Genomic DNA, 129,313 nt, shown 5'->3' on the forward strand with positions numbered 1-129,313 from the left:
CAAACAAATGTTGTTAAAACAAGTCACAACGCTGGGCTGTTGCTTTGATCAGGATAATTAATCGCGATGAACACGTAGTTCTTACTTTATCCTGGGAACAGTTGCCAGGACCTCAGTTATGGACTAGGGTTGTAAATGCATCCCAGAATTATTTTGAGCGACCCCATAGCCTTTTCTAGTGCCACCCTCAGGCGAAAATGTCAATTTTGTGCACAAGACATCTCATAATCTAGGCCAGAGGTTTTCAACTGGTGGTCCGTGACTTTTGTGTGGTCCCTAGTCATCCATTCAGTAATGTCCCTTGTGAAGTTCTGGATGAATTTTCAGACAGTAAAAGCTAAAAGTACTTTACCTTTTGTAACAATGTATCTGTGAGAGTGGTATTGCCACACTGGCATACCTGAAGAATATTAGTATTATATAACAGCATTATGTACAGGGCAAGGTTGGAGCCAAAAAATGACATGAGACTGTCCCTGACCACCACTATAGCCAAGAAAAGACAGACGTGGACCACCTGTAATCATGCCATGGACCATTAGTGGTCCATGGACAGTGCACTAAATGACCTGGTGACCTAGCAGCAGTTCACTAAATGACCTGGTGACCTAGCAGCAGTGCACTAAATGACCTGGTGACCTAAGATGACAAGTCAATTAAGTCACAGTTACAGGGAAGTCTGAGGTCAAGAAATGTAACAAATATGAGACTGTAAATATTATTCTCTTAATAAAAAAATCACATCTGCCGCTCCCAGTTTTCAAATGAAGTTTCTTGACTGCAGTCCACCTTACAAGACTGTAGCTCTGCTCTTGTTGATTTTCCAGTGTGTGACAGCCTTGGAATGCTGATATTTACTCTGGGGGCTGTGGAGAATTATGCGAGAAAGTGCCCAGTGAAAACATACAGCCGCACATGTGTTTGTTCTGGTGAAGCAACACCAAATAATTATTTGGAACTTCAACAGTAGCCTAACACAATGGTCTCCACTCTCCAGGGAAAATATAGCATTTATTTATTTTAGTCATTTATTTATTCACACAAAACCATGGGTGTTACAGTATACATCCCAACATTAATGATCTTACATATTCAAATATTGATGTAATATAGCATTTCTAATAAATTCTGATAAACTATGTCATTGTGCATACAGTATATTCTTGCTTTCTGGCAGTATGTTTAGAATTCCTCTTTTCATTCTCAGGGGAATTGCGTACTGTGACTATGTTGGTCTGGGAAGGTGGAGTGGGTGTGGTGAATGAGTCAGTATGAATAACAGCACTAAAACAGAAGTGGACTTTATGCAGGGACACTTTCAGCACAGAAGGTTCCAGCACCACAGGTAAATATGTGACTGAATAATATCATGGATTGTTGATAGTACATGTCCGTCATTATACCATGTTATTAGTTATAAGCTTGGTTTTGGTTAAATTTTGTTTAACCAAATGTATTACTTTGTTGCTGTACAGTTTACCTTTGATTTTATTTTTGGTAAATTGTGTTTATATATATATACTGACTTTACTATATGTTATTTGTTTCTGTTTGTTCAGACAATTACGTAAACATGAAGAGCCTGATTGTTTATGGGCTGATGTTGACTTTTCTCTTGAGCTTCTCAGAGCAGACTCAGGTAAAGATACATTCAGCTGTAAGTGATCTTTTTTTGGTTTAAAACAACATGTTTTTTCCCTCCCTTCTATATTCTATAGGCTTTTACATTGCTATAGAGTGTTTGCTCAATAACAGGGGTTCCCCTATCTCTCTAGCTGTTAAGTAAAAATAAAATATATTTTCAGGTGGGACAAGAATGTCATCCCATCTTCAACTTTATAGTGTTCCAGTTATGTCTGCTAATTTCTCCTTTTCATCACTTATACTTTCACTTGTTTATCCTGTATGAGTTCTATCTCTTGATTGGATAAGGTTGGTATCCCTTAAAATGTTTTCTGTTTACTAAAGAGAAACCCAGGAGAAACAGGGATACCCCTGTTACTGAACAAACATACTAGCAATCATGTCTATGGAACTATGAGCTATGTATAACTCTTATTTGAGAAACATATACAACATACCACCTTAATGATAATACTACAGTAATAATATCTAATAACTTGTTTTACATTTGTATTCTATATGTACTGTATACACATACGTCTGTTCGCATTGATGCAAATGCACACACAGAGTTAGGCAGACGTTATGTAATGTGCAATTGGGTTTATAGGCTTAAGCTAAAGGTTGCAATTATCATAATTTTTGTCTTTTGCTGTATTGTCAGACCCAGCGGAAACCTGTTGCTGCTCAAGGTACTTGTTATACCATTAACATTCACACATAATTTGAAATATCTTACTAAACTGGCATATTGTGCTCTCTATCTGTGCTAACTCTGTGTGTGTGTGTGTGTGTGTGTGTGTGTGTGTGTGTGTGCGTGTGTGCGTGCGTGCGTGCGTGCGTGCGTGCGTGCGTGCGTGCGTGCGTGCGTGCGTAAACCTCAGGAACAGACTGCACACAGATCAAGACTCTCAAACCAAATGCGTCCAGTGGCGTTTATGTTATTCAGCCCCCTGGAGTACGTGCACCCTTCAAGGTATCTAAATAGAATTTACTTAATAAACGTTTGCTCTCGTTTGGATAGCTGCTTTGTAGCACCAACACAACTCAAAAATCTCAATTGTCTGCTTTCCACATATCGTCATCAGGTAACCCACAGTGAGTAACATAGACTTACCTGTGGTGCATTAGTGGACAAAGATGGATTTTCACCTCTTTTACCTGTGTGATTATGGCAATTCTTGTTTTAGTCCTCCAGAATGACTGAACCTGTGCTTGTGATGTAATTGTTCCCAAGTCCCATTATGGAGGGCCAAACTACATATTGTATTTAAGGACAACCACCAGCCAACCAGCATCAATATGACCATAAGCCACGGATATTCCTCATTATTAATATTATTGCATCATATTTTGAGATAAACCTTTGACGTATAGCAGCCTCACATTAATAATAATAATAAAGTTGATTTTTAAAGTCCTTTTAAAAACAGGGTTACAAAGTGCTTTGCAAAAGCAAGATAAAATACAACCAAAAAACAACAATAAAACAATACAATTTAGACAAACATAAAAGTGTGCAACAACATAAACGTGGATGAAAGAGGCAATACAATATAAGGAAAAGCCCTAAAAGTATGTTTTCAGAAGTGATTTAAAAGATGACACTGACTTTGTTAGCATTAGGTCCTCAAGCAGGGCATTCCAGATATATAGGTGCCTGGGCTGCATCACCTATTCTAAATTAATATGCCTAATTAAACACTAGCCTGTAGAGTTATTGGCTAAGCTAATAATATACAATCTTTCCTTAAAAACATGTTTTCTTTCCAATATAACTGTCATCCTTTTGGGGGGACATGGTGCATGTGCATGTGCATGTGCATGTGCATGTGCATGTGCATGTGCATGTGCATGTGCATGCGCATGCGCATGGGGGGACATGGTGCATGTGCATGTGCACATGCATATATGCTTTCATATAGGGGAGCATATGAGTAGTCTGTATGGTATTATGGTATTATGTTGTACATGTGTCCAGCTGAGTAATGTCCTATACCACATGCACACAAACGCGCACGCACGCGCGCACGCACGCGCGCACGCACGCGCGCACGCACGCACGCACGCACGCACGCACGCACACACACACACACACACACACACACACACACACACACACACACAGACACAGAGCACTAATGCAGCATTAGCTAATGGACTGCTGGAGTCACTGGTCTACAGTATACTGAATATTATGATAGAGAGAGAGAGAGAGAGAGAGAGAGAGAGAGAGAGAGAGAGAGAGAGAGAGAGAGAGAGAGATGAAGCAGAGCAGAACAAACGGGTAATTAAGTGAGGGAAGGAGAAAGAAAAAAGGGTGAGTGGAGGAGAAAGAGGGAAGTGGAAGTAAAGAAGGGTGAAAGAATGACCACGAAAATGATGGAAAGGGTGAGAAAAATCGTTGCTGTCAGGCAGAAACCTCTTATCTCCACTTCCTAACTTTTGGTGTTTTTTCAAAAATTAACGCCCTACTTCATCATACTACAAAATCCTGAAAAGGAACAGTTTTGGACATAATAATAGGTTTCCACCTGACAGAAACAAAGTTCAAGATTAATGGATGGATGGCTGGATGGCTGGATGGATGAATGGATGAATGGATGAATGAATGGATGAATGAATGGATGAATGGATGAATGGATGAATGGATGGATGGATGGATGGATGAATGGATGAATGGATGAATGGATGGATGGAGAGCTAATCCTGTGTGATGTTTAGCTTTATGCAGCAACAAAAGGTAAACAAACACAATCCAAAAAGTGAAACCATTAAAAGCGAAAATGATCTATCCAGTCCAACCACCTACTAAAGTGCGGAAGTAAGATGTGTTTGAAGACAAGATTTAAAAACTGTCAGTGTAGGGGCCAGGTTACTGTTCATGTAGCAGCCACTCGGAGTCGTTTGGGGGCTCCAACTGCAAAAGCACCCCCTGTGCTTCAACCTTGACCTTGTCCTTGGTACAGCCAGAAGCAACCGGACAGCTGAGCTGAGTGACCTTGCTGGGATGTTTGGTTGTTAAAGATCACAGAGATGGTTGGAGCTAGAACATTCAAAGTTATATAGGCAAACAGTAAAATATTACAATCAATCCTAAAACCTACAGGGAGTCCCAGTGAAGGGAGGCCATTACAGGATAAATATGCTTGCTTGCGTTCTCCTGTTAAAAGACGAGCTGTGGCATTCTGGGCCAACTGCAAGACTGAGCCTAATCAACATAATGGACATTTCAGTAGTCAGGTCAGGCTGAAATGAAAGCATGAATAACCTTTTCAAGATCACTAAATGATAAAAAAATAAAAAAAAGGGAAAAAAAGACTTGAGCTTAGATAAGAGCCCCAGTTGGTAAAAGCTAAATTTGATGTGTTGATCTGTTTGTACAATTAAAAATGACTGTTCATTATCACACCCAGAGTTTTTGCAGTGGGTTTTGCATAATGTTGCTATTGTGCTATTTTTGCAATTTTGTTTTTTAAATGTCTGAAACTGGTGTTTGAAAATGGTAAACTCCCCATACAGGTATACTGTGAGATGCTGCCAGGTGGGGGCTGGACAGTGTTTCAGAGGCGCACTGGGGGAGCAGTTTCCTTCAACAGGAAATGGGAAGCTTACAAACATGGCTTTGGAAACCTGAGAAGTACGTAATGAAGTGCTCTTTTTTAGTTTCTGTGACAAGTCATTATCACAATTGTACGTTTCCCAAAAGGAAATGCCTGTATTTACATATCCCTACCAGGCAGCGATAAAAATGAATGACCAGTGGGGGCATGGATTCACATCCATCCCCCGCAGCCAGGGCCGTGTTTATGCACAGGCAATGTAGGCACATGCCTATGTCTTGTCGGGGGGTGGGGGCGAAGATTTATTTTTATTTTTTTAAGTTTTTTTTTTTTTAAGTTTTTTATTAAATAACATAAGCCTAACCTAACCCTAACCCTAACCCTAAAACCGAAATAAAGTAACAAAGAAACGCCCAAAAACGGCCACAATCCGCAAAATAACCGCTAAATTTCGCGCGCGCGAAGAAGCACGCGCGCTGCACTGGGGGGGGGGGCCCGAAAACTGTCCGTTGCCTAGGTCGCATTTTGACATTAACACGGCCCTGCCCGCAGCCAATTTGAATTAGGCTCATTTGTTCTTCACATCTATCTACCTCCACTGTACACACAACTGTAGGGTGTAAATAAAAAAGAAAGAACATAATTTCCCCATTTTTTCCAATTCTTGTGCCATCTTTCCCAGACGGCCACTGGCTAGGTCTGAGAAAGGTATTCTCCCTGACCAAGGACAAGAGCAAACGGTGGATGATGAGAGTGGACCTGTGGGACCATGAAGACGGCGTAGCTTTTGCAGAGTATAGCAACTTTAGACTGGGCAAGGAGAAAGAGGCCTTCAAGCTAAACGTTGGACAATACCGTGGAAATGCAGGTAGAAATGGCTTTCCTTACTCCTTACATTCCTTTCTCAGTTCTCTCTTCTTCCTGCTTCATGTTAGCCTGGTTCCATACCATAGACCCCGCCCACTCTCTGAGTGGACTGCCTCTTGGTCTGGAATTGTAAATGTGAACCTGACTTCTCCGGTACAAAATGCGTTGTCCAATGAGAGGCGGAGGTGGGCGGGGGGATCCCTTAGGATTGGTTTGGTTTAGGGAATTTCTAATCCCCTCCCCCTTGTAATCCCCGACACTGGAGCCAATTTCAGACTGAAGCTCCACGCAGCTTCAGTCTGATAATCAGGCTAGCTTCATGTCTCTCTGAAGATGCAGAGACATTACGGGTGCATTCTCACCACATTAATTGTAGCATCCATAATTTGAGCAAAAGAAAATAAGCATTTCTTCCTTATTTATTTCACATTTAGCAAAAATCTTTGATCTACAAATCCACAGCTTGTTAGCTTGTAGATTGGCTATTTTTGTCGACAAAGTTTATAGGGCTTAAGTGATGAAATACAAGTTGATCATACAGTATATTGACCACAGAGTGAATACAATCCCTAAGTCTTATGTCCATTGCAATAATGTAGAACTATACAGTAAGGATGGTGGAACATCAGTGTCCATTCTGAAGCATCTGCTTAAAAAACTTTATTGACAATTGTCAATCTGTAGGTGATCTACCTGACACCAGAGTCTACAATGGAAGAGTAGTATCCAACCACTGCAGATGTGCTTTATATTGCATTAATGTACCATATGATTGGTTAAAATATCATTTTATTCCTTACAATAAGGCTTGGATTGAAGCTTTAATACCTCACAATCCCCAAACCCCTTTATGTTCTACTTTTTGTAATATCTTTGTTTGTACAACTTTGTGGTCTCTCTGTCCCTTCAAAGGTGATGCTATCCGGGGTGCATACCCTGGAATCGACCAGAATGGCTTTGGGTTCAGTGCTGCTGACCGTGACAATGATGGCTGCAACCCTTGCATCTTCGGTGACATTGCCGAGAATGACTGCAGCTCATCCGAGGGCGGAGGTTGGTGGTTCAGCCGCTGTGGTTCCGCCGATCTCAACGGCGACTGGCACCCCGCTGGGGAACACATTGGCTGGGCATCGGGCCTCCACTGGCTCACCTGGAAGGGACCGGGTCCGTACTCTGCCCGTGCCACCCGCATGATGATTAAATCTGTCTGAGAAGAAACATGCCAGGAAGAAGGTTCAAATGTCCACCATGTACAACTATGTCAGATTTCGAATGCAAAGTGTTGCACTGCGTTTTGGATACATTAAGAAAATAGATATTCAGTTAATCTATACAAATCAAAATGGCAGCACCCCTGAGCCCCTCTAACTACTCTTTCAATTCATATTCTAATCTTTGTTTTTATTATTGTCTTTTGTCCAGCAACCTCCCCATTCTTTATTTTTTATTGTTTTCTCATCTTTACAAGGCATAATTCCTAATATGTCCCTCCCTTGAGGTCCCTACAAGAATTCATCAACACTATTTATGTGTGTGTGTGTGTGTGTGTGTGTGTGTGTGTGTGTGTGTGTGTGTGTGTGTGTGTGTGTGTGTGTGTGTGTGTGTGTGTGTGTGTGTGTGTGTGTGTGTGTGTGTGTGTGTGTGTGTGTGTGTGTGGGTGGGTGGGTGTGCGTGCGTGCGTGCGTGCGTGCGTGCGTGCGTGCGTGCGTGCGTGCGTGCGTGCGTGCGTGCGTGTGTGTGTCTCATTATCTTTGGTGGTCAAAGGTCAAGGTCAAAGGTCAACTATGCCCCTTTATAGTTTGCCCTTGGCATTTAGATATTATATCCCTTTTTTATTTTATTAGCACCAGCAATTTTATGGGCAAAACTCATGAATCCTTGTTGTGATATATAGTGTGTGTGTATATTCATTAAAAAGTCTTGGGACACATATTTGTCTGAGCACATAGAAATAATAATAATAATATAAATAAGATTCCTTCAAACTGCTTCAATTGGGACGGACAACGGTTTCCGAGACGCAAATAACCATTAATATCTGTATCTGGGTCTAAGGAGGACGCACAAATGCTCTGTGTGTTCGGGAGATCATGCTTAACTGATTGGCTACGCTTTGTGTAACGTGTTTGACCCGTAGCCATTATAAGTGTCAGTGTGCAATGGCAGCAATGTTGGGATGGAGAGGGAATTTATCTCACACACACACACACACACACACACACACACACACACACACACACACGCACACACACACACACACACACACACACACACACACACACGATTTACACTTACACACACTGACACGTTTTTGCTTTGGCGATGTAAACGTAGGCTTCCCATACCAATAACGCACTGCATTGAATTGAAATTGAAGAGAGAGAGAGACAGAGAGAGAGAGAGAGAGAGAGAGAGAGAGAGAGAGAGAGAGAGAGAGAGAGAGAGAGAGAGAGAGAGAGAGAGAGAGAGAGGGAGAGAGAGAGAGACAGACAGACAGACAGACAGACAGACAGACAGACAGACAGACAGACAGACAGACAGACAGACAGACAGACAGACAGACAGACAGACAGACAGACAGACAGACAGACAGAGAACTAACACAATCTAAAAAGAAAAGTGACAAATAGGTGGTGAACTTCAGCAACACATGCCAGGAGTTTTACACCTCTTAAGCCTACTAATAACAGATGCCCTGCTTTAGACGTTGCGCAACAAGAAACAAGTTCCAGCAATGAATCAAATAAGAACACACAGTTTTGTAATTTGAAGCTTGTTTTAAAAGAAATGGCTGGTCGAGATTTGCACTGTATGGAGCGCACCTTTCTAGTTGTTCATGTGTAGCTACTATAAGTCCCAGGAACTAGGTGGTGTTGTGGAATAATGGCTTACATACTGTTAAAGCTCTAATTCCTTGTTTTGCTGTTGTTAACCCTCAGCTTTATGATATGTTCTAACAATCTGAGTACTAGAATTAAGACACCATGTATCCCTGGTATTTATTGTTTTGAGTACTGCTGGGTCCTGTGACACAGGCAGCTGATAACTCTCCCTCACAGTCCCTTGTGGACCATGCAAGAATTCACCCAAGCTATTTATAACTAGGTGTGTGTGTGTGTGTGTGTGTGTGTGCGTGTGTGTGCGCGCGTGTGCGCGTGTGTAGGAGTGGATTACTGAACAGGACTATCGAGCCCAGTCCCAGGGCCTCTGCATGAAGTTTATTCACTTTGCGTTTCTTGTCAAGTAGGGTTTAGTCTTTCATTCATGTTAATAACAGAGTCCCAACAAGTTCTACTGAGAAACTGAGGTAAGACGCTAAACATTCATTTCAAGAAAAAAACTATCATGATACCTTCGAAGTTAGTATTTATGAGTTTATCTATAGGGCTCTAAAGGGGCTGAGTACTCTATGCAATATGGGCCATTCAGCTCTGATGTGGGGAGAAATCCAAAAAAGCAAGTTTAAAACAACAGCGTTAAAAGCTGTCCGTGCCATCCACTTCATGAAGACCCCATCATGTTCTTATACACCCCTGATCTGTCTGAATGGGACCTTTAACATCAGGCAGGATGAAGGCATGGATCTATCAGTGGTGTAAAGCAACTAAATACATTTACTCAAGTACTGTACTTAAGTACAATTGTGAGGTATTTGTTACTTTCTTCAGTATTTCCAAATATACAAATATTGTACTTTTTACTCCACTACAATTATTTGACAGCCTTAGTTACTAAAGATTTAGATTATTATCACAAAACCACTTCAGCCCTATATATATTTTCGGCCATTTGAGCCGAAATATAGATTTACAAGCTCACAATTGTAGATCTGCTATTTTCTTTAGATTTGTATACAATTTGAACTTGTGAAATGGGTCATTCTGCACAATGAGTACTTTTACTTTTGGTTCTTGAAGTACATTTTGATGCTAATACTTTTGTACTTTTACTCTGTACTTTTACACTTTAATTGACTGTCAAACATTACACCACGATTTGGGACTACGGTGGAGAGGGGAATGTTCTGACAATGTTCAGAGAACAGGAAGTGGGTTAGTTAGCCTACAGTAGGCTAACTAGTAGGTGTTGGATCCGACATGGGGTACCAGAGCCTGAATATGCTACTGCTGTCAATTGTGTACGTATGTAGGCTACTGTTTGTTGTAAATTCTGAATTGTCTCAGTTTTTGTGTTGGCTGCAGGTCAATGTGCAATGTGGTGGTCAAAGTTCAAGGTCAAAGCCAGATCAACTGTGTCTAGTTTGCCCTCGTTTGGCAGGGTATTTATTATCTGGCAATCACATTTATTTATTTAGAAAGATTTTATACAAGCCACACATGGATTATAGTTGCGAATAAAAACCTTAATGTTAAATTAGTTAAAACCACCTTATCATGGTGGTGGATTTGCTACACCAACATTTGATTTGAATTATACAATTATGGAAAAATAAAAACAGTTGCTTTCCCAATCGTTTTACAGCCAGAATGGTGAGTGTGTCCTCACTAATGTCTTGCCAGGCAGACTTCCATTCCATAATAGACTGATTAATTGATTGACTGAATACTTTATTAGCAGTTTGCCCCAAAGGGGGGAGGGGGGGGGGCAGTTTCGAATTGCAGCCACCTGTAAGTGCTCCTTTAGAGCAGTTTTGAAGGAGAGTAGGGATTTACACTCCTTTACTAATAATAATAAACTTTATTTGTATAGCACCTTTCATGACATGAAATGCAGCTCAAGGTGCTTTACAGAGCAAGAATACAATTACAGAAAAAGTACAAGTAATTTAACAATAATGCAAAAAAGAAAAGCAAAAGCATAAAATAAAAGCAAAAAGGCAGTGAATCAGGCAAAAACAGCGAGGACATGAATAACAACACAGAGATTTAAAAATCAACTAAAGGCAAGAGTGAGGAAATAGGTCTTGAGCTGTGCTTTAAAGCTATCCATGGCTGCCTGTCTAGGTGGAAATGGGATTTTATTCCATGCCGTTGGCCCGTAGAAGCAGAATGCTGCGTGTTTTATATGTCATAGTAGGCAAGGCCCTTCGAGCAGGTCAGCACTATAAGACCTCGAGGGGGCGGTTTGGAGCATATCTAGGCAGGCAGTCATAGAGGTAAGGTGATTGATTGATTGATGTACTTTATTTAGTAAGACATGAGAACAACAGTACATGGAAGTACAAATTCACAATACGAGGTCTACTAAACTGGAAGACTCATAAAAGCACTGGGCTTGTTTCAAATGAGTTCCCCACGCACACAAATCATGATGACATATAAGAGACAGACAGATATACACACTACTATAGAATGTCATACAATCAGTTTACAGGTTACTGGTATGAAGGGTGAAAAATATGTACAAAAGAAGAAAGAGAGAGGGGGGGGTGGGGGGGGGGGGGGTAGGTTAGGACTTGGACAGGGGCCATCTTTCAATTGCAGCCTCCTGAAGGTGTAACTTTAAGGCAGTTTTGAAAGTGAGTAGGGTTTTACACTCCTTTACTCCTTTTGGTAGGGCATTCCACATTTTTGATGAATAGCATGAGAACGAGTTCATTCCCTTTGTTGAGCCAAATCTGGGTTGAACATGATTTGTGGAGCTGCCTCTGGTGTTATGATCATGGACTTCATTAACATTTTGGAAGTATTTTGACAAATACAGAGGGATCCCAATGTTGTGGTGTATCTTGAAGACCAGGCCCATAGCAAGTTGCTGTACTCTGTCCTCAACCCTAAGCCATCCAATCCTAGCAAAATGAGCATGGGTTAGATGGGTTTTGTGATTGAGGTCAAGTAGTAGCCTTACAAGTTTATTTTGGGATGTTTGGAGCCTTGTTTTTAAGGCCAAGGTGCCAGACCATTTAGAGATTACTGTTGGTTGGGCGTTCCACATTTTTTGGCATAGCAGGAGAACGAATATAGCAGTGGTTCTCAACCAGTAGTCTGGGGACCAGCAGTGGTCCTTGAGGGGGAGGTGGTCTCCAGCTAAATGATGGAGAGTTGGTAACCAAATGGACTCTTATAGATATTTAACTTTAATTTTTTAAGTTAAATTATTTTTAAACACCTGCACTTAATTTACAAGAAGTCTCCACAATTAGATAATGTAGAAGAAATGTTATTTTGGTCAACGTTTGCCTGTCATCTCTCCATTTGGTAGGACTGTCTACCACATCAATACAGCATGGAATTGTGGACAAAATCCTATCCAATGATAACAACATATTCAACGTTTTGGGTCTGAGACTCTGAGGGGCTAAATCTCATCAAAAAATGGTGAAATCTGAGGCTCAAATTCCGAAAAAATAATGGACCTTGATATGAAGAGGTTGAAAACCATAATAGACTATATATTTGAATCCGGAGCGCAAAGTGAGAAACATAAACGTGTGTACAGGGGGCAAGCAAAAAGGGGGAGGGAAACATCGCAGCCTCATTTAAATATCTCCCTACAGAACTCACAGATTCCCACCCGTCCCAAACATCCGTTATCCGTCACTTTTTTTTTTTTTTACCTCGACCGAAGAAACCACGGATCGATACATGATCGTATGAAAGGCGGACTTTACACGATCAGCTGATGTGGTGTTTTGTAACCGGTGAGTTTCCAAGATTTAGCTCTGGTCCTCCAGACCGTTTAGTTCTCTCTAACGCCCTGCCAGGCGCGCTGCTCTGCTCATAGACCGACAATTCCAATGCCGTGCGAGGTCTCCGTCTTTAGTCAAAATAGACAGAACTATTTCGCTACTCACCGAAACAAAGGCTGCTTTGTGTTGTTGAGAGTCTATTCTCCAGGGTGGGAAGCCCCTCAGGACCCCACCTTCTCTGTATAATACACTTAGTTTTGGGCAGAAAATCCACAGATTTGGTCAATATAAATTACCATCGACCAAATCTGTAGAGGGCGCAGTGGAGTAAATACAACAATTTACAATACAATAAGTCTGTCGGACATATTTCATTTTCTGCCCAAAAAGTGTATTATACAGAGAAGGTGGGGTCCTGAGAGGCTTCCCACCCTGGAGAATAGACCTTCAAGAACACAAAACTGCCTTTGTTTTGGTGAGTAGCGAAGTAGTGTTGTTTATTTTTTACTAAAGACGGAGACCTCGGCACGACAGTGGAATTTTCGGCTGTGGACCAGGGCTACACTCTAAGATGATATTTATGCACTTTAAAATGTACATGCCGATTTCAGTCAGCGTTTAGACCTATGTGAATGCTTGTTAAGTATTTGATTATTCTGAATACATTTTCGACCAAAAATCAGATTAGACGTTGTTTTACTTTTTACTAAAATCATCGATCATCATATTTGTTAATGTTATTTGTAATCTAAATTGAATTTCACTGCCACTCCCAGCCCGTAAAGCTGAACACTGTGATTATACTGACCCCAGCTGGTAGAATAATAGTACTACAGCCACTCTGCCGTCATCATAAATCAATTTCAGTAGAATGGTAACATTTGACAAGATTTATTAAAATAACAACTGATCAGTGGTGTAAAGTAAGTACATTTAGTCAAGTACTGTACTTAAGTACATTCTTTAGGATTTTTTTTTTACTTTACTGGATTATTTCCAGTTTTCAGTACTTTTACTTCTACCCCACTACATCTCAGAGGCAAATATTGAACTTTTACTCCACAATTATTTAAAAACTTTAGTTACTAGTTACTTTGTAGATTTTGATTATTGTTACAAAACATGCACTAACCACTTCTAGTCTAGGACCTGGCTAAGATATGTATGCACTTAATTTAGGAGAGAATATCTCAACTGTTCTTGGCTAATATGACCCCAGTGAACAATTTAGGAACTTTGACTAATTCTCTATCCGGGACGAAATACCCGAAAATGACCACGCCCTTTTTAAAATGACCATAACCGGTGCACTATTTCCAACATGGTAAACCGTTGGAGCTACAGATTTACTGAGGTGCTCAAAATGTTCAGAATACTTATGTTTAGGGAAACATAGTAAAGTGTAACATTTCTAATTTGATATTTTATGACAGAACAGATAAAAGAAACCGCTAAAAACGTATTACAGTCCAGGGCCATAGGGATATTATTGTGCGAATCAATCTAAAAGCACTACATTTGTCCCAGATGTAACCAGGGCATGCTCTAATGATTTAGCAAGGGTGCCCGAGCCAGCGACCTTCAGGGTCATCATAGTGGCCAAATCCAATATGGCCGCCACCTGCCAAAGTCTTTGCCTATAACGTTTGAACCACATGAACTACGAATGCAAACTTGGTGTCTAAATCATGTTTTTTGACAATTAGAAACATGTTTGAATGCTTATCTTTATGATTTAATCTATGATTTAACAACCCGATCAGCCTGATCAAGCCAACCAGATGTGGAGTTGTACAGTCTTATTGCTGTAGGCAGAAAAGATCTCCTATAGCGCTCCTTCTTGCAACTTAGGTGTTTCAGTCTGTTGCTAAAGGAGCTTTTCTGCCCTTTCACATTGTCATGTAGGGGGGTGGGAGGGATTGTCCATGATGGCCAGGAGTTTAGTCTTCATCCTGCTATTGGCCACGTCCTCCACAGTATTCAAGGTGGTACCTTGAATACTGGACAGATCCAGCTGGACAGATCCAGCTTTCTTGATAAGCCTATTCAGCCTCCTGCTGTCTCCTTCCTTGATATTACCCCCCCAACATACCACCGCATACAGCACTGCGCTGGCCACCACTGATTGGTAGAACATGTTCAACAGAGTCCTACACACGCCATAGGAGCTGAGCCTCCTAAGGAAATAAAGCCGGCTCTGGCCCTTCTTGTACAAGACATGTGTGTTCCCAGCCCAGTCCAGTTTGTTGTCCAATTGCACGCCCAGATATTTGTAGCTCTGGACCACCTCCACATCCTCTCCCTCGATGGAAACAGGAGACAGGGGGGGAGCCCCCTTCCTCCTAAAATCCACCACGATCTCCTTTGTTTTGGCAATGTTGAGTAACAGGTGGTTCTGTTTACACCACTGAACAAAGCTGTTAACCTGTCCTCTGTACTCCATCTCTTGGCCTCCACTGACACGTGCCACAATAGCAGAATCATCTGCATACTTCTGCAAATGGCAAGTAGCTGTATTGTGCCTGAAATCTGAGGTGTAGACTATAGAAAAAGGGAGCCAGAACTGTCCCCTGGGGGGCGCCAATGTTACTCACCACCCAGTCTGACACACATCCTTGCAGCCGCACAAACTGTGGCCTGTTGGTCAGATAGTCTGTGATCCAGGAGACAATGGGAGAGTCCACCTGCATCCTCAGCAGCTTATCGGCAAGTAGTAAGGGCTGGATGGTGTTGAAAGCACTGGAGAAGTAAAAAAACATGACCCTCACAGTGCTGCAGCAGGTAGATGATGGCATCTTCCACACCAATGTACAGTACAGTATGTGCAACAATGCTCAGCATAAAATGTTAAACTATATAGTATTATTACTCTATGCACCATTGACTAGTACACACATGGGCAACATACAGCCTGGGAGCCGGACCCGGCCCTTTGACCATCTTAATCCGGCCCGCCAAGTCCTCAAAGAAAAACAAACTGCCCCCCCCCCCCTTCGACTCCAATTAATAGTAATAATTAATATTTACTATTTGAGTATTATAGCTACTTGCATTCCTCCATCCGTATGTACTCAAATGTTTTATGTTTATAATGTAACAGTGAAACAGTCAACCTTGAGTCCATATTTATAACATAATGAAATGTGTTTGATCAGTGACCTTTGGAGTGGTGCATATCAGACTGTCAGGATTCATCTACTCTGCTGTGGCCACAGCTCTTGCTGTATATGATGATGACCATACACTTCAATCTTTGGACATGGAAATTAGAGTTGATCTTTTCAGGCTCCAAGGTGAGGGTGACCAGGGTTTCTGTGAGATACCTGCACTCCTTTTCCCATAGCCAGGGAAGGCTGATGTTGGTCAAACGGTACCAGGTCCCTTGAGAACCTTCCTCCCACCCAAGTGTCAGAACCTGGGAACCTGACTGGACCAGATGCCAGTAAAGCGTGCGCTATCCTCCTCCACTGTGGCTGCAAAAGTCATTTGGTGGACGTCATCATTGTGTGTGTGTGTGTGTGTGTGTGTGTGTGTGTGTGTGTGTGTGTGTGTGTGTGTGTGTGTGTGTGTGTGTGTGTGTGTGTGTGTGTGTGTGTGTGTGTGTGTGTGTGTGTGTGTGTGTGTGTGTGTGTGTGTGTGTGTGTGTGTGTGTGTGTGTGTGTGGTGCAGTACTGTATGTGTATCAGTTATTGCAGAGCTGTTCTGTTGTTGTAGTAACACCAAGACAAATTCCTAGCAACCATTTGTTGTTTAGCAATGAACTTTTCTGATTCTAATTTAAACATATTGTTCAAATTCCATACACCTTTGACTATTATGATAGCGTTCAATGTATGCTGAGCATTGATGTGCATAGTGTACTGGCTGTTGCTGTATACTTTGGTTTCTATAGTAATATTATATTGTTTCAATAAAATTACATTGTTTTCTCCAGTTTGATCTTAATTTGATCTAATTCCTATAACTACTGTATACACTCAATCTGGATGAAACTTTATGTTACATAACAAGTTTGGTATAGTGGCCATATTAGTAATAAGCAAGTCAGAGTGATCTAGATGGATTCAATCATAAATATGAGCATTCCAATGTGTTTCTAATGCTCAAAAAGCATAAAGTAGACACCAAGTTTGCCAAAAATTACAAAGATTAAGGTAAGTAAAACAAATGTTCAAAACTAATATTTCTTTGAAATATGTAAAATAGAGGTCCAGCCACACCCAGTCATAAAGATAAGCATTCCAACATGTTTCTAATTGTCAAAAAACATGATTTAGACACCAAGTTCACCATTTATAGCTCATCTGGTTCAAAAGTTATAGCCAAAACCGTGTTTTAGCTGTTCTGTCATAACATTTGCACTTTTCTATGTTTCCCTAAACATAAGAATTCTGAACATTTTGAGCGCCTAAATCTGTAGCTCCAATGGTTTAGCAGATAGAGCCATGTTTCAAGTAGTGCACCGGTTATGGTCATTTTAATAAGGGCGTGGTCATTTTCAGGTATTTCGTCCCGGATAGAGAATTAGTCAAAGTTCCTAAGTTGTTCCCTGGGGTCATATTAGCCAAGAACAGTTGAGATATTCTCTCCTAAATTAAGTGCATACATATCTTAGCCAGGTCCTCTACTATTCAGCCCTATACATTTCGGCCATTTGAAAATAGCCGATCTATAAGCTCACAATGTGTCGCAAGTACTTTTTCCACCACTGCAACTGATATGCCTTGAATGATACATTTCTCATATTTAAGCTATAGACTAGCTAGCTTCCTCTTGCTGGTTTGTAAACACCAAACTACAATTGTCCATGTAGGCCAGTGGTTCTCAACCTGTTGGCCGGGATTCCCAAGGGGGTCCCCACATGATTTTAAGGACTTTCAAGACCTTTTTAAAACCTTATAAAAGAAAGAAAGAAAATAAATAAGACATTTTTTATTAAGCTAAATAGAGCCGGCCTGCTTGCTCAGGGGATTCGTGTCAGATCCTGTGTCTATGTGAGACATGACCTTTGACACGATCTAAATGTCTCAATAGAAGAGCAGGGAGACAAAATACAACCACGCCATATACAGATTGGACAAAATTTGATTTTAGTCATTATAAAAAAGTACATAGTGCCGCTTTAAGTCAGTGAATACTAAATGAATACTAAGTCAGGCCCCCCACCAGAAAATCTCCTTATTTTTCCACAGTAATGTTGGCAATGGCATACATGCCAATTGTAGTTTGGTGTTTACAGACAACATGGCCTCTGAAGCCAGAATCAGATGACGTCATTTCAACAATTTTATTGCAGAATATACTGGTCCCTGTAGTGGCACTAGTTATAAGTTGTGGATACAAGCAGGCTGATTAAGAGTCATTATTTTCCAAATGTTGTCCACTAGACAAGTGTTGTAGCTTTTTGTGTGCGTCTTTTTTCCTGTATTCTCTAGTGGTCTATACATAGTTATTTTCCTCTCATGATACAAGCATCCAGGAACCATGCGCAGGATCATAGTAGTAAAATGAAAGAAAATAATCCTTCCAGTGAGCCATTGACTTCTAAAATCACCATTGCATGAGACTCCTTATGGGTTATTATGATGTGAGTTCCATTTAGTCGATAATCAGTGTTGAACCCTGTGACTGGCTGAGATTGGTGTATCTGTTCCTTTATGTTGATCGCACTGCCAAGAATGGTCTGGCCATTCTTTGCCAGAGTGTCCTGCTATAAGCAGTGCACAGTAATATCCTGAGTGTTATTTTGGCCCAATCGCAATGCACACCCCCCGCCCACACACACACACACACACACACACACACACACACACACACACACACACACACACACACACACACACACACACACACACACACACACACACACACACACACACACACACACACACACACACACACATACACGTGATATATATATACATACACACACACACATAAATGCCTGCAGTCCCTATTCAAGCCTGTTGCTTGCTTCTGTGGAAGAAATTAGTCTGGAATGGATGAAGGAATCTTCAGATGCGTATGTGGTACGATTATTAATGACAAATAACGAATGAAGCCGTGCCGTGGTTGAGGGTTAATTTTTATACCTTCTTGTAGCCCAACGTCTTGGTTAGTTTAAACATTTGAGGTCAGACTCACTAGCCCAGTTCAATTTATCCATTACCATCAGTAAATCTTACTCTTGCATAACTTTGTAGGTATTGCTTATACGATTCCACCACACTACGACACACACACACACACACACACACACACACACACACACACACACACACACACACACACACACACACACACACACACACACACACACACACACACACACACACACACACACACACACACACACACACAAACAGCGTTTGATAAAATGATCAAATTACATATTTGCATCTACATCTAAGTCAGCATATGAAATTGCTTCAAACAGAGGGCCATCTGGAGGGCTAGATGAGTGTAACAGAAATGTGTTTCCACTTGCCATGCCTTTTATTAAGTAATCTCAACCTTAGGACAGCTCACTTGTGCCCCTGTAGAATCGGGGAGTAAACCCTGCTTCCTACTTCCCGGTCTGTTGTTGATAACACACCTGTTGTTCTGTGTTGTCTAGCGTGATTGAAGGGCCAGTTGTGGGCGGGTTCACTTTGAGGGGGGGTTGCCGTAGCAACCGGCAGATTGATAGGGACAGGTGCACCAAGCCAGTTAATGATGGCATGGTGTGGGCACCCTGGGGAGATCACATGGTTTTTACCGTTCTTTTATATGCATTGACAAAACCTTGCTGTGATTCCCTGTTACACTCAATAAATGGGAACCTCACAGCAGCTTTTGGTTTGGACGAGTCAAAAAACGGTTTCCTTGTGCCCAGCCGAGTGGTAAAATGTTTGTTTGAAATAATCATTACAGTGATAACAGTTTTTTTAAATATACTTTATATTCACTTTATATATATATATGTAAAATGTACGTAAATAGACAGTGACTGTCTTTATTACTGTATTTACCCGATGACTAGTTCAATGGCCTTTGTTGGGCAATTGCTCTTACTATGCCTTAATTTTTGCTGTCCATGTTTTTGGTTACAATATTAGAGCGACTGTCAGTATCACACCATTACCATGGAAACAGCAGAATGTGAGGTGAAGACTCATCGTTGTAAAAGGAAGGAGGTACTTGATAGCCGTCCCATGTATGCAGCCATATTCGTCTTCCTGGCTCTGTCAGCTCTGATCTTTCTGCTGCGTAACGTCAACATTCTGAAGGTGAGCACGGGGTGTTGAGTGCTTCACTTCTTAACCATTCGAACCCTAGCATCCATATTCTCAGGCTAACATTTTGCAAGAATAGCATATCTACAAGCTCACAACACTTCGCATTGGGACGCGTTGTGATCTTAATATGTTATTTTGTTCAATCTGTATGGTACAGTATGTTAATAGTATATAACATTTACAATTGAGGTACACAACTGTAACACATTCCTTTCCTTTCTCCTTTAACTTCATTTCAGAATGTAAATGTAATAAAAGTTTTATTGTCACCCTTCTTAATATTTGTAATATCTTGTTTTCAAACCCTCTAACAGACCAGATTTAAAAGCCCCTCAACCTCCACCCTCCCAGAATGTTCCTCTCCTCACCATGATATCAGCCCCTGGAGCTGCCAGGATCAGAACCTATCGCATGAGGATGCTCTGGAGGAACAGTTACTTCTAGAATCCATCGACTGGCCTAAACCTCCACACTTTCATAAAGCTCCTCACTTCAAGCAGACCAGTGACCCTGCACACAGCCATTTCACTATCCTCCCAGCAGAGGGAGGTAGAGAGTGGCATGTAGGGGACCAGCTGAACGCTCTTGTCCAAATGTATGACTTTCTGGGTCAGCCCAAACACTATGGGGGTGATTTCTTGGTTGCTCGGCTGCATGATCCATCACTTGAAGCGGGCGTAGCAGGCCTGGTGGTGGACCACTTGAATGGGTCCTACTCTGCTGTTTTCCCTTTACTCTGGGAGGGACGTGCGCAGGTAGAGGTGACACTGGTTCACCCCAGTGAAGCTGTCACTGTGCTGTGGAGACTGACGAGGGAACAGCCAGGCAGGGTGTTCTTCCAGAGTGTGTTCCGCTCAGGCTCAGTCTCCGAGAACACAGTTTGTAATGTTTGCCTGCCATCAAGCCAGCAGACACTTTGTAACTATACAAATCTCAACACTGGGGAGCCCTGGTACTGCTATAAGCCTAACATGCTGAGCTGTGACAATCGCATCAACCATATGAGGTGTGTCCATCACACAAAAATTAGCAGTGAAGAAGCTCTGCTCTTTCAAAGGTGAACACCATATAATTATTTTACGTGACCTTTTTTTGTGGGATCGTAAATGTGTGCTTGGATATTTGCTTTGCATTTTAACCACTTTTTTTTCAACGTTGTGGTTGTGTGTTAACCTCTTAAGCCCTATACAAATAGCTATTCCGTAATTTATGTACATGTTTTGTAAATGTTTCTGCCTATAATGACATGCCCAAAATAGGGACGCCAGGGCTAATTAGCTTGGTGTCATGCTTTGATATGCATTGCTTTGGTTAATTTGCTATACATTTTAATTAAATGAACACTCCATATTTCACTGTGCAAAATGTAAAATATCAATCGAGATGACACTATCTGTTGCATTGTGTAAATTAAAACATTATTTTGTCTCTTCTTTTCCACAGTAATGTCAACATTAAAGTCCACATACACGCTTTGGGGATTGACAGCATCAAAGTACAACCAAAACAAAGTAGAGAGCTATGTGTTTATTGTGGTGTTAACATATCTTTGTAGGCACAAGCCAACAATATAACAATATTATATTGCTATATGTTATAATCTCAAGTCTCTTCTCCACTACTGTTCACCTTCTGAAATCAGGTTATCAATACCATGGCTGTTTCTAAAATGTGATTATTTGTTCAGTTAATCCTTTCTTTTGTCTTCTAATATATTTTGTATACATAGTCTGTACACAATTTAGAGCATTCAAAACAGAGTAGCACATTATTGAGTACAGTATGTTTGAATATTATATACTAGAGTTTCGGGGGGCTACGCCCCCCTCAACCCCAGCCGCGCACGGGGCCCAGCGTGGCCGCGTGTATATTGGGGATGGAGGCGAGTGTTAGGCGTGCAACAGGCGGGGGGGGAGGTAGCAGTGTGTGCTGTGGAGGCTGTTGCTAACTTGCTATGAGGCAGAGAGGGAGGTAAAGAGTAGACAGCGTGGCGACGTGCACAGGGGAGCGGATAGTGTGGCTGTAAGTACAGGAGGAAGTAGAGGCAGCGTGTGTAGACATTGTAGTGACCTGAATGGAGCGTGGTGGTGGAGAAGAGACGCATCAATGCAGAACTGTTGTTGCGCGTTGGCGACGTGTTGGTGAGCGTTGGCGGCGTAGAAGCATGTGTGTGTGTGAGTGTGTGTGCTGTGTGTGTGTGGAGAAGGGACGTTGTGCCGACTGTATGCAGTTGCGTGGTGGTGAGGAAGAGGGGGTGGAGGGAGGGGTGTTGGTGTTGCCAGGTGAGCGTGTTGTAAGCGCGGCGGGCGCGAGTTTCAGCGAGGTGTAAGTGAGGCATGTAGGGAGAGAATGTAATAGTTATGCAGGGGGTCCGCGGTCAGCCCGCTGGTGGCCGGACCCCCTGTAAGTGTAGGGGCGCGTGGGGACCCCCGTAGAAGAGGGCGGGGCACTTGGGATGGGTGTTGTTTGTTTGATGTAGGTGGTTGCTTCTTTCTGGCGCTGGCTGTGCAAACCTGGCAACCCAGCGCATGCTGGCGGTGGCGTTACACCAGAAATGGTTCCTGGAGAAAATGGTGACCAAAAAAACATTTTGGAAAAAAAGGAAAAAACCCCGCACCGGCTGCCTGCTGTTGTGGTGATTAGGTCGTGCGCACGGTAAACGGTACGAAGCTGCCTCCCCTTCCGTTTTGTCCGACATTTGGTGAGTAGAATTAATTATGTTGCGCGGTGGAAAAGGTGTAGTGAGCAATGAGATGTCCCCTACGCGACGCGTAAATTCAGCGCGGCCGCCGTGGCGAGTCAGTTGGCGACATGTGGTCTGGCGGTGCGTTGTTTATTCGATAACAGAGCTGTGGGGTGTCCCCACCGAGGGTGCGGAAGTCGGTCGCCATTTATATAGTTAGATAATATATAACGTGTTGATGTTAAGCATCCTCTGGTTCTTTGAAAGGCACTATGTAATTGGAAGTTATTATTATAATTATAATTAAAAATAAAATCATAAATCTTGAATTTTTAATGAAACTATTTTACTTGCTCTAGACCAACCAGAGGTGAAGAGCAGCAGAGTGAAGCCTGGACCCTCTGGGTATTACTACGAGGGTGTGTGGCGAGCCCTCACTGGCATCAACGTTCGCCAGTTCAACGACACCTCTGCCATCAGTCAGTGTTTGAAAGACAAGATGGTCCATTTGTATGGTGACTCTACTGTCAGGCAGTGGTTTGACTACCTCAAGAACATTTTACCAGGTAACAGGTTTTACTGAAACTGAAACTTGTTTTTCTTTTTTTTTCTTTAATAAGTAGCCAATTATTTTTCATCCCTTTTTCTCCCCAATTTAGTAGTTATGCCAATTAATTCCTCCCCACACACATTCTGTGTTGTCACTGCTGTCGTATCCTACTGACTCACCTGCCAGTAAGGAGCCCCCACCAGGAGGACGTAGAGCCTTCGTCCTACTCCTCCCGCCCAACACTCCCCGCTGACAGGTGCCGCCCCAGCCCGTAGGAGTACGTGCACGTACTCCAGCCCGTAGGAGTACGTGTACGTGCAATCTCCCCTGCCCGTCTTCCCTCCACCGAACACGGGCCAGTGTTCGTGTAGACGCTCGAAACTGAAACTTAACGTACATTTGTGAAATAAATAAAATTACTAGGTATATTTGTTGCAAGGTCGGTGTGGGAAATTCGCAAAATTAATATTTAATATTGAATAGACCCTAGTTAAATGACCGTTCAGTGGCCATTTTGACAGGTAAACACAGTTGAAGGCAATATTATTAATTATGGTTAATACCTAAAAGAAGTACACAAATATGAATAATTAAGTGTTAAATAGCTCTATATTCTGATAGTAATCATTACTATATAGAGTGTTTATTCAGTAACAGGGGTCTCGTTTCTCCAGCTCTTTAGTAAACAGAAAATACATTTTCAGGTCAGGATTTTAACTAATCACTTCAGGAGAACTCATTCAGGATATAGGATAAACAAGGGAAATTGGAAGTAATATCAGAAAGAAATGACCAGACAAAATTGGAACTGGAACTCTATACCATTGAATCTGATGGGTACTCTCTCCTGATTGGATGATATTGGTGAGTGTATTTTCAGTTTATTAAAGAGATGGAGACCCCTGTAATTGAACAAACACTCATTAGCAATGATTACCATCAGACTTGTCTAGATGTGCCATTTATATTTAAGTAAATAAATAAACTTCACATAAATCAACGTTGCTCCATCTGTCTTTTGTTAAGTTTAATATTACTTGTACAGTAATTGAAATTGCAATATTTATTTCAGTCCCCCAAATGTACGATAGTGCATGTAGATTTTAGATGGCTACGGTCGTTCCATTTCTGGATACTTCATTCAGCTGTCTGCGTCCAGTAGGTGATTTGCACATGGGGAAGGGGGCGTGTCTGATAAAGAATATCAAATATCTAAATACTGAATCAAGCACCTTAAAAACTGTCTGTGGTGCTCACAAAAGCCAGTGTAGATGTTAAAATGACCCCAAACATGTTTGAAAGTGAAATATCCCTTTAAGGAAATGTAATATTTGTCTTCAAAATATGGATTTACGTCACTTACCTTTCAATACAGATGCTCCTTTCGGCAAGTGGCCGCTATCTGTATTTGTCTAACCCTAACTATCATGGCTATGTTTTTTGTCCCCTGTTGGACTAGAGTTGAAAGAGATCAATCTAAATGGTCCTCCGCACGTTGGTCCATACATGGCAGTGGACAGCGGCCGTAACACCTTGCTGACCTATCGATGTCACGGACCTCCTCTCAGCTTCACCGTTGTTCCAGTCAATGAGTTGCGGTACGTAGCTAATGAGCTAGAAGGCCTGGCTGGCGGTACCAACACTGTCGTGGTTATCAGCGTGTGGGCCCATTTTGACCCCTTCCCCGTGGAGGTCTACATTAACCGATTGCGGGGCATTAGGCGGGCAGTGACACACCTCCTGAAGAGGGCACCTGGAACGCTGGTGGTGGTTCGCACCGCAAACCCAAGGGCTCTGGATCGTGATATGAGTCTGACTTACAGTGATTGGTACTCGTTACAGCTGGATAGGGTGCTCAAAGCTATGTTCAAGAGGCTGGATGTTGTCCTGGTGGATGCCTGGGAGATGACACTAGCACACCACCTACCTCATGACATCCATCCACCCAATGTCATTGTCAAAAATATGATAAATCTCTTACTGTCCTATGTGTGCCCAGACAAAAAAACAATTTTTCAGAATACATTTTAAGATTCTGTGAATTATCTCTGCCAGGAGATCATGCAATTGCCTGTGTGTGTGTGTGTGTGTGTGTGTGTTTGTGTGTTTGTGTGTGTGTGTTTGTGGGTGTGCGTGCGCACGTGTGTGTTTGTGTGTCCGCAGCAAATTTCTCATATTACTAGGCGGATCAGTGTCATATTTCTTGTGCACGCTGACAGCACGTCATAAGGCTGTCCATAGTCTTGCTCCGACTTGCAGTACATAAGTGAGCTGCTTAACACTCCCCAACAACGTCTGAATCAGCCTAAAATCTAAGGGCGGTTTAACCCCTTCACTGTGTAACTGTCTTCCTTAATCTCAATGCTGCTGAATGGTTTGTTTACACTGCTTTAAGTAGCGTATAAACCATTGTTTGTATAGTTTATAGGAGTTTTTATAAATGTTTTGGATTGCCATGTTGACTTCAGTGGGAGAACTTGTTTGTTGGTTTGTTTGTTCGTTTTCGTCGGTGCCGTGACCGTGATGTTATTTGAGAGCGCGAGGACATGGGTTAGAATCTGACCCCCGTATTATCTCACTTTTCTCTCCTCTATCTGCCCTTAGTTTCCTGTCTCTCTACACTGATCTAGACATATAAATTACACAAATGCCAAAAATAAGTTACATCTGTGTCTCATTTGTATGTTCTGTAAGTAATGTTTTGCTTACTGCGGGGTACACTCATATACAGTATGTATACAGTATGTGTATTTTGAGACACACTCAGGAAACATAGATTTTATTGAATAATGAAGTTGTAATTATTTCTTGTTTAATTGTTGTCTTTGTTTTCATATTATGTTATGTATATTTTGTAACTCAGTCTTTTAGTCCTGTAGAAACGGCTGTTTGCTGTTTATTTATGATTATGTTATTTATGAACTGTCTGTGTGACATGGGTGAATGTGTGAATGGGTGGATGTATAGTTGTAGTGACATCTGTTTGGCCTAGTAGTATCAGGTTGACTGATAGGTTGGAGAAAAAAAGTCTGCACACTGTAACTTTGCAAAAGCTCCCAGTCAAGGCTTTATTATTTATATAAAGGCTTTTATTAGATTAACGTTTCGACGCAGAGTCTTCTTCAGACAGTGTCGAAACGTTAATCTATAATAAAGCCTTGATTGTGAAGGTTACAGTGTGCAGACTTTTTTTTATCTTGCCTTAATCCACTGTTGGTCCTGCACCTGCTGTCCAGCGATTGTGCCAGTTTTATGTTTCCTGACTGATAGGTTGCACCTTGTATGGGCATTTTGCCTTTGTCTTTACATGTATTTTTGTTATTGTGAGAACTCTTATGTCAGTGATGATAGTCAAGGACCGTCAAGGGCTGTTTATTTCACTTGTTGTTTTGTCACAGTTAATTAAAGACAATATTTTTTGCATTAGAGCTCAGCATGTGGTCTGGTTTTTAGGCTTCCTAGCCCTGGGACATTGATGTGCGGAATCTCCATTGCCGACTACTTTGTATTAAGGAAATTATGGTTAGGTGCCATAGCTATAGGGTCTATTGCTTTTCCATATCCAGAATATCCATGACTTTCGTCTCTTTTAACTATCCTATTATATATTAAAGAGGTGGTGCCATGGTTTTGCACTTTTTCTGTTTTTCATGTGTCTATGAGGTTGATAGAACTTCATTAAGCCCCCTGGTGGTGTTTTATGTCTTCTCTGACTATTTTGAGTGTCTACCTGGAGGCTGAAACCTTGAACGTCAAACGTGCCAATAGAAAAACAGCCCTTTAGTGACATAGTAAAAATATACCCTCCCCCTCATTATCATAACACAACAGGTGTGGGCATGAGGAGGAGGAGGGACTAGGACAGGTGGGTGGTGCTAAGGTGGTGGAGGAGGTGCTAAGGTGAGAACCAGGTATACTTAATGAACTGGAGGCGTGTCCACATAAAAACATAATTTTAACAATTTCTGTACACTTTTTTGAAAAAAATCTTCCTCGTAGTGTAACCATAATACCTGATGATTATGTTTTAGGGGGGGGGGGGATTACTGAAAATCACGGCACCCCGTCTTTAAGGAAACCTCTGTCCGTCAGTCGGTCGGTCAGTTTCTCTAATCCAATTCTTTCTCCCTCAATGGGTTGAACAATTGATCTGAACTTGCACGTGGCCATTGACCATTAGCACATGAAGACTGCAAGGTTTTTCACTTTCCCCAAATTTAAGCTGTTTATTAGCATTTTTTTGTAAACACAGATTCTGAGTTCAGCCTATGGGATCTGTTGTCACGGTTGTGCTCTATTGTCATGGTTACAGCCCTACAGGCTATGGGATCTCTAGCCGCTGGCTACACTTGGCTTACACACACACACACACACACACACACACACACACACACACACACACACACACACACACACACACTGAATGGCGCCATTTTTTGAGGAGGCAAGCTTCCATGTGTGTCACAGAAGCGAACAGCCTTTTGGCGTGTAGTTGAAGCGCAAGGGGGCGGGTGGGGAGAGAGTCCTGAAAGTTTATAATATTTAGAAAAATTTAAAGTTTCAAATACAAAAGTAGTGCTGACTCTCCACCCCCCCCCCCCCCCCCCCCCCCCCCCCCCCGCCCTACAACTACACGCCAAAAGGCCATTCGCGTCACAGAAGGGGGCGTTCGGTAGGCCAATCAGAGGCAGGTGGGGGTGGATCTTTTCGTAACCCAGCCCTAAAAGGCAGCCTTGCAGCAACTAGTCAGTTAGATGCGCTGTGATTGGCCAGTGGTCAACGTGCTGTGATTGGCCAGTAGTCACTTTGAATGGCAGCGTGCCTCCTCCAAAATGGCGGACGCGATACAGGTCGCTCCAACGAACTGCAGAGGCCAATGAGGTATCTAGGTTTCTGTATGTATGGTGCCAACGATTCCACGTCGGGTCGTAAATGACCGGGTTGTCACACACCGCAACAGGATGAAATCACCAGTGCTCTTGTCCAAAACTGAAACTATGCATACCGGTTTTGTTAGGCTAAGTGTGGGAAAGGTGTGTTACTCTGTCAAATCAAATAAACACAGCATACAGACACAACACAACATTGAATAAAACCTTTATTTTTAGGCATGCACATATGTGTGAAAAAAAGCCAATGGCATTAATAAAAGTTCACATTAATTCACAATGTTGCTACATTATAAGGAAATAAACCAATGCATACATTTAGTGGGAACACTTTTCACAAATGATTGTTACACGGTCAGGCGTGTTGTTTAGGTGTGAGAGGACACACATTTCTGCATGGGTGCACATTATTGTTGTAACAGCGTGTTACATCTAAAGAGGAGCGCGCTTGCTGCCGGAAGGCTCCTGTTTCGATTCCCCGGACCAATAGGAAATGTCTGGGTGAATGACCACCACTTACCGCTCCCCCAACACTGCTGGAGTGCCTGACTGCTCCAGTGCTACTATGGTTGTACTAGTCAGTGCCCAGGTCTGTGTGTGCCTCCCTTGGTAAATAAAGGATGTAAATTAGCGGTGAGGCGTAATCTTTCTATATTCACTAACACTGTAGGCTACTGTTCACACTATGGCAGGTTTCATAGTGAACGGAACACACAGCGAAATAGTGAAAACAGAAGTGTGTCTAACTGCACAGTATATTCAACATGCTCTGAAAATGCACACTGCCCACCCATCTGACCACTTAACGTTAAAGGAGCACTTCACCCATGTTCAACCTTATTGTCATACTGTAGTATAGGGCATAGCAGTGGCGGCCATTTTCTAGTTCCACCGAAAAAACAATGAATGTTTCCCATAGAGATTTCCAAAAGTATTTATATAAATTATTTTAAGCCTAGAATCAAGCCATCCAGGGTCCTGGTGAATCATGACCATGAAACATTTTATTCGGGTTGCCAACATCCAGAACTGGAGAAACGGGACACTTTATCCGCATGTGTCCCGCGGATAAAGTTACTTTTTTTTGTTACTTTATTTCGGTTTTAGGGTTAGGGTTGGGAACAGGCTGACATGCCACACAAACAATGATGCCGTCCCGCGGGACACTTTATCCGCATGTGTCCCGCGGATAAAGTGTCCCGCGGATAAAGTTACTTTTTTTTGTTACTTTATTTCGGTTTTAGGGTTAGGGTGCCAGGTTTGGGAGGTTAGGGTTGGGAACAGGCTGACATGCCACACAAACAATGATGCCGTTCCCACCGGAGAAAATCTCACACACACACACACACAAGCACTCGTGCGAGCACTGTGCCTGCCCTGTCAACTGAGCGGTCCTAGCGCCCATCTCATAAAGCACACAAACACGCAGCCAGACACTGCAGTGTGCGCAAACAGAAATATATTTTTTATTTTTCCCTTTACACCGGAGTCCGGGACAAACAAAGTCCCGTACGGGACACGCCCCTTTTGGCTCAAATACGGGGCGTCCCGGCTAATACGGGACTGTTGGCAACCCACCGCCCAAAAAAAATGTTTTTCACACAATAAATTGTTTTATGGTCATGATTCACCAGGACCCTGGATGGCTTGATTCTGGGCTTAAAATAATTGATATCAATATTTTTGGAAATCTCTATGGGAGAAATGCATGGACTATTTTTGAGTGGAACCAGAAAATGGCCGCCACTGCTATGCCCTATAATTGATCCACACTAATGCTCATTATAAGATGACACCATTTCTGTCTGCTCACTCTGTGTCTCATTGGTGGGCTGTGACATCATCGATGGGGAATCCAAGCGAATAGAAACTACTGTATAGCCTTCCTCTTCCTGGAAAGTTAGCATGATGAAATAAAAGCCATTGTTCTTGCATTAATACAAATGATATTTTTAAAAAGTTCACAGCCGCTGTGTTAAGTTGTCAGATGGGTGGGCCGCCAACACTTTTGAGATTTTCAAGTGGGCCCCGATCTAGCAAAGGTTGAGAACAGATAGGTGGCAGTAGTGCGCACCCTGTAGATCATAGAGCAGCTGACCACCATGCCAGTCATCTCTACAGATAGGTGGCAGTAGTGAGCACCCTGTAGGCCATAGAGAAGGTGACCACCATGCCGGCCCCCCAGGCAAGGGCTCTACTGGGCTGGGGCAGAGGGCTCACGTACGCAACCGTGTGGCAGATCCGGGACAACGCAAACACCCGGAAGTGGATCAGGGCCGTGGACAGATCCGGTCCGGTCAGAGAATACAGCAGACCAATCACAACGAAGGGAATGATGTTCTCCAAATCATTCTGGTGGCATCTGGACAGAACGAAGACATGGAAATCTTTTTATAAATATTACATTGTTGCGTTTGCGTTTGTGTTCATGATTTCAAAAGTGGAGTCGGCGTAATTTTAACTGTTACCTGCCTGGAAATATTTGGGTAGTAATCAAAATAGCCTTTTAATGTATTGACTGCTCTGTCCATTAGTAACCAGCTCAGTGACCTTGTGGTAGAGTGTCCGCCCTGAGACTGGGAGGTCAAGGTTCGTTCCCCAACCGGGTCATACCAAAGACAAAAAATGGGACCCAATGCCTCCCTGCTTGGCACTCAGTATCAAGGGTTGAATGCGTCATGTCCAGGGGATGTACTTGTACCTCAAGCTGCCTCACGCTACAGAATCAGGAGATAAGCTCCTGCCCTATGGGCCTCATGGCTCGGCAAGGCTTACTCTATCCATTGCTTTATTTATTTGACTTTGTGTTTACAGTTACATGACTTTCTGTAAAGCATTTTGTAACTGTATTTGAAAGGTGCTTATTATTATTTTACAATTTAGGCATTTAGCAGCTCTTTATCCAGAGCGACTTACAGTAATCAAGGTAAACAAAACATCAAATGCATAGAGACAGTGTAGTGCCTCAGTAATCTAGGATCAGAGGTAATTAAACCAAGAACCTATCAGCAGTATAATGTAAAAATGATAATAATCATAAATAATCTGTACATTGAAACTACAAACTAGGTCAACAATGAACTTCGCATCTGTCTAAGACTAAATAACATGCTATCTAAATGTATTTTGTACATTTGCATAAGACTGCAATTATTATGATTACTAGACCATACCCGGTCGGCGCAGCGTATCCGTGGGGGGATATGCGCACATGATCTGGCAACCCGGGAGGCAGTTCGTCCCATAGCTGGGCAGCCCCGTAACCATGGCGACAGTGTTTGACACAAAAACGCTAATAAGAAGCTGAGATTTGATGAAATTGAAAAACGGGCTTCACAGTTAAGTTCAGATGGTAATGGTCAATGGCTGTGTGCAAAATCAGAGCAATTGCTCCAGCCAGTGAGGAGAACCGGGTAGCTTCACCTACCACTACAGAGAGACAAACAGACAGAGGTTACTAGAATTATAGTAGGATGATTATGACGATTATTATTATAACCTTCTCACACGCTCCACATCTGGATCAGTTTGGAGGTACTTCTTTCTCTCCTCGGTTGGTTTATCTGCTACGTCTTCTGGATTTGCAAAGGCCTGAATGGATGACAGCATAAATTATAATTATAGCATACTTTATTATAACTAGACCATACCCGGTGAAGGGCGCAGGCGAAAGTATTTGCAAAGTTGGGGTTAATGCACGTCCTGTCGCGCGGTTTCTCCCCCGCGCGCGCCCCGTCGTGGCGCCCCCCTATTTTTAAGTATTTTTACTGTTCTCAACTTTTAGGTATTTTTAGTGTTTTTATCAATCTTTAAGTATTTGTACTTTGTTTTTCAACTTTGAAGTATTTTCACTCATTTTCAGTACTTTTAAGTATTTGTACTCATTTTCAGTACTGTGAAGTGTTTTTACTCAAGGTATTTGAGTATTCTCTCCGTCCCTCTCTCTCTCTCTCCATCTCCCTATTTTCACAACGCATCGCGAGGCGTTGTGAGCTTGTAGATGAGCTATTTTCAAAACCTTAAACATCCGTGCGGTTTAGAATCTACCATTAGTTTTGGGATACGATGTATACAAAAGGGTAAACAGCGGAGCCTTGGCGGACGTTCGCCCGATCCTGGAAGAGAACGACATAGAACCGTTCTTTATGGAGCTAATGTGCATCGTGTGTGGGGGAAAAAATCTGGAGTGTTTACTTAGTTTCCACAGTAGAGAGTGGGCGGGGTCTATGGTGTAGCGTCGGCGTCGGTGTTGCCATGTCCGCCGATTGTAAGCGCTTTAGGGCCAATGTTGGTGCTATAGGGTTCGTTTGGTTTGGCCTCGTTTTCATAGACCTCGCTGCTTGTTTCTCTCGCGAAACCTGTCACCAACCACGCATGCGCAGTTTGATCAAGAGACCACTCTACCACCAACCACCACCACCACCACCACCACCACCACCGTGAGCTTACTAGAATTATAATAGGACTAGACCATACCCGGTGAAGGGCGCCCTTCACCATACCCGGTGAAGGGCGCGCGTCCCCTCGTATATATATAAAAAATTGCTATATAAAAGAGCAAAATAGGCTTGCTATTTTCTGTTGCCCTGCAGCAGGCTTGAGTATATTTTTGATGGCATTTTACACCACTAACAACATTAATCAGAGAATCACACGTCTTTGTCACAACTCGTGTTTTGTCTTTTTTAACCAACACAGTACAAAGTACTGGACACACAGATGACACACAGGTCATAGATGACTCAGGTCATAAACCTGGAAATACAGGAAAATAAACATTGTATTACCATATATTCATAGCATATATGATTCACAATTAAACAGCAGGTAATGTAGCACAGTCTATCACAGTAGAACCGAAATAGCAGAAAATGACTACAATACCCATGAGGCATTCTGAACCATGAGCCAACAACGCGTCGCCCCAGCTACCATTAAGTTACAGTGTCCAAGTTACAATACACAAAATACACCAAAATAATACTTTTCAATGGACTACTTGGGTAGCACTGATAATATTAACCACAGTAAGGTTCATAAAGTGTGTTGATGAAACGTTTACATTGTTGATTAAGTCACGATGACGACGTTAGCATTAGCCGCATGCTAGCGCCAAACGTCCGTTAGCTTAGCATCACGCTAACGGCTCATAGTAACTTGGTTTGGCTAATAAACATTAATCCCAACTAACGCCAACACAGTAATGGATGTAAACATACACAGACATGCTTTGGACATTATTATCAGGTTGCATGTTGGTGGTATGGGGTTCGTTTGGTTTGGCCTCGTTTTCATAGACCTCGTTGCTTGTTTCTCTCGCGAAACCTGTGGCCATGTTTCCCATTGAACCCGGAAAAAAACCCTACGTCCGCTGCCACTACTGCTCCCGGTTTGGCTACAATGGGAAACATGGCCACAGGCTGACTAAATAAGCGATTTAAACGGGTAGTTTCGCTGGCGACCTAAAATATTATGCAGCCGACCAAACCTTAAACATCCGTGCGGTTTAGAATCTACCATTAGTTTTGGGATACGATGTATACAAAAGGTATTGGCGGACGTTCGCCCGATCCTGGAAGAGAACGACATAGAACCGTTCTTTATGGAGCTAATGTGCATCGTGTGTGGGGAAACAAATCTGGAGTGTTTACTTTCCACAGCAGAGAGTGGGCGGGGTCTATGGTGTAGCGTCGGCGTCGGTGTTGCCATGTCCGCCGATTGTAAGCGCTTTAGGGCCAATGTTGGTGTTATAGGGTTTGTTTGGTTTGGCCTCGTTTTCATAGACCTCGCTGCTTGTTTCTCTCGCGAAACCTGGCACACAACGACGCATGCGCAGTTTGATCAAGAGTCCACCCTACCACCAACCACCACCCACCAACCACCAACCACCACCGTGAGCTTACTAGAATTATAATAGGATTATAGCATATATTATTATAATAATAGAATACTTTATTATAATTTTAGCATATACAGTATTAGTGTAATTATAGCACACATTATTATAGCATACAAGCAAAACAAATACTCTAGAACAAAGTCAAATAAAAATAAAGCATACTGTAAATAGAGTAGGGCAGTGTTTGTTTTTAAACAGCGTGTCGTAAAACAAGTGGGATCAATTATTTGGGATTAATAAAGATGTATCTATCTATTGGCTATTGTTTACGATGAACAGACCCCCTTTCCTGTTACTAAACATGATGTTTTTCAATGGCCGCTGCCTAAGAGGAGGCAAAGCCTTTAGCTGAACGCTATAAACATCCATGTCAACGCTGCCTATCTCTGATTTTGCTTGTTTTTCCCCCCCACCATTGATTAGAAAACAAGGGTCTTCTTGAACTCACACCTGACTCACAGTTATGAGAGAAATAGTCAATTATTTTCTTTGTGGTACCCCCAAATCTGCTGATGGACGTGACAAACCTTTATCCTTACAATCTGATGATGGACATGACAAACACTTTATTTATCCTGGTCTGATTTGAAGTGTGCACTAGCAACACAAGTGTTTTTGCCTCAGTCCAATCCTTTAGTTTTATGGTACTTGTATTAGTTGTCATTGATTTGTTTTGATTGGCAGGACTGTTGTGTGTTTAGATTCCATTCACTTTGGTTTCAGATCTGGTCTGGGTCTATAGAGCAGTGTTAATGTTGACAGCAAATTTAGATTTTTGTCATATTTTGGTCATCTGAAATGTTTTAGTTTTAGTCTATTTAGTTGACTAAATATCATAAGATTTAACTAAATCCACACATGATTTAGTCGACAAAAGTTTATGTTATCTATAAGCTCACAATGCATTTACCGGATGTAGTAGGCGGGCTCTAGACCGGATCAGATACCAGCCCGAAAGTGAGATATTATTCAAGTTGGAGCCATTTGCTCCTTTGCCAACAACACAGCGAGATGACATGATGTCAGTAGGTGAATAACTAACCTACTGTAATACTAAACAACTCCTACTATTCTGAGGTGACACATATTTGCCTCCAGTGCCAATATTCATTAGTTTTGCCTCCAGCCAGTGTTCATTTTGATAACAAAGTTTGATGTAGTTTTAGTCATAGTCTTTTGAATAAAATTCAATTTAGTTTTAGTCATATTTTAGTCATCTAATGCTTTAGTTTAGTCGACTAAATCTACAATTGATTTAGTCGACAAGCTCACAACCCGTCGCAGACGTGTTGTGAGCTTGTAGATCGTCATCATAGCTTAGTCGTCATCATAGCTTCGTTTTTATTAGTTCTTTATCAAAATCTTGTCTATGAAAAAGGTAGTCGACAAAAGAAATTGTGTCTTACGGTACCCCTCATGAAAAAGCACTGTCTTACCCCTCGTGAAAACCACTGTCTTACCCCTTGTGAAAAGCAGTGTCTTACCCCTCGTGAAAAGCATTAGTTTCTTACCCCTCGTGAAAAGCGGAAGAACGCCGTCAGGAATGACATCATCATCATCTTCAGGATGACGATGGTGGTGTAGGTACAGAACGCCAAGAACACCGGATTGTCCATGTCCATCTGTAAATAAAAAAACATGTAATAAATACAAATAATCTATGTCCATCTGTACATTTATAAAAAATATAATAAGATAAAAAATAATATAATGACTGTTCATGTCCATCTGCAGTGTTTGTGGCAAGGTTGGTGCGGATCGGAGCAACGGTGTGCCTGTGGTCCCCGGGGGCCACACATGACCCCTGGTGTGGCTATTCTGATGGCAGACCCCTGACCAGTGTTGGTGCCAAGTTTGGTGCAGTTCGGAACAACGGTGTGCCTCGCATGTCCGCATGTTACGTTTATGACGTCCACCCACCGTCCGCCTGCCCACCGTCCGTCAAATAATTGGCAAAGCACTGAGATTTTAATGATATTTATTTATTTTTGTTTTACCAAAACATTATGTTGTATTTCTTCTTCAAAACGTTGAAAGTGAGTTTTCATTGTGATACTGATAAATGGGAACGTAAAGTATACTACATTAGTTCCATTGATCCAAGCCGGCCCGGAACACACTCGATTGAGTGATCATTAAAATAAACATTGCTCTGAAAATGCCCACCCATTTGACCACTTAACAGCCAAAAGGCTGCCGTGCTAAGTGGTCAGGTGGGTGGTCCACAAACACTTTCGAGATGTGGCTTCTAACCTGGATGACAAAGGTGACTTACATAAGAGTACAAAGTACTCAACTCCAGTGCAGTCAAACTAATTATAGATAGGCTCCTGGTCAAATATTGCTCAACTAGGACTTGACCAGCGATATATAGAGAGAGAGTTGCGTCACGCTTTGATCTCGCCACAAAACGGGATGTTGCCTCCTGTAGTTCCAAACATTGCAACTTTCTCATTGAGATAGACAGAGAACTTCTGCACTAGTGTCGTCACTCTCATAGTTATATCACGCTGCACATGACCTAGTCTTGAGGACAATTCAGTCTACAAAGGTTAAAATGTAATTTAGATGGCATGTTATTTAGACAGATGCTATGTTCATTGTTTACCTGTGATTCTATAATTTACTGAGGCACTACACTGCCTGTCTGCATTCTGTGTTTACTTTGCTTACTGTAAGTCACTCTGGATAAGACCTTCTGCTAAATGCCTACATTGTAAATAAGCAAGTGTCAAATTTGTACTTGCTTTAAAAACAAGACTTTAGTATTCAAAATTAGAAATTACAAACTATATTTTATTTTTAATATCAATGCATCTCTGTATTAAAAAATAACTGATCTACAAGCTCACAACTCTTGACAGCTTTAGTTACTTTGCAGATTTAGATTATTAACACATTACATTAACCTATTTTATACTTTCAAAAATAGCCGATCTATACGCTTACAACACGTCCTGATGGGATGCGTTGTGAGCTTGTAAGATCTGCTATTTTCACTATTATTTGAAATAGGGCTTAAGTGGTTATTTCGTAATGTACTTTTTCCCTTCCTAGGGGAGTCAAACTTTTGTCTTTCAAATGTAGTAATCACAATTATTTGAGATAATCACAATTAGTTTTGCATAATTGTCATAATGGTTTTCATGTTGAAAAATATTTCATACATTTTTAAACATTTTCCAAAAATAGCAGAAATAGCTGATCTACAAGCTTACAACATGATGATGTCATGCTTGCAGATCAGCTATTGTAATTTGTTTTAAAGTGTGAAAACATTAAATAGGCTATGTCAGTAATTTCTTTGTAAATTTCAGTTAGGCTATTTGTTATATCAGACAGTCTGTGCAATTTTTGATAACGAAGCCTAAAAGGAGAACATTTTTTTGTTTAAATGTGTATGTTCCAATGTTCAATACCAAAAACACAATTAAGTCGTTAATCGCAATTATTTGTATGACCGTGACAGGCAGCGGCAATTGATTCTAGTACCTTGTCTTTCAGGTTGTCTTCCTCCTCGATGTCAACGCCACCTAACAGCCTACTTCCTTGTTGGTGTTTTTCTGTCCACGACACAGAAGGAATTTCTGGAATGCCTGCCGGAAAGAAAAGTCATATAGAAAAGTAGTCTCTCCGCCTCCCAACATTAACCTTTGCAGTCCTACGGGTGACACTGTGTAAACACTATTGTTACTGTTTAATCAGTGTGTTCACTAGAGTGTTAATGGGTCCAAAGTACGACCCGGGGACCAGCCGTGGCACGAGGGCAGATTGTATATGGTCCACGGCTTCCTTACTAAAATGTTATGTCCCACCGTCGTCAGTCATGTGACACAATATAATATAAAATAAATCACTACAGTCATGTCCTAAATTGAAGTTCCTGAGAGTCTCTCTGTACAATTTGTAAGGATTCCTAACTGCATGTTTCATGTGTTGTCTCATTCTCAAGAATAGAAAAAAGCGTCCTGCGTGAAGGCCCCTCCTTACAAACCGCCACCCCCCACATCCCATACCCCCAAACGCCACCCACCCCCAGACCCTCATACCCCCCACCTAGAAACAAAAACAGCTAGAACTACAGTAGTTATCTTCCCTCGTCTCTTGAGAAAACTGCATGTGCTTTGGATATCTGGTTATTTCCTGAAAAGCCGGTTTGAACAGGCTGGTGACACCCTCAGTCATTGTGAATTGTTTGTTTGTTTGGCCCAGAAGAGGATAGCAGTGCAGTAGAAAGAGAATTTATCCATGTTTGTTCTATAAGTGGGGTATACTGTAGGTTTGGGTGTGGTTATTTGTGGTAGTAGTTGGGTGGAAATAAATACTGTGTGAATGTAATGCCTGATGTATACTTAATTGCACTCTGTATGTAGAGCTTGCAGATCTGCTATTTTCGGTGTGCAACCTAGATACCTCATTGGCCTCTGCAGTTCATTGGAGCAACCTGTATCGCAATACCTTTGTATTGCTTCCGCCCTCAGTCGCGTGCGTCACAGAAGGGGACCTTCAGTAGGCCTCTGATTGGCCTACCGAACGTCCCCTTCTGTGACGCACGCGACTGAGGGCGGAAGCTGGTGCGCGCCCGAGATGCAGACGCCTCAGAGCCGGAGGAGGCGTCTACCTTTATATGTCTATGTAGCCAATCCCTGTTGAAATCACCACAGTATAAATACACCTGCGTTCGCTTAATCATTAAGTTTGTTCTGCATCCCAACAGACCAAAGATGGGTTGTGAGTACTGCACTTGTAGATCGGCCATTTCTGCTATTCATTGCTTTCAATTTGTCGTCCCCCTCCACCCCAACCTCCTCCTTCCTCCTTGATTCTCGCCCCTCTTCCTTTTGTCTCTTTTTCTCTAGGAATCCAGGGGGGGCAGTGACGGTGCAGAGATGACCGACCGCTCCCCGAGTAGAGCAACAAATGGCCGTCAGCTCCTGAGACTACGCCCCCACCCTGAGTCTCGCCCTAACCTTGGGTTCCTCATCCCATTCCACATTAATCTCATTTCAATAAACTGTTACATTTAAGTAGAGGTGTGGTGTCTTACTAGTGAACTCAGGCTTATGTGTGTAGGCATGGTCTTGCATGTCAGGACAGCTACCAACAGACAGTGGCTCATTTCACAATGCAAAGGAAGGTGGGGCACCCAGCACACCTGTGAGACTGAAGACCTGAACATTACCATGCAGTGTCTTTGGAGGAACAGAAAGTAAGAGAACGTTAAAACTTTTCAAACTGGGTAGTTTCTAGTGACAGGGTAATGGGTGCATACTGAAGAAAAGAGAATGGACAGTGTAATGTTATGGGTGTATATATCAGATCATGTAACATTTTTATGGATTGCGTATACAGTACTAGCTGCTGTGTGACGGGCCTAATTTCCCATCAGCATTCTGAAATGTATAGTAAATGCAAGGTAAAAGTATTTGTATTGTCACTATAGTCCTAAGGCTTACTCAGATTCAGATGAATTCATTTACTGGAGGATTTCAAGAGATAATCAAGAGGGTTTTCGTATAGGTACAAGCAACAAAATGTTGGATTTGAGGTAATAATACTGTGATTTATACTGCTCTGCTGAATGTACGGTAAAGTATCTTTCAAAAATGTTGTAAAAGAAACTTTCTTTTTTACGCATACAGGTGATCAGTGAATATTGTACCTTGCAGAGTGAAGTATCATGGCATCAGTCATTCCAGCTAACTTCTCCTGGGTTTTGGTGGATCAATTAGCTGGAATGGCATGTCCTAAGATGACTGCACACTACCAGTATCTGCTGGACAATGGGATTAAGCATCTTGTCTGCCTATGTGAGACCAAACCACCTAACTATGAAACATGTCCTGGGTTGATCCTTCACCACATCAACATCACCGACTTCTGCCCTCCAAGTCCAGATCAGATTGACCGGTTTCTGTCCATAGTGGAGCATGCTAATGCGAAGGGAGAGGTAAGGGATGTGTTATATAATAAAGAGAAAATGCTACACTTTTTGCTTTTACTTCCACGTTTAAACCAGGGTTTTTTCAGCCCAAGGACCCCCTATAGCTGAGAGAGAGATGAAACAGGGACCCCCTCTACATATTGTATAAAATTGTGTTGCAGATTAAACTTTTTCATAGATTTCATAGATGGCTTCATAGGCTTGTTTGACAGCACTATAAAGTGTATTTTCAGGTATTTAACCACATAAACCGTCAATACTAATTCACTCTGTACTTGGTCTGACCTTTTTTCCCTCTACACCAAACCTCTTTGCCGAAAATAGACAATCTACAAGCGCTGACAGTAGCCGATCTACAAGCGCCGATCTACAAGCTCACCACGCCTCGCAGAGCTTGTAGATTGGCTATTTTCGGCTAAAGTTCTCCTCAGAATAGGGATGCTATAGGGTTCACATGGTTAAAAAAGAAAAAAGTTCCTTTCACACAAATATTTGGCTGCCCCCCTGTAGTAACTCTGAGGACCCCCTACGGGTACCGGACCCACTATTGAAGACCCCTGATTTAAACCGTATACTTGTTGGGGGCCTGGGGGGCTCACAGCGGTAGATCGGCTATTTTCAACGAATGTTCGCCTATTATGACATTCGCAGAATAGGAATGCTAGGGGTTCAAGTGGTTGAACAGCCATCTCATGGACACTATTACTCTTATGTATTTAATATAAATCAAAATGTAGTTTAACCACTTTTACAGATTTACATGCTCACAACGTGTCGCTTTGCAATCTTTGAGCTATTCACAATCTTTGCATGACACCATCATATGTTGAAGTAAAAAAGACTTAAGTGATTTAAACAAGGGATATGCATGCATTTTAGCCATGCCTTGTGGTGGAATGTGACCTGCTATGAACATCGGTTGCCATTGGTTGCCACTGTCACTCACTATTATCAAAGTGCCCTAAAGCAAGGCACTGAATACCTCCAAGAATACATAAGGCCAGAATCCAATTTCTTAAACTGACAACTAGCTTTCCTCTTTATTCTTTGAATATTTCTGCATCACCTGTGAAACTGTCCTCTCTAGGGCGTGGGAGTCCACTGTATGCATGGACAGGGCAGGACGGGCACCATGCTGGCCTGTTTCTTGGTGAAGACAAGAGCTCTGAATGGTCAACATGCTATCGATGAGGTCCGGAGACTCCGGCCAGGTTCCATTGAAACAACAGAGCAGGAGACGTCTGTGCAAGAGTTTTATCAGCGTCACTTAAAGCTCACTACACAGGTGCCTGGGAAAAACACAGTTTAACCTAAACTCAGTCATTCATGTGAATGTAAGTTGTTTGTTATATTCTGCGTTGTGAATGAATGAATAATATGTATTCTTTTCATTGTCAAAATATAATCTTGGGGTGTGGCAGTAGTCTACTCTGTATGACCGGATAGAGCTTAAATCACATAATGGCAACATCCATGGTTTGCTTCCAAACCATGGACCAGAATTCAACATTCATTTGAGTAAAAGTACAAAAGTATTGGTATCAAAATGTACTTAAAGTACAATTGAAAGTTTTCAATTGTATCAAAATCTTCAATCTACAAGCTCACAATGCGTTGCGATCGGCTAATTGTAGATCGGCTATTTTCAAATGACCGAAATTGTATATAGGGTTGAAGTGGTTTATGTATCTTTTGTAATAATACTCAAAATCTACAAAGTAACTAGTAACCAATAACATTTTCTAATAATTGTAGTGGAGTAATAAAATACAATATTTGACTTTGATTTGATTTTTTTGCCTTAGATCTTTTTGATTGTCTCATTTTGCACCATTGACCACTTACTGTAAGTAGTAGCCAATAACGAACTACTCTTGGTGCAAAAATCTTTGGATTGGATTCGGGGCTAAATCAGATATATTGTGAGTTCAAAATCATTTTTAATACTGTCAAAGGCCAGAATTAAGGAACACTTTATTGCCAGTATGTAGTCCTGACATTCAAGAATTGGTTAAGCTGTCACATGAGACATGGGAAAATATCAGTTTACATGACAAGTTCATCATTACACTAAAACCTAGCAAATGTATAATGTTATGTTATGTGAAACCTAAGTCACTGATCAGGTATTCAGGTAGTCAGCCCATCTAAGATTAGTGTATTTTTACCATGGGAACAGCTACATAGTTTAACTGTCAGTCGTGGGCCTGAAAATATTTGCATCTTCTAGGTGTGATGATTCTGTTGTGCTCAGAGCAGCTCTGGAACCAGATGGTTGGATTTAGAAAGTAGAAAGGCTGCTCGTATAAGAGACAGAATTATGTATTTTTTTATAATGTCAAAATGTACGCACGCACGCACGCACACACACACCAAATATGGGAAAATACAATCGCTTAATCTTTTTGCAGATACTAGTGCCAAATTATCTTTTTCATCCAATCATAGCAAAGAATTTACAGTTTTAGAAATACAACAAAGTGATTGTGACAATATTAAAACACTTGGTAAACTTATGTTTATATGAAAGGTAGCAAAAATGTCTTGTAGATGCTTGATTATTCTAAATGTAACAATCACACACAAAAAAGGCATGTTTATAGTTCTGTCTGACTTTCTACCCAGGGGGCAAAACCCCCTTTTTTTTGGAATGCTGCATTTGCCCTGCTATAAAAGGTTGGCCACCAGAAATAATATCTATGACCCCGTAGGATCACAACCTATATGGACAACCCGGTCAATTTTTTGCTGGAAATCCAATATGGCCGCCTCAATATTGGCCCCTATCAGTACCCAGGGGCAAAGGGGGGTATGCTGCATTTGCCCTGCCATAAAAGGTTGGCCACCAGAAATAATATCTATGACCCAGTAGGATCACTACCTATATGGACAACGCGGTCAACTTGCTGCTGGAAATCCAATATGGCCGCCTCAATATTGGCCCCTATCAGAAAATAGCTTTGGCAATAACTTTTGAACCAGATGGGCTAGAAATAAAAACTTGGTGTCTATTTCATGGTTTCAGAGCATGAGAAACTCAATGGAATACTTATCTTTATGATTGGGTGTGTCTGGACCTTTAATTTGCATATTTCCAAGATGGACGCCACGCGAAACTGAGTTTTACTATGACTTTTACAGTGACAGCTGACTGTTATGGCAACAGAGATGGCAGTCCAGAGATGGCAGTCCTAAGAGAGCAGCTGCTGCTTTTTCAGGAATCATTGAGCAACCAACTGCAGTCCTCTGGGCAACCTTCCTGGAGATGTCAGATATTCTCCAAAGGTTTATCTACAACGATCGGGAAGGTGACTGGACAGGACATCTCTGTGAATCAGCAAGAATGCTACCCTACCTCACTGCAGCAGGCCACTACAAGTACGGGCAGTAATCTTTACCTCTGTATTTGGCTGAGATGAAGAAACTACCAGAAACAGCTTCAGAGGTACATGAAGCACTGATGGCAGGTGTATTTGTTGGCAGACGAGCAGATGGCAGCCACAACAGTGTTTCTCTTGACATGCTACTGGAGCAGACCTATAATGCCGATGCCAAGGAAGCAAGCAGTCTGGATGGCATTACACTCAGCCCTGCTGCCAGGACAAAATGGGTCTACACAAAACCACTCACTGCAGCTGTCTCTGCAGAGCTCAAGTCTATGCTCCACCTTCACTCCTCCAACCCACACCATGAGTCTGGTCAGAGTCGTGTAATCCGGGATGCAGAAATGGTAGTCAAGGTCATGGCAGCAGTGGAGACTAACCCATTTACAGTGAGCACATCATCCACGATCAACATATCTACAGGACAGTGTGCTGATTCCACAGTCAAGGACCACTTGATGAGTGTGAAAGAACTGGGTCTGAAGGCACTGTGTGAGTCACTGTCCAGTGAACAGAAGAAGACAAGTATAATGAAGCTTAACACTTCCCACACTCAAAACACAAAATCTAAAAAATCTAAAGGGAAAACCTCAGCACCTGGCAAGAGCAATGAAATTACTGCCCTCCTGCGCATGACCCAAATCATAGCCAGTGGTGGAGAACTCAACCTTGTTGACTTTATAGGCAACCACGAGTGCAGTGGCTTCCCCCCTTCCCTCTTCCAGGAAGATGGCAGGATGAGAACAGGTACCAAGGCAAGCCTTGTGAAGGTTCTGAAAGAGGAGACCAAAGTTGCATGCATCCCTGACCTGCCTACAGAAGACAGCAGTAGTTATTGATGCCATGTATGCCATACGCCATTGGTCGTTCCTGAAAGGTGAAGCATTAGGAACAATCGCTGAACGATACCAACGTCTGCTGTTGAATGATGTGCCTGCTGGCACAGAGATCATTCACTTCTGTTGTGACCGGTACAGTGGACCTAGTCTTAAGACAGCTGAGCAAGAACACAGATATGCTCGACCAAAACCTACCAAAGAATATGAAGTCAGTATGCATTACACAGCTCCAGATCCTCAGGAGTTTTTTGCTGTGTCAGCTAACAAGGTAAACCTATTGAGTTTCCTCTGTGACGAATGGTGTGAAAATGAGAAACTTAAGTCGGCCCTTGGTCCAGCACATCTTTACCTGGGTGGGTGGTTTAAAGAAGAGACAAGGAGTGTGGTGATCAAGGAGGGGTCTATTGAAGATGTCCCTGCACTAGAATCCACACAACAGGAAGCTGATACGAGAATAATACTCCACACCCTGTATAGTGTCCAGAATGACAAAGTTGACAGAGTTGTCATCCATGCCAATGACACAGACATCATCATCATGTGCCTTTACTATGCAGCAACCCATCTCAGATGCCTTCCAGAGCTGTGGGTGAGAACAGAGCAAAATTCATACCTTCCTATCCATCAAATGGTATCAGCGCTGGGGCTTGCACAGTGTCGTGCCCTGCCCTTTATCCATAGTTTAAGTGGCAGAGATACCACCAGCTATCCCTTCTACACTGGGAAGAAGGCATGGTTCAAGGCCAGCATGCGTCTGGATCTCCCTGCACTTGAGGAGTTTGGTGAAAACTCTTCTGATTCCCTCTCATATGACGTCATCAATCAGGCACGAGACCTCACAATTGCTGTATATACATCCAAAGCGGACCACCCGGAGGATTTTGACCTGAGTAAGCTTAGAGTGTACAAGTTCCTCAATAATAGATCAACCCTCTTAAAGCTGCTGCCCCCGACAGAGAATGCATTTGACCTGCACCTGAGAAGAGCTGCTCTAGCAACCATAATAGATAAATGTGCACATATCGCCAAGCCGGATATTCCTTCTTTCACAGAGTATGGATGGTCTCTCAGTGCTAGCAATGCAGTCCCCCTTGCATCTACCGAGCCAGCCTTGCCTTTGTCAATGAACAAGGCAATATCATGCCTCTGTTCCTGTGCAAAGAAGGCAATTCCATGCTACTTAGGATGCCGTTGCCAGGTACTGGAGACACGATGCAGCAGGATCAGTGCAACACATGACAACAGTGACAGTGAATAGCATTGTACCATAGTATCATTGGCTAGAAGCAGGCAAGACAGCACCATAGAGGTCAAAATGAACCTTTTGTAGGCAACCTCAACTCCGCCTTTACTCTATTTGTCACTAAGTAGTCTATATTCTGTTATGTTACTTGAATGCATACCACTATGTTAATTTGTATAGCCCTAAAGTTGAAGTTTTTGGCAAGTCTTGGAGTGTGCATGTGTATGTTTATATTGTATTCAGTTTATTAAAATGATACATAAGATACATTGTGGGGTTTTTCTCAGATTTTTCTCTGCAATCATCCCCACAACTATAGATCTATGAATCAATAAATCTGGGGGAAAATGTAATACCATACATTATTTATGACTGCAGCCATATTGACAAAATAGAAATGAAAGCTCAAACTGACCAAATGTATTCATATTGCTTAAAAAGCAGACTTTTTGCCATAACAGTAAGCTGTCACTGTAAAAAGTCATAGTAAAACTCATTTTCGCGTGGCGTCCATCTTGGAAATATGCAAATTAAAGGTCCAGACACACCCAATCATAAAGATAAGTATTCCATTGAGTTTCTCATGCTCTGAAACCATGAAATAGACACCAAGTTTTTATTTCTAGCCCATCTGGTTCAAAAGTTATTGCCAAAGCTATTTTCTGATAGGGGCCAATATCGAGGCGGCCATATTGGATTTCCAGCAGCAAGTTGACCGGGTTGTCCATATAGGTAGTGATCCTACTGGGTCATAGATATTATTTCTGGTGGCCAACCTTTTATGGCAGGGCAAATGCAGCATACCCCCCTTTGCCCCTGGGTACTGATAGGGGCCAATATTGAGGCGGCCATATTGGATTTCCAGCAAAAAATTGACAGGGTTGTCCATATAGGTTGTGATCCTACGGGGTCATAGATATTATTTCTGGTGGCCAACCTTTTATAGCAGAGCAAATGCAGCATACCCCCCTTTGCCCCCTGGGTATCATCTGTATTTTCATTGCTGTCTTTACCCTCTGCAGTCAAGATGAGAGCTTTTAATACTGGGGTGAAATTACAGAATTTAATGAAGAATTATTCACCAAGGTTGACAATATTGTTGTTGATAAAATTCAAATGTAGTGTTTTTCTCTTATGTACTGGTCAATATGTGTTAACACAGAGCAGACCGCTGAAAAGACAGCTCTGTCATTGGGACAGCATGTTATTCTCAACTGTAAAGTTCAGTGCTGTTTACAGAGATTCAAATGAAGACTATCTTAACTGGTATCTCCAAAAACCTGGAGAAGCTCCCAAGCCCCTAATCAAACTCGGGAACCAGCTTCAGACAGAGATCCCTGGCAGTGGATCTAGTAGTGACTTCACTCTGAAGATCAGTGGAGTAGTTTCCACTACGCTAACAGTGTCTTGGTGTTCACATAGTGATACAGAGCCTTACAAACCTCCCTCAGTCTGACAGCGCAGTCGACTGCACGGCTAACATCCAACTACAGCTGCCAAGAGAGGAGAAATGATGTTTCTTTCAAAATAAATGTACATACATTATAGATCTTGCAAAATCAGCATATAAACCAAGGATCAAGTTTCTGCTGTAGGAAAAGCCCTATTTGCCCGTAGTTGCCTAAACAGCTATTGAATGCTTAGGCTTTCCTAGCAGCTGATATGTGTAGCAATTGGAAGCTTTCGGAGAGAATGCAAAAAGAAAAGTGCAGATCATTTTTAAATAGAGATCCCTACAACCGTATACACACACAATGCCAGAGCTAACGGCAGCAGAAAGCAACGTTTTAACTTGGCTGTGGCTCAGTGCTAAAAAGTTATAAAGGACTTTGATTTAAATGCATGGCATGTAGCACACCAAGCAAGACTGTTGCTGTAGCATATGTTAAGTGTACAAAATAAAGAGCAGACAGGGTCCCAGTCCCATAGCCTGGACAGATGGTTGGTTGCCCTGGCTTCAGGGCTACACAACGGCAGAGAGAATTCCAGCAGAAACAGAGAGTTGGCTCAACGGTGCAAAGTGGTATTTGCAGTTGTGGTCCCAAAGTCTGCATATAGAGTGCACACACCCCCGGGTATGGACATAATTCTTCTTTTTCACACAAACCTAGACAATCCTCTGTGGGCAGATGTTAGACAAGACAACATCAATCATATTTTTGATAATGGGTGGCTGTGGATGAAGACTATGAGGTAGGTGGTGTGCCAGTGTCATCCCCCAAGCATCCAACAGGACAACATTCAGTCCCTTGAACATGGCCCTGAGCACCCTGTCCCGCTGTAGCGAGTACCAGTCACTGTTGGTGAGGGTCTCGTAGAGGTTCATCAGAGCTTTGACGTTTGCTGTACGGACAACCACAAGGGTTCTGGGAGCCCTGTCCAGGAGGCGTGCCACTGATCTGCGAATACCCCTCAGCCGATGGATATAGACCTCCACAGGGAATGTGCTGAAATGGGACCAGATGCTGAGAAGCACCACAGTGTCTGGGCCCCCAGCTAGGCCATCTAGCTCGTTGGCTATGTAGCGAAGCTGACTGATGGGAACGCCGCCGAATCGGATTGGGGGCCCATGGCAGCGGTATTTCACCAGGATGTTACGGCTGGTGTCCACTGACATTAATGGTCCGACTTGCTTTAGACTGTGCAGGTTGAGCTCCTTGAGGTCTGTAACAGAACAGGTAAAGATGTGATTGAGGTAGAGCATGACATTGATATACAGGCTACATAAAGCTTGTAAGTTTCCTAACATTTCAGTTTTTCTATTTTTTTTTCTCCCCCACTGCTTGGTACTGGCCTCAACTCTTTTTTTTTTTGGTTTAAGCAGAAGTGCCTGACTTTTTTGGTATCACCTCCTTCGATGTTCCAAGTGAGCTGGGGTGAAACCAGATGGTGACTTGGAAACACATGCAGACTACAGATTGGTCAGAGTCTCAGAGAGAGTCGTCACTTGCATCATTGCATCACAATGGACCCCACAAACTTTCAAACTAGCCAGAAACTTGTGATCAGAAACCATTTTTGTTTATTATCGTAGTTTTAACTTTATAGTTTACCACTCACCTAAGGCTTAGCAGGTTAAACCTTGACAACCAGGTACATTGAGGGGGTCCTATCTGCAACAATGCTAAATTCAGGAAGCAAGCATTGCAGCCTACTGTACAGTGTACAGTAGCCTACTATGGTACATGTTACCTGGTAAAGATGTTGTGAGGAACTCAAACCACTGTCTAGCGGTGGAATCACCATAAATGAGGACAGTCTTGTCCCTCAGACACTGGCTGATGGCAGAGGCATCGCTGAACTGGTGAACTGTGATGCCACTGATGGCTCGCCACCTACCTTGGTAGTAATACCCAGAGGGTCCAGCCGTCTCACCAATGTTTTTCACCTTTGGTTTGTCTGTGAGCAAGTAAAACATGTATTAAACATCATTGAAATGTTGTAGCCATGCCACTGGATTAAATTCAGTCCGTTCTTTCCCACTCTCTTGTCTTATCTCTAACATGTTATATGTACACTGTACAATATTTATTCACTGTTCATTTTATTGTACAACTGCTTTTTTTTGGACCTGAGTTTTCACCTACAGTATAGGAATGCCAGGGTAAGGCAGCATGTGAGGTGTCTGTCATGTAATTATCAGTGATAGGCAACTTTGTCTGATACCAGTTTTGGGGAAGTTACTTTCAAAGTGTAATATATTAGATTTTACTCAATTAAAGTAATGGTACATTACAATTACTTTCTGTGCCAAGAAATGTATTATTATTACTATCGTTACATTTGTGTTACTTTCAGGAAACACCCTCAAATGGAGGCATAATATTACATAAGAGGATAGGCTAAATGGAATTTAAAGAACTAGTCCATACCCCACCATGTGTGCAGTCAAAGTACTTACAGACTTTCGGTTTATCGTATACTCAGGCTTTTGTGAGCCCCCAGACAGTTTTTAAGTTGCTTGATTCAGTATTTAGATATTTGATATTAATCAAACGCCCCCTTCCTATACAAACCCATTATAACTTCAAACTTTTTTGAAGATTTTGGTGACACAGGTTTCAGGTTTTGGTGACAGAGGTTTGGAGAATTATAGGAGGATATGCCACACTAATATCGACACAAATAATATTAACATATTAATATGTTATTATAATTTAGCAGCCTAGATTTTAATGTCATGATGAAACCACTCAGAATCCACAGCACCTTCTACTGGTGCAGCAGACTGTATCTTATTTTGAAAAATCTAATGAAAGTCTAATAATGAATGGTTGACGAAATGCATTGTCATTGGTATATGAATTCATTTGTTAGAAGTATGAAAACTATGACTTAGTTTCTGAAAGTAATACATTACTTGATAAAAAGAAACGTTACCTTATAATAACATTACCAAATATATTTAAGTAACATTTTACGTCTAATGCCGGATTGATACTCTATTGTAGCCTACCACAGAGTTGAGTGCCGAAAATAGCAGATCTACAAGATCACAAAGCATCATATCCATGATGCCTTGCGAGCTTGTAGATCGGCTATGTTTGGGGTGTGACACTTATTCATCGGCCTTAACACTCAATATTCTGTTGGTGTATATCGATATGCATTACAGGTCAATACATTAAGTTAATGGAACTATTCATCAGAGCTTATATACAGTAAGGGACATACAAATGGTCTAGTGCCCTAATGATACAGGATGCTGCTGCCAATGTCTCTTAACAGAGACAGTTGTTACACTTTCAAAAACCCTCTAAAAGATGTGTTTAATTATGGCTTCTAAAACCCTTACTCCTTTAAAAGCTTATTTGCACATTATTCATATACTATAAAGCACATTTTTCTTTACCTTTTTCCTTAGCCAACACACTGACACTGTCAGAGCCAAAAGCTTTAACGGAGACTTTCATGTTGATGCCACTGGGGATAAATAGACAACATATTTCTTCAATATTTAGCAAAATTAATGAAGAAATAAAACTCAGTCCATTCTCCACTTTTTTTCTTCACCTTTTAAAAAGTGTCTGTTCGTACGATGTGATGTTTTGCTTGAAGCCTCCCATGGCGTGGTTGATGCGATTGTCACAGCTCAGCTTGTTAGGCTTATAGCAGAACCAGGGCTCCCCAGTGTGGAGGTTTGTATAGTTACATAGTGTCCGCTGGCTTGGTGGCAGACAAACATTACAAACTGTGCTTTCAGAGACCAAGCCTGAGCGGAACACACTCTTGAAGAACACCCTGTCTGGCTGTTCCCTCGTCAATCTCCGCAGCACAGTGACAGCTTCACTGGGGTGAACCAGTGTCACCTCTACCTGCGCACGGCCCTCCCAGAGCAAAGGGAAAACAGCAGAGTAGGACCCATTCAAGTGGTCCACCACCTGGCCTGCTACGCCCGCTTCAAGTGATAGATTATGCAGCCGAGCAAGCAAGAAATCACCCCCATAGTGTTTGGGCTGACCCTGAAAGTCATACATTTGGATGAGAGCGTTCAGCTGGTCCCCTACATGCCACTCTCTACTTCCCTCTGCTGGGAGGATAGTGAAGTGGCTGTGTGCAGGGTCACTGGTCTGGTTGAAGGGAGGAGCTTTAGGAAAGTGTAGAGGTTCAGGCCAGTCGATGGATTCTATTAACGAGCGTTCCTCCAGGGCATCCTCAGGCGATTGACCCTGGCAGCTCCAGGGGCTGATATCATGGTGGTGAGGAGGATAACTTTCTGGGACGATGGAGGTTGAGTGACTTTCAAATCTGATCTGGCAGAGGGTTTAAAGAGACAAGATTACAAATATTAACAAGAGGGACAAACAAACAAACAAATCATTAGGTCAACTCAAACCTATCTTGATCACATGACCCAAGAGATAATGTACATATTTGTGTGAGTTTTGGAGTAGTACAGTAGTACAGTAGTACAGTAGTAGTAGTAGTACAAAAAGTGTATAGCGCCATCATGAGGAGATTTGACAAATTTGGGATGGAGGTTCTTCCTTGGCTTAGTGGGAATGTGCGTGCAAAGTTACCCAGCAATCGGGTACTGCTTTGGTGGGTGGCATTTTGTTCAAAACGGCCACCACTACAAACTTGGGAAGCCAATCATAGGCAACCGGAATGGAATATGAGAAATGTGACGGATACGTCTTGATCAAATGACTATGAGATAATGTGTACCGATTTGCGTGTTGTTTGGACAAAATCTATAGGAGTAATATATATTTATTTTTTTTGTTGCAAAAATAGGGCACTATAAAAGGCTGATGTGAAATATTTGTGGAAGAGGTTTTTCCTTGGCCTCTAGGGAGTGTGCGTGCAAAGTTTCACGCCGATCGGTCCAGTTATAGGTAAAAACGTGAATTGTCACGTGGCCTGTCATAGTACCACCATGACACCGATTAGAAAAATGTAGGATAGTGTTTCTTCCTTGGCCTAGTGGGAATGTGTGTGCAAAGTTTCATGCTGCGTTCATGATTTCAGGCATTTTGTTCAAAACGGACCGCTCCTGCTAATTTTGTAATTATCGAATATGAAAAATCGGACAGATCCGTCTTGATCACATGACTATAGAGATAATGTGTGCCAATTTGGACAAAATCTGTAGGAGTAATATCCAAAAATGTGTTTTGCAAAAATCGGCCTCCTGGTGGTGCAATAACAGGCCAATGTGAAAAATGTTGTGAAGAGGTTCTGCTCTGGCCTCCAGGGAGTGTGTACAAAGTTTCAAGTCGATTGGGCCAAAGGTGCCAGAGATTAGCTGTAGGCTACATAGACGGACGGACACACAGATACACACACACGCACACACGCACGCGCACACGCACACACACACACACACGGATGGACGTACGGATGGACGTACGGATGGACGGACGGACGGACAGAGGCGAAAACATAGTCTAGACTCTCTGCCACACCTTCGGCCGAAAGTAAAAAATGTACAGTTTTGGACAAAATGTACAGTTTGAATCATGGGGGGCAACCCTTTAACATCCACTGGTCAATCCAGAGGGGATTTTTGCTTGCAGAGCAATTTGAAAACCCAGACAAAAACATCCATTCATATTGTCCGCCTATTACTAATCACGTTAAAATGTGCTGGTTTGAATGTGAACCCCAGTGAATCTTATCAGCGGAGTGGCGGTGCGAATTAACATAGGAATGAATGGCCCTGTCCACATACTGTATGAATGATCCAGGTGTGTTACCTGCTTACTAGCCTATATATAGGCAACTACTCTTTCTCAATCACAAGGAGATGAAATGAGACAGTGGTATTGAAAATGAGTCCAGGAAGACTCCATGAGACAAAAGACATATTGCTCTCATATGGTATATATAGCCCAGTGGCAAAAATTGGGTTGCACATTAGATTCTGGTGTTGTGGATTCTGTGAAGAGATAATCTTGATTGTAAACTTTGATTGATTGAATACTTTATTTAGAAGTTTGCAGAGAAAAAGCACATGGAAGTGCAGTTTACAAAACAAGAGGTGGAAGCTGTGAACTAGTAGCTCTTTCAACTTGGTTGAGCTTCTCTGCCCTCATCGTACTTGGAAATGGGATGAAGATTAGGGGACCGGTGTTTGTTCAGTGTGTGATCTAGCCATCCCTACATACAATGTTCGTGAAAGAGTTATTTTCATGTATTTTTTCATGTATCATGTACACAGTCAAAAAGTGTGCTGCACTGTATACAGATAATTGTTAATACCCATTTCCAGAGACAAATTTGGTCTAGTTTGTAATGTTATTTTGTTTTGATTTACTTTATTTCATATAGGCTTGCATGCCATATCCGCCAAACTGTGTGTCATTTGAGTTAATTGTTTCTGACTTTTCCATATGAAAAGAAAATACAGTAACAAAAATATAGACCACTTCCTGGGAAATAAAGAACCCCAAAGATATTTCTGTGTCCTGTGCCACTCCCTATTTGCCAGGTTACACAGTAGGCTAAACAAGACTAAGCCGAAAGAAAGAAAAAGAAAGAAGGAACTGAAATCTCAGACATACAGTAGAGGTGACAGATATAGACAGTTGAATGGGTTATTGGTTTTAGTTGGATCATTGGTCACAATTAACCGTTCACAATGGGGGTTCGAGTCACGTGGTGTTGATGATATGTCAGTCAGGAGTAGTAGTAAAATCAGCTGCTCACCTGCCTGGGAATCTTTGCCGACCGCTTCACTTTGTGCTTTGATACAACTTTTGTTGGCACTGTGATTGCTGTTTTTAATCTTTTGTGATGCCGTTTCATGAACTGTTTTTAACTTTATTACCAAAAAGCAGTAGGCCTACACTGGATGACTGGAAGTGGAACTGATTTATTGACAGACACATGTCCTGCCGGTCCGGAACATGAAACGCTTAGCCCGACTTGCCATTTGGCGTATTAAATGTTTGTTTAGATAGCTAGTCATGTATGTATACCATATTTTTGTCTGGAATTGTCTGGAATTGTCTGAATGGAAAATGTTCGCAAACTTGAATTTAAAACACACTTTCTGACCAACCACAAATCATTTCACAAGACTTGGAAAAACAATTGTACCATAGCCTACATGAAACTTGATCAAGTGCTGTCACCAGTATTTTATAAGTCCCATATGTTTGTATTATTCTTTGATGTGGACAACACTTCTTGCCTTTAGTCTATTATTCATCTTAAACTATTGACTTATTCTGAGGCCAAATTAAAAGGTAAGGGAAAGGAAACCTATGATGAGTTATACAGACCTGCATTGGTTTTGTTTAGACATTAAACAATAAAAAAGTGGAGCATTCAACACCCTCTTCTCACCTTCTGAGTGATGATGTCGCGCAGCAGAAAGATCAGAGCTGACAGAGCCAGGAAGAGGAATATGACTTTGTACGTGAGACGGCATTCAGGTAGCTCCTTCCTTTTACAATGTTGAGTCTTCATCTCATCTGTTATAAAGTGTAATAGTGTGACACTGCTGTGATCAGTCCCATTCATGTTATCATTGTTATTTTTTATTCTGTTTGACAGTAACGTTAAACACATTACTTTGTTACGCATAAATTGCTAAATCCTCCTCTCTGATGTCTGTTTCAAAAGGGGGACAGTGTTGCTCTCCAACTGTTCCGTCATGAGTGAAATTCCCTTTCACTTGACCTTCAACTAAAACATACAGTAATATATGCAAATGGCCAGTCAAACATTACCAATACACCAGTTGTCCCACGAACTGACCACAAGGACCTTGACTGCTTGATTACATTATTTCTCAACAAAGTGAAAATATTTGGATACGTTTGTCCACTGTCACTTTCTCTGTGGCAAAGTAGCCAACTATAGGCTAATGTTGCCCTGTCTGCTACTATACCCTTGAGTATAGTTCAACTTTTTCTTTACTGCCCTTGTAATTCTCTGTCCTGGTCCCTAGCACATTAACACTAGTCTGCAAAAATGAGTCAGTATAGGAGTAGTCAGGAAATGGCATCACCCAGGCACATGATCAGTTGCCATAAATGAGCAACATATATTTAGAGAGCAAAGACCACGTAATGTATTAGGTTGGAGTAAAACAACATCACATATATTCACACCAGCACCCAGTCTACATACCGTAAATAACAGTTGCACATAAGACATGTCTGTCCCCCCCCCTCTCCCCTCTTCAATGTATAATCTTTCATCTTTTACCCCTCCTTTTTAGTTTGCTTTGACGTCTACACTTTTTCTATATCTTTCTTCCAACTCTATTTTAATTTGTCTTATTTCCTGATTTCACCATTTTCCTTATTTTCTATGACAACCAGTTCTACAGGCATAGTGGGTTGCTTCTGTGACATAATGTTTAAGTCAGGGAGGCAGTTAACTTAACTAGAAGTTAAATATTCTACTCAGGATTTTGCTCATCAAAAGTGTGGACTGTGGAGATGTATTCCAATTGTTCAGAGGGGTGGGTGAAATTGGCTATCTAAACTGCCCACAAAAAGTTCGGAAACGTAACTTGGGCGATTATTTCTCCCCTTTAATAATACCAATTGGTATTGTATTTTATATTATTTTTATCGTTGATTAGTCACCTTTACAACGAGGTACAGCTTGTAAGGATTGTGCAATCGTGGAATGAGCAACACAGCTAAACCTGTAGGTAGCGCCCCCAATAAATGTGCCAAAATCCCCCAATATGCTTCTGTTGATAATCGCTCTTGTTTTGAGTGATCTGCCAGTCACTCAGGTGCCAGTCACAGGCGTGTGACTGGCACCTAAGCAACTTTGTTTGTTTATGCTCCAAGCAGCAGCACTGCCCCCATGGAAAGATGGCACATTTGTCGTGCAAACATTGCAATAGGGTGGAAGTGGAAGCATGTTCCGTTATGCAGAGTGGCACCATTATTTGGTGTCAGCCCTGGTTAGGGTTCCACTTCGGGTTCTTAGGGTTCCATAAGAAGAATCCATAAACAAGTTATTCCTTCGATATCATAGGACATGTGGCAGGTTTATCTGTGACAGGGTGACAGCTGACAGAGTAAATTAGTGAAGATGTCAGGTCATGCAGAGATATAGGTCATCGTACAGAGATACAGGTCATTTGACATTTAATCACAAAGCGTTGACCAAGATATGTTCTTACTCATTGGAAACATATGGGGCCGGCACCAGATAGCGAATATGGAGCCAGCTACATGGCCTTGGTAGGGAAAGTATAGTAGAGTTACAAAAGGCATGTTTAACAAACTGAAGTATAGGCCCAAAAAGACACCACTATAGTGATCTGACTGGTTAGATTGATATTTCTAGATCATATCAATCTGGTCCACAAAACATATCCATCAATATACTATATTTAATAAATACCCTCCGTTTTCAAAAAAGTTTTTTCACAGAATCAAACGTTTAATGGTCATGATTCACCAGGATCCTGGATGGCTTGATTCTAGGCTTAAAATAATTGATATAAATATTTTTGGAAAATGGGAAAAATGCATTGACTATTTTGAAGTGGAACCAGAAAATGGCCGCCACTGCTATGCCCTATACCTAGCACTGAGGTAAAAGTGCAATATATCAGCTACCTACTTTCTTAAACAGATGAGACAAATAGGAACATCTCACATCCATCTCACATCCACCTCACAGCTACGTTGCACCATTGATCCAACTGATATGGCCAAATATGGAGATCTCTATCTGTCATTCCTTGTCTGTTTTATGGGCATATATGGAGATCTTTAAGGTTAGTTTTAGGCATAGTTTACTGAGGTTACGTTGCACACGCGCACACGCTGTGACTGTCTGTCACACACACACACGTTAGTTAGTAGCCTACTCAGTGGATGAAGAGATAACGTGGCGAGTACGGATTGTAACTGATGCGCGCCAGCATACAGAGAGAGAGAGAGAGAGAGAGAGAGAGAGAGAGAGAGAGAGAGAGAGAGAGAGAGAGAGAGAGAGAGAGAGAGAGAGATTTGCATGCATATTGAATCTTACCTATAGTAGACCTACCTACCTACCTACCTACCGATGTGATGTGATTTTTTTCACCTAGCAGTCCTTTGTGGAACCCCCCCATCCTTTGTGTAGCTATCGCACGCACGCACGCACACACACACACACACACGCACGCACACACACACACACACAGACACACACACACACACACACACACACACACACACACACACACACACACACACACACACACATGCATGATCTCCTGGCAGAGATAATTGAGAGCGCAGAAAGAGAAAAAAATAAGATATTTCTGGCTTTTCAAAGCACATAGTGGCTTACTTGAGGACAGGAGGAGATCAAGTTCTACCAGAGAAACAGTTTTTGTTTGGCAAGGTAGTTTCATATGTGGTTTCCACGTGGGTCAAGGCCAAGGGTAAGGTTGCCAACATTGCCTCCCAGCAATACGGGACGGGTCGGGTAATTGTCATTATTGGACACTTTGAAAAACGTCCAATAATTGTTATTTTTGGACACTTTGAAAAACGTTCCCTCAACTGACAAACATCTGCTTTACTTGTCCAGTTCTGCCCTCTTTTGCCTTGTTAGCAAATAGCTCCTTCTGGACAGGTGACGTGTCATCTGTTTTTGCTCTTCTCCTGCACCAGTTTTCACAGTGGTCACTTTTTTTCACATGCCGTTGACTGTTGACTTGTTCAATGTCTCACTGACCACACCACATGTAACGCCTGGGATTGGAACCCGGGTACTAGCCTAACAGGTCATTCTTTCTTGGGGGAGATATTAGGCTTTTGGTCATCAGGCAGAGGCTCTGAGCCACTATACTGCTACTGAGATGTAGTAGAAGTAAAAGTACTGAAAATTGGAAATACTCCGGTAAAGTAAAAATACCTCAAAATTGTACATAAGTACAGTACTTGAGTAAATGTACTTAGTTACTTTACACCACTGGTCATCAGGCAGAGGCTCTGAGCCACTACTGCTGCACACATACACTCCATCTGATTGATTGCACATTTAGCTATTTTCAGGGAATTAAGGCAGCTATTAGCAAACAGCTGTTGTTGTCCTCACCTGATGCAATCGTATACGGGTATCATGTGAAACTCTTTTGTGTCCTGTCCTGTCCTTTATGATGGGATGATTGGACTGCTTATTTTATTCATTTGTTTTACATTGATATGTTTTCATGTTTTAAACTGGTAAAGCACTTTGTGGCTGTCATTGTCTGTGAAAGGTGCTCTATAAATAACATTTACTTCAGTCACCAACTGATAGAGTTAAATCTCGTTATCATAATTATCATAATGTGTCTGGGGTCATAAACCTGCTTAAAATGTCAATTTAATATAATGGTGTCATATTGGCCTAATTCAGTCATGTTAAATGTACTCTATTCTCCTATTTCTCCTGTCTCTATGCAAGCCAAGGTCAAGCAGCTGGCTACAGGCTTTCTGTGGCTATCTGTTGGCTCCTCAAGTTATGTCAACTAGACCATACCCGGTCGACGCATCCGTGGGGGGATATGCGCACATGATCTGGCAACCCGGGAGGCAGTTCGTCCCATAGCTGGGCAGCCCCGTAACCATGGCGACAGTGTTTTACACTAAAACGCTAATAAGAAGCTGAGATTTGATGAAATTGAAAAACGGGCTTCACAGTTAAGTTCAGATGGTAATGGTCAATGGCTGTGTGCAAAATCAGAGCAATTGCTCCAGCCACTGAGGAGAACCGGGTAGCTTCACGTACTCACGTACTCACCTACTCACAAGTAAGACGCGCGAACGCTGGAAGCGAACGCAGCTCCAAAATATTGTGTATTTAAGGACGTGTGTGTGTGTTTTGACTGTAGCTGCACTCTGGCGCACTCTGTGGCTGCACACAGGCAGTGCACGCACAGTATTGCACACAGAGACACACACACACAAGCCGAGCAGAGTTTCATAGTATGCTCCACTTGGGCGGGTTCGCCGCGCCTCCTTCCGCGTTCGCAACCACTACAGACAGAGGTTACTAGAATTATAGTAGGACTAGACCATACCCGGTCGGCGCAGCGCAGCCGTGGGGGGATATGCGCACATGATCTGGCAACCCGGGAGGCAGTTCGTCCCATAGCTGGGCAGCCCCGTAACCATGGCGACAGTGTTTGACACAAAAACGCTAAGAAGAAGCTGAGATTTGATGAAATTGAAAAACGGGCTTCACAGTTGTGTTCAGATGGTAATGGTCAATGGCTGTGTGCAAAATCAGAGCAATTGGTCCAGCCAGTGAGGAGAACCGGGTATCTTCACGTACTCACCTACGCACCTACTCACCACTACAGAGGTTACTAGAATTATAGTAGGATAGTAGGATAGTAGGATATGGGATGTTTTGAGAACTGTATCTAGGTGTTCTTCTCTACGCTAACCCTTCTTTCAGTGTCACAAAGTCACCACTGACCAGTGACCGGTCAGAGCCGATGTCAAAGTGTTGACCCAGACATGTGGACGCTGTTTGTCCAAAGATGAATTGTCACACCATCATCATCATCTTCATCATCTTCATCTGACGACAACTAGCATCATCACTCATGTAAAGATTAGTTTGTGAACATTTAGAATATGTTTTTACAAAAAGAAAAAAAAAAGAAAATAATATCTGGCCAAGGACACGATTGTTGATGACCCCTGATTTGGTTACATTTGTCCACTGAAATCTATGCTTTCACTTTCTCTGTTGCAATGTACTATAAAATGGTAAATGGTGCATTTATATAACGCCTTTATCCAAGGCGCTTTACAATGATTTGTGCATTACATTCACCCATTCACACACACATCCACGGTGGAGAAAACCATGCAAGGCACCAACCTGCTCATCGGGAGCAATTAGGGGTTCAGCGTGTTGCTCAAGGACACTTTGACAATAGCTCTGGGGGAGCCCGGGATCGAACTGGGAACGCCTCGTTTCCCAAGTGACCACTCTACCTCCTCCACAACTGCTGCCTAGGCTAATGTAGGCTAATGTTGCCCTGTCTGCCACTACTCTTGAATAGTTGAACTTCTTCTTTACTGCCCATGTAAAGCTCTATCCTGGTCCCAGCACATTAACACTGTTGCTGCTAAAATGGGTCAGTGAATAGGAGTAGAAAATGTTGTCACCCAGGCCACATTATCATATGCCAAATGAGATAGGAAAATGAGCTGACCATACGTTTCCAACTAATGGGGATTCTTAATTAAATAAAATATATAAATGCAGCATACTCACTAAAGTGTTTAAATGATATATAATTGAAAGGAATCGGATAACAGTTACAGTTACAGCTTATTATACTATCATCAATTTAATCAAAACAATACTAGCAACTAACAAGACTCAACATTCAAGATACTTTTTGTCACATACCATATTGTACGAGTATGAGTCAAATTCTTGTTTACATGACATATTGAATCTTACCTATAGTAGACCATTTGGTTGGCTCTGTCCTCATGCAGTATAAGAAGTTGCACTCAAGCACTAGATCAGTCTTAAACATTAGCTCTCCACACAGCTCCTATTCCATTTGTCTGTTTCATACTGACATGCTGATTTGCATGACACATTTAAATCCATCCCTGACCCCTCCTACTGCACATTACTGGCCGGGGAGATACAGACTGGGAGTCGCTGGGAGTCTTACCACTGCCATAAACGAGCAACAGATCTTTAGAGAGCAATGACCACTGAATATAATTGTAGTAAAAAAAAAACATTTGCATTAAAAGAACAATTAAGGCCACCAAACGTTATACCAATGTGTTCTTTTTTATTGTCACCAGGCAGGCACCCATAAAAACAAACAAACATTCACAGTTCCCCATACTGGAGTCAACTTAGCAATCCAAAACATTTATAAAAAACTCCTATAACCTAAAAACCTGATTATATACGCTAATTAAAGCAGTGTAAACAATCCATTCAGCAGCATTCAGATTAAGGAAGGCGGTTACAGTACACAGTACGCCCCAGACAAGGCATGGAAACGAGACCTGATTCAGACCTTATGTTCTCGTGGTGGAGTAAGAGTTAAGCAGCTCACTTATGTACTGCAAGTCGGAGCAAGTCTATGCACAGCTATGGCGTTGCTGTCAGCGTGCACAAGAAATATGACGCTGATCGGCCTATTAATTAGCTGCGGACACACACTCACACACAGGTGATTGCATGATCTCCTGGCAGAATACACAAAATACACATAATATACTGTATATGAGTGTTCCCCACAGTAAGCAAAAGTTTAACATTACTGACAGTATAAATAATGTTTTTAAACATACTTATAGTCACTCATGTAACATATGAACTTTAAGACTTACTTTTGGCATTTATGTAATTTATAGGTCTAGGTCAGTGTAGAGAGACAGGAAGCCAAGGGCAGGTAAGAGGAGAGAAAGGCGAGATAGGACAGGGGTCAATTACAACAGCAAAGTTAACACAACAAATACAGTGCTCTGCAAACATATAGCAGCCTATGGGGCAGCCGACGGGGCTTGCACTTCAAAATGTCAATAATTTCTGGTCCAAACGGTTATTTAAATCTCTCTCAAACGCCAGGAGACATAAACTATTTAGGCGAGAGGTTGACATTGTACTTCTGCGTGCCGTTTTGACTCTGTTTACACTGGAAAATTGGCGTTCAACGCTGCATGTCGTCATGGCAGTGTTATTAATGCCCTTAAGAAATAATGGACACTGGAGAAAACGTCAACTGTGCACATGTCCAAAACCTTAAGTAGTGTGTCAAATTTAGCACCCTTGCGTTCTTTGATAGCAAGGTGGGTCCAACATGAAGCAAGCTCTTGTTCTTTAACTGCTACACCAAAAACACTGCCAGAGACATTGAGGAGTTTTTGCCATTTCAGTAGCATCAGTACGGGGAGTTGTTAGGAACACACTACTAGCAGATGTCATGAAACCATGAGTCATTTTGGAGCCTGGCATTCAATAGCAGGTGAGACAATGCAGGTGAGACAATGAGGTCTCAGGTGACTCTTGTTGGTAATAACCCTGTGCTCAAATCGAGTGGGAAAAAACATTTGACACGTTGACACCCATGAAAACAAACAAACAGATTAAGGAAGACGGTTACAGTACACAGTACACCCTTAGATTTTAGGCTTAAACAAGGCATGGAAACGAGACCTGATTCAGACTTTCTAAGTGTTCTCGTGGTGGGGTAAGAGTTAAGCAGCTCACTTATGTACTGCATGTCGGAGCAAGGCTATGCACAGCCTTATGGCGTGCTGTCAGCGTGCACAAGAAATATGACGCTTATCGGCCAGTAATTAGCTGTGGACACACGCACGCACGCACGCACGCACGCATGCACACACACAGACAGGCGATTGCATGATCTCCTGGCAGAGATAATTGACAGAAGCTTAAAATGTATTCTGAACAATAGTTTTTTTGTCTGGGCACACATAGGACAATAAGAGATCTATCATATTTTTGACAATGACATGTGGTGGATGGATGTCATGAGGTAGGCGGTGTGCTAGTGTCATCTCCCAGGCATCCACCAAGACAACATTCTGCCTCTTGAACATGGCTTTGAGCACCCTATCCAGCTGTAACGAGTACCAATCACTGTAAGTCAGACTCATATCACGATCCAGAGCCCTTGGGTTTGCAGCGCGAACCACCACCAGCGTTCCAGGTGCCCTCTTCAGGAGGCGTGTCACTGCCCGCCTAATGCCCCGTAGTCGGTTAATGTAGACCTCCACGGGGAAGGGGTCGAAATGGGCCCACACGCTGATAACCACGACAGTGTTGGTACCGCCAGCCAGGCCTTCTAGCTCATTAGCTACGTAGCGCAGCTCATTGACTGGAACAACGGTGAAGCTGAGAGGAGGTCCGTGGCATCGATAGGTCAGCAAGGTGTTACGGCCGCTGTCCACTGCCATGTATGGCCCAACGTACGGAGGACCATTTAGATTGATCTCCTTCAACTCTAGTCCGACAGGTGGGGACAAAATCATAGACATGATAGTTAGGGTTAGACAAATACATATGCATAGCGTCCACTTGCCGGAAGGAGCATCTATATTGAAATGTAAAGACGCTTGCCTCTCATTTCTCTCTGACATTACTTCCAATATCACTTGTTTATCCTATATCCTGAATGAGTTCTATCTCCTGAATGGATAAAATTGGTATCCTGGCCTGAAAATGTATTTTCTGCTTACTAAAGAGCTGGAGAGACAAGACCCCTTACTGAATAAGCACTCTATAGTAATGATTACTATCAGAATAGAGATATTTAACACTAAATTATTCATCAACAACAAAAAACTGCACCAAAATCTGGGCGTAAACAGCTTAGTGAATCTGGCCCATTGTCCCAATATACTATATTATTTTAAGTATTTCACAAATGTACGTTAAATTTCAGTTTCAGTAAAACCTGTTACCTGGTAAAGTCTTCTTGAGGTACTCAAACCACTGCCTGACAGTAGAATCACCATACAAATGGACCATCTTGTCTTTCAAACACTGACTGATGGCAGAGGTGTCGTTGAACTGGCGAACGTTGATGCCAGTGAGGGCTCGCCACACACCCTGGTAGTAATACCCAGAGGGTCCAGGCTTCACTCTGCTGCTCTTCACCTCTGGTTGGTCTAGAGCAAGTAAAATAGTTTTATTATTTTATTTATTTGATGTAATAAAAATAATTATATTAATAGTAATAATAACTTCAATTTATATATCGTCTTTCAAAAAACCTGTTGATGCATCAACACATGTTATACATATAATATTCTAACATACTGTACTCAATAATCCTAAACTCATTTTTTGATGCGCTAAATTGTGTACGACTATGTATACAAAATATATTATAAAAACTAAACAATCAATAGAGAGAAGAATTTAGATTTAGAAACATCCAAGGTATCGATAACCTAACCTCAGAAGGTGAACAGTCGTGGAAAAGAGACTTGAGATCATAGCATACAGCAATATAATATTGTTATATTGTTGGCTTGTGCCTACAAAGATAAACACCACAATAAACACTCAGTCATGCTCTCTACTTTTCTTTGGTTGTACTTTGATGCTGTCAATCCCAGAAGCATGTATGTGGACTTTAATGTTGACAATACTGTGGAAAAGAAGAGAAAAATAAATGTTTGCACAATACAACAGATGTCATCTCAAATGATATTTCACATTTTTAACAGTGAAATATGGAGTGTTCATTTAATCTAAATTATAGCAAATTAACAAAATCAATGCATATCAATGCATGACACCAAGCTAATTAGCCCTGGTGTCCCTATTTTGGGCATGTCATTATAGGCGGAAACATTTTCAGATAATGCAAAAAAAATAGCTGAATAGCTATTTTTATAGGGTTTAAGAGTTTAAAGGGGAAGACCACTCATGTGGTCTTTTGGCTGAGGGGGCTGAGCCAAAAGTACACCCTGCTTATGTCACTGATCACATGACCTCAATCAATTATCCTTTTCTAGGCAACACAGAAGGGGGGGGGGACTTTTTTCTTATTTCCACACAACAGCTCTAAGGTGTATTAAAGACATAGTTCAATGTTGAAAATGAGTGGTCTTCCCCTTTAACACACAACCACAAAGTAAAGTGAAAGATTTACAATCCCACAACGAAAGGGCAGACAAAATAATGATATGTTGTTTACCTTTGAAAGAGCAGAGCTTCTTCACTGCTAATGTTTGTGGGATGGACACACCTCATATGGTTGATGCGATTGTCACAGCTCAGCTTGTTAGGCTTATAGCAGTACCAGGGCTCCCCAGTGTTGAGGTTTGTATAGTTACAAAGTGTTCGCTGGCTTGATGGCAGACAAACATTACAAAATGTGGTTTCAGAGACCAAGCCTGAGCGGAACACACTCTGGAAGAACACCCTGCCTGGCTGTTCCCTTGTCAGTCTCCGCAGCACAGTGACAGCTTCACTGGGGTGAACCAGTGTCACCTCCACCTGCGCACGGCCCTCCCAGAGTAAAGGGAAAACAGCAGAGTAGGACCCATTCAAGTGGTCCACCACCTGGCCTGCTACGCCCGCTTCAAGAGATGGATCATGCAGCCGAGCAAGCAAGAAATCACCCCCATAGTGTTTGGGCTGACCCTGAAAGTCATAGATTTGGATGAGAGCCTTCAGCTGGTCCCCTACATGCCACTCTCTACCTCCCTCTGCTGGGAGGATAGTGAAGTGGCTGTGTGCAGGGTCACTGGTCTGGTTGAAGAGAGGAGCTTTATGAAAGTGTGGAGGTTCAGGCCAGTCGATGGATTCTATTAGCAAGCGTTCCTCCACAGCATCCTCAGGCGAGGTTCTGATCCTGGCAGCTCCAGGGGCTGATATCATGGTGGTGAGGAGGAGAACTTTCTGGGACGATGGCGGTTGGCTGGCTTTTAAATCTGATCTGGCAGATGGTTTAAAGAGACGAGATTACAAATATTAACAAGAGATATAGGTCAAAATATAAAGTGAACTGTTTTAGCACCACCACGAGGAGATTTGACAAATTTGGGATGTAGGTTCCGCCTTGGCATAGTAAAGTGCAAAGTGCAAAGTTTCCCAACAACCTGGCACCGCATTCATGGTGTTGTGTGTGGCATTTTGTTCAAAACGGCCACCCCTAAAAACATTTTCAAGAGGGCCGCCACCTTAGGGGAGCAGATAGTGATATAATCTTTCAGGTTGTGATACAAGGATGAAATTTGGCACAAATACTCTTTAAGGGGCACTCTTTATGAAAAAGGCACTGGCCACTCAAAAATCCTAGATGGCAAAGTGGGACTAATTGAATATCACGCAGGTTCCACCCTCGTTCATGTATTCTGTAAGCTAGGACCCCAAATTTACCATCTAGGGGGAATAACTCTCATAGTGATTTTTGGGAAGGTATACACTAACCTGACACCGTCAAATGGAAGAAGCTTGCGACACAACTTTGTTTCACAGGCTATTGAATTGATGACTCAATACCGCACTCATCTGGCTAGTCAGGTTAGGTATACACCCCTAGTGCTAAAAAATATCTGAAGACAGCGCATATAGCTACCATATGCAATGCTATCACATATTTTCTAACTCAAATATGGCGTGTAAGATGGCGGCTGGAAAATGAGTTGCAATGATGTGATCTATAAAACATAGAAATAAAGTTTATGTGTCTTTTATTTTTTTATTCCAATAGACATAGGCTACAGCATTAGTTTTCTTGTCAGAACACAATTTAGTAGGTTTAGGAAACCTAATTATAATAGAGTGAAAGTCATTGTACAACCAGGGCACAATGGTAAACGGTGCATTTTATAAATATAATGGTGCATTTATATAGCGATTTTATCCAAGGCGCTACTATGGGGGTTTGAGTCACGTGGTGTTAATACGTCAGTCATCAGTAGTAGTAAAATCAGCTGCTCACCTGCCTAGGAATCTATGAATGAAATGAAGACAAAGCTGTCAAACTTATGACCGCTTCACTTTGTGCTTTAATACAACTTTTGATGTCACTGCAGATCGCTGTTTTTAATATTTTGGGATGCCGTTTCATGAACTGTTTTGAACTACCATTAGCCTACGCAGTAGGCCCACACTTGATGACTGGAAGTGGAACTGATTTATGGATAGACAAGCGTCTGGCAGGTAAATTGCCCGACTTGCCTCTCGGTGTCTTAAATGTTTGTTTAGATAGATAGTCGCCATATAGATCATATTTTTGTCTAGACATTTTCTGGAATTGTCTGAAATGGAAAATATCTGTCTGGTGAGCAACAACTGTAGTGCATGGAAAAGAAGTCAAACTTGAATTTAGAAGACACTTTCTGACAATTTGACTAACCACAAATCATTTAACAAGACTTGGAAAAAAAAGTTGTACTGTGCAGAATTTCCCCTTCCACCAGTAGGCGGTGTTGTGATGCAATATATGTATACTATATTATATTATTTCAGTCAGGCAGTGTGTAGGACACCTAAGGGGCCTTTATTATATCTACAGAAACTACTATAACTTGTGACCTGTAAACCTGTAAAACCTGCAAACCTTATGAAGAACCTGAGAACTGCCACCCTTGCTCTCTGTGACCTTTTTGACCGAAGTCCGCTGTGGATGAGGAGACTGGCCAGTCTATAGCTCTAGACAGCTTCATTATTTAACATGTACCATAGCCTACATGAAACTTGATCAAGTGCTATCTTCAGTATTTTAAAAGTCCTATATGTTTGTATTATTCTTTGATGTGCACAACACCTCTTGCCTTTAGGCTATTGTTCATATTAAACTACTTAGACTTATTCTGAAGCCAAATTAAAAGGTATAGTCCATGGGCCCAGGCCAGAATTTTCACTAATCAGGGACACTCAAGGTGGCAAATTCTAGTTTGGTATTTTGAAAAGGTCTATATCCCTAGATAATATTTCAACATGATAGCCCTTCCCAAGTAGTAGCTTAGTCCCAGTTATCAGCTTTCAATGACACCAACCATAGATACAAAGAATGAAAAAATCGTCTAACCTTTTTTGAATAGAACATGTCATACAGAGGGGAAAAAAAACATTATTCAATCTCTTTCTCTCACTTATGAACCTTATGAACCACACATGAACCCTAGCATGCCTATTCTGGAGCAAACATTCAGCAAATGGCTTGTCTACAAGCTCACAACACCTCACGTTGTGATACAATGTGAACATCATTTTCACTATGGGGGTCACTCAAGTGCAACATTTGCAAATTCTAGTTTTGTATTTTGAATAGGTCTATATCCCTAGATGATATTTGATCATGATAGCCTTTCCCAAGTGGTAGCTTAGTCACGGTTATCAGTGAAGAAAGCGAGACACTTTTTTTGTGAATCCAACAATAGAAAAGGAAATGTTATCCGATCTTTGTGAATACAATGATAGAGACAGCTTTGGTAACATTGTGGGGATAATATGTTGACCTAATAAGTTTTACAAGCTGACATTGTTCTTCCTCTTGTTTATGACCAAAGCTTTCTGGGACACAGCCTGTTATTGGTACAGTATCTTAAGTATCATGGATATATTGTGAGATTTTCTTTAATTGTTTTATTTAGCAGGGTTTGTTGTTAGTTTAATGGAAGGGAAGAGCTGTCTTATCAGTGTCTGCGAGAGAAATAAGCAACCAGCTCAATGAAAACTATTCCAAAAGAAGGGACTATCATTATAGGCCAAATGAGCACTTTAAACCTATACACATAGGCTTTTGAAAATAGCAGATCTTCAAGCTCACAACAATGCGTTGTGAGCTTGTAGATCTCTTATTTTAAAATATATATATATATATATATATTGAAAAAAGTGACAAATGTTTAATATTTTTTAAACATTTTAACAACACAAATCTTATACATATTAATTTCCTTAACATGAACATTTTTGAGAACAACTGATTACATTTTTTTTATAGGAAGCAAGAACAAATAAGCAACTACACTTCAGAAACAAGCCCAAAAATACGCAATCCACAACTATCAATGTTTACTAGCTACTTTACACTCTCTCTCTCTCTCTCTCTCTCTCTCTCTCTCTCTCTCTCTCTCTCTCTCTCTCTCTCTCTCTCTCTCTCTCTCTCTCTCTCTCTCTCTCTCTCTCTCTCTCTCTCTCTCTCTCTCTCTCTCTCTCTCTCTCTCTCTCTCTCTCTATGGGTGCTATTCACGAGCCCGCTAACCCCCTAAACGTTACCCTACACCTGTTAACAGTGGCGTTCCCAGAAATTACATTTAGGGCAGGCGAGATTTTTTTCTCTACCTACCCCCCCCCCCCCTCCGAAAAAATCTCGGGGGAAACAAGTTAACAACGCAACACTGACTACAAAACTGAAAAACGTTAATAAAAACAATATGCAAGTATAATCAATCAATCAATTATTCAGGTCTCTTCATGTTGTAGTTTAATGGTTCAAGCTGCTCTCATACTCAGAGCCCCTTTTATGCCTGGTGAGTAGGCCTACAGGTGATGGCCCAGAGACCCCCACACCTGGCACTCCTGGCACCCCATGAAGATAAAGGCAAACATTTGCATCACTATAGTATAGGCGACGTCGCTCTGCTGTTTGGATACGGTAGTGATTAGCTGCCTGCCCGCGTGAATGGACGAGGTCCGACGGCCACTATTCTCTTTGGATTTTTTTCACTGCCTGTTTTTCAGTCTTTTACTTTATTTTCTAGGGGAGGCTAGATTTTAGTTGGGCAGGCGGCCGCCTGCCCTGCCTCTATGGTGGGTACGCCACTGCCTGTTAAATACGGTTAATGGAGCTGCGCTGCCTTCTAGCACCTGCGCTCCCCGTCCCCCATTATGCCGACGCCGTTAGTTGCGCGTGGAGGTGTGCCCGTGGGCGTGTTGTTGCTATCTCCCCAACATTGCCATTCTCAACCCACACATGGGTACGGCTTGGGGAGGGGGGATAGTGGATTCTAAAAGCACCCGCCCGTTTCTCAAACCACCCGCCAAGTGCACACAGACACTGCAATGGCCCTGTTGCCATGCAGCCTTGAGAAATAAGCAACCGCATATGAAAACAAAAAGAAGCAACTATAAGGCCACATGAGCACTTCAAACTACTAACTAGAGCTTTCATATCCCCTAAATATTTTAGGGGATATGAAAAAACAGCTTGGAGCAAATAGGGCTATATAAATATATACACTGCCCCATAACCATTTTAAGAATGATATTCGGTTATTATACGAAATATACTTTTAATTGAGATATTTTCGTTTTTTCCATATTGCTGTCTGCATGTCTTAATAAAATCATGCTTTCAGCAAGCAAAATAAGCATACAAAACAGTTCGGATTACTTTGTTTGATGGGAAAGAGTTTTCGTTGCCACTGTCGCAAAAATTGCTTGTTCAGGGTGGGATTGTGGGTCTCTTCTCTACATGTAAAGTGTCTTGAGACAACTTGTTGTGATTTGACACTATAATAAAATTGAATTGAATTGAATTGACATCCAATGTTACCTCGTACTGCCGCTGCCTGCTCTTGTCATTTGAAGAAATAATCCAATTTGTCTGAAGATCCATTCATTCCATGTCATGTTGGTCGTTTAAACTTTAAAGAGTGCCGCGCAGTGACAGAAAACAGCTGGCTGATTGATTGATTTGACCTACTTTTGCGCTTCTGCCCTGATGATTAATTATTTGGCAACAGCTGTGTAAGAGTATAACTATTTTAAATGGCTTTCATATACTCTTGGAAAGCCGTTGCTTATTGGGACCACAATACGCTACAAATGAATTAATATATGAATTTATTTGGATAAAAAAAAACGTCGACCCGGCCCGGGTCGGGTCCCGTTGGGTTTGGGCTAAAATCTTAAGCACTTACATTTTTTATAAGATGATCGGATCATCTAGTGTGATTTTCATTTTGGCTGCTGTCGTTAAACCCATGCTGCGGGTGAATATTATATTATATATTATATATATTATATTATTATTATATTCCCCACGTAAACGCTACGTTCATGTTTACTGTTAAAGGTTCTCAATCTTTTCAGGCCATCGACCCCCCAAAATAACCATATTTGAATTGGGGACCCCCCCCCCATTTTGTTTGACTCGGTTCCACAGATAAATATTGTGAAAATAGCCGATCTACAAGCTCTCAAGGGTGGACGCGTTGAGAGCTTGTAGATCTGCTATTTTCAAATATTTTTCAAATACTTTTACTTTTGATACTTTAAGTACATTTTGATGCCAATACTTTTGTACTTTTACTCAAGTAAATTTTGAATTCTGGACTTTTACTTGTAACAGAGTATTTCTATATTGCAGTATCGGTACTTTTACTTAAGTAAATAATTTGAGTACTTTTTCCACCACTGCAGCACCGGTTTAAAAAAAAGAAAAAAGACGCACCGACATTCCATAGGCTAAATCAATGCATTTTGTCATCGCATCGCACTGCTCTACACACTCACACAGACACAAGCACGCAGAGATTTAGCTATTTTATGGATAGATATAGGCTATTAGATGTCATTAATTTATTTACCGCAATATTTCACCCGCGCTTTATCCGATATTAATTAATAATTATATTTGATTGACCCGAACCCACCCAAACCGCGGTTCGCAGCAATGTGTCTGGGTTTGAGAGGATATGATTGATGTAAACTTAAAGTGTAGCTCTGTTCGGGATTACTGAACAAAGGTGGATGATGAAAGATAACGGGGACAATATGGATGTATAAGTTAACTTTAACTGCGTCACTTCAGAGGAAACTATGGAGCAACTTCACACCCCTGTTTACACACCCCTGGAATCCATTAGAATGGTGGAAATAGAACAATAACAGCCAAAGTGAGTACATATAGACCTTTCCTAAAACTGTCATTTATTATATGTGCTACTGTATGTCAGTGTACCACCGCCCAGCCCTGTGGTCGACCAGCTGGAGGTCCATGGGTGCCTGTAGGAGCGTTGTGGCAACATGATTAATTATTTGGGAGCAGCCGGTGTGTACCAATAGTATAAATATTTTAAATGGCTTTAAGTTTCATAATACTATTCCGGATCTGACTAATATGACACGCTTATTGTTAACACAATAGGCTACAAATTAATATAAAAATGTATTTGGATAAATAAAATAAAAAAGAAGGAAAACAAGCCCAATGTGGCTTATAATAATCAGACCAGGCAACAGTGCAGAGGGGGAGATAGGCTAGAGAATATATTGGATCGGGGATGACGGCGGATGCCGGCTAGCGCAGTCTTCTCTTAAAGGCAATGGCTTCTGGCATGGTGATTGGTTTTATCATTGTAACGCCCAAACCACACCTATGCATAATGTAACGGGGAGCGCAGGTGTTTTGCGGGGCGGGGGAGTACCACAGAATACCAAATTTTGCGGGGCAACGCCTCTTGCCTAGTGCGCACTCCGAAACTAGCGGTTTGCTCCAAATTCACCTAGAATGGGGCCCTACGTGCGTGCGTATGCGCGTGTGTGTGGATGTTTTACTAGCATGGGGTCAACCATGCTGAAGTCGAGGAGATGATGAGGTCGACATGTCTCTATGGTCTGAGGACAGAGAAGTAGGGAGAGTTCAGCTTCAGCCCAGCATTTAGTCCATGGGCCCAGGCCAGAATTTTCACTAATCAGGGACACTCAAGGTTGCAAATTCTAGTTTGGTATTTTGAAAAGGTCTATATCCCTAGATAATATTTCAACATGACAGCCCTTCCCAAGTAGTAGCTTAGTCCCAGTTATCAGCTTTCAATGACACCAACCATAGATACAAAGAATGAAAAAATCATCTAACCTTTTTTGAATAGAACATGTCATACATACAGAGGGAAAAAAAACATTATTCAATCTCTTTCTTTCACTTATGAACCTTATGAACCACACATGAACCAGCATGCCTATTCTGGAGCAAACATTCAGCAAATGGCTTGTCTACAAGCTCACAACACCTCACGTTGTGATACAATGTGAACAGCATTTTCACTTTTGCGGGGTCACTCAAGTGCAACATTTGCAAATTCTAGTTTTGTATTTTGAATATATCCCTAGATGATATTTAATCATGATAGCCTTTCCCAAGTGGTAGCTTAGTCACAGTTACAGTATCAGTGAAGAAAGCGTGCCACTTTTTTTTTAACAGAACATGTCATACAGAGGAACAAAAAATGTAATTTTCTCTCTTTCATTCACTTCAATAATAATAATAATAGCTTGAATTTATATAGCGCCTTTCATAAACCCAAGGACGCTTTACATCAAAAACAATGAACAACTAACAGACAAACAAACAAAACAACAAACAACTAAGCCATAAGCCTGAGAGAAGTGTCTTTTCAAGGCAGCCTTAAAAGAGTCCAGTGTTGGAGCATGGCGAATTCCTATTGGGAGAGAGTTCCACAGGGTGGGGGCTGCCACACTGAAGGCTCTGTCCCCGAAGGTTCACTTGTTTGCCTTGGGGACAGAGAGGAGGTCCAAGTCTGTGGACCGCAGGGTCTGTGACAGAGTCAGGTTTATAGGCCAGGTACAGGACTACTGTGCAGATAATGTGGGGAGATAATCGCAAAAAAATGAATGTCCTAAAAAAGTATTAAAGCTACTCATTTGAAAAGGCTATCATGTTTCAAAGTACTTATATGGACCCTACAAACAAAATGGTGCCAAAGAGATTTTGCCACCTTACGTGTCCCTGACTTCTGGTCTGGCCCATGGACTAGTAAGGGAAAGGAAAAGGAGTTATAGCCTACTTATGAGTTATACAGGTTCATAATGCACATGCATAAATGTGTAATAGAGGTCCTTAAATGTAAATAATTTTAAAAGTGCAGAAATCACCCTCTTCTCACCTTCAGAGTGTTGATGTTGCGCAGCAGAAAGATCAGAGCTGACAGAGCCAGGAAGAGGAATATGACTTTGTACGTGAGACGGCATTCAGTTAGCTCCTTCCTTTTACAATGATGAGTCTTCATCTCACATCTGTTATAAAGTGTAATAGTGTGAGACTGCTGTGATCAGTCCCATTTATGTTATCATTGTTATTTCTTATTCTGTTTGACAGTAACGTTAAACACGTTACTTTGTTATGCATAAATTGCTAAATCCTCTTCTCTGATGTCTGTTTCAAAAGGGAGCCTGTTGCTCTCCAACTGTTCCATCTCGAGTGAAAATGACAGTGGACTCTACTTGAGACCCAGGTTGTAGCACTGTTTTCCTACATACAGTACATGATACAGACATGGACATGTCAAGCTAAGCAGTGCATAGTTTACACAGAACATTTTCTAAAGTTAGCATTAGCCTGCAGGGGTGCTTGCAACTGCTTCCTGTGGTCTGTGGTGTAACGGTCACAAGCAACAAACTCAACAATGTTTTTAAATGTATTACCTATATATGTTCATACTTGAGACCTGCGTCAGGCGGCTGTGTTAGTATTGCTATTTGCTACAACACTAAACTATGTGTGGCTTTTTTTGTGACTCTCAAATTAAAAGGTAAGGGAAAGGAAAAGGAGTTATAGCCTACTTATGAGTTATACAGGTTCATAATGCACATGCATAAATGTGTAATAGAGGTCCTTAAATGTAAATAATTTTAAAAGTGCAGAAATCACCCTCTTCTCACCTTCAGAGTGTTGATGTTGCGCAGCAGACAGATCAGAGCTGACAGAGCCAGGAAGAGGAATATGACTTTGTACGTGGGACAGCATTCAGTTAGCTCCTTCCTTTTACAATGATGAGTCTTCATCTCACATCTGTTATGAAGTGTAATAGTGTGATACTGCTGTGATCAGTCCCATTCATGTTATCATTGTTATTTCTTATTCTGTTTGACAGTAACGTTAAACACGTTACTTTGTTATGCATAAATTGCTAAATCCTCTTCTCTGATGTCTGTTTCAAAAGGGAGCCGTGTTGCTCTCCAACTGTTCCATCTTGAGTGAAATTCCCTTTCACCTGACCTTCAACTAAAACATAAAGTAATATATGCAAATGGCCAGTCAAACATTACCAATACACCAGTTGTCCCACCAACTGACCACAAGGACCTTGACTGCTTGTGCAAATATTTGGATACGTTTGTCCACTGTCACTTTCTCTGTGGCAAAGTTGCCTACTAGGCTGTTGCCCTGTCTGCTACTACCCTTGAGTATTCAACTTTTTCTTTACTGCCCTTGTAATTCTCTGTCCTGGTCCCACTCCCAGCACATTAACACTATTTCTGCAAAAATTAGTCAGTATAGGAGTAGTCAGGAAATGGCATCACCCAGGCACATGATCAGTTGCCATAAATGAGCAACAGATATTTGGAGAGTAAAGACAACTTATTAGGCTGGAGTAAAACAGCATTACATATATTCACACCAGCACCCCAGTCTACATACCGTAAATAACAGTTGCACATAAGACATGTCTGTCCCCCCCCTCTCCCCTCTTCAATGTAAAATCTTTTACCCCTCCTTTTTAGTTTGCTTTGACGTCTATACTTTTTCTATATCTTTCTTTCAACTCTATTTTAATTTGTCTTATTTACTTATTTCACAATTGTCCTTCTTTTCTATGACAATCAGGCATAGTGGGTTGCTTCTGTGACATAATGTTTAACTCAGGGAGGCAGTTAAGTTAACTAGAAGTTAAATATTCTACTCTGGATTTTGCTCATGACATCAAACGTGTGGAGATTTATTCCAATTGTTCAGAGGGATTGGTGAGATTGGCTATCTATAATAATAATAATCTTTATTGTCCCCGAAGGTCAAAAGCAACAAAAAAACAACAGCAACACATAACCATATGGCACAAAACAACATATCACACGACAAAACACCAAGACAATACAGGGGCAGTTTGTTTAATGCCGCAATGGCTGAGGGTACAAAACTCCTGCTAAAGCGAACCTTTTCCCACTTCAAGGTTCTGTATCTTTGCCCAGATGGCATGAGTTCAATGTAGCGATACAGGGGATGATCAGTGTCATTTGTTATTGTAAGTGCTAAGCGTGTGATGGCCTTATTTTTCATATCAGAAAGTGTGGTGTGGGAAGTCCGATAATCTTGGAAGCAATACGGGTAATACTGAAAAGTTTGTTTCTGTTAGGCATGGACAGAATAGTGAAAAAACACTACTGCTGAACAATACAATAGAACAGGTTGAATAATGCTTTTGTACAGTAATAACAGTAGATGAGGGGCAACAGATTTGTTTTTACTGTTTTCCTACATGCAGTACATGATACAGACATGGACATTTCAAGCTAAGCAGTGCATAGTTTACACCAGGGGTGTCAAACTCATTTTGGTGTCCGGGCAAGATTGGTCAAATGGTGACTTGAGGTGGGCAGGAACCAGTTGCGGATGCACATGCGCGCTCACACGCATTCAGTTATACAGCATTGTTTTTCAATCTGTTGTCTTGTCTCAGAAAACAAACAATGCAATTTGTAACAACAATAATAATAATAATAAGGGTAATAATAATAATAATTACCCTTATTATTATTATTATTATTATTATTATTATAATTATTATAAACCATTTTAAGTAGAATAATTACATTTGAAGTTAAACAATACCTGGTAATGTGTGTGGGTGGTTAAATAATTACATTTATAGAACAGTGGTGTAAAGTAACTAATTACATTTACTCAAGTACTGTACCTAAGTACAGATTTGATGTAGTTTTACTTTACTAGAGTATTTCCAATTTCCAGAACTTTCTACTCCACTACATCTCAGTCACTGCTATCTACAGTATATCACTTTAAAAAATGTTTTATGAAGATTAGCTACTTTAATTATTTACATTTACAAAAATAGCAGATCTACAAGCTCATAGTGCCGCACTATGAGCTTGTATATCTGCTATTTTTGAATGGCCAAATAAATCTTAAAATGACACAGATGCTTTCCCAGATTGAATTTAAATATGCTCTGAGTTCAATTAATACTGATGAGGATTTCACTGGGCAAGCTCCTGAGAAATAAAAGAAGCAGCTTTGATACATTTAAACTACCTAGGCTATTACCATTATTATATTTTCAAAAATATCAAATTTACATGGTGTAGCCAGCATGAAAATTCATCTAAATCACTTGCTGCTCCCAGACACCTGACATCTCTTTGCTTGAACAAACTCAGTTTTCATAACACTGCACTACGTTTGTGTGTGTGTGTGTGTGTGTGTGTGTGTGTGTGTGTGTGTGTGTGTGTGTGTGTGTGTGTGTGTGTGTGTGTGTGTGTGTGTGTGTGTGTGTGTGTGAGAGAGAGAGAGAGAGAATACATGTCCGTGCTGTGCTGACTCCTGTGTGAGGATCAAAGAGTAGCCTATAGCCATTACTACTCGACTAGTAGTTGAATAGACTCTTAACGAGCCAATCAGCCACAACATTCCACAGCTGGGGAGACAATGGCAGGGCCATCAGAGGTACTCAGCCAAGTAGCAGCGTGTGGGGGAGAGCTGCTTGGCCGCGCACAGCAAGTGAGTGCAAAATGCGACTCTGTCTGTTAGATGTAGTATCAATTTACTATTTTTAAAAGTATTTCCTGGGCCGCCACGGACCTTTCCGTGGGCCGCAAAACGCCCGCGGGCCGCGAGTTTGACACCGCTGGTTTACACAGAACATTTTCTAAAGTTAGCATTAGCCTGCACGGGTGCTTGCAGCTGCTTCCTGTGGTCTGTGGTGTAACGGTCACAAGCAACAAACTCAACAATGTTTTTAAATGTATTACCTACAGTATATATGTTCATACTTGAGACCTGCGTCAGAGTCAGAGTGCAATTACACCTCCCAACCGATAGGGTCACGTAGTTGACTTATCCATGTCTGTGTGAGTTCTCACTCATTTTGGAATACATTTATTTGATTACAGTAGCTATCGCTCACGCACGCACGCACACACACACGCATGATCTCCTGGCAGAGATAATTGAGAGAGCAGAAAAAGAAAGAAAGAAGAGATTGCTGGCTTTTCAAAGCAGTGTGGCTTACTTGAGGACAGGAGGAGATCAAGTTCTACCAGAGAAACTGTTTTTGTTTGGCAAGGAAGGTAGTTTCAACTTAGCCTGGTAACCCCCCCTCCGGTAATCTCATTTGTATTTTATTTCAGACTCCTGAAATCAAATATCTTTGCCCTCCTTTGCCTTGTTAGCAAATAGCTCCTTCTGAACAGGTGACGTGCCATCTGTTTTTGCTTTTCTCCTGCACCATTTTTCACAGACTGTCTTACCACACCACATGTAATTGGTGTGGTCACATGGATTGGAACCTGGGTACTAGCCTAAAAGGTAATTTTTTCTTGGGGGAGATATAAGGCTATCATATCAGGCAGAGGCTCTGAGCCGCTACTGCTGCACACATACACTCCATCTGATTGATTGCACATTTAGCTATTTTCAGGGAATTAAGGCAGCTTTTAGCAAACAGCTCTCTTGTTGTCCTCACCTGACGCAATCGTGTACGGTACCATGTGAAACTCTTTTGTGTCCTGTCCTTTAATGATTGGATGATTGGACTTCTTATTTTATTAATTTGTTTTACATTGATATGTTTTTATGTTTTAAACTGGTAAAGCACTTTGTGGCTGTCATTGTCTGTGAAAGTTGGTCTATAAATAACATTTACTTCAGTCACAAATTATTCAAACAAAATGTAACGATTAGTTTGCGAATATTTGTTGTTTTTAGAAGAAGAAAAAAATAATTCAAAAATAAATATCTTGCCAAGGATATGTTTGTTTGATGACCCCTGATTTGGTTACATTTGTCCACTGAAATCTATGCTTTCACTTTCTCTGTTGCAAAGTACTACAAAATGGTAAATGGTGCATTCATATAACGCCTTTATCCAAGGCGCTTTACAATGATTGTGCATTACATTCACCCATTCACACACACGGCGGAGGAAACCATGCAAGGCACCAACCTGCTCTTCGGGAGCAATTAGGGGTTCAGCGTGTTGCTCAAGGACATATTGACACTGACTCTGGGGGAGCCCGGGATCAAACTGGGAACGCTCCGGTCCCCAAGTGACCGCTCTACCTCCTGAGCCACTGCTGCCTAGTATAACGTAGGCTAATGTTGCCCTGTCTGCCACTACCCTTGAATAGTTCAACTTCTTCTTTACTGCCCATGTAAAGCTCTATCCTGGTCCCAGCACATTAACACGGTTGCTGCTAAAATGGGTCAGTGAATAGGAGTAGAAAATGTTGTCACCCAGGCCACATTATCATATGCCAAATGAGGAAAATGAGCTGACCATACATTTCCGACTAATGGGGATTCTTAATTAAACAAAAGATATAAATGCAGCATATAAAGTGTTTAAATTATATATGAGAAATCGGACAACAGTGACAGTGTATTATACTATCATCAATTTAATAAAAACAATACTAGCAACTAACAAGACTCAACATTCAATATACTTTTTGTTACATACCATATTTGTACGAGTATGAGTCAAATTCTTGTTTACATGACATATTGAATCTTACCTATAGTAGACCGTTTGGTTGGCTCTGTCCTCATGCAGTATAAGAACTTGCACTCAAGCACTATATCAATCTTAAACATTAGCTCTCCACACAGCTCCTATTCCATTTGTCTGTTTCACACTGACCTGCTGATTTGCATGATACATTTGACTCCATCCCAGACCCCTCCTACTGCACATTACTGGCCGGGAAGATACAGACTGGTGCCATAAACGATGCCATAAACGAGCAACAGATCTTTAGAGAGCAATGACCACTGAATATATTTGTACAAAAAAAACACCATTTGCATTAAAAGAACAATTAAGGCCACCAAACCATATACCAATGTGCTCTTTTTATTGTCACCAGGCAGGCACCCATTAAAACAAACAAACAAACATTCACAGTTCTCCTACTGAAGTCAACTTGGCAATCACAAACATTTATAAAAACAAAATAAACTAGAAAAAGTGCTCCTCGGAGCACAAGTCTCCGCCAGCAGACTTGTGTTGGGAATGTTGGGAATGTTCTAATTCTTATGTTCTAATTCTTACAAAAAACAGAACATGTTACTGTGTCATAGTAACATGACACAAGTGTCCTATCCGTCTGTATAACTGTCCTATCCGTCCTGTCTGTATAAGTGTCCTATCCGTCCTGTCTGTATAAGTGTCCTATCCGTCCTGTCTGTATAAGTGTCCTATCCGTCCTGTCTGTATAAGTGTCCTATCCGTCCTGTCTGTATAAGTGTCCTATCCGTCCTGTCTATGTAAGTGTCCTATCCGTCCTGTCTGTGTAAGTGTCCTATCTGTCCTGTCTGTGTAAGTGTCCTATCCAATTGTTACAGTATCCGCCATTTCTCAGCCATTTCGTGATTGTTCCTGTCTTACCTCACTTTGAAAGAGGCACAGAATCTTTCAAAGTGACACATGTATTTATAGGCCGTTATACGTCACTAGCCAATCAGATCACACTATTTCACCGTATTGTCACGTGTCACGTGAGGCTTGACCAATGTTAGCTTGGCTGACGGAAAGTGAAAACAATGTCTCCTGGCGGAGACAATAAAACAGTGTAAGCAATCCATTCAGCAGCATTCAGATTAAGGAAGGCGGTTACAGTACACAGTATGCCCCAGACAAGGCATGGAAACGAGACCTGATTCAGACCTTCTAAGTGTTCTCGTGGTGGAGTAAGAGTTAAGCAGCTCACTTATGTACTGCAAGTCGGAGCAAGGCTATGCACAGCCTTATGGCGTGCTGTCAGCGTGCACAAGAAATATGACGCTGATCGGCCTATTAATTAGCATGCGGACACATACACGCACACACAGGCGATTGCATGATCTCCTGGCAGAGATAATTGACAGAATCTTAAAATGTATTCTGAACAATTGTTTTTTTGTCTGGGCACAATTCATTATACAGTAAAAGGTATATTTCCTGAGTGTGTCTCAAAACACACACAATTATATACTGTATATGAGTGTTCCCCACAGTAAGCAAAAGTTTAACATTACTTACAGTATATATCATGTTTTTAAACACACTTATAGTCACTCATGTAACATATGAATCAGACACGGATGCAAGAACACAAAATAAACAGATTACTTTAAGACTTACTTTTGGCATTTGTGTAGTTTATAGGTCTAGGTCAGTGTAGAGAGACAGGAAGCCACGGGCAGGTAAGAGGAGAGAAAGGCGAGATAGGACAGGGGTCAATTACAACAGCAAAGTTAACAAAACAAATACAGTGCTCTGCAAACAAATCTATGACCCTGAAAGTCATAGATTTGGATGAGAGCCTTCACCTGGTCCCCTACATGCCACTCTCTACCTCCCCCTGCTGGGAGGATAGTGAAGTGGCTGTGTGCAGGGTCACTGGTCTGGTTGAAGAGAGGAGCTTTAGGAAAGTGTGGAGGTTCAGGCCAGTCGATGGATTCTATTAGCAAGCGTTCCTCCAGAGCATCCTCAAGCGATAGGTTCTGACCCTGGCAGCTCCAGGGGCTGATATCATGGTGGTGAGGAAGAGAACTTTCTGGGACGATGGAAGTTGAGTGGCATTTAAATCTGATCTGGCAGATGGTTTAAACTTAAAGAGACGAAATTACATATTAACGTTAGCGACAAAATAGAAAAGTGTGGAATGAGATCTGAAAAATCTAACTTATACATCTTGATCACATGACCCCAGAGATGTTTGTAGCAGAAAATTTAATCTGGCACAAACAGGGCCTATAAATTGAAGGGAACATTTTTGGGCGGTGCAACCGCCCCTATATGTGAGGTTTGGACATCGACATTCGCTGCACTGTGATTGGCCACCATTGTACCCCCCTAATTGTGGCCACCATTGTACCCCCCTAACCCTGCACCGTGATTGGCCACCATTGTACACCCCTAACCCCTACACATTCAACGCAAATCTATACTTTTTTTTAAAGTGAGCTTCCATCACTGTGATGACCACTAGCTGTAATATGATTGGCTGACTATTCAGGACTGTGATTGGCTAGTGAAACACATGACACATGTGCATAGCCCTATAAATAGGACTATACACTTAAAAAAAACACATTTATGTTTTTAGCGGCGCTAGCTGCTCTATACCTTTAGGTATAGAGCGGATCCTGCTCTATACCTGACTTTGTCCGTGTCCGTCAACGTTCTGATTGGTCAGGTCCGTCAACGTTCTGATTGGTCAGGTCCGTCAACGTTCTGATTGGTCAGGTGCGTCAACAAAGTGATTGGTCAAGCTTCACATGACACGTGGCTATAAACACATTATAAACACATATCGATGACAAAATGTATCAAAGGCGCCGCTACCTTCACACAGGGTGTGATTTTTTTTAAGTGAATCACCCATTGTGGACCAACCATTGTACACCCCTAACCCCTACTGTGACCACACCGCCCACTTCACACTGGGTGTGATTTTTTTTATTGTACAACCTACGGTTCAAGAGCCTGTGTCCCTTTTATGCCCATGTAGATTTCTGTAGATTTCTGTCGCTGTCTGTGCCCCTTTTAAGCTCTTTGAACACCTATAGACAGTAGAAGTGCGAATCAGTCTGGATCGCAGGTTATCTGCTCCCCGCCCCTACCCCTCCTTTCTCTGTAAATATACCTTATGATGCTGCTGAGTTTTATTCCAATAGCTTATGTTTTGTATTGTATGTATTATATGTATTACTGATTAATTGAGTACAATGAACCACAATGGAAGCAAGCCCCCAGGGACTTTGTGTTATCCTTTAAGCATAACCTTTGACTATACTTCTTGTACTGTTAACATTGTGCCATTCCCGGAATGGCACAATGCTCAACATTGGCATCAACATAATTTCCAACAATAGCAGGCTAAGTGAATGATATGGTATCAACTAAGAAGACTTATTGAAGGGAGAGTGTCAAGAAAGAAGCCTTGTATTTTGTTATATTGCGGGTTTTCTCCTGACACTGTATGGAATCTTTTCTGGAGTAATATGATGAAAGTTCATTCAGCCAATGTTTGGTGATGGTTAATCTTCAGATTTCCAATTTATAATAATATTTATTTTCTAAGCACTGTCAAGTGACTACTTCTATTACATACATCTGAAACAGTGACTATAATGAACTTCCAACTCCAGCATATGAAGCAAATTACCTTCATTTACCTTACACCTCTGGCACAGGCAGATATACTCCCATCTTCCCATCTCGACACGAAGGTTAATTATCTCTTCGGGAAGCCTACTGATCATTCCCATCAAGGTTCATCCATTCTGATGTTATGCTGTACACACACACACACACGCGCGCGCGCGCGCGCGCGACCACACACACACACACACATGTGCAAGTGCATGCATGCACTCACGTACATACTCATGCATGTATTTCAAATGTTTGTGACACGTGCATGCGTGTCACAAACATACATGCATGGACACAGACATACATGTGTCACATACATTTGAAATAGTTATTTATGTCCACATTAACAGAAGTTCAAGAATGCCTTGTACAAAGGACACAACCAGTGCAGTCAGACAATAGGAAAACAGCCAGATACAAAGTGCCTAGACGGCAGAACATTGTTACATACAATATAGTTGACATACTTGTCAGACACAGCGGACATACTGTAAATCATGGATAAAGGAAACAGCGCCTCCTCCAATTATCACACGCACACACACACACACACACACACACACACACACACACACACACACACACACACACACACACACATATATATATATATACACACACACACACACACACACACACACACACACACACACACACACACACACACACAGGAGCAATTACAATACCCTGCCATGCTTTGCTGCGGGCAGGTTAACTATTCTTGGACATTAGATTTTCCTATTTACATTTTCACAAAAGACACACTAGAAAGTTGCACTCAGTAGAGCCCAAATCCCCGCCGGGAGCCATACCATATCTATCTCCATCTTTCTGTCTGGGCCTGGTTATGTGACTTTGTTGTGGCACCGTGTGCATATATGAAAAGGCAATGTGGGGGAAGGGATATAATTCAGGACTGGTATTACGTCATTATGGTGCAACTAGAGTAGACAGGCTATAGTATAGGAGACAAATCTTTTGGACAGTGAATACATCAAAAAGTAGTTAGGTAAAAATCACCCAAAACATGGTATTTTTGGTTGTTAATCTGTACAGACCTCTCAGGATAACCTGCCTTGCCTTTAACGTGACGTAGATTCTCCGTTCATAAAATGCGCATGAAATGACCTTGCCAAAAGTGCAATGGCAAAATGCTCTTCATAAATGAAAAAGGTGTGCCTATTAGGCCTTCATTTGAATAAAGCCCTTTGCAATTATCAAGGACAGCAGATCTTCCTTGCTCAGCTGAAACTGTCTAATTTTGAGGTCCCACATTATACAGTGCTGTTGCAAATGTAGAACAGTGTAAAGAATCTAAGCCGAATCTGAGTTATTACTCGACAGATCTAGGCTGTTTCCCTTGAGCAAAAGGAAGGACCTCCCTTTACTGAAGTGTTTTGCAGCCGAAACATACACAGAGTTTCCAAGTAGTTAATGGCATAGTTTTTTTACCCTGATATAACCACAAGACATAATCCAATGCATTATGTAGCATGATTGATTGAAGCACTAAGTGATTTCATTTGGTTCTATAGATAACATTCGATTTGGAGTCAGTGCCTGAGTGGAACTGAATTTAAGCAAAGGAACCCAAATTTCTCCTTGTGGTGAGGCAGACTGCAGGGGAAAAAATACTGAGGCACTCCGTCTTCAGGTGAAAAAAAATAAAGTTTGCAGATGAGCAAGGCAACAGCTGACCGACGCGTTTCGACACTTGGGTCTTCAACAGGGTCTTGAATTTAATTTGAAAGATTTGCAATTTGTGATCATATCAGGCTTTATCCAACATCAGCACATGTATTCCTAAATCATTGCACACTTTATATATTTAAATATTAAGGTGATAACAAATGTAGTTAAAGGTGTAGGGTAACTGATTTTCTTTGGTTATAAGTGTTAAATAGCTCTATATTCTGATAGTATTCATTGCTATAGAGTGTTCACTATAGGAGTCTCTAAGTCTCTTCAGCTCTTTATTGAATAGAAAATGTATTTTCAGGTCGGCATACCAATTTTATCCAATCAGGATTGAAAACTCAGACTAGATAGATACAGATTAAACAAGTAAAATTGGAAGTGATGACGCAAATAATTGAGCAAACAAATGTAACACTATAAAAATGAAGCTGATAAATGGGTGCTCTCTCCTGATTGGCTGAAATGTTGCAACCCACCTGAAAATGTAGCCTATTTTCTGTTTATTAAAAAGCTGGAGAGATAGGGAGACTCCTGTTACAAAAAAACGTTTTGTTTTGACCAAAACATATCACTGACCCTACCTTCAAATTGATTTGTTCAGGTTCTGGACGTGTTCAGTTTGTAATTGCAAGTTAACCATATTAACATCTTCCTTTCATGCACTGGGCCAAACTTTAGCTTGCATTTCTTGCCATGGTCAACTGAACTGGGGAAAGACTTTTAACATCTGGAAGTCATTGCAGTGTTTAGCAAGTAGGCCATGAGAATCCTCACTCATAATTAATGAATTAATTGATGTCCCACTCCCATAGTCTGATTTTGCAACCCCAAACTCACCCATCATCAACACACATCTACCTCTCTCTCACGCACGCACGCACGCACGCACGCACGCACGCACGCACGCACGCACGCACGCACGCACGCACGCACGCACGCACGCACACACACACACACACACACACACACACACACACACACACACACACACACACACACACACACACACACACACACACACACACACACACACACACACACACACACACACAGTGGTGGAAAAAGTACTCACATTTCCTGTATTCAAAACGTACTTGAGTTAAAGTACAAAAGTATTGGCATCAACATACTTAAAGTACCAAAAGTAAAAGTACTCATTATGCCGAATGTCCCATTCACAAGTTTTTTAATGTATAAAATGTATAAAAACCTATACAGTACTCGAGTAAATGTACTTAGTTACTTTACACCCCACCCACACACACACACACACACACACACGCACTCGCACACGCACACGCACACGCACACGCACTCGCACACGCACACGCACACACACGCACACACACAGGTTCTGTAGGGTAGGCTGCAGTCAGGGGCGTCTGGTTTCTGTAGCCTGTCAGTGCTTCATAAACGTGTTTGTGTCAAGGACCCCCAAACTGATATGTATTTGGCCACAGACCCCCATCTGAAAAGGTTTGTGTCAGGCCAGGGACCCCCAGAAGAGAAGATTTGTGTCAAAAAAAGCAAAATGATTCAACATTTTCCAAATATTTTCAAAAATAGCAGATGTACAAGCTCACTGCGCATCACAAAGTGACATGCAGTAAGCTTGTAAATCTGCTATTTCTGAATGGCCAACATATAAATGGATACACTCAAAGTGATTGTGATGCTGTAGTAACTACTTTTGCCGGGGACCCCCTGGAACCCCCTCAAGGACCTCTGGGGGTTCCCGCACCCCACTTTGAGAACGAATGGCCTATCTAATCTAGGCTATACGACCTGGCACACCACGTGCAACGGCCACGCCTGCTCCCTCGTACAGAACAGACCGCATTATCATGTGCAGAGAGAGAGAGAGGGCAGAGAAAGGATGAAGAGAGGAATAGTTGGCTGCCGGGGGGGGATGAATGATTGAAAGTTGATATGACATAGGATAGGAAGAAAGCTTGGTCGTGTGTTTCGTAAAAAATGAATGAGTGTGCAACTGTCATTGATTTAGTATGAAAGAGCTATAGATGAAGGTTGATTGATTGATGATGTTGGAGTATGAGGCTGGGACAGACATAGACATGCGACTGGTCCAGCAGCAGCTCAACACAGCAGGTATGAAGATCCAGCCGGGGCTGTCATGCAGCAGCGGTGGCGGTGGGACAGGAGAGCAGCGGGGCTGCAATAAAGTCGGAGAAAACAACGAGAATGTCATCTGTTTGCAATGTCAAGATAATAATGAGGTGGTGCGGGGTTGTCCTGGAAGCCCACGGACACGAAGCCCCCGGGCGATCGCGACGCGCCTCTCCTCCGGCTCTGCAGGTAAGCGGCCAAGTCCAAAAGTAGCTTGCCGTTTAGCTCTGGTCCATTATAGCGTTAGAAGGAGTTCTCCTTAACGCTGTGTTACGTTCGATCCGTTGCCCGAACACCTTCGGTAGCGCAGCCTCTCGACTGTAGTAAAAATAAAAAATACACTTTCGCTACTCACCATAACAAAGACGGTTTTAAGATGTTGAAAGCCTACTTTCCTTAGTGGAAACACTCGCAGCCCCCCACTTCACGTCTTAAATACACATTTTGACCAAAAATGTAAAACAACCCACCGGATGGGGAAAAACAAAAGTTACTCCACTGCGCCATCTACAGGCATTGTCAATAGAAAATTTCCATTGACCGGATCTGTATAGGGCGCAGTGGAGTAACTAAAATATTCTTAACATCCGGTGGATTATTTTACATTTTGGTCAAAAAGTGTATTTTAAACATGAGGTGGGGGGCTGCGAGTGTGCCCACTAGGGAAAATAGGCTTTCAACATCTTAAAGCAGTCTTTGTTTTGGTGAATAGTGAAAGTCTATTTTTTTATTTTGACTATAGACGAGAGGCTGCGGCCGCTGAGCTACCGGGGGTGTTCGGGCAACGGATCGAAAATAACATAGCGTTAAGGAGAACTCCTTCTGACGCTATGGACCAGAGCTGGGGGGGGGGGGACATATCTCGACGGGAAAGCAGAGTTCGATACTTCTTTCAAAAACTGTGAATGCTGTTAACATGACATTTGTTGTTTAGCTTTTGTTCGGTGAAATACGGGGTGTGGTGCTCAAATGTTGCGACAGCTAGGACTTATAAAAGCAAATGTTTGTAGCTGGTACAACTCCGGACTTAATGCTACGAATAGGCCAAATAATGCCTTATTTGTAATATCATCATCGTACAGACATGTGATGTGAAACAGTCCTTAAACATACAAATTAGGCCAAAACACATAATGCTCACTACCACCAACATGTCCTAAATAAACATCACAGACTACTTCTTTAATAGAACACAGAAATCACGGCTCCATCTGTGTTCACTGCTCGTGTAGAAAAATGTATGCTGGCCCACAAAGTTGCTGCAGTCATTTGAAAATGTCCCTGCATGGTGGTTGTGTCTAATTAAATTACCACTTTCTTTTGTAGCAATAACCATTAAGGACTGTAGGCTATACTTCATCAACGTCATATGACATTTATTAGAAGTGAACATTTTTGAAAAATCAATCAATCAAATAATATTTCGATTTTTTTTGAGAAATGTGGAAAATGTGTCCACAATGGGGACCCCATGGGTTAATGTGGTTGTCCTCTTACAGTAGTACTGTACGCTAATCTATCAGGGATGTAGTGGCCTACTACAATAGCACCTATTAAATAGACGGTGCAGTGGGTGATTTTCAGCTCCAGTGACCCTATTCAAAGCAGCAGAGCTTTGGATGGGTAAACTCGGCTGAATAATGTAATAGCATTATTTGTTTGTTTAATTTAAGGTAGGTGTGTTACTGTGTGACAGCAAGACTCAGCATGGACACCTCCTAACAAAGTACACCCACTTTTAACATTATTATTATCTTCAGCTTGGTTTACCTATCTGCTGTTTAGACAAATGGCTGCTATGAAAATGCTACTGTACATTGAGTTAGACCTATAATAAACAGCAACAACTTGTGTCTCCGAGAGTCTCCCCATCATCTACCAAAACACAGAGGGGAAGTGCTTTTCAGGTAGACTGATAGAAACCCCTGTTCATGATAAATCTTTACTGGAGGTGCCGGTACTGGAGGTGCCCAGTGCTGCGCCTGCAATAAGTACTGTACAATATTAGAATGAGTGAGGCAGACATGCTGATATGAATAGACCTCAGCAAGCGGAGAGGTGTTAGTTGTTCACTCCTCAGTTATTCAGTGCAGAAATGGAGTGCCAGGCTGCACATATAAGGATGTGCAATACGACATTATATCGCTATATCAATATCATGATCACGATATAAAAAAAACGATCGATATCGTCTTGGATGTTTTATATTGTGATACATATGTGTTGTCTTTTCTGGTTTTAATCAGTTAAAAATGTAGTTTTAGCTATTTTCAAATGTAGTTTTAGCTATTTTCAAATGTAGTTTTAGCTATTTTCTTTTAACATTTTTGAAAAATAAAATGTACATATATTATTGTCACAATACAATGTATCGTAACAATTTCGATATTGGGGCATTTGGTCAAAAAATATTGTGATATTTTGTCCTATCTCCCCGGCCCCAGAACATAATGCATTGCACATTGCAGAGAAAGTACCTGTTCCTTCATCTGCATAGCTGATTAATGTTTTAACCTCCATCTCCCCTGACAACCTAAAGTTCTAAATTAGGCTTATAGCTTAAATCTTGAGGCTAATGTATTATTTCACCCTGTGATCTTAATGATGGCAAGCAATAAGCATAACTAAGCAACTTTATTATTTATTCTTAAGTGTTCCATAAACACATTTATATACACCCTGGACTGGACACTAATCTTGGCCCTTATAAACGTGTAACATGTTTTATGACTTGCCATGCCTGTTATGGCTCAAAGAATCATGCTGAAATCGCTGAATAAGTTGACCCTATTTTGGTGAAGTTGTAAATAGCAATTAAACGTGTTTGAAAAATACATCAGTAAACCAATTATTTGGTCAATGGAAAACTACATTTCTATTGATCAACAAATTGATTAAACGTTCAATTGGCAGGTTAAGAGACTGTTTCCATATGAGCCACCCATTGATACAAATGTATCTGCTCACACTACTGTGAGGCATTTTGTATAAAGGCTTATGAAGCAATCATGAAAAAAGTATTTCATGAGCAAAAATCCTGCACACTGCTCTTGCTCAGCAGCATCAGTTTTTATTCAAATTGACAATATTGACAGTATAAAGGCTTATGCCACATATCATCTACTGTGTCTGTCATCTCTCCCCATTTCATAGATCGTGAGCCCAGCAGTGGCAGCTACAATGTGTCCACTGGGACCTTCTATAGCTGTGTAAGTCAAATCACCATAGGTAAGTGGACCTTCTACTAGACCTTCTACTAAACTAAAGTGAATGGCTTTCTGCACAGTACAGGTGTGACAAGACCAATAATGTTAAAGCCCTGCTGTGTGTGTGTGTGTGTGCGTGTGCGTGTGTGTGTGCGTGTGCGTGTGCGTGTGCGTGTGCGTGTGCGTGTGCGTGTGCGTGCGCGCGTGCGCGGCTAATCTCGGATACCGCAGGAGTCTGGCTGGACAGATCAGTGTCAAACTGTTAGCGCAGGCCAAGGATCGGCTTCATGGTGGTGCTATACCAGCCCACTTTATGTTTTTGTGTGTGCGTGTGTGTTTACCACAGTCAGATAGAAGGAGGTGCTCCGCAGAACGTACTGTATATCTCTGCCATTGCTTTTGGCTCTGTGTTGTGTAGAGGCCCCTCAATGAGTGTTTCACATTTTGGGTCAATCGGACGATGCGTTCATGATTTGGGGGATTTTTGTGTAAAATAGGTCCCTCCCGCAAACTTTGAAAGCTAATTGTTGTCAATTGGTATGGAATATTAAACATCTGTAATACATCTTTATGGCTCAATAATTGGAGGATTTGACCTAATGTTGGCGCTAGAGGAGAGGCCATGGGGTTGCCAAAATCAATAGAGTTCATCTTCTGGGGATATGAAGGTGCACAGCAAATTCCATCACAATACAGCCAGTATTGTGAATAGAAAGTGGTCCTCTTGTTTGGGAACTGTGATCGACATGGACACAAGTCACAAGACTTGACCGACCAACCAACTGAACAACAGACATCAGCATCCTTAGAGCAGAGTATTGTTCTAACTGCACCTAACTGCATAACATGTGTGTCTGCCAGGGATGCAATACTATACTATATTATTTGATTCTGGGTTTTGGCGCAGGGTGTGCTGCTGTACAGTAGGGAAAGATCTATTCCGTTGCACAGTGCTCTGGCATCGTATAGAGTTGGTGTGCTCTCTGTGATTTAAATGCTTTCATCATTGTTTGGGAAGAAATAAGTAGTATGTTGGTACATTGCCAGCTATCAATATATGTCTGACTTTTGTCTCCCTGGAAAGGAATTTCAGTCAATTGAATAGCTAAGCCATCCCTAGTTAAAGTAAATGAATGCACTAGTTGAAGAAGAAAACTATAACTTATCATGCAATTTCTATCTTTCACAAGATGTTATAGTAACAAGAGTGTGTGGCAGATGTATGTCATCATTGTTTAGGACTCCTAGGTTACATTTCAAATCGATTATATCCAACTTTAATTCAGTCCTCGTTCTGTTCTGTGGGAATTCCAGCAGTTGTATCACTGAAAGAGGCTTTATCTTTGCATTATGGTGCAAACTCATCAATTCATCGCATGACAAGTAATCTGGTAGCAGCTCTTTGTTACTAAACCCATTTGAACTTGGTATATTGCCAAAGGCTTTCAATATACTTAGTTCTATGTTTTTTGTCTCCATGGAAAAGCATTTCAGTCAATTGAATAGCTAAGCCATTTCGAGTTTAAACTAAATGAATGCACTATCTGAAGAAGTAAACAGTAATTTAGCTTTGACCAGATAGTACAACAGGAACAAGACAGTGTTGTAGCCACATGTTTCAGTTGCTCCTAGCGATGAACTATTTTGAATTATCAGAGCACGACAAATGACATTTTAGCAAATTGATAAGAATACGCAGTAACCTAAAGGCTAATATTTAGGTTGACAATATTTTGTCCAGCTACTTTGTCATAATGGAAAATATGTGGTTTAGCATTAAGAAACAGGAATGAAATCAACAGGAGATGATAATAACAGGAAACCACATATTTGCATCAATGTACATTATGCTATATTGAAATTGGCTAATGGGAGGGTGAGTGGCCAGCCGGCCAGCGGGCGGACTATGGCCACATCACTCTGACTCAGACATAACCATAAACAATGCAAAGTTGTACATGTCAAGGGCATGAGACAAAAACATCCTTAACACTCTCCATTGACCAGCCTGAAGAAATTTAGGGTCCAAGATCCTGAATTTGTTTCGATCTACACAGGCTACGTATGCCTGGTGCTGGACTATGCAGTCCCAGTCTGGCACGGATCCTTGACTGACCGCCAGACTAAAAGACTGGAAAGAGTTCAGAAACGGGCTTGCAAAATCATACTTGGCCGGAGGTACTCGGCATACACAGAGGCTCTCCGCACCCTTATAGTGTGCATCCTAGCTGAGAGGCGCACTCAACTGTGTCTCGACTTTGCCAGGAAGCTGTATAAGTCCAACTTCAGTAATTGGCTACCCCCCTCTGGAAGGAGATCTCTGGTCGCCAAACAAGGAACGCAAACACACTGGATATTCCAATATGCCGAACTGAGAGATACAAGAAATCACCAATCCCATACATGTGCAGAGTCTTAAATGTTTTAGGTTATTAGAGTTTTAGATTGGCAATTACATTTTTTGATTTTAAGTTTTATATTGTAATCAGGAAAACAAATCAAGGTTTTTAATGGCACCTGTCTTTTTAAACCTGTGAGCATGCTGAAAGCTGAATAAACATAAATAAGCATAAACAAATCAGGTTGTTTTGAGCCACATGTACGACTGCTATGCCCATATATGGTCATATGCATATATGGGGCCGGCAGACTTCAAACTCGGCGGCGCGCACATCGGCAAGGACCAGGGGTGAAAGTGGCTTTAATTTATTGCCCGAACTCCCAGAGATGAAAATCAGGGACACCCTGTGGCCACGCGGCAGAATTTTATTATTATTAATTATTATTATTATTATTATTATCATGATTATTATTACTACTACTTGCTTGCTTCTGGTGGTCCTGCTGTCTGTCACTTCTTCATGCAGGGTCTCCGCTTCCTCCTCCCTCTGTGTCTCAACCTGCTCTGGAGGATCTTCAGCCCTGGTCGTTTAACTAACTTTGTCTTTAACCACATTATCAGCTTCTTCAGCTCTCACTTTTCTCTTAAACATCTGAGTAATTGTTCGTTGCATTGTACTTTTTTAATTGCATTCTTCAACAAAAGTTGCCAGTATTAATTTCCCCTCTAGTATGTTTTCTTTTTTTTCTTTCCAGAAAACATGTGTGTGTGATTGGAACCATTCAGAACTAACCAACCAGAAACATGTTTTGAACGTTGGTGGAATTTTATTTTGTCGTAGAGCCCGCCTACTGTATCCGGTAATTTGCACACACACACATAGGCACGGACAAAAGTCATTTCCGTATCCGCTCTATACCGGATCTACACCCTACAAAGTGAACGGATCCCATTCCCAGTCCAGTCTGTCACATTGACGCGACTCGCGCGAGTGACAAAACTTATCTCTGTGGAATAAATATACGCCGAAAACGGCACGGATTACGCTGACACAAACATACTGGAACAATTCAGAAGCACTTCATTAGAAAACTTAACTAATAACACTTTTGTAAATTAATCTGACGTTAGTAGATTACGTTTTCTTCATGCGTTTGTGGCAGGTTATTTAATATGGGATTTTGACAGCCACCTTCCCCTTCTTTCTTACCGGTACGCCGTTCCGGCCCTGAATCTTTTACCAGAACGACGTTCTGGACCGTTCCGGGCCACTTTCACCCCTGGCAAGGACTCAAGGGAGTCCGCCATCGAGTCATTTGGATAATGCGGTTGTCCAGAACCGCAGATCCGACCGATATGCCCATATATGGGCATGCCAATATACAGGGTATGGCCATATACTAATGACATCAGGGATCTCTAAAAGGGATAAAGACTGACAGATACAGACATCTCCTTATACAGGCATAAAAGGGACACAGGTAGACAGACAGATACAGGGATCTCCATATATGGGCACAAAAGGGACACAGACAGATGGGTAAAACGTCTGACAAAGCCCCCGACACTATGACTCAGACATCGGTCGTATCGGCGGTGTGACGTAGGTGTGAGGGCCGTGCAGTGGCCCGAAACTCAGTTTATTATAACGCACGCACGCACGCACACACGCACGCACGCACGCACGCACGCACGCACGCACGCACGCACGCACGCACGCACGCACGCACGCACGCACGCACGCACACACACACACACACACACACACACACACACACACACACACACACACACACACACACACACACACACACACACACACACACACACACACACACACACACACACACACACACACACACACACACACACACACACACACACACACACACACACACACACACACAGACACACACACACACACACACATTTAAAGCAGCTGTCTACCCCCAAACCACCATCACCAGAACTACTTTAAGTTGTTGGGGGTTGATTGATTCCTTTACATTGTAAAGGAATCAACTCTGTAAAGTTTACAGAGTATACTCTGTTCTTCTCCCTTAAGTCATCATTATACAACATATGACCCAGATATCTGCACCTGCGTTTGTTTCCTTACCTCGGAGAGCATCAGGAAGTGTGAGTGGTACTGGTACAGTACATATCTGGGCCTCTCTCTCCTCAGAGAGCAACGCGGGCATTTTTTCTGATGACTGTGACATAGATATCGAAGACACACTATGTCCAAAGGCTTTGCGCATGGTTAGTTTTGGAGGTCGTTCGGATACACGGCAGGTGTAGATTACACGTCCCCTCTCTGCCACCCCCCACTCGCTTCTTCAGGTGACTTTCACAGGGTCTCGAGGATGATCAGTTATATATATATATATATATATCAGTGATATATATATATATCAGTGATATATATATATATATATATATATATATATATATTTGTATATATATATATATATATATATATATATATATATGTTATGTGTGTGTATGTATATATATATATATATATATATATATATATATATATATATATATATATATATATATATATATAATGTATAAAAATCCCCCCAAATGCTTGCATAACATAACGCACAATGTTGCATGCCTTTCCCAAAGAAGTATGCAAGTCATTGGTCGGAACTGTAAGCACTCATTTCCATAGTAATAACATCACTACAAACTGATGGAACACTTTTTCATAATCAACTCATTTCACTCATAAATTAATTGTTGATATATACGCTGTTGAGTGCATTCATTCTCACATTCACTAATCTGTAATGGATATCCATTCATTCATACATTAATTGACGATAGATGTGTGTATATATATATATAGAGCTGTCATATATATATAGAGAGAGAGAGAGAGAGAGAGAGAGAGAGAGAGAGAGAGAGAGAGAGAGAGAGAGAGAGAGAGAGAGAGAGAGAGAGAGAGAGAGAGAGAGAGAGAGAGAGAGAGAGAGAGAGAGAGAGAGAGAGAGAGAGAGAGAGAGAGAGAGAGAGAGAGAGAGAGAGAGAGAGAGAGAGAGAGAGAGAGAGAGAGAGAGAGAGAGAGAGAGAGAGAGAGAGAGAGAGAGAGAGAGAGAGAGAGAGAGAGAGAGAGAGAGAGAGAGAGAGAGGTCATTTATTACCTCTTCTCTTGACCAGTTCACACTCGTAAAAGAGACTCTAGTCTCAATGTGGTTTTTACTGGTTAAATAAAAGTAAAATAAAATTGTGTATATGTATATACACACCATAGATGTGAAAAGATATACAGGTCCAGGATAATAGAAAGTGGTCCTCAACGCTTTGTCTTTTGATTCAATTATACACAGACCAGTTCTTTGGGTACCTGTACTAATCTTGCGCTTGCTTATTAACAATGAGAACAGGTATAGCCTAGATTTATTACTCCCTCTCCAAACTTATGTTTTCAAAATGTGCTGTGCGAGTAGCAGTCTGGCAGCCAGTAAGACTGCCCGGCTTTGCACTACTGTGCTTATTGATTGGGACGTGTTTGTTCACTGCTGATGTACCTTCTAAATGTGCTGCGCTTGTGTTTTATAGACGGCAAAAAGAGGGGGCTTCCCCACTCTCACCTGGCGCCGTTGTGTTGCATAATGAAACAGATTTTGTTTTATGAGAGAATATATTATGCATTGATTCTACACATTGTACTAGCGACATTGCTTGTAACATCCAAATCCCCCCCAAATGCTTGCATAACACGCACAATGTTGCATGCCTTTCCCAAAGAAGTATGCACCCAACCAATGTTTTTGTCCCAGCCGTGTTATCCAAGTCATTGGTCGGAACTGTAAGCACTCATTTCCAGAGTTCCTTTTTCATAATCAACTTATTTCACTCATAAATTAATTGTTGATATATACGCTGTTGATAGACTGCATTCATTCTCATATTCACTAGTCTGTAATGTATATCCATTCATATATTAATTGACGATAGATGTATATCCATTCATATTCACTGGTGATAATGTACATTTTCAATGATAGACTGTACATGTTAACCCATTTATTCAGAGGTCCAGTGCAGATGTCTTTTGTCAGAGGCTAACTTGATTTATTTTATTTAATCTATTATAAAAAACATTATTGGCGCTTGACTGTTACCATGTTTAACTCTTACTGCTGTTGTTGCTATGATGCCTGAATTTCCCCTGGGTGGGGATCAATTAATTACTGTCTTTTTTTGTTCACATCATGATCATCATAGAGTCACTTAACCCATTTAGACCTGAGGCCGATTCTAAAAACGCCTTCTATATCCTGACCCAAGTTTTGTGAACAACTTCAAATATTTATAAACAAATTACAACAAATGTATGTTGCTATATACTGTACATAGCAACAAGAACCCCGAAAGGGGTTAAGCTGTTAACTTTAACTGCATTAAACATCTGGTCTCTGTTCATTCAGAAACAACTAGAAAACAAGGCAAACAATGACAAAATTGTGAAGTGTAATGAAGAAAATGGTTTCTACTCTTCCATTTGTGTTATGTTATATGCTTGAATTCATTTTGTTCCTTGTTTAGTCCTCAGTAATTATTAAAAGGTGCTCTAAGTGATTTTCTTTTGATAAAGTCAGTGTTTAAATAGCTCTATATTCTGATAGCATTCATTAGTATAGAGGGTTTGATCAGTAACAGGTGTCTCCCTGGCTCTCCAGCTCTTTAGTAAACGGATCAGGTCTGGATACCAATTTTATCCAATGAGGAAAGAGAACTCACAGGATACAGGATAAACAAGTGAAATTGAAAGTGATGATACAAAGGATTGAGCAGAAACAATTGGAACTGGAACACTACACAATTGAAGCTGATAAATGGGTACTCTCTCCTGATTGGCTGAAATTGGCAACCCACCTGACAATGTATTTTCTGTTAAAGAGATGGAGAGACAAGGAGACCCCCTAACAAACACTCTATATAGCAATGATTACTATCATAATATAGTGTGTACACTGCACATTGAAAACAAGAGATCCGAAAATGTGTGATGTGTCTTCGGGTCCGACGATATGCCCATATATGGAGATCTCTGTATGTGTCAGTCCTTGTCCCTTTTATGCCCATATATACTGTATAGGTTCCTGATGTCTACAGTATATGCCCCCTTTTGTGCCCATATATGGAGCTGACTCATTTGTTTGTGTCTGATGCTATGAAGACACGTTGAGGTTAGACAACACACTCCATATTTGGGTGTAGCTGCATTGGGAACTCCTTATATGGTTATGGATGTGTCATAGTGACGACATGACTCAGTGTGACGAGATATATATATATATATATATATATATATATATATATATATATATATATATATATATATATATATATATATATATATATATATATTGTATATATAGATATCTCTGCCTGTCGGATGATGTCAATTGAAGTTTTGCTGAAGGAGCCAAGTGGTGTTGTGGGGACTGCTTTTGACAGCCCCCACCATTAGAGGGCAGTGTTGCTGTGGCTATGATGATGTCCTGCCTAAGTCAACAGAAGTGAATGAACATCCTAATAAAGTGCTCTTGTTGCCAGGTGTCAATGTCTGCTTTCCCCACAATAACAGAAAACAGAAAAGACACTAGTATTGAGCCCTGAGGGACTCCGGTTACCCATATGGGGTTTAAGCGGTTAAGGCAGGGAAAGATGACTGACTTTCACTCTCTCCAGGAACTAATTGCGTTGTGAACTTGTTGTGTTGTGTCGTACTGAACAAAGCACAGGTTGAAACAAACAGCAAAACTCCTCTTTCTAAAACTATCTTTTAACATTCTCAGTGTCTGTAGTAAAGTCAAATATCTTGGACATTTTATTACAGAACAGATGACAGATGATGATGATGATATTCACAGACAGTGCCACAGGATGTATGCACAGGCGAACATCCTCGCACGTAAGTTCAGCATGTGCTCAGAAGCAGTTAAGATCACTCTATTTGGAGCTTACTGTACACCACTCTACACTGTCCACTTGTGGTCAAGTTAGAAAAAAGCAAGTTTTCAGAAACTTCAAGAAGCCTATAATGATGCTATGAACATTTTACTCAAAAGGCCTAGATGGTGCAGTGCGAGGGAAATGTTTGTGGCTGCAAGAGTCAATACTTTTCAAGCTGTTCTTTGGAACTTAATGCATAGATATACATAAGGCTCATGTGTCGCTTGGATGAGTCTGTGAATAGCAACATTGTCAGTATAAGTAACCCTGTGAAGACCTGCACTAGACACTCCTCTAGCGACATTGGCTTAAAAGCCTGTATTTATAACCGTCACAAACGCCCTGTATAACATGTTATGGACTGTTTTTAATTATGTTTATTGTTTATGATTATTGTTGTTTTTTGTAATTGTGTTTTTCTATGGACCTTGAGTCTGCAATAAAGACATTCATTCATTCATTAATTAATTCATTAGTCACATCTGTGGCTGAGCTTTGAACCTTTTTTTTTGTTGCCAGGATTTGACCTCGGCGGCCAGGTGGCCATCGGCATTTCCCACTGGAAGAGCCCATTCCCTGCTAATGGCCAGGCTCTGTCCAGCCCAGACTGCGTTCACTCGGAGGCGTCAGCAGTGCCGGTCATCGACGAGCACCCAGAGCCAGTGTCATGCCCGGCCTCTCTGTCGATCACCCCTCTGCCCTCCTACAGTGCAAGTCAGGAGACCATCAATGACAACAGCACGAGTATGTACAATTATATACTTCATTTTTGTCGAGCGTGAATGTGAAGCACAATGATATAGCTTTAACCACTTTAACCCGGGCATATCAATATAGGCAAAATTAAATAACATTTCTTTATTTTAAAAAGCTGACCTACAAGTTAGTTAACTTGACTTGACTGCTATTTAAATATATACTTGTATATATATATTTGTGGCTGGGGGTCAATTTGTTTTAGTTTTTCATTCTAAAACAAATACATAAAAATGAAATAGGGTGGCTAAATTAAGCCGAAAAGGCCTGTCTTTGAAACTCAAGTGTCAAGAGTATTTTTGGCTGGTAACACATCATTGGAGGAGCTCCGAGCATGAGGGTGATGGGTATTTGACACACAAAGAATAATGGGCCTCTTTCTTCTTAAATAAGAAATAAGAAAGTTCCTAAGAAAAGTATAGACTGATTCATTAATTGTTTGTACATGTGTCCTTATGATGATGAATCCCATTTCCTTGTAGACTTTAATACCTAAAGACTGCAGGGCTGTGTGCAGAGCTGCACACATAGTTGGGTAATTTCCAGAACTTCTGTGACCGTGTAGAGAGGAGGTCCGTTTCTCAGTGGATTTGTCATCTATGAAGGTTAAATAACAAATTGAGCCCCCATGCCCCTCGCAATGTGGGCAAAATGTTTTAGAGACCCAAAAATATCACTTAAACATAATCGCTGGTCTTTGGACATCTGACAAATTATTTAATTTAATTTATTTATTTATTGAATTATTGAATTATTGAATAGCGCACATTGAGGAATTGATGTAGATGTGCCAGAATTTGCACAATATTGCTTAATTTAATTCGTAGTTAATATTCAGTAGCATTCACAGTGGATATGAAATAACAGAAAGATGCATGGGTTGTATCCAGAGAAGGGCCAAAAAATATATATTGGCAAACACAGAAGGGAGATGCTGATCCCTGGAGGAGGATAGACTTCCCCAGAGTTATCTGAGCTGGTCCAGCGCTTTATTGTAGAAACAGCACTCTCCGATGTGCCATCAGCTGAGCATTTGGACACAGACCTGGGCACCGTGTCAATGGTTTAATCTCCTAGGCCATCTCCTTTCAGAATCAGATGGTAGGCTGGTTTTTCAGAATTCATACAATTTGATGGTACATTTTAGCTCAAAGCTGTACCTGTAACTTTGGAAGTTGGAACATGTGACACATTTACAACAGCAGAGTGATTTGTGCCATTGCCACACACCACCGTGTGTGTAAAATCATGGTGGCGATATAAAACTTAAAGGCAGGTGATTATGTTTGTGAATACTGTGTTTCCTCTTCAACATGTGTTTAAAAAGTGTCCCCTAGTTTGTATTCAACATTTCAACATTTCCTTTTGCAATATAGGCCAAACATTGCATAATTAAACCCCCCAAAATAAAGGTCACTACAACAGTACAACGGTTTGATTTTCATCATTTATTTACAGATGAACACCAGCTTAAGGCCCATTTATTTTTGATGTAAGCCCTTAAGTAAGCATTAGGAACGGAGGGGGAGACAAAACGCGGGTGGGGGGTTTGTCCGTCGAATTTGTCATCCGTCAGGTTGAGCTCTGAGCTCAACCTGACGTACGTTCACCGTACGTCCAGCAACAATACCCCTCAACTCTAGGGGCTTCCCTCTAGACTGAGGATGAATAGGTATATAGCCTCTTGGCCCGAATAATATCACACATAAGAAACGTGTCAAACTATAAATGCACTGACGCAAAGAACATATACCAGTTCCTCACCTCCGACGTACGTCAATCCCCATCTCCGTCTAGTATGTTCTGGCCAAAATAAAACCAAAATAAAACTTTGATGTGAAATAATAATTTCCGGATAGTTTATTCCTTTTTTTTTAATAGACCATAATGCATTGTTTGTAAAATAATTAAAACTATTATACAAAATACTACAAATGATAGAAATATTATAATTTAAATCTATAATAGGGCATAGCAGTGGCGGCCATTTTGTGGCTCCACAGATAGAAAGCCATTTTTCCAATAGAGATTTCTGAAAATATTTATATAAATTATTTTAAGCCTGGAACCAAGCCATCCAGGCTGCTGGTAAATCATGACCACAAAACATTTGATTCTGTGTAAAAATTTGTTTTTAAGTGTAAACACATTTTCTGTAATATTGCAATAAATCATTTTAATTTATAATTGCTGAAAGGTTTTCAGCACATCTACTGATGTGTAATCTCTCAAGAACAGATTCCGACCTGCGGTGGAATCTGTCGGAGCGGTTCGTCCTAACCAGTGCGCATTGGCTAAAAGTGGGCGTGCCTTCAGATCAGGAAGTGGGCCGCGCTTTACCCAATCAAATGTAGTGGGCGGGATTCACGTGTCCATCCACCATGATCCACCCTCCCCCCCTCGAAACTAGCCGAAACTAATTTAACAATAGCGTCCTCGGAGCGGACAAAACCACGGAAAGATATTCACATTTTAAATTACTCTTTCATCATAGAAACAAGTGGGCTTATAACCAAAACCATCCATGTTCTCTGGGAGAAGTGGTGTTAGTGTTCCGTGTAGAAATATTGTTAGTGGGAATGAAAACATGGTCGCACCAACCGGAAGTGATGCGCTATAGGCAGACATGAAACCGGTGTTTCCCTGCGCTCTAGTCTAACATTATACTCCTGCCAGACTCCACAGAATATCAGAAAAGCAGAGGTCGCTGTTTTTCATTTTCTGTGGGGTCTGGCTACGCGAGACTAACTGATGTGTGACAATGGTCAATTCAGTTGTCCATTGCTCTGTCTATACTGTACTTTTCTTTCTTTTTTTGTGGGATTTGTACCCCTTTTTCCTCCCCAATTTAGTCGTTATGCCAATTGATTCCTCCCCACACACAGTTGTGGGTTGTCACTACTGTATCCTACTGACTCACCTGCCAGTGAGGAGCCCCCACCGGGAGGACGCAGAGCCTTCGCCCTACTCCTCCTGCCCAATACTCCCTGGTGACAGGTGCCTCCCAGCCCGTAGGTGTGCATGCAGTGACAAATATCACCCTCCCCGCCCGGCTTCCCTCGCCGGAACAAGGCCAATCGCATAGACGCTCGACAAAACCGGATGCACCACGGTGGATTTTAACCCACAACCTCCACGGTCGTGGCCAGGCACTTTACCACTGTGCCACCCGAGCACCCCATACTGTACTTTTCAAAGTACCGTAAATTTCGGACTATAAGCCGCGACTTTTTTTCCCATTTTTTTCCCCGTTATATAAGCCGACCCTGCGGCTTATATAACGGTGTGGCTTATCTATGGATTTTTATAGCTAACGGCCACTAGGGGACCTCCTAAATCTAGGGATTTTACACCCGCGGCTTATAGTCCAGTGCGGCTTATATATGTACAAATCATTCAATTTAGCTGCTGCGGCTTATATTCAGGTGCGGCTTATATTCAGGTGCGGCTTATAGTGCGAAAATTACGGTATGCAAAATCAATTAACACGTCTACATGGAGATACCAAAATGGACACAGATATTGTCTACATGGTAGATATCAAGTGTTTCAGATGGTGTGATATTCAATATCTTGTGTACTGTAGGCACAACATACATTTTTTTGCTCAGTGTTGGATCAAACAACCACAATATTTGTCAGTACTGCATACCCAAAAATAATGATGTGTGATTTGGTTTTCGTCTGCAATTTTTGACTGTTGTGTTTTAAGTTGAAACTGACATGGTCTGGGACATGTGATGTCTTTTCTTCGTCTTGTTAGAAGTTATGTGGACAGCCATGTCTCCCCAATGGTGCAGGCAGTATGTCACCTTCTCTGGGGATACTTAAGTTCCTGGTTTGAGTTCCAGGGTGTACAAAATAAATTTGCCAACCATGTGGCAGTTTATGTATGTGGCATAATTTCAAATTCTTCTGAAGGTCATTTCATAATAGAACAAATTTTACCTTCATAAATTACCATTGTCTGAAACAATTTTGTCAACCGTTTTGGGGACCTATTGAGTGTCTGCGCGATTTGATATACCTCTTTAATTTAATTAAACACTGATCAAGTCCTCAGTTCCCAAATAGAACTATTAAGATACACTGTTGTAAAATGTCTCTCCATATATCTTTGTAATATATGACAAACACAATATATATTATGCAACACAGTAACACACATAACTGAAAACAACAAGCAGAACTGCCCAGGCTAGTATTTTTTTGCCATAAACAACACATCTACAAGTTATGAACCTGTGTTTACATACCACTGCGCATGCTCACGGACACAGAGAGCTGTAAGCTGTGTTCTAAACTACAGGCCAAATGGCAAAATAGTTTTTAATAATAATAATGATAAAAAAGATAATATAGGCCGAAAATTTGACCTACTGTATATCGGTAATATGCCAATATTGGCATGATGATATCGGCCAAACGATATATCGGTCGGGCCCTAGAATACAGAATCATATAAGCACTTGCAAACCATAATTGAACGCATTATGGGTGCATTAGAGAAGATTAAAGTTTGCTATGAAAAAGAGTTTCTTGTAACAATACAAGAGTTGTTGAATATATTAAAGTGAAAAGTATTTTTCTTTTTACAAAAGAAGCATTTTATTGCAAATGCATGAAGTCATACATTCACCTAAACATTCTATTTATATGTAACCTGACTGACTCAGGAGGTAGATCATCAGCAGTTTCCCGGGTCGATCCTGGCTCCTTCTGGCATTGTGTTTAAATTAGGGGTGTGCCGATACACTAATTTCACCAAACGATACGATACGATATTTGGCTCACAACTTCGATACGATTTCGATACGATACGATACGCACTTTTTTTATTATGAAAATATATGGAGGAGAAAAAAAGAAAATGCAAACAAATAATTCTGTTTTTGCATTATTCAGACATGCAAACTTGTAGCTTTTCAGCTACAATAGCCGTTTTGAATCCAAATAGTATGACACCTGACCCGAAAAAAAAACATGTTGTCACTCTTTTCACTTCGGGGACGTTTGCATGCCTTATTATTATGATTGTAAAAAAAAAAAAAAAAAAAAAAAAAAAAAATTTTTTTTTTTTTCAAAAACGATATTTTTTTTTCCCAAAACGATACATATCGTCGCGAAAACGTATCGCGATATATCGCGGGACGATATATCGGCACACCCCTAGTTTAAATGTCCATCAAAAAGACACCGAACCCCTACATTTTCCTCACAGGCAGGCTGGTTTCAAACCTTTCACTACATTAAAGCAATGTGACTATTTTGCAGATTATGGAATATATTGTATTAAGGGCTTTGGAAGCCTGAAATAGTTTGTTTATATTTGTTCTTTCAAGCCTTCTGTCAATTATAATTTAGTGTCAAAGATATTATTTGACATTTTAAAACCAACAAAGAGCTCCAAAATGCACCATCTTTACAAACCATACATTTGTTAATTCACATTTGTGATACGTTATGCACATGCAGTGATGTTCCCACACTACGTGTAGGGTTGCGAGATCAAATCTCACTGTGAACAAACAAATAATGTTTTTTTTACCCATTTCTTCACCATCTTCATATTCTAAAAGTCATTTTCTTCATCACCTTCCTCTTTGTCATCTTCTCATAATCATCTTCTGAGCTTAGAAGCCGTAAATTGTTGTTTGTGACTATAGTTTAATTGTGTTTACGTTATTTATACTTGCATGTAAGCATGGCATGTGTGTATGTTTTGTGGATTTACTGCATCAAAGGCACATTGACTGTGATCACAACCAATTGTCATTTCTTTGGTCTACACTACAGCAACACCGATACAGCCAGCCCTTTTTCTCATTGGCCGTTGTAGGAGCTGCAAGACCTCTGATTGGCTGCCAGGGAAGACAGCCTGAGAATACTGATGACTATCATCATGCAGCGCTCCTCATTCCCCTCTCCCTCTCATCCTCCCTCTAACTCTCTCTCTCTCTCTCTCTCTCTCTCTCTCTCCCCCTCTCTCTCCCTCCCTCTCTCTCACTCTCCCTCCCTCCCTCCCTCCTGCTCTGTCTCTCTCTCTCTGTCTCTCTCTCTCTCACTGTAAACATTCTGCTCGTGCTAGTGTTTCTGTTTTCGCTCTGACCAAGATCCTTGTCAGTGTTTGCATATTTTGAGCTCTCCTGTTACCCATAGTCTCAGCTTTTTGAATGTATTTTTATTTTTTCAAAAATCCAGCGGACGTAATGACAGCTGTAGCTTTGTCCGTGTTGAGTGTGTTGGGAGAAGGGTCGACGCGGTGATCTGGAGTAGAAAGGAGCGCAAAGTGGGCATGCGGGTCCCCTCCGCAGGAGGTCGTGCGGTCGTTTTTCCCGCAGCGAGGTGAAATTTTCCACGCTAGGGGGGAAGGTGTCCCGCCGACCTGGCTGTCCTGTCCTGGCATTGCCCCCCCTTCCCCCCCTCCAGCACCACTTTCCCCAGTCCCCCCTACCACCTCCCCCCCGCCTCTCTCTCTCTGGGTGCTCGAGTTTCTGCCTCTGTCCCTTTTGCTGCTGCTGTCCTCAGGGGAGGAGGAGAGAGGGGGGGCGGGTGGTGAAGTGATCTCTATCTCTCTCCACCTTCGCATGGTGAGTGTTGTCAAGTTGTCTTAAAGCACAGGCAGTTTCTGTACTCTCTCCGTAGCGGGTTTTGCTGCAGTGATCGCTCTCTCTCTCTCACTTTTCTCTCTCTCTCTCTCTCTCTCTCTCTCACTTTGTCTCTCTTTACGTTCATCCTCTTTTCTTGCTCTGTATCTCTCCTTTGCTCCATACTTTTTTTTTTACTCTGGCATAGTCTCGCCATCATCCATTCCTGCATTCTGCGCGTCCTCACCTACACCCCCCCCCCTTCATCTTATCTCCTCACAGTGTTTTCATGCAAACATTTGACCTTCACGCAACCCATCCTGACCCCCACCCCCATTCACTCCCTTCCTCTTGATTGTAAATGGGAATGTTATCGTATGGTGTCGCGCTGTAGCCTCTATTATGCGTGCATGGGTTCTGCAATAGAGGAGTGGGTCATGCCTCCGGAGGGCTATTACAGCTGGGTTGTCCAGCTACTGCTACAACCCGTCACACACACACACACACACACACACACACACACACACACACACACACACACACACACACACACACACACACACACACACACACACACACACACACACACACACACACACACACACAGAAACCCTCACAAAGCCGAGTGCACCCAGCTGGAACCCTTTAAATGATGCCTTATAATGAGTGACACCCAATTCCCATATAGCAATAGTACACATGCACGCACGCACGCACACACACACACACACACACACACACACACACACACACACACACACACACACACACACACACACACACACACACACACACACCATTATTTTCATATAATGTTGTTTTTTCTAAGCAGTCTGTGTGAGCTGTCATTCTGAGGCAGTGTTGTGTTATGTGAGGAAGCAGGAATTGGCATTGTAGGAATATTTTTTGTGCATTATACATCGGTGACCAGCTGCAAGAGGAAACCTGCAACATGTTTTCACTTAGATCATTATGTATCTTGCCATTGTGAAATTACTATTGATGTTAGCAGCATTTGTGCAGCATAAAACTAAATAAGCTCATATGTCGCATCACAAACTATTGCGTTTCACTAATATTCTCAAATATTTTCCATTTTCAAAAAAAGTTAATCTACAAGCTTGATCTACAAGCTTGTAGATCGGCCATTTTTGAAAATGTTTGAATAGGGCTTAAGTGGTTAACCCACCAAAAACCTTCAAGACAGCTATTGACAAGCTTGTTCCACTGTGCCAAACTGGAAAGACATGAGTGTTTTCTTTCTGTGTTATTTAGGTGAATTATTGTTCACTCACTGAATTTATTGTCAGTGTTTGCATACACTTGCACCCATGCATTGTATTATCCCCATCATCCATCTAACACTTATGTAAATAGGGTAAATCCACCAATAAAAAGATCTAATGCGTTCACAATGGCAGCTCAACTTTTGTGTAGCTTTTGTAGCAGCTACAAAAGTTGGATGTATCTTTGTATCTTAATGTTAGCTTTCATTGAACGCAGCATAATATTATTTGACCAAGAGGAGCATATCCATTCTCGCTTCTCTCTAGTCTACTGTCTAAAAGTAGAGGTTACCTCAGAAGTGGCTGACAGATAATACTACAGGTTTGAGTTTCTCAGCACAGTTTCATGATGAGTAAAAATGATAGTACATACTGTACATGTATTTCTCCTCTTTTAGAGCTCCTGTTAGCAATTTCTCAGTCATTGGTGCTATTGGTGCCTTAAAAATGGGGTGAGACAAAATCGTCAGATGGTTTGCCACTAGCTCTGGCTATGCTAACATATTCCCATAGATACTGTATTGAGGGTTATAGCGTAAGATGACAGAGCAATATCAATTATTCTATTCAATTTATGGTTCCCACGTGACATGACCCCTTTGAGTTTTACTTGATGTTAATAAACCATTCTTGTTGCCCTTCGTTCAGCCGGGGAAAGAAATGATTCATGCTCGATGAAAACATGCCATTTTTGTCGCTCTACAAAAACACAATTTAATTCGCACTGCAAAAATACGTAATTATTCACCTGACAGTATAAATTAGCCTTCTCTCTTTTCACTTTGTCCCTCTTTCTCTATACCAACAGTACAAGTTTACTTCCTGCTTCCTCCCCTTAATTGGAGCCCTCATTATTTTTGAAGAAGCTTCCCTTTCTTCACAGTTTGACCTGCTTTGTTGTGCTTTTAATTATTAATGAGGCGATAAATCTTAAAAGAAAGTCCAACTGGGTCACAGGAGTGGCTTAGCAAATAATGTGGTGATCATTGAAAGCGCAAAGCTGTTTAAGTTCAACTCAAGGACACGTGTTACATTGACCATATTCACACAGTGTTCATTTTGTGCTTACGTCATACCCCGGGGAGTGGGAATCCCCCCCGGCCCCACACCTGAGTATGATGCAAGCACAAAATGGCCACCATGTGAATATGGTCAATGTCAACCCTCTGCGCTCTCTATCCTATCTAAGTAAAGCATAGCCTATAAAAAGCCAAACAAAATCTATACGTCTCCTCTCCTGATTTTCAAGTTATTTTTGGCGAGCAACAAATTAGGCTCCAGACAGTATGGTATTTGAGAATGGGGTAATGTATGAAAATGAATATGGGTTTCATATGTTTCCAGTGACTTCAGTTCCCTCTCAATTTCGTTTGTCTGACCTCATCATCCATGTAGCACGTACTTGGGTAGTGAAACAACCCACCTCCACCAAAACAGTGTGGTATCAGTTATAGCCAAGGTCATATAAGGCAAAGGCTGAGCATCGATTTTTCCAGCGTATAGAACTCATCGTTGTTTTATTAGTGGTGGTGGCATGCTCCATTTGTACTAACGCTTCACTGGCTGATTTAGGGCCGAGACACTCTCCTATCTCTGTCTCCAGTAGTATGGCTCAGCAGAAAAAAATCAGCTGAGTCGCCTGAGCCTGTCACAAACGGAAATTCAGCATGCAGACCTGTGATACCCCCCAACAGTTCTCTGCTGTCTCTCAGGACTGATGGAAGATGAGTAGACCTTATAGACCTATTTGTGTGTAGTTGATTTAACACCTTTAGCTAAGCCTTGAATAATTTCCCTTGCCAACAGACTAACTGTAGCTGCCAGATGTCTTTTGAAGGTCCTAAAAGGTTGGGCAGTATGAAAATTTACAGAAGTGTTGTCTCCCTCTGTCTGTCTCCCTGTGGCCTGGTGCCTCACGTTTAAATGTCTGTGTAGCATTTTGAAAGATAGCGTACACCAGGGCAAGAATTTCAGGGAGGCCACGAAGGCCATGGGTGTCGTTGCCCCTCAGTTTGGCCTTTTGCCCCTCAAAAAAATGGCCCTGAGGCCCTGAGGCCACAGTGGCCTTAATGCCCCAGCTGACTGTACCACTTTCTCCTCTGTCTCTTTCTTGTCATGTAGACACCAGTGTCTCTTTCTTGTCATGTAGACACCAGTGTCTCTTTCCTGTCATGTAGACACCAGTGTCTCTTTCCTGTCATGTAGACACCAGTGTCTCTTTCTTGTCAATATGTAGACACCAGTGTCTCTTTCTTGTCATGTAGACACCAGTGTCTTTTGTTGAGGTTAATTCTTCCCCATCTTTAAACCGATCCAGTGACTCTGATTGGTGCAGGGCTGAGCATGGATCCCCCATAAATACCACAATTTATTTATTTCACTGCAGATAGTCTACATATTAAATTTAAAATCATCCTTTAACCCTCAAATTCATTAAATGTTTTCAATGGACTAAAATCTTATTTGATGGCCTTCCTGCCCTGGCACTTGGCCTTTGTGCCCTCAAAAAATGGACAACACCAAAGGCCAAGTGGTAGTGCCCCTAAAATGACGAAATTGCAGGCCTGGCTCACACACAACATTTATAATAATAATAATAATAAACTTTATTTATATAGCACTTTTCAAAAACAGGTTTACAAAGTGCTTAACAATACAAATACAATACATGCACAAGGAATATAAAAACAATTCAGTGATGGAAAATTTACAAACAAAGGAACCATACAAAAATAATAACATCAAGAATAAGACTGAAAGCAGAGAAATAGCTGACTAATTCCTTCTAGGTAAAGGCCGTTCTAAAGTAATGGGTTTTTAAAAGGTTTTTAAAGGTGGGCACCGAAGTGGCCTGTCTAATATGCAGGGGGAGTTGGTTCCACAGAAATGGAGCCCTCGCAGCAAATGCCCTGTCACCTTCTGTCACAAGGTTTGTCTGGGGGGGTCTAGTAAAAGTTTGTGTGCAGATCTGAGATTGCGGGTGGGTTTGTGGGGAGACAGGAGGTCAAAAATATAAATAGGAGCAAGTCCGTTCAGTGCTTTAAAAACGAACAATACAATTTTAAAATCAATTCTGAACGCCACTGGTAGCCAGTGCAGTGAAGCAAGAACCGGGGTGATGTGGTCATATCTCCTGGTTCTAGTAAGAACTCTAGCTGCTGTGTTCTGAATGAGTTGGAGGCGATTGATTGACTTTTTGGGGAGTCCAGAAAAAAGTGAATTACAGTAGTCCAAGTGGTTTGTCTTATAGAGACCCCTTCATGTCAAACTGTGCACCTTCCCATATACAGTACATTCCAATCAACGTGAAATTGAATGCACATGCACGTGCCAATAGGCTCTGTGCATAACTGAGGTTTCCAGAAGGTGGCGTACATGGTTGCGGTTCAGTTTTTCATAGCTTTGTTTACTCCCAGCTGATTTGACGAAGGTGTCATATACGATTTTTTTTCAGTTCAAATCTGCTGCCGAGCCAGTCATGTAAACCATAACAGGAAATGGGTATGTCACCTTCGGAAAATTGAGACTACAGTTATGCACAGAGCCTCTTATCCCTGACTCCCACAAAAGCCTATGCAAATTACCATAAATGTAATACATCATACCTCGACTGCAGAGGGGCAGCAACCGAGCCTTGTCCTTACCAGTGCTGTGCTAGGGATACAGAGAAATAGTGTATACAATGAGAAAGATCTGCAATGAATTGAGGAGAATGAATTATGTACTCTGACGTGTTAGCATTAAAAAGCACTGGTTAAAAGACATGCCATGTCTCAGCTCAATACTTGTACTACTGTATTTCACATCCGGTGTATCACATCCTAATCTCTCAAGAACAGATTCAGAGCTGTGCTACTGAATCTGTCTGGAGGGCCGTTCAGAACGTGTGAACATTGGCCTACAAGTGGGCGGGCCTTAGATCAGGAAGTAAGCAGTGCTTTAACCAATCAAAGCCGCTCCGGTCTCCATGGAGTTTGTGGAGTGTGCGAGGCGCCACATACTGTATGGTCCGCGGCCCGGACTGACACAAATAGTGCACAGCGTGTCCCGGATCAAGATTTCATTCAAAATTTTCGGTAATCCACACAAGTATGTTTATAAATACCGTGTCAGTTAAGTTATATCACCAGCCGATCAAAGAATGCGATTTGAAACACAAGTGACAGATTTTGGTTGATTTAACCACACTCGCTTTGAGACTCGAGCCCCTCTCTCTGGAACGGTGAACAGTGGAACAGATTTTATCTATGGCCAACGCACCGACGGTGGCGTTTTTCTCCATCGCGGCAACCGTTGGTAACTGGTGTGGTTTTCTGTCTGTGAGAATAATCTCCCCGACGTCCCCACACGGTAACGTTACATCGTGATCTAAATTTAACTCCGCAAGGGTACAGATGGAACCAAATGGATCCGTGTTCCTGTACCCGCTCTCTCTCGGACTAACAAAAACAGCCAAAATGGGTCTTTTAAGCCACCCACTTGAGCTAAATCAGTTTGTGTGCCTGGGCTGAGGGCAGACCAAAACGCCTGTTTCCAGTCGGTGCCATTCCATTTATTCGCTCCCCCCAGAGTCAAATGCAAAAGTGAAAAACGCTGGGGGCGCTGTAATTCCTTTTTTTTTACCTGGGATCCCAGATTAATCACATCCAAACAGTGCTGTGTAGCTGCAGCATTTGGCTCAGTGTTAGGTGGGCCAGGGTCTATCTAATTTACCGGGGTGAAATAGGGCTTATGTTGTCCCTTACTGCTGGCTTAAAAAACAAAAAATATATAATTATGATAATATATATATATATATATATATATATATATATATATATATATATATATATATATATATATATATAGTTATATATATATATTGTTATATATATTGTTATATTGTTATATATTGTATTGCTGTTAGCACAATCTTGCGGGAAAATGTCACACCAACATTTCATTGCTTGTACCTGTATGAGTAAGTGAAAAATAACCCCCTTTTTATTTGTCATTCTTGGCAATCGGCTCATAAGCCAGTCAATAAATGGCTCTATCCAGACTGTCTCTTACAGTTGATCAAACTGTGTACTGTGTATCTAAGTGGTGTGCTTATAACAATTTAACCCATTAAGGCCTTGAGGCTGATTCTAAAAATGTCTTCTAAATCCTAACAGTTGTCTGAAAAACGTACGTTGCTATATCAGTGGTGCTCAAACATTTTCACATCAAGGACCCCCAAAATGATATGCATTTGGCCGCCGACCCCCATCTCAAAATATTTTGTTCTAGGGACCCCCAGAAGCAAAGATTTGAGTTTGAAATGTTCAAAGATTTGCACAAATGTTCATGATTTAAAAAAAATAGCAGATCTACAAGCTCATAATATGAGCTTGTAGATCTGCTATAACCAATGTTCTTCTATTTATATAGCTAAAATCTAAAATGACACAGATGCCCGATTTGAATGGATTAAGCCTAAACATCTCCAAAACCAAGAAGATGCCAGGCTAGACTTCTGCATGAATAAAAATGAACTTCAGCCCTTGGTCATCAATGATCAGGCGGTCGAGAGAGTAGATAGCCTATATTTCACTGATCAGAACAATGGTCACCGAGTTATGGCCATTTCAAGTGTAAACACTGCTGTAACACTGCTGTAGCGCCACATATGTGTGTGCAATTTAGTTTTTTTTGTGTGCTCATGCCAGATGCCAAGTTTGTTGCGGATCTCAGCCATAGTGTGCCTTGACAACATGTGGCCCCTGAGGGCCCCTGGCAGCAGTAAGCTGGGGTGTAGACAGTGGGGTCTGAGCTGGGGTGTACAACGTGGCCCCTGGTGTGACTAATGTCATGGTAGACCCCTGAACAGTGTTTGTGGTAAGTGTGGTGCGGATCGTACAGTAGCAACAGTATACCTCGACAACATGTGGCCCATGGGGTAGAGCTCTGCACGGGACTGTTGTCTTAAATCCTGTTGGATATCTGACCGCTACCTCCAGCTCCCGCGATGATTTAATTTCTGACCGAGCTCAGTAACTTTATGACTGCCGCACCTGTGCGACCTGCCCACATCAAGAATTTCAGTGCCATTTAGTCCTGCAGAATACAGCAATATTACCTTCTAGTCCCGCATAAGCTCGCAATGTTCCCATTGAGATCCAAACACATTACAAACAGAAACAGAATGGGAGAGCAAGCGAGATATAGACTGTTCATTTGTGAGGAGTTGCACAGCGCAAGCACGCGCGCGCTCGTGTGTGTGTGTGTGTGTGTGTGTGTGTGTGTGTGTGTGTGTGTGTGTGTGTGTGTGTGTGTGTGTGTTTGGTGAGGAGCTGAGCACAATGTACAATGCGAACACAGCACCCACACAGAGAAAGAGAGAGAGATACACAGCCATTACAGCACCACAGAGACTCCATGCTGGCACGGACAGCGACACAGTGGGCTCGGCGGAACTTACTGCTTTACAGTAGGTTATTAAATAGATTCATTACACACATACAGTACATACGTTCTCCTCTGCATGTAGCCACGAGATTCATATCAAGATAACGTAAAGCACGACCACACATGGTTCTGGTACGCTATATCCAGTCAGTGTGGTATTTGTCCATTACCGCCCCTCGATGCAGGGCTCTACTCTGGGGGGCCCCCCCTGACACAGTAAGCTGAGTTGTACAATGTGGCCCCTGGTGTGACTATTCCCACGGCAGACCCATGAACAGTGTTTGTGCCAAGTTTGGTGCAGATTGGAGCAACGGTGAACCTTGCAACCTTGTTTTAGTATTTTGTATTGTACAGTTTTTTTCCTCTTACACCTATCCAAAGTCATGTTCATGTTCTTTTGTAGGCCACACATAATTGCTTACACCTTGTTGACTTAATTACATATCCAGAGGATTCATTATGCATCACACTTATTCAGAGTGTGTTTTCCCATCCTGAGAGATGGACCTGTGTGCCTCGGCAACTATGGGGCACAATAAATTGGAAATTATGCTGCCAGTTGGGATTTGGCCTTTTTGATGTCAAACGTTATCCACATAAATCAGTGTTCTTTTTCACAAATAAGTTCATGAATAAAATAATGTTAGTCAAAGAATTTCCATAAATATATATATATTGTTTTAAAGAAGTAGTGAACATAGCCAATCTACAAGCTCAAAATACATCGCAATGCAGTGCATTTTTAGCTTGTAGATTGGATATTTTCACTTGTTTGGGCATCAAATTTCTCTTTTGGGCTTCAAGCTAAAATGTTTGGGAACCACTGAGTAAATGATCAAACTATTAGGACATAATTGTGTTTTTTTTCATGGACTACCTCATAGACTTAGTCGTGTAAACCCTCTTTGTGCAATCGAAATACCGTAAAACATACATACCATTTTAAAAACCAAACCAAGTCTCTGTGCCTCCTCTACAGGTGTGAGTTTATCTCTACATGGGTCTGAGCTCCAGTGGCATAGCCCTCGCCGACGCAGAGTTCCATTGCAGCCCTCGGCCTCCGGCTACCAGGCGGCAGAAATAGCTGTCAACTTCCCTTCCCGTGGGACGGCAGACATCATGGTGGAGTCCTCCGAAGGACCTCCAAACTCCACCAGCACTCAGGATAACACTCCTCCCCTTGGTGAGACCCATTACCTGGGCTTGAACATGTTATGTGTTTGCCAATAATGAAGTAACCCCCACTACAAATCGTATAAAATTATGTTGCAGATTAAACCTTTTCATAGATTTCATAGATAGCTTCATAGACTTGTTTGACAGCACTATCATCAGTGTATGTTGGACTCATGTTAATGTGTATTTTCAGATATTTGACCACTTAAACTGTCAATACTTAGTAAACTTGACCTTTGGCTCTGTTCTTGGTTTGCTTTTTTCCCCCTCTACAAACCTATTTGCCGAAAATAAGTGATGTGCAAGCTCACAATGCCTCGCTGCGCAAGACTTGTGAGCTTGTACATCTACTGTTTTTGGCTAAAGTCTTCCTCAGAATAGGGATGCTAGGGTTCAAGTGGTTGATGTAAAAACAATTATCCTATCACACAAAGATTTGACGGCTCCACTGTACTCTGAGGATCCCCTACGGGTCCCGGACCACCTGTGGAAGACCCCTGGCCTAAAGGTTATATTAAAGCCATCAGAAAGTTTTGCAAGTAGCCTGCTTCTGATAATCTGGGTTTCTTAGATTGGACTAGAATCAAATTAAATTAAATGGTTCCCTTCATCCCCTGAAAGATTTCCCCCTCCTTAGCTGAAATTATAGACTAGATCCAAAATTGAAAATTCTGCATGGTGTATTTAATTCTTTAGCTATAATGCAGCGTAGAGGCATTTACTCATAGACTACTGCAGAGATTTTCTCATACAATGTACAAATTTATAACATTTCTTCTCTGATCCCCTAATGGTATGACGGATTTCCTCAAGTTTCACGTAAGACATCATTTGAATCCAGTGAGAGTGGGAGGATGGGGCAGCATCTTTCCATTTGAGCAGAATAGCTCGTAGAGCCAGTATAGAGAAGGAAAGGCTAGAACTTCCTGCTTTGTTTTAGGTAAATGTAATTCATCTTGGACAGCACCAAAGGTAGGCAGATAGTTTGAAATAGTTTGAAAGATCAATTTCCTAGAATCAACCAAGGAGGCACACAACCAGTATGTAGGAGTGAACAGCAACGCCTCTGATTGGTGGAGCTTGCCGTTACCATGGAAATGTTTACCCACCTCTGCAAATGTCACTGTAGGCTCGTGAGTTACTGCTACCACTAGATCCCATAGCCCGGAGGGATGTGCATACAATCAGTTCTTTTACAGATGAGATTGTCCAAAGTAGTGAAAATCTGTACAAGTCAACTACATTATGTTACAACACTGTTATTAACAATAATAATATTTTAATTAATTCAACCTTTTTTTTCTTCAGAAATACATTGAGGGCAGGACCTTCATTTTCAATGACGCAGAGTTTACAAAAGGCCTGAATCGTGAATCACGATATAGGAATACAAATTTGATAACAACAAAACCCTAACCCTTGTGTACTATAAAACCAATGATAGCAAAAACAATTGGACACTTTAATTAAAACGAGATTAATGAGCAGATTCCTAATTTATCCCAATGAAATGAACATGCGTTCTAACTCATGCATGTGTATGGAGCACTAAAACTGCAGGCTGTCTTACCTAACCGTGGGGACAAGTAAGGAGAAAGGTAATCATTGAAGCGGGTTTGATATGGTGATATATTCAGAATTACTGTGGTGCGTTCGGCTTTGTCAGGCGTCTATGCGAACACAATTGGCCCGTGTTCGGGGGAGGGAATCCGGGCGGGGAGGATAGTGATATCCTGCATGTAATCCTACAGGCTGGGGCGGCACCTGTCAGCGGGGAGTGTTGGGCGGGAGGAGTAGGACGAAGGCTGTAAGTCCTCCCGGTGGGGGCTTTTCACTGGCAGGTGGGCCAGTAGGATACAACACCAGTGACAACACAGAAATGTGTGTGGGGAGGAATCAATTGACATAACGACTAAAATCGTGGAGAATAAGGGGTAAAAAAATACATAAATAATTGAAAGTGATGAAATATATGGTGGTAAATTATTTAAATCCCATTCCTAATTTTAATATAGGAAGAAGATGCGAATGTTGGTCTCCTCTCATAGAGCCAACTTAGGTGTTTTAACTGCAATGAGTGCAAACAGTGGGTATTGTATGGGTCACCTGTGTGCAGAGTGGTAAATGGGCAATGGTGATACTGTAGCAGCAGTGTGTCTGTATATTTGCTATCCCCATTCCCCCATTCCCCATAGTCCCATAGACGTTTTGAAATCAATCAACTTTGCTCTGATGAAAACAATGCACTTTGTTTCCTCTAGATTTATACAAGTTTGAGTATAAAAAGTGCTTCTTGTAAAACCTTAAAAGCAAGTTGTAAATGATCAAAAGCCAGTTGCATAGAGTGAGCCCAGCAATATAAAATAATGTCATCGGTATATAAATGTATATTGCAATTAGTTAAATCTTTAACAATGACATTAATATAAATAATAAAAAGGACTGGACCTAAAACGGAACCTTACGGAACCCTTGTTATAGGTAAAAGTGCAAGTTCCAGCTCTTACACATTGCTGTCTATCAGAGGGGTAGCTGTAAAACCATTTAAGACTACTAGAGTCACAACCAATATTTAGCAAAATGTGTAAGAGCAGGGAACGATCTAGTGTCAAAGGCTTTTGATAAATCGATCAAAAAAGCTGCACAATGCATCTTCTTATCCACTGCTGAGTGCAGACACAATGTAATTTAAAACCAAGGATGCTGCAGAGGTAGTACTGTGATTAGCCCTAAACCCAGATTGATGGGGGCTCAACAATGAATGCCTGGATAAATACATTTTCAGTTAATCACATACCAAGAATTCAAATGTTTTTGATAATGTATAAATAGGGCAATAGTTGTTAATAATCTCCTTTGTACAAAGGAATAGCATGAGCTACCTTCTACATTTTTTAAATGGTACCTGATCAACTCGATTAGCTAAAAATATGTGCACTAGGTCCAGAAATTAATGGGACGGATAGCTGGAGAAATCAAGGATCCAAAGATGAGACCAGAAGCTTGGTGGAGATGTTTTTTTCCCCTTTTATTTTATTTATGACAAAGTACTGTCCTAGTGATATTAGTGATGTGATTTAGGAAATTACGATCTGCTGCCTCTATAACACCTAGAGAGACCAAATCAGAATTGAGTATTCAACAAAAGCATTTTAATTCTGTATTAATAATAATAATAATAAACAACTTTTTGATGCTGCCCACTGTAGCTGTGAAGGATGTCAAGGTGCTTATGGAAAATGGGAGGTCCGAGGGAATGAGCAGCCCTGACCAGGACGATGACACCTTGCTGCACCTGGGGACCCACAGTAGCATCCTGGATGACAACACCCGAACCGACTCGGCACTCCCTGAGGTGAGTGACGACAGTAGTTTCCTGGACGGCAACACCCCAGTAAGGCGAGAAAAGCATCAAAATCTAAACAACATTTGGGCAAAGATGACTCAGCTGGCAGGACTCCAAACAAGGCAATGATTGCGGAGGGACAATGGGAACAGAGGTGATTTTATATGTGTGTCAAACTCATATTTCCTGAAGGACAGTTCCAGAACAAATGAGGATCAGCAGGAGCCCGGTGATATCTTTCACATATGTGTCCGGGTCCAAAGGAAAGGCCCGCAAGTCGGCCGTCATTAAAATACACATAACGCTCTATATTATAGAGACATTTGGAAAAAAAAATGCTATCTCACATCTTGACCAATGTACCCTGTGAATCCTGTGGGAAAGGGGTTTTTAAAGCGGTCGTAGATTAGTGAATAAAGAGGCCGTCGGCGTCTAGTAATCAGAAAGTTACCGGCTCCGGCCTGCGTGTAAGTGTCCCTGAGCAAGACACTCAACCCCTAACAGCTTTCCTCTGGCTCAGATGGCTGCTCATCATGACCATCTGAGCAGCCATCAGCTGGGTGAAACTGAAACTGAATTTCCCGCGCTGGATTAACAAAGTTCTCCCCTTCCTTCCCTTTTCCAACCTTCCACCACTTGCTTTAGAGGCACAGAACACTTTGAAAAACTGGTTTCACATGCTGTAGAATATTCCACATGGTAATAAACAGCTTCTGATGCCTAAATAAGCCAGAAGTTCCCCTTAACACATCAACTGCCAGGTATTAATTAATTAATTCATCCGCCACCGGCAGCGTTTTTACCTTATTTTGACGACCCACAGAACCCACGATGTGGACACGATGTAAACAAAAGCTGTCTGGGGGAGGACGAGGGTCTCTTCTATCTACTAATCTCTCAAGAACAGATTCGGCTCTGCGTTTGAATCTGTCGGGGGGGTTCGTCATAACGTGTACGCACTGGCCTACAAGTGGGCGTGCCTTCAGATCAGGAAGCAGGCCGCGCTTTACCCAATCAAATGTAGTGGGCGGGATTTACGTGTGCCGCTCCATCCCCACTAGAAACAAGCCGAAACTCGTTTAACAATAGCGTCCTCGAAGCCGACAAGACCACGGAAAGTTAGTAACATTTTGAATTGCTCTTTCATCATAGAAACAAGTGGGCTTATAACCAAAACGATCCATGTTCTTTGGGAGAATTGGTGTTAGTGTTCCGTGGAGAAATATTGTTAATGGGAATGAAAACAGAGTCGCACCACCGGAAGTGGAGCGCTGAGGGCAGACCAAAAACCCTGGTTTCCTTGCGCACGGGTGCTCCATCGAGCTCCCCCCAGAGCCAAGTAAAAGAGTAAAAAACAGCAGATGGCGCTGTTTTTCCTTTTTATTTGGCGATGGGTTCCCAGATTGTCCATCTACTGGATAGTAAGATAGATAATAACTGCGATCTTCCGTTCTTTAGTTATCGGCAGTTGAATATAGCTTGTTTTCACCAAAAACGCAATCTGGGAAAATAAAATAAATGGAAATAAATGTATTTCTTTTAATCTGATAACATTGCAGCGGATATGATATCGTTTCCGGGTCTATTCTTCTCTGGAAGTCAAAGCAGAATTGATTGGTTGGCGAAGAGCGCCCTCTTGCGTAATCACTCATCCAGATGACGTAGATTTTCGTCCATGGCAGTCAAGCATTGGATTTGAGATGACGTAGATCTACGTCAGTAGCAGTCAATGTGTTAATAAGCTGGATAAACTGCTTATGATAAATCTTGGCAACGTACTTTTAAACTCAAAGTATAACTGTTTATCATAGGAACTATATACTGTATAAAAAAATGCATCTTAGATGAGACATACATGTTCCATGTGTTTACCTTAATCCTCATCTACTCCCTTGGCTCTCAGGTAAGGAGTAAATCCAGTGGCTTGTGCTTCAGCGATGGCAAGTGTCGCATAGATTACATCCTGGTTTACAGGAAGTCCGACACCCAGACGGAGAAGAGGGAGGTGTTTGAGAGGAACATCCGTGCTGAGGGCTTGCACTTGGAAAAGGAGGCAAGGAGAACATAACTGCTTGTTTCATTATGATTTGCAGTGGTGGACGAAGTACTCAACTCCAGTACTTTAGTCAATGTATAGATGTTCAAATTGTTGTCAACTACACGTGAAAGTTGCTCTGTGCTTGAGTTAAAGTACTGGAGTACTTGCTTTAAAAAAACCTTAAGTATTCTTTTTAATATCAATGTATTGCTTAACATTTTGACGCAAAAACAAATATGATTTTCCAAATATATAAATAATAGTGAGAATCTACAAGCTCATAACGCGTCACATTGTAAAGTCGTAACAATACAAATACTCAAATTAAGTACAGATACTATTTTTCTTATGTACTGCACCCCAGTAAATGTACTTCATTACTGTCCACCACTGATTATTTGTATACTGTATGTGCTCAGATCATTTGTACACTTACTGTTCAGGTTGACATTGTTTAAACTGAGATTGTATTCACTTTGAATATTAGTGACAAAATATGCTTTATCTCATAATTATTTATGTAGTCTACTTATCTGTTTATTTATCTAAGTCAGGGGTAGGCAATTGAGATAAGCCTAGGGCCAATATCTCTCCCAGACATCCCATCGCGGGCCGGGCCTCCCCGCGAACATGCACGCGCGCGCAGCGCGCGTGCATGTGCGTGCACAACACGCGCCCGCGCGCTTCCGCAAAATTTTTCGGGTCTAATTCGGGTCTAACTCGGTCTAATTCGGGTCTAATTTGGGTCTAATTCGGTTCTGTTTGACCAATATAAATCAACATTTTTTCCGGTTTAAATATCAGCACAGGCGATTTTTCTGGTGATTTTTTTTTTCTTCTCCATTTTCCTCTAATCTAGCTATAAAATGTTATAAATCCTTTAAAATGCATCGTGTTTATGAGTGCATGATTTCAAAAGTGGGTTCAGGTTCTATGAAATAAGTATTTATAATTATTTTAACATTAATTTTTAATACTTTTTTTATAACACTTTTCAGTAAATCATTCATACTGTATCTTTCTGTATTTGGATATAATAGATATAATAGCGGCCTATATGTGAGACTATCGGTCTGATACTGTATAAAAATAAAATCCCTCCCCCCCAAAAAAAATCAAAAAATATATATATTTTTTTTAATTCTCAAAATTATCTCAGGGGCCAGATATTATTTCTGGGGGGCCAATTTCGGCCCGCGGGCCGCCTATTGCCGACCCCTGATCTAAGTCTTCCAATTAGTTTAGGATTAGCATTAAGGGTTGAGATTATGATTGATCAACAACTTCCATCTTTTGCATCTTGGTATGAAACAATTGGCTTAATTCTGCTCACTTTGTTCTATTTCCCAACCTATTCACATAGTGTGTACAGATGACACATCAAGCTTGTAGTCGTTGTTATCCCTTCTGGCTTTTGGAGAGGCTGTTGTAAGTCTGTTGCAGGCTGTTGTATGACATTACAGTAATAATCAGCTTTGCCGTGTGAGCCTTTTGGATAACTGGCAATGCTACTGTAAGTCTAATTTCTATGTAAGCATAATATTTCAGGGTTTAGTACTGTGACACATGAATATTACACTGCAGCTAAGCTTCAGTTGTAGTTTAGCAAGTTCTGAGAACTTAATATGTTGTACTGTGCAGTAGCTCCGACTGGAGTGCTGTCATTCATAAAACCAACATGAATGTAATGATGGCAATTGTCATGCGCCATGCTCTTACTCTATCTGCCAAAGAGCTACCGGAAATATGGGAGCAAGCAGTTCAGAGCACTTGTACTCTGAACTGAATGTGTGTGTGTGTGTGTGTGTGTGTGTGTGTGTGTGTGTGTGTGTGTGTGTGTGTGTGTGTGTGTGTGTGTGTGTGTGTGTGTGTGTGTGTGTGTGTGTGTGTGTGTGTGTGTGTGTGTGTGTGTGTGTGTGTGTGTGTGTGTGTGTGTGTGCATGCTTCCTGCTGATGCAGTAACATCAAGGTTATCATTATCTAGAACGTTCAAAGGGAAGCCGATGATCCTTGTCTCCTTGAATAGCCCAGTTGTACCTGGGTTGCTTGCATGGAGTTACATAGTTATTTTTAGGCTCTTTCTGGGATTGCAGCTTCTTTTCCATGTGCCGTTAGACCGCCTCTTACTCCAAAAGGCTGTTAAAAATGGGTCAGGAGGAGAGGAAGAAGTTCACTCTTAGTAACTACTTAAACCCTCTAGACTTAGTAAAGCGGACACGAGTTGGCTCTGTAAAATATGACTCGTCTGCACCAAATCGGGTCCCCAAAAATAGCTGCGACGTGTCATGAGCTTGTAAATCTGATGGCTAATATTCCACCCTGGATATGGGTGCTTGGGTTCAAGTGTTATTAAGCATTCCATGTAGTCGTTTTGTGTGTGTGTGTGTGTGTGTGTGTGTGTGTGTGTGTGTGTGTGTGTGTGTGTGTGTGTGTGTGTGTGTGTGTGTGTGTGTGTGTGTGTGTGTGTGTCTGTGTGTCTGTGTGTGTGTGTGTGTGTGTGTGTGTGTGTGTGTGTGTGTGTGGGGGGGCGTATTATGCACATGAATTATGATTAGTTGCGTACGTAGTTCATTTACATTAGACGAATATTTTGCAGAGCTATGAGAGCCAGTAGCACAATATCCCACTAGGTAAGCCCCCCACTAATAATTAGCTTTATTTTCTGTAATTTAAGATATAACACATAAGAGTTAGTGCATTATCTTGGTTACTTGCATGGCTGTGCATAGGCATGATGCAAAGCGAGGTGCTGTCACCCTGCACAGCTGTGCCAATTAACCCAATAAAGCACTTCCTCATATTCCAATACAAAACTGTTTGTTTAATAACAATTTAATTAAGAATATTTTTTACAAGAAAGTATCCTGACTGCCTGCACAAACAAGGTGTGTTTGCTATACCCTAAATAAATGATTTGACCAACCTGTTTTATAATATACAATTTCAATGACCCCTCTTCACCAGGTAAAGTCTAGATAGGAATGTACGGCATGGTGCACGACAGCCGTGCAGTGCTGTTATTTCACAACCATATTGCAATAGAGTTTTGAACTGTTGTTCTACAGACTACTAGTGCAACCCTGTATGGCCCTACTGTAGGTTAGTGGTTAACCCTAACCCAGGCTGTGGAATTCCACCTCCACTTTGTGGACATTGTTATAAACCCCACCGCAAACAATATTAATGAAGTCTACTTTTTTCAGGTGAAACAAGACATAGTGAGTAAAGAGTCAAATCTTTGGCTATTGATAGTAAGTTAATTATCTGTGCAGTTTGTGAACAAATCACAATGTGTTGTTTAGTGGCAAAGCTGCACTATACAGACTGGCTGCTTGTGTGTATTAGAGCCAGAATGATAATGGATTTTTTTGGTCTGAAATCTATATCACGGACAAAGAAATATATCGGCTGATAGTGCGCTTACAGTAAGCTTCTCTGAAAGTTGAATAAATATTCAAAAAGAACACAAATAGAACAATTTCAAAATTACCCCAAGCATAATTTTTTCGCATTGCCGTTGTGTTGTGTCTGTTGTGTAAAAACGTTTCCGTTTCATATCGGACATACAGTACATGGGTCAGGCTCTAGTGTGCATGTCCTAGTATGGTGAAGTCTTCTTTGGTCAAATGGAAATAGAGGTCTTTATAAATACGATAATTCACCAATAAGTACAAAAGTGCTTCACATGAACAATTTTGGTGTAACTAAGAGATTCAATAAAATACATAGGTCTTGCATAGATAATTAACTGTGATACAACATTAACACTTCATGAATTTCAGTTCAACGTTCACTTAAACAGGCATTGTAGAGTGTTTGGTTCTTTGTCAAGCTGTCATGCATGTAGCAGCATGAGCTGTGATTTGTCTACTTTTGAAGGGACACAGACACACGGTATAGAAATAAGGGATGGGACAGTTAAACTGTTAAACGGTTAACCGTTTAACCTAAAGTGTTTAGGACTTAATAACCGGAATTAACAGAATATCAATGGAATAAATCACTTAAATATAATCTATAAGTATTCCTCATACCATATTTTACAATACCTAATAAAGAAAAAAACATTTGAACAGAAGAAAACAACCTTAGAGAATGAGATATAGCTCTATGTTACAATACATGTTTTAGGCCCTATTTGAACTGCCCACACATACTGTAGGACTACAACTTTATTTATTGATATGACATCATAGGCGGTTAACCGCCCACAGTCCAAAGTTTACCAAAAAACATCCAAATGCCCATCCCTAATAGAAATACTGTACATAGTATAGAAAAACCCTATTCTAGATGCTGGCCTTTAAGCTTGCCATAAAAAGTTTAATGTGTGTGTGTGTGTGTGTGTGTGTGTGTGTGTGTGTGTGTGTGTGTGTGTGTGTGTGTGTGTGTGTGTGTGTGTGTGTGTGTGTGTGTGTGTGTGTGTGTGTGTGTGTGTGTGTGTGTGTGTGTGTTGTGTGTGTGCCTCTCCATAGTCCTCCATAACAAATAGTGACGTGATCTTCCTGAAGCTCCATGCTCCTTGGGATGTGCTGTGTCGCTATGCAGAGCTCATGAATATCCGCATGCCATTTAGGTGAGTGGACCCAACGCTCCCTCAGTTACAGTACTATTATTATTATTGCTGCTAGAAAACACTTTGGCCTTGTCTAGACTGCAGTGCAGTCATATCCGTTTCTCAAATACAATCTTTAGGACTGACTGTCCACGGTTATTTAAAAGTGATCAGACCAGATTTATGTAGACATCGGCGACCTACATTATATTAATCGTTTGCTGTGGTAACGATATGACGCTATGGGTGTGAGTAATGCTTAATTTATACTCCATTCTCGCGACTCACAAAAATAGCCGATCTACAAGCTCACACCACGTTGCATTGTGAGCTTGTAGATCTATTTTTGGCTTGTGACACCTTCATACCACCAAGTATAACATCTTTACACTTTTATAAAGAAAATCTTTCTTGTTCCTGAAGTCTGGATTTGACTGCATTATTCGTCGCGTTGTGAGTGCAGTAAATGACAGATTGATATCCTATTTGAGTAGTTAGTGTCCAGACTGAGACACATCTTTAGAAATCTGATTTGAATTGCATGTCAAGCCGCCTATGAATGTGGTTCAAATCTGATTAGCAAAGATCAGGGCTGATCTGGGTTGCCAGTTTGATCATAGCCTTTGTGCTCCCGGTGCTGTAGGCTCGATGGCATAACCAAGTCATGGGGGCACCTGAAAACCAACCAATAGCAATGTCAATGTCAATGTTTTGCACAATTATACAAGCATAATCTAGCTGTGCTCAAAACCTACAGTAAGCACTGTAGGTTTAGAACCCAGAACATAGACACAAACTGAATTTATTGTTAGTACAAATCCAGGGAAAGACAACCATTCTAGTAAAGTTGAGACTGACAAGCCATAGCAGCAGGAGACAGGCGGAGATCCAGTATGGTGAGGCAGACTCCTGACTGAGACAGTTAAGAGCAGAAGAGCACTGCAAACACAAGAGAAAATTGTAACTATACAGATTAAACCGAGTGCACAAAACCTCCAACGTGGCTAGGTGGACTGTGATTGACTGGCAGGCAGCAGAGTATTATGATCTGGCAGATTGGTGGAGGTTGAACTGGTGTTTTATAGGGAGCTGATTGCAATGAGCAGCACCTCTGCCTCGCACACCTGTCTCCACTCCTGCAATCAGAACATAAAGAGAGAGATAAGCCAAATCTCAAAACTCAAATTTCTGCCTCCACCGTCCTCCACCCTTCCAAATCTTAAAGTGCTTTTGGAGGAGCCGAGAGCTAGGTCTCCTTCGCGGAAATGTTTTAATCGGAATTAAATTCTCCTCCTTAACATGACAACCCTCCCAGACTCCGGAGTGGCACAGCGATCCAGCTGTGTGACATGTCATAAGTAATTGCTGTCGCTTCGAAATGATGCTGACTGAGTGAGGAGTGTTCCCATTCCATAAAGCTTACCCGATCGTTTCCTCCCTCTTTATCTCTCCTCCTTGCCTCGAGGCGGGGCTAAGGCACGAGGAAACGATGCGAGTGGAGGACTTGAGGATTGTGGTTTGGTTAATAAGATCTGGTTATAGAGAGAGAACTTGAAAGTGTACATACATCAGAGAGTGGGTGTTTCAGCAGCCTGACTCACTCAGCCCGTTGTCACTATTACAAATCTCCTCATCGCTACATCTTTCGTCCTGAAATTTCTTGTTCTTCTCTAAAGTTGCACTACAGTAACAGTGGTTTCCTCTGTTGCGACCATGCATGTGTGAATGTCATAGCAAAATGATGTAAAATGTGTCATAAACACCCTTTCAATAACCTTTATAATTCATATTACAGTTATAGCATATCTTTACTGTCTAGACATACTTAAATTATAATGTAGAGGTTGTATTAAAAAATATATATGTATAATTGCCTGTCCTGGCTCCAAGCTGGGAAAGTGGTTTATGAATCAAGTTAATCAAGCCCCCCTCCAGTATTTTTTGTGTTTGTCAGCGATTTAATGTTTTCCAGTGACAACCTGTCCGGCAGTGCTTTACTGTACATTGATTCCAGAGGCACCAAAGGCTCTGCCATTTTATTATTTGGAATTGTATGTGGTCTTGTAGGTGAGAGCTGAGGAGAGTAAACAATACTGTAATGCTGAATTCACACCAAGAGCTGCATCCATTTCTATCGCTCCATTTGATCAAAATGTCCAAGATTGACGGTGACCCTCGTAAATAAGCGAGTTGTGGTCCAGTGAGAGCCCTGCTGCTACGAGCTCCTCAATGTAGCACAGCTGCCTCAGCAGGCGAGCTCACAGGCAGGGAAGAGCAGTACGACACTCACCACACTTTTTAGGTTAGAAAATAGGCCATGCAGTTGCATTATCTTGATTAATTTTGTGTACAACTGCTAGTTTAAAACTTTGTTAACATTATTAAAGTAATACTAGGTAACTTTTTCAACAAAACTAAAGTTCAATTGTATATCTTTTGTGAGTGGCAAATGTTTCACAACACCCACTTCATGAATTTCACCCCCGAAAGCCTTTTATAAACTATTTTATATTGAAACGGTGGCTCCGGCCGGAAAACGGAAACGGAAATGCACCGGTTTCCTGTTTGGCCAGGAACTACCGCACCGGTTTCCTGTTTGGCCAGGAACTACCGCGCTAATAACAAAATGGAATCTCACGCTGTTTTTAAGAGATTGTAGGATTTGAAGATCGAAAAACAACAGCAAAAGAAAACACAACTCACGGTAACTAAAGCTCCACTGGCTAAGAGAAACGATCCACAGATAGTATAAAACAATTAAAAGAACGTTTTTTGAAACGCTTCCGTCTTCCGGTGAAAACAAATGGAATTCTGGGTAACGCAGGAATAAACTAACGACCTGCAGTGACGGTAATGACCAGCAGAGGCTGCTAAAAATCGTTATTTGTGGACCTGCATTGTATTACTTTAATAGTAGTCCATGCCTTTAAGAATAGTATTCCATGCCTACTTCAGAGCAGTGCACTCTTCAAGTTGGCTGCTGCTCTTGCCACACAGCGGCAGTGGCAAAGTTGACTTTTCTCAACTTTGCCGCTCCGCTTTTTGCTAGCTTTGCCTGCTGCAGTGGGGAAAGCGGCAGTCGCTCTTCACCATGGACGGTGCATTGAACCTCGCTGCTTTCTCAGAGCACAGCAGCGCTTAACTGCCTCTGGTTTGAATTCAGTGTAAGACTTCCACTTTCACTTTACATCCTTTGTGAGAATCGACCCAGTCCATCTGGTTGCCATACTGTAGCATACTATAGGGCATAGCAGTGGTGGCCATTTTGTGGTGCCAAAACATATTTGAAAACGTAATTATATTTGAAATATAATTAAATATTCAATTATATTTTGACACAGAATCAAAACTTTTATGGTCATGATTCACCAGGACCGGGATGGCTTGGTTCCTGGCTTAAAATAATTAATATAAATATTTTCGGAAATCTCTATGGGAGAATTAATGTTTTTTTTAATCTGTGGCACCACAAAATGGCCGCCATAAAAAAACACAACCATACGTGGTTTGGTGAGACAAGTATACGGAAAAATAAGACGAACATGTGGCTGGATGGGGGCTGTAAATTAAGTTATTATTGACTTAATACATATCAATTGTATTATCATTATTATTAGTAGTAGTAGTAATAGTAGTGATGGTGTTTTCATTATCATTATTATCTTTACTAGACTATTATAGCTGAATACTGTGCATTTATTATTTATGACCTGCTCAATACTATTTATGACCTGCTCAATATTTCAGGAGGAAAATCTGTTATATGCACCGAAGGCACCGGTTTATGAGTCGGTGAGTGGCAAACTCATACTTTAGTTTGATTGATTTTCCTGAAACAGAAAATGCGTGTATAAAAACTGCCAACTATGCATGCATTCTAAACTTTGCTTTTAGGATGGAGAAACGGATCAACAAGTTCCGTGGCTGGCTTCCCCGTAAGCCTATGAAGTTTGATGACACCTTGCCTGACCTGGAGGAGAATGAGAGCTTTACCGCTCCGTTCAGTCGATCCAGAATACATCAGTGAGTTTAAAGGAACACTTATCTCTATATATGGGTCCTCACTAATGCTCGCTATAGGACGGTGCCATTTTTGTCTTCTTTTTTTCAGAGGCGAGCTGTGGATAGATAAATTCACAGGTGATGTCATTGGCAGGGACGTCAAATCTGAATCAGTCGCTCTAGAGAGGCACAGAATCGTTTGCTCATCATGTGGAGTATAACCGCATGTGAAACATGTTTTTAAACATCAGAATCCGTTTACTCGTCATGTGGAGTATAACTGCATGTGACTTTCTTGTAAAGGCGTCTCTGTCTCTAGCGTGAACTAGTCAAATTACACCATTGACACTTTAGAGACATAAAACACTTTTTTTGTTTGTTTACTTTTTCACATGCTGTTATAGTCCATTGGTTCTCAAAGTGGGGTCCGGGGACCCCCAGGGGTACTTGAGGGGGTTCCAGGGGGTACCCAGAAAAATGTGTAAATATAGCATCAGAATAATTATGACCTTTTATACGTTGGCTATTCAAAAATAGCAGATATACAAGCTCATAGCGCGGCACCGAGTGCCGCGCTATGAGCTTGTAGATCTGCTATTTTTGAAAAATCTTGAAAATTTGTGCAAATCTTTGAATATATATCTTTTAAAGAGAACATTTGTAACTCAAATCTTTGCTTCTGGGGGTCCCTGGAACAACATATTTTTAGACGGGGGTCCGCGGCCAAATACATGTCATTTTGGGGGTCCTTGACATGAAAAAGTTTGAGAACCACTGTTATAGTCCACATGACGTGTAAACAGATTCTGATGTCTGAAATGTGCAAAGTGTGCCTTTAAATAATAATCCCATTAGACAGCGCCCACATACTGTATCCTATGTGTACACGGCTGCTTTACATTTTAGAGTTATTTTCTTTCAAAAATCTTTGGCAAAGTCTCTCTCTCCTGCACACATACACACTTTCTCCCTCTTCCTCTCCCTCTCACACACACACACACACACACACACACACACACACACACACACACACACACACACACACACACACACACACACACACACACACACACACACACACACACACACACACACACACACACACACACACACACTCACACACAGCATCAGTATTCATTCCTCATTCATTCCTGTACATGACGTGATGTTTTTTTTGTGTGCTACAGTTTCATTATTCACAACAAAGACACATTTTTCAACAACGCCACCAGGAGTCGCATAGTCCACCACATCTTGCAACGGGTTAAATATGAAGAGGGTAAAAATAAGATCGGTGAGTTCTTTTTTTTATATCACTTTATTAGGGTTATGTAATTGCAAATATACAGGAACCATACACACTAGCATAATGAACAGAGG

The 129,313-nt window shown here is 41.5% G+C and overlaps 6 protein-coding genes across 15 annotated transcripts in view; 4 read left to right on the forward strand and 2 right to left on the reverse strand.

Moving 5' to 3' along the window:
* Window positions 1-1,280: 1,280 nt before the first annotated feature.
* On the forward strand, window positions 1,281-7,981 carry LOC311040316 (angiopoietin-related protein 5-like). Its single transcript, XM_084050522.1, has 7 exons — window positions 1,281-1,345; window positions 1,560-1,639; window positions 2,288-2,315; window positions 2,508-2,599; window positions 5,146-5,263; window positions 5,869-6,054; window positions 6,966-7,981. The coding sequence occupies exons 2-7, from the start codon at window positions 1,574-1,576 to the stop codon at window positions 7,262-7,264; spliced, it is 789 nt and encodes a 262-aa protein (XP_083906648.1). The 5' UTR covers window positions 1,281-1,345; window positions 1,560-1,573; the 3' UTR covers window positions 7,265-7,981.
* A 4,038-nt stretch (window positions 7,982-12,019) lies between these two features.
* On the forward strand, window positions 12,020-26,580 carry LOC311040016 (NXPE family member 3-like). 2 transcript variants are annotated; one of them, XM_084050085.1, is made up of 6 exons: window positions 12,020-12,654; window positions 19,740-19,910; window positions 20,234-20,976; window positions 21,363-21,430; window positions 22,962-23,168; window positions 24,612-26,580. In XM_084050085.1, exons 2-6 carry the CDS (start codon window positions 19,767-19,769, stop codon window positions 25,181-25,183), a joined length of 1,734 nt encoding a protein of 577 aa, XP_083906211.1. In that variant the 5' UTR covers window positions 12,020-12,654; window positions 19,740-19,766; the 3' UTR covers window positions 25,184-26,580. The 2 variants fall into 2 exon arrangements, with proteins under 2 accessions (XP_083906211.1, XP_083906212.1); XM_084050086.1 differs by lacking the exon at window positions 12,020-12,654 and adding an exon at window positions 13,004-13,117.
* Window positions 26,581-28,232: 1,652 nt separating this feature from the next.
* Window positions 28,233-60,367, reverse strand: LOC311040230 (microsomal glutathione S-transferase 1-like). Of its 4 annotated transcripts, XM_084050372.1 has the most exons (6): window positions 60,230-60,367; window positions 54,143-54,270; window positions 50,363-51,102; window positions 50,202-50,272; window positions 48,542-48,748; window positions 46,232-48,013 (listed from the first exon to the last, which is right to left on the reverse strand). In XM_084050372.1, the coding sequence occupies exons 1-6, from the start codon at window positions 60,306-60,308 to the stop codon at window positions 47,457-47,459; spliced, it is 1,782 nt and encodes a 593-aa protein (XP_083906498.1). In that variant the 5' UTR covers window positions 60,309-60,367; the 3' UTR covers window positions 46,232-47,456. The 4 variants fall into 4 exon arrangements, with proteins under 4 accessions (XP_083906499.1, XP_083906501.1, XP_083906500.1 ...); XM_084050373.1 differs by lacking the exons at window positions 46,232-48,013; window positions 48,542-48,748; window positions 50,202-50,272; window positions 50,363-51,102; window positions 54,143-54,270 and adding exons at window positions 28,233-30,403; window positions 31,541-31,632; window positions 35,452-35,562; window positions 37,433-37,536 and having other exon boundaries at window positions 60,230-60,278; XM_084050375.1 differs by lacking the exons at window positions 46,232-48,013; window positions 48,542-48,748; window positions 50,202-50,272; window positions 50,363-51,102; window positions 54,143-54,270 and adding exons at window positions 28,233-30,403; window positions 31,541-31,632; window positions 35,452-35,562; window positions 37,433-37,527 and having other exon boundaries at window positions 60,230-60,252.
* On the forward strand, window positions 37,462-41,670 carry LOC311040233 (dual specificity protein phosphatase 23-like). 3 transcript variants are annotated; one of them, XM_084050380.1, is made up of 4 exons: window positions 37,462-37,564; window positions 38,800-39,149; window positions 39,583-39,890; window positions 40,972-41,670. In XM_084050380.1, the coding sequence occupies exons 3-4, from the start codon at window positions 39,621-39,623 to the stop codon at window positions 41,191-41,193; spliced, it is 492 nt and encodes a 163-aa protein (XP_083906506.1). In that variant the 5' UTR covers window positions 37,462-37,564; window positions 38,800-39,149; window positions 39,583-39,620; the 3' UTR covers window positions 41,194-41,670. The 3 variants fall into 3 exon arrangements, with proteins under 3 accessions (XP_083906506.1, XP_083906508.1, XP_083906507.1); XM_084050382.1 differs by lacking the exons at window positions 37,462-37,564; window positions 38,800-39,149 and adding an exon at window positions 39,189-39,356; XM_084050381.1 differs by lacking the exons at window positions 37,462-37,564; window positions 38,800-39,149 and adding an exon at window positions 39,356-39,488.
* Window positions 60,368-61,137: 770 nt separating the features above from the next.
* Window positions 61,138-78,874, reverse strand: LOC311040232 (NXPE family member 3-like). Of its 4 annotated transcripts, XR_014600249.1 has the most exons (6): window positions 73,141-73,254; window positions 64,470-65,213; window positions 63,850-63,917; window positions 63,226-63,432; window positions 61,454-62,765; window positions 61,138-61,403 (listed from the first exon to the last, which is right to left on the reverse strand). XR_014600249.1 is itself a non-coding variant. In XM_084050378.1 (5 exons), exons 2-5 carry the CDS (start codon window positions 65,153-65,155, stop codon window positions 62,194-62,196), a joined length of 1,533 nt encoding a protein of 510 aa, XP_083906504.1. In that variant the 5' UTR covers window positions 65,156-65,213; window positions 78,785-78,874; the 3' UTR covers window positions 61,138-62,193. The 4 variants fall into 4 exon arrangements, 3 of the variants coding, with proteins under 3 accessions (XP_083906504.1, XP_083906505.1, XP_083906503.1); XM_084050378.1 differs by lacking the exon at window positions 73,141-73,254 and adding an exon at window positions 78,785-78,874 and having other exon boundaries at window positions 61,138-62,765; XM_084050379.1 differs by having other exon boundaries at window positions 61,138-62,765; window positions 64,470-64,918; window positions 73,141-73,392.
* Window positions 78,875-113,920: 35,046 nt separating this feature from the next.
* The window catches only part of LOC311039886 (anoctamin-4-like), a 46,292-nt gene continuing 30,899 nt past the window's right edge, over window positions 113,921-129,313 (forward strand). The window contains exons 1-7 of the mRNA XM_084049897.1: window positions 113,921-113,999; window positions 117,202-117,347; window positions 119,242-119,391; window positions 123,852-123,952; window positions 127,679-127,723; window positions 127,826-127,954; window positions 129,121-129,227. Coding sequence (XP_083906023.1) covers window positions 113,936-113,999; window positions 117,202-117,347; window positions 119,242-119,391; window positions 123,852-123,952; window positions 127,679-127,723; window positions 127,826-127,954; window positions 129,121-129,227 — 742 coding nt within the window. The 5' untranslated portion in view covers window positions 113,921-113,935. The remainder of the gene's footprint in view (window positions 114,000-117,201; window positions 117,348-119,241; window positions 119,392-123,851; window positions 123,953-127,678; window positions 127,724-127,825; window positions 127,955-129,120; window positions 129,228-129,313) is intronic.

This window comes from Gymnoscopelus microlampas (assembly GCF_963454915.1).
Source record: "Gymnoscopelus microlampas genome assembly, chromosome: 23".
NCBI lineage: Eukaryota > Metazoa > Chordata > Actinopteri > Myctophiformes > Myctophidae > Gymnoscopelus > Gymnoscopelus microlampas.

Coding starts and splice junctions, on each gene's coding strand:
- LOC311040316 (XM_084050522.1), top strand. CDS start 1,574: ATGAAGAGCCTGATTGTTTATGGGCTGATGTTGACTTTTCTCTTGAGC. Junction 5,264..5,868: donor TGGCTTTGGAAACCTGAGAA/GTACGTAATGAA, acceptor CATCTTTCCCAG/ACGGCCACTGGCTAGGTCTG. Junction 6,055..6,965: donor ACAATACCGTGGAAATGCAG/GTAGAAATGGCT, acceptor GTCCCTTCAAAG/GTGATGCTATCCGGGGTGCA.
- LOC311040016 (XM_084050085.1), top strand. CDS start 19,767: ATGGAAACAGCAGAATGTGAGGTGAAGACTCATCGTTGTAAAAGGAAG. Junction 19,911..20,233: donor GTAACGTCAACATTCTGAAG/GTGAGCACGGGG, acceptor ACCCTCTAACAG/ACCAGATTTAAAAGCCCCTC. Junction 21,431..22,961: donor CAAAGTACAACCAAAACAAA/GTAGAGAGCTAT, acceptor TACTTGCTCTAG/ACCAACCAGAGGTGAAGAGC.
- LOC311040233 (XM_084050380.1), top strand. CDS start 39,621: ATGGCATCAGTCATTCCAGCTAACTTCTCCTGGGTTTTGGTGGATCAA. Junction 39,891..40,971: donor ATGCTAATGCGAAGGGAGAG/GTAAGGGATGTG, acceptor TGTCCTCTCTAG/GGCGTGGGAGTCCACTGTAT.
- LOC311040230 (XM_084050372.1), bottom strand. CDS start 60,308: ATGTTTAAGACTGATCTAGTGCTTGAGTGCAACTTCTTATACTGCATG. Junction 54,271..60,229: donor AACCAAATGGTCTACTATAG/GTAAGATTCAAT, acceptor ACTTTATAACAG/ATGAGATGAAGACTCAACAT. Junction 48,749..50,201: donor TGTGTTGGCTAAGGAAAAAG/GTAAAGAAAAAT, acceptor ACTTGCTCACAG/ACAAACCAAAGGTGAAAAAC.
- LOC311040232 (XM_084050378.1), bottom strand. CDS start 65,155: ATGATATCAGCCCCTGGAGCTGCCAGGATCAGAACCTCGCCTGAGGAT. Junction 63,918..64,469: donor GAAGCTCTGCTCTTTCAAAG/GTAAACAACATA, acceptor TCTTTTCCACAG/TATTGTCAACATTAAAGTCC. Junction 62,766..63,225: donor CCTCAAGAAGACTTTACCAG/GTAACAGGTTTT, acceptor CTGTCGGACTAG/AGTTGAAGGAGATCAATCTA.